This window comes from Prionailurus bengalensis, chromosome B4, assembly GCF_016509475.1.
Source record: "Prionailurus bengalensis isolate Pbe53 chromosome B4, Fcat_Pben_1.1_paternal_pri, whole genome shotgun sequence".
In the NCBI taxonomy this organism is placed as follows: Eukaryota; Metazoa; Chordata; class Mammalia; order Carnivora; family Felidae; genus Prionailurus; species Prionailurus bengalensis.
In genome coordinates, this window is record NC_057358.1 from 110,692,139 (window position 1) to 110,836,317 (window position 144,179).

General features: G+C 38.3%; 1 protein-coding gene and 2 pseudogenes across 7 annotated transcripts; 1 reads left to right on the forward strand and 2 right to left on the reverse strand.

Moving 5' to 3' along the window:
• Nucleotides 1-5,067: 5,067 nt before the first annotated feature.
• Nucleotides 5,068-5,950, reverse strand: LOC122473458 (annotated as a pseudogene).
• Nucleotides 5,951-13,718: 7,768 nt separating this feature from the next.
• On the reverse strand, nt 13,719-100,627 carry KITLG (KIT ligand). Of its 7 annotated transcripts, none has more exons than XM_043561982.1 (10): nt 99,994-100,627; nt 64,680-64,793; nt 53,870-53,932; nt 39,694-39,864; nt 37,400-37,559; nt 36,584-36,667; nt 27,655-27,764; nt 26,641-26,708; nt 25,634-25,710; nt 13,719-17,338 (listed from the first exon to the last, which is right to left on the reverse strand). In XM_043561982.1, exons 1-9 carry the CDS (start codon nt 100,006-100,008, stop codon nt 25,671-25,673), a joined length of 825 nt encoding a protein of 274 aa, XP_043417917.1. In that variant the 5' UTR covers nt 100,009-100,627; the 3' UTR covers nt 13,719-17,338; nt 25,634-25,670. The 7 variants fall into 7 exon arrangements, with proteins under 7 accessions (XP_043417917.1, XP_043417915.1, XP_043417914.1 ...); XM_043561980.1 differs by having other exon boundaries at nt 13,719-18,921; nt 99,994-100,618; XM_043561979.1 differs by lacking the exon at nt 99,994-100,627 and adding an exon at nt 74,173-74,467.
• Nucleotides 100,628-104,798: 4,171 nt separating this feature from the next.
• On the forward strand, nt 104,799-115,925 carry LOC122473671 (annotated as a pseudogene).
• The last annotated feature ends 28,254 nt before the right edge of the window (nt 115,926-144,179 follow it).

Here is a 144,179-nt window from a genome sequence, read left to right on the forward strand (position 1 = left end):
ATGTCCAAGTGATTTCTGCCTGTGTTCTCTTTTATGGTCTCAGTTCTCACATTTAGGTATTTAATCCATTTTGAATTTATTTTTGTGTATTGTTTAAGAAAGCAGTCCAGTTTCATTCTTTACATGTAGCTAGCCAGTTTTCCCAGAACCATTTATTGCAAAGACTGTCTTGTCCCCATTGTATATTCTTTTTTTTTATTAAAAATTTTTTTTAACATTTATTTATTTTTGACAGAGAGACAGAGTGCAAGCAAGGTAGGGACAGAGAGAGATGGAGACACAGAATGTGAAGCAAGCTTCAGGCTCTGAGCTGTCAGCCCAGAACCTGATGCAGGGCTCGAACTCACAACCGTAAGATCATGACCTGAGCCAAGGTTGGATGTTTAACTGACTGAGCCACCCAGGCACACGCGACCCCCCACCCTCCCACCGACATTGTATATTCTTGCTTCTTTTGTCATAGATTAATTGACCTTGTAGGTGTGAGTTTATTTCTAGTCTCTCTATCCTGTTCCATTGATCTGTGTGTCTATTTTTTTGTGCCAGCACCATACTGTTTTGATGACTATAGATTGTAGTGTATCTTGAAATCTCAAGATTGCTTTGGCTATTTGGGAGTCTTCTGCCGTTCAGTACAAATTTTAGGTTCATTTGTCCTACTTCTGTGAAAAATGCTATTGGTATTTTGATAGGGATTGCATTGAATGTGTAGATTACTTTGGGTATTATGGACATTTTAAGAATATTATTTCTTCCAATCCATGAGTGTGGAATATCTTTTCATTTGTTTGTGTCATCTTCGATTTCTTTCACTGATGTTTTACAGTTTTCAGAGTGTATGTCTTTTACCACTTTGGTTAAATTTATTCCTAGGCATTTGATTCTTCTTGCTAGAATTGTAAATGGGGTTGTTATTTCTCTTTCGTCTACTTTATTGTTGATGTATATAAATGCAACATATTTCTGTATATTTTGTATTCTGAAACTTTTTGCATTGGAACTTTACAGTTCTACTAGATTTATGGTGAAGTATTTAGGGTTTTACATATATATATATATATATATATATATATATATACACACACACACACACACACACACTACACATATATACATATACACATATATACACATGTATATATACTATATAGCCATGTATATAGTATATATACATATATATGTATAGGATATATATAGTATATATATGTATAGTATGTATAGTGTGTATATATGTATATAGTGTGTATATACATATATACACATATATATATGCATATGTGTATATATATAGTATCATGTCAACTGCAAATAGTCACAGGTTTACTTCTTCCTTACCAATTTGGATGCTTTTTATTTCGTTTTCTTCTCTGATTGCTGCAGCTAGGACTTCCTGTGTTGAATCAAAGTGGTGAGAATGGGCATCTTTGTCATGTGTCTGATCTTTGAGGATTTTTGAGGCAAAGCTTTCAGTTTGCACCATTGAGAATGATGTTAGCCATTGGTTTTTCCATATAAGTCCTTTATTAAGTTGAAGTATATTCCCTCTAAACTCACTTTGGGGGGCGCCTGAGTGGCGCAGTCGGTTAAGCATCCGACTTCAGCCAGGTCACGATCTCGCGGTCCGTGAGTTCGAGCCCCGCGTCGGGCTCTGGGCTGATGGCCCAGAGCCTGGAGCCTGTTTCTGATTCTGTGTCTCCCTCTCTCTCTGCCCCTCCCCCGTTCATGCTCTGTCTCTCTCTGTCCCAAAAATAAATAAACGTTGATTAAACTCACTTTGGTAAGAGTTTTTATCATGAATGGATATTGCCTGAATTCCAAATGCTTTTTCTGCATCTCTTTAGGTGACCATATTACTTTTATGCTTCCTGTTGTTAATGTGATATATCATGATTGATTTGCAAATATTGAACTACACTTGTATCCCTGCAGTAAATCCCACTTGATTGTGGCAAATGATTTTATTTTTAAATTTGTTGGATTCAGTTTGCTAATACTTTGTTGAGGATTTTTGCAATTATGTTCGTTAGAGGTATTGGCCTGTAGTTTTTTGTTTTTTTGTTTTTTTGTTTTTTTTTTTTTTTTTTTTACAGTGTCTTTGTTTGGTTTTGGTATCAGGGTAATTCTCGCCTTGTTGAATAAATGTGGAAGTTTTCTCTCCTTTTCTACTTTTTTGGAATAGTTTGAAAAGAATAGCCCTTAACTCTTCTTTAAATGTTTGGTAGAATTCATCTGTGAAGGCATCTGGACCTACACTTTTGTTTGTTAGGAATATTGTGATTATCAATTCAGTTTCATTACTAATAACTCATCTATTCACATTTTTTTTTATTTCTTCAGTTTTGGAAGACTATATGTTTGGAAGACTATTGATTCAGTTTTGGAAGACTCTATGTTTCTAGGAATTTATCCATTTCTTCTATCCATTCTTCCGATTTTTAATAAGATTTTTATAATCTCTTATAATTCTTTGCATTTTTGTGGTGTTGGTTGTTATTTCTTCTCCATTTCTGATTTTTTTTTAAATATGAGTCTTCTCTTTTTTTCTTAATGAGTCTGACTAAGGATTTATGCGTTTTGTTTATCTTTTCAAAGAACCACCTTTTGGTTTCATCGATCATTCTATTGTCTTTTTAGTCTCTCATTTATTTCTGCTCTAATCTTTATTATTTCCTTCCTTCTACTAGCTTTGGGCTTTGTTCTTCTTTCTCTAGCTATGTTAGATGTAAGGTTATGTTGTTTGAGATTTTTCTTGTTTCTTGATGTAGGCCTGTATCACTATACATTTCCCTTTAGAACTGTCTTTACTGTATCAGATTTTAGTCCACATATTTTCATTTTCATTCGTCTCTATGTATTTTTTTTATTTCTTTGTTGACTCATTGGTTTATAATAGCATGTTACTTAGCCTCCACTTGTTTCAGTTTTTTCCACCTTTTTTTTGTAATTGATTTTGAGTTTTATACCACTATGGTAAAAAAAAGATACTTCATATGTTTTTAATCTTCTTAAATTTATCAAGACTTGTTTTGTGGCGACACATGTGATTTATCCTGGAAAATTTTCCATGTGCCCTTGAAAAGAATGCATATTCTGGGGCTTCTGGTTGGCTCAGTAGGTTAAGTGTCCGACTCTTGATTTCAGCTCAGGTTATGATCTCCTGGTTCATGAGATCGAGCCCCACGGTGGGCTCTGTGCTGACAGTGTGAAGACTGCTTAGAATTCTCTCTCCCTCTCTCTCTCTCATCCCTCCCTCCCCTGCTTGCACGTACACACACTTTCTCTCTCACAAAATAAATATTTTTTTAAAAGAAAAGAATTCGTGTTCTGCTGTTTGGGGATGGAATCTTCTGTGTATATCTGTTAGGCCTATCTGGTCTAATATGTCATCAGAGCCACTGTTTCCTTGTTGATTTTTCGTGTGGATGATCTATTCATTGATATAAGTAGGGTGTTAAAGTCTCCTACTCTTATTATATCACTGTCAATTTATCCCATTATGTATGTTAATACTTGCTTTATATATTTAGGTGCTCCTGTGTTGAATGCATATTTATAATTGTTATAAACTTTTGTTGGATTGAACCATTTATTATGTAATGTCCTTCTTTGTCTCTTGTTATGGTCTTTGTTTTAAATTCTCTTTTGTCTGATGTAAGTATTGCTAGCTCAGCTTCCTTTTTTTGCTCTGTTTATATGGCTAATATTTTTCCATCCTCTCACTTTCAGTCTATATATGTCTTTAGGTCTAAACGGAGTCACTTGTTAGGTAGCATATAGATGGCTCTTGTTTTTGTTTTGTTTTGTTTTTTATCCATGCAGTCATCCTATATCGTTTGATTGGCTCATTTAGTCCATTTACATTTAAAGTAATTTTTTTATGATTCAAGGATTTATTAAGTTATACATGCAAAACATACAGCTAATTGCATTAGCAAAAGATCAATGTAAAAACACTACACAAGTCTGAAACTGTCAATTAAAAAAATTTTGTTCTAGTGGTTGAAAGGCCCAACCTTATATTCTTGCTGGTGGGTAAACTGTACAGAACTTGGTTAGCAGCAGCAGGGGCTTACAGAGCCGCACAGACCCAAAAGAACTTAGGCAGAGCAACAGGAAGGTTGTGTGTGTCTGGGGGGTGGGGGCAGGGGAGTGAGGTGAGGAGGAGGGTCAGCATTAGTCAAGGTACAGTACTGGTGATCTGGTGAGACAATGATGTTAAGAAAGTTCATAGTTTAGGAATATCTAAAATATTTCAAAAACTATAAAGCTGCAACACATGATTTTTTTTTTGCCTAATTACTAGAAAACTAAGGAAAACACTTATTAGCTTTGAATAAAGTAACAAGGGAACAGGAATGCACTTTTACTAATCTAAAAAATAATCTAATGCATTATCAGAAAGATTTTATAATACAAGGAGGCATATTGTTCATTAAGAAGGGGTTCTAAAATAAAAGCACTAAGTTAGCAACTATGGGAATGACCAGTTCAAAGATGAACTAAATGCCCGATTTTAGGCAGGTCTAAGAAAAAAATCTTAAAACAGTGATGATACTGACCTCTCATCATTCACTGCATCTGATAGAAACTAACTTTTTAAGATTTTACTCGTGACACTTTCACTCAGTTTAATAATGATGCGCACAGTGTCGTGTAAATTAACCTCCATATTTTGTAAGAATATTTTCTTGTCCTCTGATGGCCTCCCGTGAAGCACATACCCGCCCCCATGTGCCCACGACCACAGTGGAGACTTCATCACAGGGAAGGGAGTCAGAGGGCGGTTCCAAATCTCAGCCAAAGCTAATACACTAACTTAAAAAAACAAAAATCTCACTACAAAATAAAAAAGATTGATCCAGAGAGCTGAGTCATTACCCTTGATCCATGAGGACACACAGCACGGTGTTGGGGGTGGACATGGGCTGTGCTAGGTGGCAATTTTCAGAAAGGAGCCTGTATGGCTCTCCTGTCAGACTAGTTAGCAGGTGTCTGCATCTCCAACTTGAGAGGCTGCAGTCTCTTCTCAAAGACAAAGGTCTCAAACAGTTTAGTGCTTAAGGTTCGCAGCACAACAGTGCAACTTAGTTCACAAGGTATTTTGGCAACTCTTAATCTGAGCAAGAGTAAGGGCTTTTGAAAAATAAGGCTTTAAGAAAGCTTGCCATTTTAGGGATACATTTTAATGTGAAAATTTGAAGTCTTAAACTTTAAACAAATAAATCCTAAAAATTACTGATTTGTTCAAAATGGTTTTATGGAAAAACTAATCTGTAACAAAAAGATGGCATTGAGTGTGACGTCTCCACCATATTTGAGCAAAGTGTACAAAGGTTCCGAGGGGGACAGGGCAGGAGAGGGGCCCAGACATTTACAACAGCAGGCATTTTCTTTCCCTCCTCTTGACTGGAGGGGGCCAGAGAACTGCTCGACTAGCTTCATCAAACACTGTCTTGAGGCCTCTCTGCATGACAGCCAGGCACTCTAGGTATTTTACAGCACCCATCTAACTTCGTTACGGCCAAACCCTGCTGGTAGGTGATGGGAGTCAGCTTCTTGTCTTTCAGTTGCCCAATCCTGTCTTTGTCATCCCTGAGGTCAAGTTTAGTTCCCACCAAGATGATGGGGGTGTTGGGACAGTGGTGTTGCACTTCAGGGTACCACTCTGCTCCAACATTTTCAAATGACACAGGACTCACAAAAGATAAAGCAAATTAAGAATACATCCGTTCGCTGAGAGGATAAGGGACGTAATCTGTCATAATCTTCTTGTCCAGCTGTATCCAATAAGCCCAGATTCACTGGTTTTCCATCCACCATAACATTGGCAGAATAGTTGTCAAAGACAGTGGGATATATTCTCCAGGAAATGCATTGGTTGTGTAACTGATCAGTAGGCACGTTTTACTACAGCTCTGTAGTATGCCACCACACGTTTGATGGCCTGCATCTGGGCCACTTGCTGGGCCTCAGCAGGCTCAGGGGAGGCAGGCAGGCAGGTGGGAGGGTGGCTGAGGGTGGTGGGGTGCGGGGTGCCAGGGCTGCTGTCCATGCCGCCTCACCCTCCACCTACCAGAAGACAGAGCCCAGAAGTGGCCACCACCCAAAAGCCGGAGAAAACTCTAAAGTAATTATTGATGGGTGTGTACTTGGTGCCATTCTGTTAATTGTAGGTACTTTTTAAATTATAATTAACATAAAGTGTTATATTAGTTTCAGATATGCAACATAATGTTTCAACAATTCTATACATAACACAGTGCTCATCACAATCAGTGTAGTCACCATCTGTCACCAAATAGGGTTATTATAATTTCATTGACTATATTCCCTATGCTGTACTTTTCATCCCTGTGACTTATTTATATTATAACTGAAAATTTCTACCTCTTAATGCCCATTTGTAGTTCTTCTCTGTTCTTTTTCTCTTGTTCTCTTCCTGTGTGGTTTGATGGCCTTCTTTAGTGTTATGCTTGTATTCCTTTCTCTTTGTTTTTTGTGTATTATAGATTTTTGACTTGTGGTTACTATGGGGTTCAAGTATAACCTGTTATGTGTATAGTAGTCTATATTGAGTTGATGGTCTCTTAACTTTGAACACATCCAGAAGCATGAAAGTTTTATTCTCCACTTCACATTTTATGTATATAATGTCATATTTTACATCTTTTATTTTTGTATCCTTTGACTAAGTTTTTGTAGGTATAATGGATTTTACTAATTTTGTATTTTAACCTCCATACTGGCTTTATAAACGATTAATCTAGTACCTTTACTACAGGTTTGCTTTTACCTGTGAAATTTTTTCTGTTCATTATTTTCTTCTAGTTACAACCTTCTCTTTCGATTTAGAGAATTCTCTTTAACATTTCTTGTAAGGCTAGTTTAGTAGTGATAAACTCCTTTAACTTATGTTTGTCTGAGAAACCCTTTTTCTCTTCTATGATGAATGATAATCTTGCTGGGTAGAATATTCTTTGTTATAGGTGTTTTCTTTTCAGAACTTTGAATACCTTATGCCACTTCCTTCCAGCCCTCAAAGTTTCTGCTGAAAAATCAGTTGATACCCTTGTGAGATTTCCCTTCTATGAAACTGTTTTCTCTTGGTGCCTTTAAAATTCTCTCTTTATTATTTCTTTTTGCCATTTTAATTATAATGTGTTTTGGTGAGGACATCTTTGGGTCCATATTTTTAGGATCTCTCTGTGCTTGCTGGACCTGTATGTCTGTTTCTTTCTGCAGATTAGGATGTTTTCAGCTATTATTTATTTACATAAGTTTTCTGCCTCCTCCTCTCCCTCTTCTCCTTCTGGGATACCTATAATGTAAATGTTATTACACTTGATCTCACAGAGTTCCCTTAACCTATTCTCATTTTTTTAATTCTTTTTTTTTCTTTTTGCTGTTCAGCTTGGTTACTTGTCATTACCCTGTCATCCAGATTGCTAATATGTTCTTCTGCATTCTCTAATCCCCTGTTGATTCAATTGGTGTACTTGTTATTTCAAGTTATTGAATTCTTCAGCTCTGACTGGCTCTTTTTTATATTTTCTGTTTATTGAAATTCTCACTGAGTTCATCCACTCTTAAGTCCAGTGACTATCTTTATGACCATTGTTTTGAATTCTTTATCAGGCATATTGCTTATCTCCACTTCATTTAGCTATAATTTTTGTCTTGTTCTTTCATTTGGGATATGTTCTTCTGCCTCCTCATTTTTTCTCTCTGTGCTTGTTTCTGTGTATTATGTAGGCCAGTTATGTCTTCTGGTCTTGAAAGTAGTGACCTTGCATAGAAGAGGTCCTGTAGCACAATGCCTTCTGGTCATCAGAACCAGGCACTCCAAGGGTGCCCCGTGTGGGCTGAATGCACCCTCCTCTTGTGACTGAGCTGTGATTGCCTTTGGCCCAGCTGGTTGCAAGGATCTGTGTTGCTTGCTGTGGGCACACTGGGCAGGGTTTCCTCCCCATATTATTAAGGACCTTCTTTGTGGCCCACTTGGGCTTACTGGTGAGCGGGGCAGGTACTCACCCTAGCTCTCTGCAATTAGCCTCTCTGTCACAGCAGCAGGTGCACCAAAGGGCAGGGCACAGCTGCAGCACCTAGAGGTGCACTGGTGTGTGGGGTTATCTGCCACCAGCCTCACCAGGGCATGAGCCACTTTGGTGTGGTGCCAGTCATGGCGGGGGCTTCTCCAGGTGAGGTGGGTGCCTGCGGAAGCAGGCAGTTGGGATGCAGTGGGTTCACAGGGGAACGTTGGGGTAAGTCGTGCAGTTCTAACAAGATAAATGGAAGGTGTTAGCACTGGTTTCAGAAAAGTGTCTGGCTATCTAGGTTGGGGGATGGGAAAAGAAATGGCAGCCACCAGAACTTTTGTTCCAGGAGAAATCTCCTACAGATCCCTGTCCCTCTTACACACATTCTAAGATTATTCAATGAATCTCCTTCACATATACCCCAAACGCTTTTCAAACTGCTGCTTCTGATCTGTGTCTTGGGCCAAATTATTTAGAATGCTGACTTTTTAAGGGCAGGGTCTCAGTTTTCTTCTACCCTCTGGCTCTCCTGAAGTTAAGCCTGTTGGTTTTTAAAGCTGCTGGAGTTAAGCCCCACTGATTTTTAAAGTTCTTGGAATAAAGTCCTGCTGGTTTTTAAAGCTAGATGCTATGGGAACGGTCTTCCCAGGGGAGGTCGTCAGTGCCAGAGATGCCCAGTGTGGTGTCTGATCCTCTTGCTTTTCCATACTTGTGATGTCCCTCCTTTTTCTGGTTAGTCTGACCAGGGGTTTGGTTCGCAACTATGTCTCTATCTCTTCTACCCTTTTCTGTGATTAGCAGTGAAAAGTCTGTTCTGCCAGTCTTCCGGTTGGTTTTCAGAGTTAGTCGTATGGATGCTACTGTTATATTTGTATGTCCATGGGATGAGATGAGCTCAGGATCCTCCTACTCTGCCATCTTCTTAAAACTCCTAGGTCTTTAATAAATAAATACAATGATTACAGAAAGGGATCCTTTATATCCATTTTATATGTTTGAATTAGTTTATAATTTCTCAATTATTTTTATGAACGATTCCAAGACATCTTTCCAGACTGGAGTTAAATGTCTGAGTTTTATCTTTTTTCTTCTAATGTTTTGTTTTTGTTTGTTTGTTTGGAGTCTTTAAAACTATGTTAGAAGTCATTACAAGTTCCAAGTCCTTAAAATGTCATTATGTCCCAACAGCCTTTGTTAGGGAGACCATCTTGTTACACAAAAACTCTTTAGAAAGTTTTAAAATATGTTAAAAAATGCTTGAAGCTGCTCTATGAAAGACAATGTTAAGAGAATGAAAAGACAAGCCACAAACTAGCAAATATGTGTAGAACACATATCTGACAGAGGGTTTGCCTGTAAATATATACAAGAACCTTTTAAAATTCATCAGTAAGGAAACAAATAACCCAATTTAAAAATGGACAAAAGATTTGAAAAGACACCTCACCAAAGAAGATAAACAGATGGCAAATAAGCTCATGAAAAAATGCTCACCATCATTTGTCATTAGGGAACTGCAAATTAAAACAATGATGATAAACCAATACTCATCTATTAGAATGGCTAAAATCCAACAGACTGACCATAACAATTGCTAGTGAGCATGTGGAGCAGCAGAACTTTATATTCATAGCTGCTAGGAATGCAGAATGGCACCGCCACTTTAGAAGACAGTTTTATGTTTTCTTACAAATCTACACATAGGTGTACCATACGGTCCAGAAATCATGCTCCTGGGCATTTACCCAACTGATTTGAAAACTTCTGTGTTCCAAAACCATGAACGTTTATAGCAGCTTAATTCATAATCACCAAAACCTGGAAACAACCAAGATGTCCTTAATAGGTAAATAGATAAACAAAGTGTGACACATTCATACAAAGGGATATTATTCTATGATAAAAAGAAATGGGCTATCCAAGCCATGAAAGACATAGATGAGTATTAAATGCATATTTCTAGGTGAAAGAAACTCATCTGAAAAGGCTACACATTATGTAATTTCAATTATATGATACTCTGGAAAACATAGAAACTGTAACAACAATAAAAAAAATTACTGGTTTCTAGAGGTACAGGGGAATGGAAGAGATTTTGAATAGGTAAAGCACAAGGGATTTTTTTAGGGCAATTAAACAATTCTGTATGTTCTATAATAGTGGATATACAACACTACACATTTGTTGAGACCAGTGTATTGAGAAGCCGAAAACATGTTATCTCACATACGGATTTTCTGGTTCTATAAACACAGCAATTTTATTAAATTCTATTGTATTTCCTCACCACTAAGAGAAAAAAAAGTGTATCGTTTTGTTTATAATTGTATACTCTGTATTACTGAGCATTTTGTGATTGGGGAAAGCTATTATTTTGACCAGGCATTAATGAAACCTTAGTCTTCCACTTACAGTTTTACATATCAGGAGACTGTGATGATTGTGAAAATTTCCCACAAACTGGATTCTGCCTCCATTCGTTTCAAAACTCATTTCTCATCCATCACCCGCATACTTCTGGTGCCAGATCCATAAGACACATTCACTAGGGCATCATGAGACAACCTCACATATACTTTTAGGTCATGGTGTCCTAGTAAATTGGCACAGTGTCCAGTGGGAGTGTTTCTGGAAGCCATTCCCACATGAGAGGTACTTTAATATCTTAAAGATAAATGCAAGTGGCTGCAAATTTTACAAAAATATATTACTATATGAATACATTGCTAGCTCCTCTGTATGACATATAGAGGGCCTGTATAAGTGAGGACCAGAAATCTGAATTTCTTTAGCTTCACATAAAATCAGCCTCCAGGCATTAGGGGTCTTTGGAAGTTCTATTCTTTCAGTTTGCAGGTAAAATAGCAATCAAGATTATCGGCTACGAGTGGGAATGAGGAATGTAGTAGGTGGTTTGGAAGAGAAAATAATGTATGAAATAGCTATGAGAATGGAAAAGCAATGGACTAGAGAAATAGAATTGTTGAGCAGCATTAAGACCCACTTGATGGGAAGGAATCTACAGAGAAATTAGTAGGCATGATGGCGTGTTGTACACCAGACGTGTTTAGCCCTACGAGTGCAGACAGAGAGTGCATGGATAACTGGATTTGAGCAGGGTTGTCATTTAACAAGCAAATATTAGGAAATGAGAGGGATTAAATAGAAGGTATATGCAGGAGAGTGATTATTAATGCTGGATTGTGGATTTTAACCTGTATAAGGAGAGAAGAGAGGACATCAAGTTTGACAATTAGTGGAAAATGGTAGAATCGATAGATTGACAGGCCCACTGGATCAAAGAGAATATACTGGAAAGATACAAAGTGGTGGTCAGAGATGGAATACATGGAATTGAAGCGATGAATGGATTGCAATTAATGGCAACGACAAAGGCTACAGGAAGACCATCAAACTAGGGGACTAGGATGGTGTTGAGGACTGGTTCATTAGGAGAAAATTCGAGGACCTGAAGGGACAGGATGTTGAAAGGATCATTTATGGGCATATCAAAATCTCAAGAATGAAGACAGGAGTACAAATGAGTGACAGTGAACCAGGTGCTAACACCATCAAGAAATGAGGCCGTAGAGCCTGGGAGTTATATATGGAAGGAACAGTGAGTGGCAGTGGAAAATCTAATGAGATTCAAATCTGGGAGGGAGGAGGGAGGAGAAAGTAATACAGAAGCGGTAAGAACAGATAACTCACTTCTGGACTCTGTGATTGTTATGGAGGAAACACAGCCACCAAATGAGAGGGCTGAAGAGATAGATACATCCTCAGAACACAGACTCATTTTAATTTTGAGTAAGATGAAGGAAAAGTTTTGAAAATACATTGGATTTTGCAAAGTATGGGCTTTGGAATTCCAAAGGGCACACATTATATTACAGTCTCAGTGTCCATCTATAATTTCCTGGCTATTGTGGCACAGAGAATAGAGGTCTATTGAATGTTACACATTCTTCTAATAAATGAAAAATGTAAGGCTACAGAATAGTATTATATACATATATATGTGTATACACACACACACATATTCACATATATGTGTATAGTTTGCTCATGCCAAAAAGTCCTCAAAGTTAACACAAAGTAGTGGTGTTCATCTGTGTGTGTGTGGGGGGATCTAAATACAATGAATGTTGAAGGGATACTTTTGCCTTTATTTTATAGCCTGCTGTAGTGCAATATTGAAATGTATAATGATGAGACAATTGAAATATGAATACTTACTGACTCTAATATTAAGGAATTGTTCATTTTTCTTAAGTGTGGCAAGTATATCATGGTTTTTTTTTGATTTAGAAATACATATTTACAGATCAAATATTTTTGGGTATTGGCCTAAAAGTAATATGAAAGGGGGAGTGGATAAAGAGTATAGATAGGAGACTTAGATACAAGATCATTCTGTAGTTGAGTAAAGTTGAACCTAGGCTATGGTTACATGGGGGTTACATTACACTACTGTATTTTTATACATATTTCAAACTGTTCATAATAAAATGTTACGGAAAATAACTTATCAGACATTATAATAGGTAGTATCTATTCAGTTAAAATTGTTTCATTACACACTTTATTATATTACATTTGAGGAACATAGTGTTATAAATATTCATGGTCCTACCCCTCGCATTGTTTATGGCTTAAAAGTAAAAACAATTAGCAATCTCCTCTCCTTCCCCAAAATTATGAGATGGACCAAGGAGGGCCTTGTAAGCTATGTTAAGGCATTTGGGTTTTCCTTTGAAAATAATGAGAAACGATTTAAGTGTTCCAACCAGAGAAAAATATCAGATGTCTCCATGTTATTTGTTCTAACTTGAGGAACTGATTGAAAAAGGGCTAGGTATGTGTGATCAGTTAGGTGTTTACTAAAATTGTCTAGGCTTACATTGGTGAAATTGCAATACAAAGGCTGAACAGAAAAGGCAGAATAAGCAAAGAAGTTGAAAAGAAATGGTGGGTGAATAAATATTATGTCATAAAGCTAGGGTATATGGTCTGAAAAGTCAAATACCGACCAGAGGTTAGCAGGATAATGATTTATTGCCTAAACCACATTAGCCACCATGGTGTTTGATCTTGCCATTCCTCTTCTCAGAAACACACAGTGGTTTCCCATGGCCCCTAAGAATGTCTACCCTCCTTGTTGTGACATTCAAGGTCATGCTCTCATCTCTCTGTGTATCTCTTTTTGCATTATATACTCTGGGTGCACTGATTTGATCTGATAGAATAAGAACTTGTATAGCTTCTTGCTTTGGAAGGTGCTGCTCAGACTGGGCCTAATTCTCCTCTGTCAAAATTTGTCTCACCCTTGTAAGTCTTATTAGCCCAAACACCCAACTCCTCCATAATCCCATGTAGTCTATATCCATTCCTCCTTTCTGCATGCTCTAAGGACATTAACTGGACCTCAGCTTTATACTTAGGTAATAACTTCAGTGTGGTTTTATAAATATTATAGTCGTTTTCAGATCTTCTCCCCAACCAAGTTAGAAACCTCTTGAGGTCAAACAGTGTTAACTTTATCTTCTTCGATTACCTTACCTATTTTAGTAACCGGTAAATACGTCCATATTATAACGAAATCTAGATTTTAGCTTATACGCTCAACCATTTTTTAAATATGTGTGATAATCTTGATATCAAATGACAAGGCAAACTTATGAGTGCATAAAATTCTTTATTTAGAACAATAAAGTATATGTATATATATAATGTAATTTCAAATTCAAACCTGTATAAAAAAGGGTCAGGACATATACCTAGTTTAAAAAGTACACATATAGTATATACACATACACATCACATTTTACAACGTTTTTTATTTAATTACACTTCAGTCATAATAAACTAGAATAGTGTTGACATACATTTACATTACAATATGCAAACTCCAATCTATGAATGAACTAGCAATGTATCTATGCATCCATCTATATGTTTGAATACTTTTCAAGTCCATCAATTTAAAAAATAGCGACAAATGGACACTATAATCACACATTAATCCTTAGAATAGAGGATATTTTTATTGAAAAATTTTGAGCCTTATAGCTGAGAAATCAAGTAGTTGAAAATACTATGTTTTTAAAACCATTTTATTTTTAAAAACATCATAAGGATGTAGTTGGAGATGGCAGTTATAAATTTACAATGCTTAGGAAACATTTTAGGATTATGAATATCCACTTTATTTCTAAAACATCTTGTTAGGAAATAAAAGTACCATTACTTTATTTGTAACAAAGGCATTTCCAGACTTGTTAATGAAAAGCAGCAAAACCATAATTTGTGCAATAAAATATCATAAATTAACTAGTTAGAATTTCAAGGTTTATATTTTAATGCCAATTTTACAAAATAATACTGTTTCAAAGACAAGCTGGCTTACTTTAAAATTCTTATCCCACCTTCTAATTTTAAAATGAAATTTATGGATGACCCCTTTCCAAATGGATTATAAATTATTTTTTGGCACTCAAAAACTTTAAGCATCTTACATTTCTGTTCTAAGCTTTTAATAAAATGACAGCATTTAAATGCTTAATTTGGTGCATTTCCAAATGTTGCACATATCTTATAGTATCTCTTCCTGACTAAAATGCACTCGTGGTTTTCATTCTTCAGAGGTGATCCAAAAATGTTTACTTAAGCAAAGGAAAAAGCCATCTCTTGTGTAAATGGTTACCCAATTCACCCTATAGGAGATTGAATTTTACTTTTACTAATGGATCCTATTTACATTACAAACAAGAATAGCAATGACTTTTTGTGTTCAAATTGCTTATTCACAGATCAGAATGGAATATCTCATATGGAATAGTTTCAGATCTATTTTGTTGTCTTTGTCAGTCAGATATCAATAGGTTTCACACCTAAGGTGTGACCTCCAACTTCACCATAAATAAAACATGGAGATCCAAAGAGAAGAGGTGACTTACCAATATCAGTTAACAGCAGAGAAGTTTCTCACAATTTTTTCCAACATCTGCCTCATTATGCCAAACTGTCTTTTGAAAAATTTCTAAGAATACGTGGGAAATGGCTAAAAGCCCCATATTGGAATTACATTTTGAAACCAAAACCTAGCTGCAGAAAAATATTGAGATATCCATGAATCATAAATCATGAATGGATTTTTCTGTTAATTTCAAACCTCAGTTGAATTAGAATACCAAAATACGCCACAAAGTTTCCCCAAAGTACTTTCATACTCAATTAAATGTGTTAATTCTTACTAAAAGCAAACACTACATTAAAAACACGTTTTCATTCTTCATATACTTCTTTTTAAAGAGAATAGGGTACTTATTCTATTATCATATTGAAAAAAACTGAAATTTGTCTCTGACTCATTAAAAAATGGCAGTGTGGTAAGCACATTAGATTATAATACAAAATCCGGCAACACTTTGATATTACTGGGCAGGCACCATTTATCACAGAGCCAGTTTCTTTATAGACTTGTGTTCTACCAAAGAGGTGCAAAGCTTTTACTATAATTTAGAATCTGCAGACTTCTGAGATCATTTTAAAAGGCAATTTTGGAACATTACAAAAGATATCAGATACATGGCACCAATTTAAAAGGTGATTTCATGATTGATAATATCAGTTGTGAGTTTTCCATGATTTCTGAAGGATATTCAGCACACATATCAGATAAAATAAAGCAAATGTGTGTGTGTGTGTATATATACATACACACATACACACACACACATATTCATCTCAAAGCAGATATGACATATAATTCTCAAGCAGCCAGCATCCAAAATCATGTTCAGCCTTTTTCTACTGTTCATGCATTTTATTGAACTTTAGTGTTTTAAAAATTGGTAATTCATGTAACTCTCAATGAACTAATACATTTAATTAAGTAGAATATATCACCCCTTGCCTATGATGCCAGATTTCATAACTTGCTGAATTTGTTATTTAACTCTATTGATTGGGACCATGTCTTTGAGTGTTAAAACCCAGCTCCTGCCTTTGAGAATAAAAGTGCATTTATTGTACTCTCAAGCTCATTAAACAGAATTTTCTCATGGCTAAGAAAATCAAAACCATTGGTGAAATAAACTATTAAATTGAGAAGTATCAATCTTCTCAATCTACACCTGACCTACACACATAACTCATACTAACTTATATCTAGTTTCTTCAAAAAAAAGCCACACACTGAGAGTCAGGTCCTTTCAGCAATTAAACTGATCGCTGGTTTTATTACTAAACGTTTGATCCATGGGATATTTAAGGGCCTGAGTAAGTCAATGCAGCTTCCCAAAACACCTGGGTTGTATCTTAGAGAAATGACTACCATCTGAGGAAGCCCAGCACTTTAGAGAAGGAAGGGATCGTAGAAATCATCTGGGCTTTTTGGTACAAAAAAGCGCAAAAGCCGCTTCACTGGAGTTGTATTTGGATCCTCTTTTAACATGAAGTCCAACTATACTAGAAATTCTTGGACTTTTGAAATAAAGGAAAGCTAGCAGTTTTTCATGCCCTTTTGTATCACTACATTGAAAATGATCATCTGAGGGGGTAGAACATGACAATAATGTTATAACAAGAATTAAGTTATAATAGAAAGCTTTGGATCCCTTCATCTGTATGTTCATGATCTACTGAAAGAATCTTAAACCACAAGAAACCATTTCTTTAGTCAGATGTTTGACTATTTAAAAAAAATGGCAAGGGAAATTCACAAAATGTCTTAAAAGTTTTAGTTTAAAAGCATGATGTCCATCTTGAGAATTCTTACCAAATTCACTCTTAATACAACAAACGCTGTCACACATTTTAAACAGCAAACTGACATGCATAACTACATAAAGCTCGCTATTTTAAATTCATAAATATTAATATAGAGTGCCTGATTTTAAATAAATGGATCCCTTAAACTGATAATGGTGATTATACAAGAAATAGCTAAAATTTCCTGATTCCTTTCATTCTTATAAAAGCCAAGTAACCTAATTTTCAATACCCATATTACCATGTGGGTGTGGTTTTCTAATCTTAGATACTAAATATAATTTTTAGTTTCTCTCATGATGTAAATTGAAAATGAGACCTTCATACATTCAGCAATTTCTCTTAAGTCCCTTTACATAACTCTGTAATAGTTTTAGAATATAAACATTTCATAATATATTTTGCAAGCACAATTTATACACTCTATAAGTGGTAGGGGAAAGGGGTGCAAAATGTCCTCCTCAGTGACCGTGCTGTTCAGTGTTCGTGGCTTCTTTGGGCCATAACTCCTTTGGAGAGTCTCCTCTCTGCAAAGGCATCAATGTTTTTTTTAGGGTTTTTTTTTTTTTTTAACATTTTTATTCAACTTACTTAAACCAAAGCAAACCAAAACAAAAACCCAGTTCATCCATTTCTCCCAACCACCCCCATCCCTTGCAACTACTAATCTGTCCTTTGTATCTATGAGCTTGGTATTTTTAATTTTTTTACTTAAAATTTTTTTGTTAGATTCCACATATAAGAGAGATCATATGGTATTTCTCATTCTGACCTATTTCACTTAGCATAATGCCCTCAAGTTCCATCCATGTTGTCACAAATGGCAAGATTTCATTTTTAGAGCGGAATCCACTGTATGTATAATACGTGTGTTATACATACACACATGTAACACATTTTCTTTATTCATCTATTGATGGACACTTACATTGTTTCCATATCTTGGCTATTATAAATAATAATGCAATGAACATGGGGCTTATACATCTTTTAGAATGTGTTTTCATTTTCCTCAAATACCCAGAAGTGGAACTGCTGGAACACATGGCAGTTCTATTTTAATTTTTTTGAGGAAACTCAATTTCCCATAGCGACTGCACCAATATACAGTCCCACCAACAGTGCACAGGGTTCCCTCTTAATTCTTATCTTTTTGATAACAGCCATTCTAACAGGTATGAGGGATATCTCATTGTGGTTTTGATTTGTATTGGTCTGGTGATTGATGGTGAGCATCTTTTCATGTACCTGTTGGCCATTTGCAGGTCTTCTTTGGAAAAACATCTACTCAGATCTTCCCATTTTTAAGTTAGAGGTTTTTTTCTTTTTTTCTTTGCTATTATTGTAGGAGTTCTTGGTAGATTTAGCTATTAGCCCCTTATCAGATATATGACTTGCAATTATTTTCTCCCATTCAGGTTCTTTTTTCCATTTTATTGATGTCATCACTGTTCTAATACAACACTGACTCCCAAGCATGGATAGATCCAGCTAACCATGTCCATTTGTCTAGTGGGAGATAGGTTTATGTCAAGAAGAGACCAAGATCAGACCCAGACCATTAATTAGCAGCTACAAGGCTGATATGTTGCCTACTCCAATCATTTTGTTCCTACTGCTCTCTAAATGTAGACTGGCTGATGCTGTTGAGTTTTTGTTCTTAACATTTTTTCTAGATTCATTTCAGAAAAATTATCCCCACTATACAGGATGAAATCTACTTGCAAAGACCAAGATTACTATGAACTGCAGGTTGTAACTGAAAATAAAGCTATGTGACTTTTCAGCAATTAGACACTTCTGGAGGCATGCAAAATGGTGCATGCAATCTGGGACACGTGCTTTCTCTCCCAACGTCAGTTGCAAGTTCTAAATGAGACCACCAGTCCCCCAGGTCTTTAAAATAGAGTCCTGCTCCATGCAAGGTCTTCTTTATAGATGATTAATTCAGTGCCAGTTTCACAGTAAAACACTTTGTTCCAATTTGTGAATCATCCATATAGAGTCATGGGTAGCAAGAACAGATAAAAATGCAGTCTGTTACTCCAGACAGAATATGAATTTGTTTAAAGCTGCTTCATTTATGAAGCAAACATGAACTGTTACCCGCCTAGAGAGGAAAGAAAAGAGAGAGATTATGGTGTATCTGCTTTCTGCCTTCTTTCCATTCTCAATAGCTGAATTCATAGGACTACAGAATGAGTAATATACTTAAAATACAAGCTTCACTTACACAAGCTACAAGAACTTGAGAAATCTTTTCCTAGATGCAATGATTAGTCACTCTCCGTGACCTCCCTGGTAACATTTAACATTATCTGAATGATCTTACTCATTGTTTGACTCTCTCCTCTCATTAAAATGTAAGCTCCATGAGGACAGAGACCTTTGTCTATCTTTTTTTACTGCTGTACTCCAACACCTAGAATAATACCTGGCAGAGGAAATATTCAGTAAATATTCCTGGAACATAAGGATGGATGAATGAATACCCAGTGGCCTTCACACCCATTTGCATACTATAGATTGTTTCCATTTGTGGTAAGAGGGTTATTTTGCAGCCTGAATTTCTCTAACCAAGCTATGAAAAGGTAGTATATACATGGTGAGGGGAGAGGGTTTTTGAAAGACAAAGACAGTGTCTAGAGAGAAATGCAGTAGCATTAAGGAGACATCAGTGGAGAAGCTAATAAGAGACCATCAACAAACAGCAGCCTTCTGGTCACTGAGCAATGCCAGTATCTTAACTGCTAAGCCATCACTTCTCCCAACTGAGGACACAGCAGCAGCAAGAGGGCTTTCAAAACTGTCAGCCAAGAAAAGGAAGAAATCCTGGCATCACATCCGGACAAAGTCTCTGGGGAGGTTCATTCGGCCTTAACATAACTTATACTTGTTGAAACATTAAAGCCAGACATTGTTTCAGTTCTTCAGAGCTGGTGCTAATCCACTGAGCTTTGGACTCAGCTTTTAGATTTTCAATTTTCACATCAAGTCTCTCTACTTACTTAACTATTTTTTTCAAAGATCGTATCTTCACAGTATCTTCAATCACCACCCCTAAATAACCGCGTATGTTGCTTTTTCTTCCCTACTGAATACCCTTCGTCCTTATTTCCTGAATTCAAATATCTCAGTTTTTAAATATTTGACATCAACACAAAGGTTATATATAAACTGCATAAAATTCCACAGTATAAATGGTAAGAAGTGCATTATTTTTTTCCGCTCTAAATGAATTTACTACAAATTGTACTATGACAAATTATGAAACAGAGAACTCTAGAAACTAGAGAACCTGCATCTAGGAAAGGAGAATTAAATCCCAAGAGGAAAATTAAGAAACAATTAAGAGAAAACTTCAGAAATCCAAAATATAGAAGTAGATGATATTTTTAAAATAAGCCTTGATTAAAAAACCAAAAGGGAATCACACAGAACACAAAAGGATATATTTTTTAAAAAAGGAATAGCTTGAAATTCTAAACTTAAGTAGAGAAGATTGGAAATCTATTTCTAGTTTTGTTCCCAGGTCTCTTAGCAAAGAAAATAAACTTGAAGGTTGACAACAGTTTTCCCATAAAACAAAACAACAATTTTTATAATGATACCCTGGGATCCTTGCAACCACCTCATGAAATAAGCAGGGTGAGTCTTATTATCCCCTTACTAGAACTTGAAAAAACAGGGGTTAAAAGACAACTGACCCATCCAATAACCTACAGCTTAACTATTTGCAGAGCCATGGCCTGAACCCAAGTCTGATCCCTTCTTATCCTCTATGTGTGTGTCCTCAGAAAGAGCTCAAAAGCAAATCCTCTGAAATTCTTAAGAAATATCTGGTAAAGAGTCAGAGATCTTGGCAAATCCTGTGTGTGCCAAATGATAAAAATTCGACTCAACGTTACCCATATTCCAAATCTAGGATCTATTATCGCCTATCTTAGCCCAGATCTGCAGGAAATGTCCAGGTTGTGTTTCTTTTATGAATCTCTCCACCAGCCTACTTGTAATAAGTTTATTTGAGAGAGAAAGTGGGGGTAAGGGCAGAGAGAGAGAATCCCAGACTGCACTGGCAGCACAGAGCCTCATGCAGGGCTCAAACCCATGACCCATGAGATCATGACCTGAAATGAAATCAAGAGTCAGATGCCCAACTGACTGAGCCACCCAAGACCTCCCAAAATTACTTTCAACACTTACCATGCTGGGGTGTCTCAATAACACTGGCAAATAGGTGTCTACAAACTCATGTTATTTACTGTCAACCAAACAGGGCCTTCTCAGTGATGCAGTCCTTCTTCCAAGGTCTCAATTAAAATTCTTTGTAGATGACTCCCAAATCCCAAATCTTTTACCTCCAGCCCTGACTGTTCTTTGAATTTCCAGTCTAAGACATTTGCCCCCATCAATATTTATTAACAACTCCTTCTCTTATTTCCTTTTAATGGCACCGCCATCTGGTTAGTCTCATAGGCTCCAAATTATCTTTGAGTACTACCTGTGATGTCAAGCCTCACATTCCATCAGTAACTAGAATGTGTTGATTATTTCACTGCATATCTCCAAACAGATCCATGCTTTCCTATTTCCATGGCCCTCACCCCAGTTTATGTCATCATTCTCTCACATCTGTTTGGAAGATTGGCCTCCTTATGTGGACTGCCTGACTCCAGTTCACTGCTTCCATTCATCCGGCCACACCAACATTTCATTACTTTCATAATACTCGGTTTTGACTCACATCTTTTTGAAGCCCTCCCATAGCTCCTTACATTACTCAATAGAGTACACGTCCTGTATTTGTAATTTTTCAAACTGATGCCCACATCCTTGCTTCTCAGCATTTCAGCCCTTCATGTGTGACCTCCCACTGTAGTCCAACTGTACAAATGGACTATTGAACACTTTCTCTGTACTTTTGGCCTCTCTTAGTTTATACCAATTGCAGTGTCTGGATTTCCCCTTCCCTATTGCTATTAAAATGTTACCAGTCATCCAAGATCTAGCTCAGTATAAATGCCACCTCCATCACCTACATGATGAAGCCTTTCTCCTATTGTTAGTGATTTCTTTCTCCTTTCAGATAAAGCAACTGTTTATGGGTGTGCATACTACAGTTCTAAGAGGTCTATCCATACATATCACCATCTATATCTCTGAGTCAAGGACACATCCTGTACAACCATAATCAGTGCCTTTGATCTCTTATTGCATTTTCCTTGTAAGCTCCTTTCATTGTTTTAACTTTGCAAACTTCTAGTTTGCTTTTAAAAATAGGTTATTATGCATATGTCTTACTTCCTTTGGTAAGCTATAAGCAATTTCAGGACACAAGTAGGCTATATTAAGCTTTGCATCCAACAATGTATCTACTAGAGTGTGTTGAAATCACATTTGTGGGAAGAATTAAGAGTGAAATTTTCCTATAATATACTCCTTTCTTTCTTTCTGAAACTGCTACACACAAGCTAATAAATGAAAATTCTTGTGGAATGCCACTTATGAATACTTGGCATCAGCTAGTCAACTAAGTCGATTTTAAACTGTTTATAGAGATTAGTATATTTTCTCTTAGCACCGGTTTCTTTTGTTTCTAGTTCATTACCTTATATTCCATGTTATTTCCTTGTTTTCAAAATATCAAACCTTTCCTCTTTTCATTTTCCAATTACAGGTTATTTCATTTGAAGAACTAATTATTCCATTTTTTGTTCTAGTATTCCAATATGTGTCTTCATTTTTTTTTAGCTGGTGAAACTTCCACTTGAGGGAGAAATCCTTGCAATAAATCTGAGTCATTCCCTGTAATTTCCCCTTCCTTGTTAACCAAGAAAATGACTATAATCCAAATCATATCTAATATTTAAAATTATAACAACAACTGCATATTACATTTCTATCTTGGTACTTTTTACTGCGGCTTTCTTATTTCTCAGCAAATTTCCTCTTACTGCTCTCCCAAACCTTTTCCTTTACCACAATCCTCTCCCCAAATTACAAAGTTCTTCATCAGGCCTTAAACCTCTGTTGGTATAGCGACAAGCAAAAGGCTTTTACTCTACACAGTGGGTACTCAGTAAATGGTAACAAATGATACCTACATATTCACACTTTGGAGTCTGCAGATTCATGATGAAACCTGGCTCTTTTGTCTTCATTTTTCCTATCCTTTCCAGGTCTATTTTTGTTTTTATTTTCATAAATTTTATTCTCATATTATTGCAATTTTCTGAGATTCTCATCTTCTCCATTTGTCCTCCAACAAATATTTATTCATTACTGTATGCACAAAGTAGATGTTATAGAGTTTGGTGGGATTCCAAAATGAAATTCAGAAACAAACCTTGCCCTGTAAGAGCTTATGGTTTAGCAGTGGACACAAAATAACTATAAAAGTAACTGTCAAGTCCTATTAATGTGTTAATATTACATGAGTATTACATGTCATATGACATAGGATTAGAAGGCTATAAATTTGGGAAGTCAGCTTTTTGGAGGTGGTAGTATCTGAGTCTTGGAGAGATTTGCACACCTGATGAGTAAGATATTTATGAAGGAGAATGCCAGTTCATTCCTTATCCATTTCACATTGACTACTCAATAATGTGTGAGGAGTTTATTTCTAAATGATCCAGCGCTTCTTTTTAAACCTAATGTGATTGAATGTATACATGAATAACATTTTACATTTTAAGAAAAATAGTCATTTCTCATGACTATATTTCCCCTTTGGATGCTTTACTTTCCTATTGACCCAAATCAATAAGTTAAATACGCACGCACACACACACACACACACACACACACACACACACACACACACCTACATGATAAAAATAAATCCTACTTCCCCTTCTTAAAGATTTTTAAAAATTTATTTTATTGAGGTACGAACACTTAATGTGAGATCTATCCTCTCACCACATATTTAAGTACACAATGTAGCATTGTTAACTAGGGGCATAATGTTTTATGGCAGGTCTCTACAATTTACTCATCTTGCACATAAAAAACCCTACTTCAGAAGAACTATCTTCCTTACCAGTGGTTAAACTTTCATTCAGGATTTATTCACTCTGTCATTCAAGTATTTGGTTTGAGTCTACAACACATAGGCAACAAGCTGAGTTGCTATGAGGAGATACAGCAGAACAGGCTCAATTCCTATCTCTGAATGTTCCCTGACTAGCAGACATATGCAGAAATTGCTTGACCATGGTTGTTTTCAAATGCCATTTTTTTCCCTCCTAAACAGGTGCTCTGGGTTTTCCCATCATAATCCATTCTCCAAACGTCATAGGGCAAATACCACAATTAAAAACCACATGATTAAAGACCTGTGTGCCAAAACAGGATCCCAGCGATGCAATCCAAAACCAACCAGGACATTTCTTGAGCCTTTAAGACTCAATTAACTATTTAATGTGTGGTTTCTGGATGTCTAGCTTAAGGGAACTGAAATGGCAGACAGGAAAGCAACAGTCAGGCTCATGTTGGGGTTGAAGGGCAGAGGAATTATTTTTCTTAGAAAGCTAGGATTTCAACTTGGAGAGTACTGCTCCAGAAAATAAAAAGTATTGAATGAAAGGTCTATTCATTAACATTATTTGACAGAAAACATGACCTTAGAGAGGAGGTAAGATCGTGAGCAGGGGGGAAATAAAGTGCTATTTATGGTTTGGATATGGTGATCCAGAGCACGATTAAAGGCTGAAATGAAGTCTGTGTAATAGCAGGGTTAAAACGTTAGAGAAATATGCGACATTGTTATTGTATCATCTTATTTGGGACTGTTGGAAAACGTTTTCCAACTATCAGAGTGAGCTCCTGGAGAAGGCAAAAAGCTCTCTGGAGAGAAATCTCAATCTGGGACAGAAATGAAACTGGAAGGACAGTGATCTACAAAGAAAAGGCGAAGCTCACCACAGACCATGTATCTCATAAACCCGGAGAGTGGGTGATCTTCTGACCATGAGGGAGGGCAGGGAAAGAACTGAAGACTCAGGAGGATGAGAGGACATTCATACACCACTGTGATCAATGTGTCAAGATCCGGTGGCCATAACAAAACTAACAGCCTGTTAGCACAAGTAGAAATGAGAAGGGCAGAACTGACGTTGGCTCAGGTGGGTGCCATTCAGGGTGCCCTCCCCCGTGCCCTTCCCCCTCCCCCACACTAATCCAGGGTCTGCCACTCAGCAGCTGTGAAAGTAGATAGGAGAGGAGGTATGAACATCAGGTATCTGTTTCTGGTGTAGGTTTACTGCATCCTGGCTCTGGACAGTCATGGGGCAGGTGGCCCTTTACCTTGACAACTTTCTTCTCCTGATCTACAAGCTATTTTGATCATTTATCCTTTTCCTTAAGATAGCAAGGAAAGATTTGTGGCATGCACTTGTTTACAGCATCTAACAAATGAGTTGCTTTTTTCTATTACGTTATGGTAGTCACGCCTAACTGAAATTAGTCTTATTTTTACTTCCTCTATTAATATTATCTTATTTTAGTCCTAATTTGTTCTATTCCCCTTGGTTAACTTATTTTCTGGCCTCAAAAATAGTAAACACTTGACTGTTAATTTTTTGTATCCCTTCCATACAGGATGAATCCAGTAATCAGAACGACTAATCACTGTTTGCCTTTCAAAATGTAAGAACACACATGACTGCATTGTGCACATCTAATTCATTGTAACAGTTTCAGTTACCACACCAACATCAGTTTAATAGTCAACTTAATAAATTTTGTTTCTAAATTTTGGCATCTAAGATTCTGTAGGGTTCTTGTTTAATCTTTCAGCTTAAATTCTAAAAACTTACCAAGGCACAAAAGTAACAGTGTTGATATAAGCCACAATTACACCTCTTGAAACTCTCTCTCTTTTTCTTGCAGCATACTGAAAAACAACAAGAAAAATGCTTATTTGCTTTTGGACAGAGATTCTGAGGTACACCATGATCTGGGCATTGTAAAAGGTAGGTTTTTTTTTTTCTTCTGTAAATACAGTAACAAAAGATGGCAAAACTGAGTGGAAAGTTTATCTTCATCAGTAATTCTAAAGGGAAGAAGGAAGACCTCAACACAGTCTTCCCCAAGTTGTTTAAAAAAGTTCTCTCTCTCGCATATGCAAATACACATACTAAACATGCCTATCTGTACTTCATAGGTGTATCTGTATATACGAAGGCATGATACGAGAGAAAGTAACATGCCAAACAAAAACTATAAACGGGGGGTAAATCAAGGTACTAGTGCTGGAGCAATATGGGGTAAGGGAAGGCAAATACATGAAGTATGCAAGAGAAAAGTCACTCAACTATCCTGACTAGGAAGCAACCTTATGAACCAGGGTTGCAGGTGGAGTTTAGAAGGGCGAAGGGGAAGATTCTGCCGCAGCTCAGCCAAGACATCATAAAGGGGTGGATGAAGAGGATGATGATTTCCAAAGTGCTAAGAGACAGACAGAGGAATGAGCATGTCCTGGTTGCTAGTGTGGAGATGGAGATTATGCACAAGTGTGCCTCCAGAGCCCCATGACGGGCAGTTTAAGCAAGATTCTGCTGAGTACAGAAATAGAGCTGAGACAGCCACTACTGATACCTTAAGAGGAGTCACAAAGACGACGTGAAAGTATATTCTATAGGGAAGCAGAGATGCAGGACTGAAGCAAGTGTGAGAGGTAGGACGTGTGGATAAAGACTGCAGATATGCATTGGGAGCTACCACTGAGAGCAAACAACTTGTTAAAAGATGTATAAGCACGTGCAGGGCAAGTGAAATGGCAATGTCAAGCCTACTTATGCACATATTTAGCAAAACAAAATACCTTATCTCATTATCCTCTTCGTTAATCTGTATATTTTCAACTGTCCTTGTGAGATTCGGTTGTTTCTTCTGGGAAAAGAACAAGGACATAGATTGTAGAAACATCAACGGACAGTATAATATTCAAGAGGTAAATGGTCTCTACTTTGATCTTTATGTCAATAACTCCAACATCAGGGTTTTGTTTCCCAGCATGTAGCATGTAAAATATTTCTACAATAAAAAGTTATGAAAAATGCACCGTATTAGCGACTTAACATTTTCAGGGTGCTGGAGGTGAAAAAGCAACGAAGAAACAAAGATTTAAATGGTAATCAAATTCAAAAGACATTTCAAAAAGTTGAATCGTAATGATTTAGCACATTTTAAAATCTGAGACAGGTTTCTGTAAGAAGAGAACAAAAGAAGAAAAATCCAAAATAGCAGATAATACAAATGACATTTCTGTTTGGCTTTAAGTGCATCATATGTTTTTCAGTCTATTTCTTCCTTTTTACATTTAGTTCAGGCTATTAAAACCAGTTATCATTTCTTAGGTGTACATTTAAAAAAATTTTTTTTAACATTTCTTTATTCTTGAGAGAGAGAGGGAGGGAGGGAGGGAGGGAGGGGCAGAGAGGCAGAGTGTGAACAGGGGAGGAGCAGAAAGACAGAGAGAGGGACACAGAATCCTAAGCAGGCTCCAGGCTCTGAGCTGTCAGTACAGAGTCCGACGCGGGGCTCGAACTCAAGGGCCATGAGATCACGACCTGAGCCAAAGTCGGACGTTTTACCAACTGAGCCACACAGGAGCCCTTTAGATGTACATTTTCAGATAGAGGGGTTTTCTCCAAAGCATGATAAGGAATGAGGGCAAAGCCTTAAGATTTAGATTTTACTGAGACTAAATTAAGGTAGGATCTTTTCTCAGAAAAAGGGTGGCTTGTTAATCATTTATGTAAATGTAGTATGAGCAAATAAACATCTGAAGTTCAGGAAGTTTTGATCAAGAAATAAAAAGAGTAGCAACCCTTACCTTCCAGTAGAAGGCTCCAAAAGCAAATCCGATTACAAGAGAAAAGCACGCTGGTAATGCCATGACTGCCCATTGTATGCTGGAGTCTTCTATGGGATTTGTGGCCTTCCCTGTAAGGAAAACAGTACAGTGGTGAACACGGCATATCCATGCTAGAGGTTTGCTCTCATGCTGTGTGTGGTTGGCCCCACCTGTTGCCATAATGTACTCTTGACCTATCTCTGTTTGGAATATTTGGAAAACTGGTTTTTCTGCTGAGCGTTGTTTTGGGACAGCAATATAAGTCCGTGTCGTCTCCAAAATAGGTAGGAGGAAAAAGAAAAGAAAACCCACAGAAGGTTATCTGACTTGGTTAATGTTGACACATATGGACCACAGACGACATTTTCCTAAAAATTATTTATACTATCAAGGAAATCTAAAACCTTTTCACTTTTTCACTCGTGACATCTTGCCAAGAAATTTTAGAGGACGTGTTGCATTCTGGATCAAGGTCGGTATGCATTATGCTGTTTGGCCTGCTGCATATATTAAGTCATTAAATATACTTTGTGGTTAGGGTCCTTTTAGGTACCTCACCCTCAGAGTCATGGCATTGCCTCACCACATCTCCGGTATCCATTTACTGCACGCCAGAGAATGCCCAACACGGTGCTAAGGACTAAAGGTTTAATTTTTCAGACTTACATTGGAAAGCCCCAGAGCACCAAACACTAAGAATGGTTGAAAGAACCAGTGTCCTCTCATTGCTTACTCTAAATAAAGTAACACCGCGAGAGAGAAAACGTGTGAGATTAAATTGGTCCTCCTCGGCTTTGATCCTGCTTGGCAGAATGATCGATGAATTAAACAAAACACATCTCCCACAAGGGTCTCTTCTCCTGTATCTCCTTACAAGGAACAGCTTAGCTGTTAGAACACATGGACACACATGCCAACTGGTAAGAGTCAAACCTGAAAAGGTTTTATACATTTTCAGCAATCATAAGAACAAAATGTAAACTAATCCAAGGTAAAGTGACCATTTGGGGCTATAATATTGCACAAGATCTGGGTTACTGTGTCAGCCTACGGTCACCTATTTAACATATTAAGTACCTAAAGTATATAATGGAAAAGAACCAAACCACTGTTACGTGTATAAACATTTATAAGGAGAAAATGAACTTACAGATTTAACCTGAGAGGCAAGAAACAAACGCTATCTACTGCAGGGAGAACAGGAATTGCCCATTTCGCCACCATTTGTAAACTGGGAGCAGGAAGTTCAATTCTAGGATTCCTGTTTCCCAAAGGCTCTAATAGGAAGTTTGTGTGTGTGTGTGTGTGTGTGTGTGTGTGTGTGTTAAGGGGAGGGTTAGTGAGTCATGGGTACCCCTTACACATAAGGAACAGGGAGACTATCTGGATAGGGAAGTGGGGTCATCTATCCTGAATCACTTCCTTAAGACTCAACTACTGTATCTTCTGGCCCACCCCCCATCCTACAGCCCCATGGGAAAGAAGTTTCAGGAGTTTTAAAGTGGAGTTCAACATGGATTCTTTCAGCAAAGTAAGCCAGAGTTACAAAATGCGATTTGGTAGAATTGAAGTAGTACTACTGTCATTATGATAATATAGCTATTTTAAGGGTTATAGAAGATTATGTGTGCTAGTCTGGGATTTGACTACCATTTATAAAAGAGTTTTCTCTCAGAAAATGGATTCAGAGTTATAAGCAATTTTTGCCATTTTAGGCATTTTAATAGCACTGTCTGTAAATAACTTGGCTATTTGTGGTTACATTCCAGTAACAAGTTTGATTTCTCCCAGGGGGCCACTCTGCTATGGCCCACAGTGTCTATTGGGACTGCTGTGTAGTTATGACAGATTTGACCAGGTGACGTCCTGGAGGGATCCCCTAATGAAGGTATCCAGAGAGAACAGAGGAAGCTTCTGATGTTTTTGTCCCCCGCCTCCAATGGAAAACTAATGAGCCAGGATGGTGCTATGGAAAATTCCATTACATATGTTTGGATAGCCAGATGCCCTGGAATCAAGGCAGTCAAACACCCTGTTTTTCCCCTTCTTTCAAAAAGCCAAATCTTGAATTGAGCCATTCAGACCACAGGAAGGACCAGGCCCACTACAGCAACAAGCAGAAGCAGGCTACTAGAGAAAGAGGCATTCTGGGATTCCCCACTCACAATCTTTCTCAGGTAGGACGGCCCCTAAAGAAGGTGTTCCAAACAAAGCCATGCTGGAGGAGAGATCTAATTAAAGAGAACTCACCTCATGCTTCCAGAGTATTGTGACTTTTTAACCATTTTAACAGTCCTTCCCCTCCCTCTCCTGGACTTTGGCCCCAAAGTCTTAGCATCTAAGACATAGAAGCAATCCACTTGCCAGAGGGAGGGGCCTGGTAAAGACCAGGAGGAGAAAGGGACCAGGAGAACTGAGAGCTTCACCTCCTTAAGGGGTCAATGTTACCTTGCTTTTGTTATTTCTCATTAATGCAAAGAGCTTAATAGCCAGCCTTTGGTTCTCTCCACTGATACTGCCATCCCTCTTGCAGAGAAAGAAAAAGGATGTTGTAAGAAAAGGCTTGTTCACACCTTCATAGCTTGGCTCCCAAGAATTTCTATTGCTGCTATCTATGTGGGATCAATGAGATTTGAACTGTCTGCCTCAAGGCCCATATGGTGGGTGTCTGGGGTCAAAGCCCAAGCTAGTAACAAGGCTTTGCTTTTAGTAAAGATTGTCCCAGAAAACTTGTGAGGTAAGGGGGCTCATCTGGACAGGATTTGAGTAATCCCAAATCCCTGGGTTGTTGTTATAATGGTTCTCTCGTTATTATGAAAAGGGTCCATTGTCCAAAATTTATGGGAACTGATTTGTTTGGTTTGACTTATAATACACAACATCTGTTCAAACATTGGACACAAAAAACTGCGCTACAATTTTGCTGAACTACTATTTCGAATGATTCTGCTTATGGGCATCACCATGTCTGTGAACATGGATCTCTTGGTGCTTAGAAAACCTGTAGCTCAGTGTCCCTCCATGATTCAGATTCAAAGCTCACTGTAGGCTTGCCACATTTACTGACCCACAGGCTTGGTGTACCTGACAATTCTAACAATTAATGATGAACACATACATAAGGCATTATGAGAAATAAGCCCACTGGCCCAATCAAAGGAGGGACACAGAGACTCGGAGCACAGCGAAGTGAGGCTTTAATCAACGTTCTTGCAAGATTGGGTGTCTGAGGGACAGGCACGCTCAGGGAAGTTGCGGCAAACCATTTTTTTCCTAGCATGCAAGTCCTTCCTCTGGTTCCTCATTGGCTGAGTAATAGAGGTTACCGCCTGGGACACAGACAATGCCTATGGCCCATGTCAAGCAGAAAGCAGTCTGACTGGAACAAATGTACATTCCCTGAGGTGACACAGAGACTTTCAGTCCCTCCTCCCTTTGCTCTTGGGCACATGCTCATTGCAAAGCCTGAAAAACAGAGAGGGTAAGAAGAACCAGGAAGTGAAATGTCTAAGGGTTTGGATCTCCATTGTGTGTGTGTGGGGGTTCGTACTTATTTCCAATAGGTTGTAAACCTGTTAACTAGATAGCACAGCTTTTTAAAAAAAATTTTTTTTAATGTTTATTTATTTTTGAGAGAGACAGAGACAGAATGAGAGTGGGTTAGGGAGAGAGAGAGAGAGGGAGACACAGAATCTGAAGCAGGCTCCAGGCTCTGAGCTGTCAGCATAGAGCCTGATGCGAGGCTCGAGCTCATGAGCTGTGAGATCAAGACTTGAGCCACCTAGGCACCCCATACATAGATAGCACAGCTTTTATTTGGTACTTCTGAAAATACTGCCCTTACTTCTCACAGGCAAGGCTCCAAGTTCATGTGTCTTAACACATTTAAAACTCACAAAAACCTTCTGAAGGAGGTATTATTATCCTTCATTTGACTGGCAAGTCTAGAGAAATTAAGTAACTCACCCAAGGTCACACAGTTATCCAAGGGCTAATGCTGGGATATAAGCCCAGGAGGTCTGACTCAAAGACTCTCTTTTTAGAAGATGTATAAGGTAATGTCAAAGTAAGAATTTCTTCCAATATTCTTCTTAAATACTGTCTGCAAGGATCTTAAACATCCTTTTAGCTTGGTATATAAAGTTAATTACTTTTACTGTGAAAACCCAATTCCTTTTGGGTAACTTGAACACTTTTATAAGGGAGAATCATGGGATAATACAAGATATGAGAGGACACTCATATCTCAGGACTCCTTCATAGACTTTGGTCTTCCGGCTAGCATGGCCACTTTTTGATTCTTATCCGGAAAACTGGTGTGATCACTTCAAATTTCTCTGGCCATATTCCCCCCAGAAGTCTTACCTCCTTTATGCTACAACTAAAAATGTTTACATACTTCTATTATGATACATATTGTAATCCATACATGGTATATGTGATAAAATACTATGAGTATTTTATTTATGTATGTGTCTTTTAGAAAGATGTAAGCTCTACAAGAGCTTGTCTTTGTGCATGGCTATCTAAGTGCTATATTGATGAGTGGCATCTGACAGCAGCAAATTATGCAAGATCCATATTTTTAACAAAAAGAAAAAACAAGAAAAAGCAAAACAAAGAAAAAAGAACACTGACCATTCATTTTGTAATTTAAAAAATACCTTCAGACTCAGAGGCACAGGACTGAATAGGTGTTTTATATTCAGTTGTTTTTTGAGGTAAGTAGAAAAGACTTTTGTTTCCAACCATGATAATAGCAGATTAGCCCTCCCAACCTAAATAGTTATTATCATAGACAGATTATAGGCGGCAGTTACTTTCATACATTAGCCAACAGATAGCACAAGAATGTATTCCCTAAGAGAGTAAAAACACACATGGTGAGTCCCACGATTGTCTTCATTTTCTAGCTAGGAGGTATGGAAGATAGAGCCCAAGGAAAGTTCAACGGTCTCACTTGAGATAGGGTATCAGAGACTGAAGTTCAGGGATGCAGTGGCCACAGTTTGTGGGGCAGGTTTATTTGTGGGAAAGGAGCAGGGCTGAAAAGAAATCTCTGGAGGAATCTCCTTAAGTCACCAGTTAAGAAATAAGCTGTACATGGACAGAAAGAGACTTCACAAAACCTGGCAATAAACAACACCTGGGAAGCTATGACCTTGGCATTCAGAGACAAAGGAGCTCTGACAAGCAAGAATGGAGAGATTTTCTAAGCACTCAATATCTCAGAAATTTCACGCCTTAGAAATAAGGCTACTCTCCCTCTTTTCTCCATGAAAGCTTAAAAACAAGACTGACAAGGAAAATAGTCTGCCAGTAACTGAACTGCCTACCTGAACAAAACTCAAAAGTCTCTGAAGGAATGAAACAAAATCTGCTTTCTCAAAAACACAGTATCCATAATATCCAGCATATATTCAAAAAATTACTAGTTATTTAAAGGGAAATGTGACCCATAATCAGGAGAAAAAAGCAGTCAATATACAATAACCCTGAGATGACCTACATGGTGAGATTAGGAGACAAGAACTTTTAGAGCTTTATTAACTACAGTTGGCACTTGAACAATGTGGGAGTAGGGGCACGACCCCGTTGCACAGTTGAAATCTATATATAGCTTTTGACTCCCCCAAAACTTCACTACTAATAGCCTGCTAACTGGAAGCTTACCAATAACAAACAATCAATTAACATATATTTTGTATATCTATCCTGTATTCTCACAATAAAGTAATCCAGAGAAAAAATATTAAGAAAATCATGAGAAAATACATTTATAGTTCTGTAAAAAATCCATGTATAAGTGGACCCATGTGGTTCAACCCCATCTTGTTCCATGGTTCCAGGGGCCAAAAAAGAAAATACTATCATAATGAATATGCAGAATGCAAATCTCATCAGGAAAATAAGAATCAAATGGAAATTCTAGAATGCAAAATACAGACTTAGAAATGAAAAAAATGCACTAGATCCAAACCCAAAGAATGTATAGCACCAAGAGTGAACCCTATGTAAAATATGCATTATGATGTGTCCATGTAAGTTCATCAGTTGTAACAAAGGTACCTCTGGGGGGGGGAGGGGGATGCTGATAATAGGAGAGGCTGCACACGTGTGGGGGCAGGGAGGGTATGGGAAATCTCTGTACCTTCTCCTCAATTTTGTATGAATCATAAACTGCTATAAAAAATTAAAAATAGCAAAAAATAAAAATGTACTGGATGAAAAGTTTAGCAGCTTACAAATGGCAGAAGAGTCAGGGAACTTGAAAACAGGTAAGTAGAAATTATACATTTTGATGAATAGAGAAAAGAGATCGGGGCAAGGGAAAACAATGAACAAAACCTCTAACATCTGAGATAATATTAAACTACCTAATATATGTGTTATTGGCATGTGTGTGATTAAATATACTATGTAGCATAAAAGATATTTCTCCTATTTTTTTCTTGGTGCTACAATATTAACTAAGTAGAACATTTCAAGTTAAGATATATATTGTAACTCCTAAAACAACCACAAAATAATAAACTTTAAATTTTATTGAAAACAAAATAATAAAAAAAATTAACCCAAAATCAACCTGGAAAGGAGAAATAAAGAAATGAGGCAAATAGGAAACAAAATGGTAGACCCAAATCCAACCATATGTTGATATGATGATGATGATAATAATAATAATAATAATAATAACTGTATTAAATATAAATGGATTAAACACTCCAATTAAAAGTCAAAGACTTGCTAAAATAGCAAGGCCCAACTATATACTGTCTACCAGAGATGTACTTTAAAAATAAAGACAATAGATTGGAAAGAAAAAAATATACCATGAAAAAAGTAAGGATAAGAAAAACTGGCTCTACTAATGAGATAAAATACACTTCAAGACAGAATACTAGCAGAGGTAATGAGGAATATTTCAGTAACAATATAAAGGTCTGTTAATCAGGAAACCCATAATAATAATCAATATATAACCACCTAATAATACAGCTTCAAAATATATGAAGTCAAAAACTCATAACCAAAAGGACAAATGGCCAAATCCACAATCTTAAGATTTTAAATACCCCTCAGTAATTGATAAAAAATTAGACAAAAAAATGTAATAAAGATATTGAAGATGTGAACACTATAACCATTTTGATCAAATTTGAGAATCCTACACTCCATATTTGAGTGATACACATAAAATAAGTCTCAATAAATTTTGAAAGATTACAGTGTATGTTTTCTGACAACAGAATTTAGAAACCAGTAAGGTACCCAGAAGAACCACATATGTTTAGACATCAAGCAACCCATTTTAATATTACCCATTAATCAAAGAATAAATCACATGGATAATTAAAAAATATTTTTGAGGAAATGATGGAAACACAATATATCAAAGTGTATGGGATGCAACTAAAATTGTCTACAAGAAAACTTATACCTTTAAGTGCTTATATTAGAAAATTAGAATGGTTTAAAAATCAATGATTAAATTTTTCTACTTGAAGAAAACTAGAAGTTAGCTGAACAAACTCAACCCCAAGTAAAAGGAAATAAGAAATATTAGAAATCAATGAAATAGGGGCGCCTGGGTGGCTCAGTCGGTGGAGCATCTGACTTCGGCACAGGTCATGTTCTCATGGTTCATGGGTTCGAGCCCCGCATCAGGCTCTGTGCTGACAGCTCAGCCTGGAGCTTGCTTCGGATTCTGTGTCTCCCTCTCTCTCTGTCCCTCCCCCACTCGTGCTCTCTCTCTCAAAAATAAACATTAAAAAAATAATAAAAAATGACATAATATAAACTAAGAAGCTAAAAGTTGCATCTTTGAAAAGATTAATAAAATTGGTAGTAGAGATCTTAACCCATGTAGTCCATTCTTAAAACTTTTCAGATCTGACGTGTTATGTAATTCAAAATTTCAGATTTTACAAAGTTCTGTCTTACAAATATTGTATATAATATCCTCATTGAGGTCTGGGTAGCACACTGTAATCAAACACAGTATTTCTGTAGTGAAATCAAGAAATATTCACTTTTGGAAGGAAAAATACTATATATAAATAGCCTTATCACGGGTCAGGTCCAGTTTTGGTGGCCAAAATTCCTAAACAAACGGATTTTAGAAGTTTTTAAAAATTTTCTGAATTGCAGATTTGTTATGGTGGATTGGTACTAAATTGATTACTCTTATTTACAGGTAGTTCTTCTATGTCCCTGATCATATGACAGTGCCCCATTACAAAGTTTTGAGGGATGATTTTCTTAGCTAAGATCACAGGATGAAGTTCTTCCTCCTACAGCTTCCATGAAACTAGAGGATCAGAATATTTAGTAAAACCCAATGATCTTTATAATGACCTTGACTGTATTTGAAAAGAGGACATTAGACTTGCACAAAATTGGGTTCTTGGTTAAAAGGAAAGAAATTTCAGGCAAAGCAGCATATTCTCCTCTAAAATAATTTTATAGTAAAATAAAATCATCAAATGTACACACAATAGTAAATACTGTGAATAGTAAATATAAACAAAACTGAAAATATCCTTGGAATTCTATATAACCAACATTTGTACTTTCAATTTTTAAATTCCATTTTTGTCGGGCAAATTTCACATAAAAATATAAGTTGACAATGAATAAAGCTTAAAAGTATCTAAAATTAATTACATGCCTTATGTAAAATAATTTTAGAAGATTTTGACCCAATTCTCTAAAAGTTATTTCCAGTTATAGGGAAACCCACTTATACAAGCCTAATATTTAATTCTGAGGAAGACCATAACAGGAAGAACAGTAACAGAACAGTATTAATAGTAGTAATTGCAGAAATTTCCTTTAAAGCCCATGCAATACTCCTATAGATGCTAACTGGAGTCATGCATGCATTAAATCAGATATATGTACTTACTATTACTGCTACTGCTGTCATTCCTAAGGGAGCTGGCTGCAACAGGGGGTAACATAAATGGTTTTGTGACACTGACCCTGGAATCTAAATAGAAAGCAATAATGTGTCAGTGTTGCATGGCGATTTAATGAATTACAGAGTCCGCAAAAGCCTGAAGTGCAATACCAGAATATTTTCTAGGTCTGCTTCCCAAATCTTGATTATTAAGATCCTATTTATTTCATACTGAGTCCTGTTCTATTTTTATTAAATGCACCACAATCACATCATAGAACAAGGATTCATTGCTTGCATAGGTTAATAAGTATGAGTAACACAAATTGTTGGTAATTGGTCTTCAAAACAAAACAAAACAAAACAGAAAAAGCAATGAAATTAGATTTTGTAATACTGGGACCCAGTGGGAAAAAAGGTTCTTAATACAGAGTAACTACTGAAGATCAGAATTCATGACCCAGAGGCAGACCTTAAGGAAAAGATTTGAAAAGGGTACATTAAGAAGAGTGGAGGTGAAGAATAATATACTTGCACAATGCTAGCAAAGACCAGATAAAAAATATGAGTGACTAATTCCTATATTGTTTACTCACACACAATTCTTATATTTGAAAATGAGGAGTGTTGCTGTGGCTTGAAAACCAACAAATTAACTGATCATTTCTTTCATGCCATTGATATAGGTCTTTGTATTACACATATACACATACGTCTTTCTCTAGCTACACATATATTTGAGTCAGAAGTAGATTCTTACCTAAACATTCAAGATTCAAGCTTGCTTTTGACATTTAAATTAGAAATGCTTACATGTCTTACCTTTTTCAGGACTTAATGTTGAAGAAACCACACATTCACTAGTTTTAGATGCCACCATCTCCAAGTCCTTGAAGGCATCAATGGATCTATTAAAAATTCTAAAGAATTCTTCAGGAGTAAAAAGCCTGGGTTCTGGGCTCTTAGATGATTTTTTTACATTCTAGAAGAATAAAAAAAAGGATTGTATTTTTCAGATAATTTACAGATTTAACTGATGTCAAGGTAATAGATTATAAATATGTCCTCCAAAGACTCAAGTAAAATTGATACTTTTAGACAACTGCTTTAACACACATAATTCAATTGGTACTGCAAGGTAGTGATCCCATCCAGTTAGGTCTGGGGCTCAACTCCAGATAAAAGGAATGGGGTGCTGGTGGGGATGAGTAAGGTGACTAGAAATGCTTTAAAATAATTATTCCTCAAAAAAAAAATACCCTTACATAACACATTCTACAAATAGCCCAAAATTAACAATTCTGATGATACTATTGCCAAGAATATGGAACAAAGGGGACCCATATACTGGTGGAATGATGTAAACTGGCACATTGGATATCCTCTGGTAAAGTAGGACATGTGTCCATTTTGTAACCCAGAAATTCTACTTCTAGGTGAATACTCTAGTGAAGTTCTTGCACATATGCACCAGGAGACATATAAGAAAGTTCTTAGCAACAGTATTCTATAACCCTTACATCAAACAGAAGAGTGGTTTAATAAATATTGGTATATTGAATCAACTCTATAAGCAGGAAAAAAAACTGAGTTTCAGCTGTATGCATCAAAGTGAATATAAGTTATAAACAATGCTAAGTGAAAGAACCAAGTTATGAAAGAATAAAGAGTATGATTAATTTCTAGAAGTTCCCCAAGAAAGTAAACCAACACTATAGTTTAGGAATTTGTAAATGCATGATTACCTATAAAGAAAAGCAGGTAATAACAACACCTATGTAGCACTTGCTATATACCACTCTAAGTGCTTTATATAGATTAACTCAATCGTCAAAAAAATTGAGAAATACCAGCTGGGTTCTTGCCAAAGTGCCATGATTAGTAAGTGTACATTCTCCAGTGTTTGGGGTACTCTTCTCGACATCACCATTTACCTAGCACCTAACTCCATCTTTCAAGCTCCAATGGGAGCTTATTTCCTCCGTGACACTGTTCCTGATATGCCCTACTTTTGGGGTCCTTGACCTTGTATCATTGCCCTCAGAACACTATTTGTACTAACAATATGAAAAGACATGTTAACTCTAAGAGGCTATAGATTTTAAGACACACTATTCAGAAATTAGAAAGTAAAGCACAGAAGTGATGAAATACAGTGAGGAGGCTATTAGTATGGTAAGAACTCTGAGTTTGAAACACAAATGGGACTGACATTGGGTCTTGAAGAGTGACTGGAAGATGGATGAGAAGGTAGTATTTGAGTTTTACAGTACAGAACCATGTTTAAAACCTTAGATTTAAGCATCTAGAAGGCCTGTAGGATAAACCCTGAACTGTAAACTCTATGCCAAAGCAGGCCTCCCAAGACCTATCTTATTATAGATGAGGAGTTATAAAATAAGAATAAGAAATATTTATTAGGATTTATTTTGCCAGACATGGTACTAAGGCATTAATCAGAAATCATCCAATGTCAATTCCGTGAGATGCATCCTGTCATTGTCCTCATTTTAGGCATAAAGAAAGTGAGCACAGAGAGGTTAAGTTCACAAAGCTAATTAGTGACAGAGTCAGGATTTGAACCCTAACACCTCATTTTTAATCTCTGTACTCTGCCTCTTCAATATACTTAGATCTGAAAACACTGCCATGACCACATTCTGAGGCTGGTGACAACGAATCATCAGATGCCCTGGACTGGAGATGTGAAAATGCACTTCATTGTTGTGACAGGATTACTATGGATAAAAGGTTAAGTAAGAGTGTTCATTATAGGTAATTTTCCATTTAAAGATAAATGAACATTTGTAACCTAATAGGTAGGTTAGAAGGACTTCACTCCCTTCTGAAATAAAGGTGGTTTTTTTTCTTACGTTGAGGTGTGAATAAATTTTATTTTTATGTTAAGTAACAACATTTAAGCCTTAATGTAGATTTCAGCATTGCAGGGTAGCTACAAACACCTAGTCACTGTGCTCATCTGAAAATAATTTTTAATTAGAAGTCTTTAAATTAAAAACTTCACAAATAGAGACAACCCCACTCTTGCCACTGCCAAAGGGCATAGGTTTTGGAGAAAAGTAGTAAAAAAGGAATCCCAGGGAATACAAAGTTACCTCAGATGAGTGTCCTTCCACGCACTCCACAAGGTCATCCACTATTTTCACAAGTTTGTCTATGATAGAATAATTACTCAAGCCTTCAGAAATATTCGAAAACTTGTCCAGAAGATCAGTCAAACTGACTGACAACTGTTCCACCATCACGCTTATCCAACAATGACTAGGCTGAAAGAAATTGAAAGAAAGGAAGATAAAATCGCTATGGTCAGTCACCCCTCAAAGACATCAATGTTTTAGTCACTGCTGGATAAAGAATTTCCTTATATCAGAACAGGTCAGATGTTTTGTTTACCTCAGATTTAACATCGGTTTCAAAATTTGCAAATTAATAAAGATCAGAGCCAATATTGATGATGAACAATATTGCTCTCGTATGGAAGTAAACTAAGACAGAGCCAAGTCTTACCCTTGACAAGGTTTACTCACTGTTCTTAGAAAAGCTTTAGCACAGAGGGAGTTAAAAAAAAAAAATTGTAGGAGAGAGCCCTAGCCTTCAAGGAACTTGCAGTCTTTTGGTGAACTGAAATAATAAGCAATGGGTTAAAAATAGCCTGTTTTTCCAAACTGCTTGATAGATTTCAAGGTTTCTCTACACATAAATTCATGTGGGTCTTTAAAAATCAAACAACAATCATGGCAGGAATGTGGTCTGAGAGAGAAGCACTTTTGCCTTAGCAGCAGGACCAGCCACATAATTTGTGGGTCCAAGGACAAAATGAAAATACATTTATTGTTCAAAAAGTTGTTCAAAGCTGACTAATTACAAGATGGTGACAGTAAAGCATTAAACCAAGCACAGAGTCCTGCCCATGACGCTAGCCCTGCCCATTGGTTAGAAGCTCAAATCTTAAGAGTCAGGTATAACTGGATTTGTTTTGGGCTGAGAAACTCCAGACAAGCCACGTAAATTCTCTGAACCTCTCTTGGATGGGAATGGGAATAATGGAACAAGGTAGTTATGGGGAGATAATGTACATAATTTGTAAGTTTTATGAAGGCAGTATTTTTTTTTTTATAAAAGCTTGTTCCCCATGGTGTCCCTATGGCCTAGAACTGTGTCTGGCATGTGAAAGTTGCTCAGAAATTATTTGCTGAACAGATGCATGAGTGAAGAAAAAATACATGAGAAAAAAATTACTCTGTCAGGGATCTATACTTTATGTAAAGAGCCAGATAATATGTTAGACTTGGCATGCTCAGAGGCAAAAATAAAGGATATTATGTAGGTACATATATAGAGAGAAAGAAAATTTCTACAAAACTTTTATTACAGAAAATATAATTGAATATAATTTCTTTTGCATAATAACCAAATTTAATCTTTTTTAGTACAGGTCTACCAATAAAATTAATGGAATTCTTTATTTTGGGTCAGCATTTGGTGTGGTTGGGCCTCACAACATTCTCTATTATCAAACAGACCACAAATGTCCATCTGTAAAAACTAATCTCAGTTAGCTGGCCATATAAAACCAGGTGCAGACTGGATCTGACCTACAGGGCATAGTTTCCCAACCTTGGCTATGAATGGTTCTGGGCCAGCAGAGGTTTAGATTATTAGGAAAAACCTCCTTGATACATTAAAATGGATTTCAGGATTTTTTAAATTATTGCGGCGTTACTTAAAATAATTAAGTTCATATATATTCTGTATTTTAATGTTATGTTTTCTCACAAGGATCTTTTAAGTAGAGGCTCTGATTTTTTCCTTTAATTTGCTAAAATGTAACAAGTGAGGGAAAAAAGATGGGGAATGGCTACAATTGCCATAGCTTATGTGATCCTAAATTATTTAAAATAACTTCTGCTGTAATAAATATATTATAATCACAGGGAGTAACTGATGCCATGTAAAATGAATCAAACCACTAAACCCGATTTCTACCAGCAGAATATCTCTAAGGGAAGGCCAAGTAATTTATCCTAAATTAGGATATTTGGGGGCCATCTATTCATTTAACAGAACAGTTTTAATTAATAGAACACAGCTAAAAAGGAGACTGGTTTATCTACAGAATGGTAAGCCCCAATTCCTGGAAGCACTAAATGACATTCAAAACTTTCAGGAGTGTTGGCTCTGGCTTCAGAAAAGTAGAATAAACAAACCCCCAAATGGGAATTAGTTCAATTAGGCCATTTCACTCAACTCATCCACCAAGTTCTCAAAGACTATGTGTTTCCAAAGTATGTTCAGAATGGATTCTTTGTTTTGTTTACTCAGTGCTTATCCCAAGCACATGCAAGTTCACATTCACATCAGTCGCATGTCTTTTTCCAAGATGTCAGTCTTTCCTAAGGGGCTTAATCACTCTCCAAGTCTCCCACCATTTAGGCAGTGATAATTCCCTTTTAGATAGCCAGCCCTATCAGCAAGGGGCAAATTTCCTAGGATACAGGACACAGCATATCCTGGAAATACTGTTTGAAGGGTATTTATAGGGCAGGGAAGCCTTCCCCAATTAGTTCATTCTGTTGTAATTGTGCAAATTTTACTGTGGCAAGAAGATTTTAGGTGTTGGGTCTCTTCAAACTCTGTCATTATTCCGCTTTATAAATATTCTTGCCTATCCTTCCCCTCAGATCTTCTGATGTGGAAGAACCAAAATCAAGTTCCCTTAATCTGAAATAAGGTATTCATTTAGTTTCTGCAATCTTTGCCTTAAGTGAGCAGGTTTTTCTTTTTTTCTTTTTTGTGGTTAAAGTAGAAAAAAAAATTTGTTTATAGGTTTCTTATATTTAAACCAGGGAACTCTGGGGGTGCTTATTGCTACCACTTCTGTTTATCTCTATTTTCAGCTGAACTCTAGGTTTGCATTCCGCATTCAAGTTCTCATTTAGCTATGACGACTCCCTCATGGCCACCCACGTTCTGTCCACATACCTAATCAACAGCTGAGGCAATCAACTTTTTCCAGGAAAATCCTCAAGCCGAAACTTGTAATTTCTTACAGTGAAATCATGGCAATCCAACAATCTAATCTTAGCCAAATCTGCCCCTTTAACATGAATTCATCGATAGCCAATATGAAATTTCTGTACTACACTGCTGAAAAACACATCTCTAAACATAAGTTGTATTTCATTCATTATTCATTCTTGCAATAATTTTCTTGGAAAAAACTGTACAATTCAGAGTTCTATCTTTTCATTAATTTGTTCAAAGAGTTACATGTTAGGATTTTAGGATTCTTGGACTTATTTTTTTTATTTAAAAAAATTTCTTAATGTTTATTTTTGAGAGAGAGAGAGAGTGAGACAGAGTGTGAGTGGGGGAGGGCCTGAGAGAGGGAGACACAGAATTGGAAGCAAGCTCCAGGCTCTGAGCTATCAGCACAGAGCCCAATATGGGGCTCAAACCACAAACCACGAGCTGTGAGAACATGACCTGAGCCGAAGTCGGACACCTAACTGACTGAGCCACCCAGGCACCCCAGGATTCTTGGACTTATTCAAGATAGATCTGAGGTTAAAAAAAAATATATCAAATATCAGCCAGTTTTGACCTGTCTCCCTGCAAAAAAGAAAACCAGTTCTGACTATATCATCAAGCAGTTTCATATTTTCTTTTTAATTAAATATAGTCAATGATTTGCAAAAGAGAACAAAATACAGTAAGCTAATACTTCATTTGTGAGATGACAGACCTGTTTTTTTTTTTTTTGACTGATTCCAAGACTATGATTAGGAAATGGATGATTTAAGGCTATGGGGTTCCCAAATGTAATCTTTTCCTTTGCCTTAGTAATAGGCATTATTGTCACACTTTCTTAGCCTTCAGAGACAATTTTAAGCTCAAACAGTTCCATATAAATATTAACTCACAACATGCATCAGAAGAATGTAAGATATAAATAATGTTCTCTATTTTACTAACAGAAGAATGTGAAGAATTAGGAAAGTTGATAAAGCCACAGAGGAGTTCAATGAAGTGATGTAAAAAGTACCTTTCAAATTCTTAAAGTACATATACCTTAATGTTCGACTCACCTATATACATACAAAAAGAAATACAATCCTTGCTTTGAAAGGGAAAATCTAGGGGCCCCTGGGTGGCTCAGTTAAGTGATTGACTTTGGCTCAGGTCATGATCTCACAGTTCATGGGTTTGAGCCCCGCAAGGAGCTTTGTGCTGACAGCTCTGAGCCTGGAGCCTGCTTCAGATTCTGTGTCTCCCTCTCTCTGCCCCTCCCCCACTTGTAGTCCGCCTCTATCAAAAAAAAAAAAAATTAAAAAAGTAATAAATAAAATAAAAATGAAAGGGAAAATCTATCTGGGTTTTCCTTAACTCCATACTCTCAATTTCTTATCTTCTTTCTTGGTAGCTTCCATCTTACATTTTCTGGGTTAATTACAGCAACTCTGGATAAAACCACTGGAAAGATATGCTTCCAATTCCTATATAACACATATCGTTCTAGAATGCTAAGTTAGTCAATGATAATGCATCAACATCCTTAACGGGCTACCATGCCCCTACCCTTGAAGATTTGCTTAAAAACTGTGAACCTCCTGTAAGTGATTTTTTTTTTAAGTTTAAAGTGTGTGAGCTGGGGAGAGGGGCAGAGGAAGGGAGGGACAGGGAGAGGGAGAGAGGGGGGTAGAGAGAGAGAAAAGTCCTAAGCAGGCTCCATGCTCAGCACGGAGCCAGATGTGGGGCTCCATCCCACAACTCTGGGATCACAACAGTAGGTGAAATCAAGAGTGGGGTGCTCAACCGAGCCATCTGGGTACCCCTAAGGGATTTTAAAGTTTATAGCATCATGACTAAGTTAATGATTTAACTAAATGATTAAATGAAAGATATAAAAACTATTAAAAGCATTCTAAACAGAGCTAGGAACACTACTGCTTCTAAAGATCAATAATGAAAAAATCCATGCACATTCTAAAACCACACATATTTAAAATACATAATATATGAATATATGAAATAGATAACATATGATATGTGATATAACACCTCTACAATCCCAGAACTGATACATTTGAGACCCTGGCTGAAATTGTGTGTTTTAAAAACATCCTAGTGGGTGCCTGTGTGGCTCAGTTGGTTGAGTATCCGACTTGGGCTGAGGTCATGATCTCACCGTTCACGAGTTGAGCCCCACATAGGGCTTTCTGCTGTCAGCACAGAGCCTGCTTCAGATCCCGTCCCCCACCCTCTCTCTGCCCCTTCGTTGGGAAGGTGCAGATGAGCTCTCTCTCAAAAATAAACATTAAAAAAATAAAAATTGAAAAAACAAACATCCTGGGGAGTTAGTCTGCCATACTTTCTCTTCTCTGTCCTCTGCTTCATTCAAGAAATTGTTCTGCTTTATTAGCTGAAAGAACTTGACACATTATTCTGCATCAATCTTGGATGCAGAGGGAGTCTCTAAGAGCAGTCACCATTAGCTTTATAGAATCAGAAGGTGAAAGTGGATACAATGTACTGTAAATTTCTTCATGCAAGCACTTGGCGCTTCTTTCCATTTGGTAGCTATTTGAAGACAGATACCTGTGTGCTTCCTTACTGGGTCTAAGGTTGGTATCTGCGTTGTGAGAGTTCCTGACAAAGGAGCTGGGGTAATGTATCTGTTAGAGATTCTTACAGAGAAACAGCACTGGCTCATAACCATGAGCCCTCTGAGGAATATTCACAAGAAGCATGCACTCGGTCTTCTATTCCAACTAATCTAATTACTAGCATTACCGCCCACTTAGATTGTTTTTGTTTTCTTTTCTTTAATGTGTGTGTGCCAGTATTAGAGGTATGAATGCCCAAGGCACAAAGCATTCCTTTGTTTCCTCTCCTGTTTCCAGCATTTCCCTTCTGAGAAATCAAAAGAACCTAGAGCCACGCCATTAGAATCACAATAGTTTGGATCTGGAAGGAATACCGAAGACCACCTGGTCCAGCCCCATAATTTCACAGATGGGAATGCCAAGACCTAGAGCAATGACGTGATTTGTCCAAGGTTGTACAATAAATTTAAAACAGAAACATTACAAAACCGAGACTCCCAAGCACTCACTTAGTTCTTTTGTCAGTGGTACAAAGCACATACAGCTGCAGCATTTCTTCTGCCAAGTTGTCTATGAGTCTTGTGGTCTCACATCTAGACCAGACTATACTGGCCCTTGGACTCAATTAAGAGATCTCTTGGGAATGGAAATGGTTCCGTCTCATTTCAATGAATTCAGAGTCTACTGATGAAAATAAATTTCTCCGAGCCAACGGTCACAACCAAACAGCAAATGCCAATTGCCTTTAGTGGCCTTTCTTTATCCTCCTTCTGGTATTTAGTCTTAAAGGCTAGAGAACTGACACTCCCTGCTACTCACAAACATTCCACAGCAGGCAAATTTCAAACATTTCTATAAAAGCACTTTGCAAAAGCAGTGTGTGCTCACATTAGTAGTGTGGAATCTCTAAAATCTTAACTCCCTTTTGGAGGAGCCGGGTTTTGTCAGGATTTATTTTGGTCTTCTCCCTAAACAATTTGGGTCTTCGGTATTTACTTTAGGCATCTAACTTTGCATTTTCTTGCTTGAATTAAAGTGATGTAGAAACTTTAACCTGATTAAGATGGTAATCAGCCCACATACTATAAATACGTGTTGTTTCCCATGGCCTATAAATGGTCCCTGAGCCAGACACAAAATAGCACAGTGAGGAAGGAACAGCACAGAGAGGTGAGGGCGGAAAGGATGAACTACAGGTTCGGTGTTTAGTCTTAACTGTTAACACACTTTGTGATTTCAGTCAAGTCACTCCATCTATTCAGAGCTTCAATTTCTCCATAGACTAAAGGGGTCATAAAATACAGGGGCTATTAGCCACCTGTGGCTACTGATCGCTCAAAATGTGGCTAGTATAAAGCACTAACATTTTATTTTACTTACTTTTAATTTGTTTACATTTAAAAATCAATACTTGATTCAATGACTGAAAAACTTTTAAGTATACTTAGAAAATCTTAGGTTTGTGAATCTGCACTTTCAACTGTAAACTTTATGAAAATCTAAACATGGAGTAAATATTTCTGATGAAAATTTAACGTCTGCACTGAAATGTGCTGTAGGTATGAAATACACTGTGGATTTTGAATAACATGAAAAAATGTAAAATTCCATTAATTTATATTGATAGGGTAAAATGATATTTTGGATATATCGTAGTAAAAGAGAGAGAGAGAGAGAGAGAGAGAGAGAGAGAGAGGAGCCCAAGTAGGCTCCACGCTCAGCCCGGAACCCCATGAGGGGCTCCATACCACGACCTTGGGATCATGACCTGAGCTGAAATCAAGACTCAGCCGCTCAACTGACTGAGCCATCCAGGTGCCCCACGCCCCCCCCCCCCTTTAACTTTTTAAAATGTGGCTACTGAACAATTTTTAAGATTATATATATAGCTTTCATTATGTTTCTACTAGACATCAGTGGTCTAGATATTCTGAACAGCATCTTAACATAATCACTAAAGATGGACCCTGCCTGTAGTTTAAGTACACAAAAGAGCCACTTAAAAATAGTTTTGGGGGGCGCCTGGGTGGCTCAGTCAGTTAAGCGGCTGACTTTGGCTTAGGTCGTGATCTCGCAGTCCGTGAGTTCGAGCCCCACGTCGGGCTCTGTGCTGACAGCTCAGAGCCTGAAGCCTGTTTCAGATTCTGTGTCTCCCTCTCTCTGACCCTCCCCCATTCATGCTCTGTCTCTCTCTGTCTCAAAAATAAATAAACATTAAAAAAAATAGTTTTGGGATGCCTGGGTGGCTCCAGAGTCAGCTGAGCCTGCTTAAGATTCTTTCTCCCTCTCCCTCTCACTTACTTATGTGCTCTCTCTAAAAATAAATAAAAATAAATTAAAAAAAGACAATCTTCTTAGAATTAGTATTTAATGTTATGTTTTATTCATTTGACTAACATTTTATACCTATTCTTTTTAAATAAATACTTATTCTATGGGAGATAGAAGTAGATAACTACAGTGTCTGCTTGGCTGATTTCATCTATTTCTACAGGAAGTACTTCTAACCATAGGGTTGCCCCTCAGGAATCATACTCACAACTAGTGAAGTTGCTCTGTGGCCATAACTGATTGGACAACTGGCTGGAGTCCCTTCATGAAGCCTGGCTGCATCCTTGTCCTTTAACTTGGAATGCTATTCTTCAGTATCCTTATAACTGGAACTTTTTCTTTCTTTCTTTCCTCTTTAGAATTAAGTTTGAATTCATTACTGTTAGTGAGAACCAAAGAACTCTAAACAAATGAAGATGGACCTTTCAAGATTTGGAAATCAAGACATTTTTTTGCCACAGTTAAATGCTAACTTGTAAGCAGTTTCTGAGTAACTATTATCTGCTTGAAAGGTAAGGAAATATAAAGGAGTGAAAGATTTGATCCCTAATCATTAGACAAATAAAATACAGTAAAAAGAGAAAACATAAGGAAATAATAATGATAGCATCTGACGATGTATAGATCTTATATCTTGGGCTTTTCCTATCTTAATTATTTCTCACAACACTTTGAGACAAATATGTAACACATCCAATTTTAAATAGCTAGGTGAGAAATAATATGATCAGGTACCCAAAATGAGTTGTTTCTGGACAAGTTCTATAAAAATTCAGAGATGATGCACTAAAAGGTAAAGTCTACAGATCAGACACCATCTTGGTATTCCTGACCACTGCATCCCCCGAGGCAAGCAGAGTAGGGGGTGAAGCCAGTTTTACTGGATGATGCAGGGAAGAGAGCATGGAACAGTAGGACCTAGCCCTGGTGAGAAAGGTAGATCTCACCCTGATCTTGGACAAGAGGCCATGGAGAAGATGCTTTTAGCTGCGAGACACTGCAGGATTCTACAGGTAGAATTGGGATGGCTGGATGGAAGGGGAAAGGACATCCCTGGCCAAGGGAAGTAGCACTGAGCAAAGTCAGAGTTGAGAATAAGCAAGGTAATTTTAGGAGGCAGGGATGCATCTAGCTGGGGTGGCTGGTTTGTGTTGGGCAAAAATAGGTATTAAGATGAGGTGGTTAGGAGGAGGCAAGATTATGAAGATTATGAACATTAGATTCAGGAATTTGGCTTTCAGCCTTTAGTTACTGGGAACAGTGAGAATGTTCTTGAATATGGAAATGACTCAGTGAAAGTGGTTGGACAGAAGCCTCAAGAAAACCATGATTCCTAAAAATTGCATAATACGTGGGGTGGCTCAGTTGGTTGAGTGTCCGACTCAGCTCAGGTCATGATCTCATAGTTCGTGAGGTTGAGCTCCGTGTCAGGCTCTGTGCTGACAGCTTGGAGCCTGGGGCCTGCAGCCTGCTTCAGATTCTGTGTCTCCCTCTCTCTCCACCCCTCCTTCACTCACATTCTCTCTCTCCCTCTCTCTCAAAAATAAACATACAAAAAACCCTTAAAAATTGAATACCTCATATCTACGATTTTTAATAAAATACACATATATCTAAAAAAAAAGACAGCAATAATATTGAAGTGCAGGTATTGTGTGAGGAGTTACAGGCACTCAACACAATAATCTCATGGACTCTACTCAGGTCAAATTTGTTCCTTAGAGAAATTACATGAGATGACACGGGAACTTCTTCCTTCTTCACTTTCGGCAGGGATTTATTAAGTGCCTATTGTTCATCACGCACTGAAGACATAAGAGCAAACATCGACAAATTCCTGCCTTACAGATGTTTTCAGGCGTTAAGTAGAAGGTTATCAATTAAATAAATCCGCAGATAAATGGAAAACTGCTATTTTGAAGGAGGTTACAAAAAGAATTTCCAACAGGAGGATTTGGCTTCTTCGAGGAAGAAGGGGAAGGCTCCCTTAAAGAAGTGAAATTGAAAGTAAGAGTCAGAAGTTGCCGGAATCAAAGGACTGCTCAGGTACACAGAAAGCCATGTGCAGAGGAACAGTGGCAACAGGAAACACGTGAGGATGTGTGGCTAAAAGAGGACTTGGAAAGGGGCCAGATCATGAGAATCTTGAAGGTGTTATTTAAGGAGCTCCTTTTTCTGTTTCCTAAGAGCAACAGGCACACAGACATCAAAGTGTATGAAGAAGGAGGGGTAAAATAATCAGGTGTGTTTGTTTTTTTTAATTACTCTGTCTACTCAAGAAGAGTCAAAACCTCAAATGAGAAGTCCTGAAATGGCGAGGGAGATGGGAAGAGCCCAGAGGCCGCAGGGCCGGGTACAGAAAGGTGGGGAGAATTGAGAATGGGAATCCTGGACACGAGGGTGAAGGCGCTAAAGGGAAGGTGGCCTGCAGGCTTATTGTTACATATTGCCAAGGGCTTCTTTGTTTAACCCTGCCTTTGGAAATAGAAACTGATGTGGCAAAGACTGGTTCAGGTAAGAATCGTCAATACATACTCAATTTATGGGATAAACTTTGATGAAGAACCGTACATGGTCTTAAAACATCTCCCCAAATATTGCTTCTGAGTTGCTCATGAGTAAACACACAGAAACAGTATAACACCTTACTCAGGTGATCCAAACAGCACCATGAAGGGGGAAGATGGACACTGTGTGCCTCTGGGTATGATAACCTGAGGATGTTTCATCACTTATATAGCATTCATGGCTTGGAACACATAACCTAAATGTAACAGTCATCAAGAAACACCAATCAAGTGTCTCAGAGACACACGTTTTACTTAAAGAGGAGGGTTGTGTTACTCAAAAATCTCAGTGTCATAAAGACAAAAGAAAGGCTGAGGAACTCTTAAAGCAGACTGGTGGGCTTAAAACAGTTCAAATTTATGATGTTACAATTGTTGAGGTCAGATCCAACTCCAGGCTGTTTAGGCTCAAATCAAGGTGTGCACGTGGGCTGGTTTATTCAAAGGGGCTCTTCAGGAGAATTATTGTCCTTGCCCTTTTCAGCCTTTAGAGGCCACCACCTGCGTGTCCCTTGGCCCATGGCCCCTTCCCCATCTTCAAAGCCAATAGTGTAACATCTTCTAATCACTCTCTCTGGCTCTGATACTTCTGCCTCCCTCATATAAGGATTCACGTGATTAGAATAGAACAATCTGGATAATTTCAGATAGCTTAAGGACTTAGAGATGGGGCATTTAATTATATCTGCAAAATCCCTTTTTACATGTAAGGTGATATGGTCACAGCATGGGACATCTTTGGGAGACATTTGGCCGTCTCACACCTGATGTAAAAATGCAAGCCATTATCCTAGACTGGATCTTGTACTAGAGGAAAATACTAAAAAGATACAGCCAATAGATTTAAGTATTTTAGTTATTGCTAAATTTATTGAAGTTGACAACCATACTGTGGCTACAAAGGAGAAGAGCCTTTACTTAGGAAACACACACTGAAGTATGTAGCGGTAAACATCCCTTATATATACAAGTGATTCAATGAGTTCAGAAAAACAATAACACACACGCTTGCACATTTACTTTAGTAAATGAGGCAAAATGTTAAAAGTAGACGAATATGCATTAAAGAGTTTGTGAGTGTTTTTGGAATACTCACAACTTTTCTGTAAGTTTGGAATTATTTCCAAATAAAAAGTTAAAGATGATAAATCTATAATTAAAAATGGATAAATCTTCTTTTTACTCAAATACCATAAGCAAGTCATAATATATATCGTTTTATAAACGTTGGGATAACAGCAGATGTGTGGCACAAATTCAGCAATCCAATTTTTGGTCTTTCTGCAATAACGTCACTGGTAAATGAAAGGATCAGAAATGTTTAGGATTTTTAAGGTTAGTGACTTAAAATCCTAACAGTCTGGCAATATTACAGTTTCAAGAGCTTAAGACAGAATTGGTGATTATCATCAGGTTTAAATACCAACTGGCTGGTAGCACCCTGCTATTTGTGAGAAGGAAACTGCTAGGTAATTTTCTAAGAGGTCCCTTAGAAAAGTACCTCCCCTCCCCCCACCATTTTCAGGAGTACTTAGCAGAATTTTAAAGCAAAACTACAACAATAAAGCGTATTCTATTCTAGAGCCACCTTCTGCCCGGTGCTTCAAGAGGGAATTTTATTGCCGTGGCCCCAGAGAATCTTTCTGGTGCTCATTCTGATTCCTACTCCACCCTTTATTGTTTAAAGACAAAAAATAACGCAGCTGGGTCTCTGACCACTGACAAATAATCACTGGCCTCTCCTCTGGGAAACTCCTCTGGTCTTGGCAGAAACTAACATTTTAAAATAAAGGTAAAACAAAGTGTAAGACCCCGTTTCCACCCAAAGCCTTATGCACGAGCTTATTTTTCTTGCCAACTGTGGTAGCCAAGAACAAAGTTTCTCCAGTTGTGCCAGGACGGTGTGCCAAGATCAAATAATAGTGGACTTTTCTCAATTACAGAAACAAGAAAAAAAAAATGTGGCAATGAATCAGCTTTATTTTTGCAAGTTTGGCTCTTGCTACCAAAGCCCATACTAAAATGTGTGACTGAGCACAACCTAGGATTTTATCAGCACAAAGTAATCTATTTTGTTATTTTCAATTTAACGTGAAAAGCTGCATGATTTCTTTGAGTTTGGCAATCACAGACCTAAATGCTTCTGCCAGGAGCAGGGTGCACCTTTATTACTTACATGTTTCACTCAGAACACCCTCCCTTGCTATGATACCTGGCTGAAGTCGGACGCTTAACCAACTGCGCCACCCAGGCGCCCCTAGAGGTTTCTTTTTAAGACTGTCACTTTTTAGTTGGACAACCCTGGGCAAAATGCTTATAAACCTCAGTGTGTCATTTGTAAAACAAGAACCCATACAAATCACAGAAGCTGTCTTGCCTTCCTTGAAGGGTTTTTCTAACCATCCAAAGAAATAAATATGTGAAATCATCATGAAAGTTAAAAAAAAAAAAGCATTATGAAAACGCCAGATAGTCCCCCTCACCTAGTTATTAAATTTTTTGCACATAAAGCTAATTGATGTGTTTGTTCCTTAAAATGTCTGCCAAAGGGCTGGCTCCAGAACTTTTCCTAACAAATACTGTACCTGCTGCCTGAGTGATCGACTGAATAGATGAATTAACTTTCAAGCTGCTATGATTTTACATTCCTATTTGAAGAGAACTCCCCCTAATTCAGTGGAACAGACACTAACCTAAACTTGAGGGTATCTGGTTCAACATGAAGAAACACATTCTAAGGAGTTCTAAGGAACTTTAGATAGCTCGTGCTAAAATGTTTACTTGCTTAATGAAAATTGGCCTTTGACATTCTCTTGAAAATAACCTTATAGTCTTTGAATGACTTTTTAAGCACAAGCACTTAGTGATGTAACACACTTAAAATGGTCATCATTTTGATTGACTAAGCCACAAAAAGTATTCAAAGCCTAAGACAACTTGCACAGGGTGGATTTATAATAAGCATTTCATAAATCGTGGAAAGATGTTTACTTGCAGAGTAACCCAAACGATTTTAAATTAAGTCAAGGAACACAATCCAGTAGTTAAAATGAATCATCGTGGATCGGCACATTATAGGTCAAAGGCATGTCACAAAATATAAGCAAGTTGCAAAGTGGTATATGTACTACAGTGTAATTAACATAAATATGAAAATATGCAAAAAATACAGTATCTTCTGGGTGCATAGTTTGCCGTAAATATGAAAGAGCAGGCAGAGTTACTATGCACCGTTGCACTCAACACAACTCTTCAGGCCATGACTTGAAAACACATGGTAGAATGAAAGATTCCAGCTCAAAATACTTGTTCCTAAGAGTCAAATTGCCTGTACGAGACAAAGTGGGGACCACTGGAGATAGGAAAGAAGCATGGTAGTATTTATAATGTTTCATTAAAAATACATATTTATGGAGCGCCTGGGTGGCTCAGTCAGTCGAGTGCCCAACTCTTGATTTCAGCTCAGGTCATGATCTCATGGTTCACGGGTTTGAGCCCCACACTGGGCTCTCTGCTGACAGCACAGAGCCTGCTTGGGATTCTCTCTCTTTGGCCCTCCTCTGCTCTTGCTTGCTAAAAAAAAAAAAAAAAAAAAAAAAAAAAAAAGCCAAAAACAAAACTGTACAAGTCAAATTCCAAAAATACCTTCTTCAAATACTAACAATCAGTAAACTCCTAAATGGCAGATAATTTCCTGTCTTAATAGAATGTTCTCATCTCTTTTGTCAGCTCTGAAAAAGAAACACAGAAATGTACCGTTTACATACCAAAACATCCATCCCGGGGACATATTTGAGGGCTATCTTATAGTCTTTTGGAAGATTTGCCACCTACAGAGACCAGAAGAAAAACAAAGAAGGAAAAAAAATCCATGAGAAAATTCATATATATCAATTAATCATTATTTTTAATGGTTTGGAGGAAAACATACACACGTGTCATATCGTTGTTAAGTTACCACTGAATTTCAATATTTACATAGTGATTTTCCTTTCTTGATTTCCCTTTGTAATCACAGGCACTCTCAAAAAAAAGAAAAAGAAAAAAAAAAAGAAAGTGACAATACAAGTCTTTTGGACTCCAAATTCAATAATGAGTGACTAAGTATAATCCATTGAATTTTGGAAACCTCTAAATTTCAATTTTTACCTGTGGCCTTGGAATTCCCTCCCAGGACTAGTTTCCTACTGTCTCACCAAAGAATCAATAATATGATGTGTCTTCTTTGTTTTGGGTTCTTTTGCCAGTGGTTTTCAAAGCGATGTGTCAACATCACCAGGGAACCTGCTAGAGATGTAACTTCTCAGACCACATCAGACCTACTGAATCTTACTTAACAAATTCTCTAGATGACTTTGATGCAAGTTTGAGAATTTATTGATCCTAGAAAAAAATGTCAGTGAAACTTCCAAAGAACTACTACTTATGAGATCCAAGTGCTTTCTAACCTAACTTGTAAAGATTCAGTTCTGTGAGAGAGCTTAATCTGCTTCCCCAGGACTTAAGAAAGGTCTCAAATGTTTACCTAGCTTCTTTCACAGGCTTTTAAAAAATATCTAACACATTTTTATCGGTCATTGTGGCATATGTTGACCAAACACCTGATCTGGAACCAAAGCTAAATTCTGTACTTTGGTTTCTCTCATCTATAAAATGGAGATAAAAGTACCCATGCCCAAATAGTCAATGTACGAACTAACTGAATGTGCCAAACACATCATAAACACAATCTAGATTCTTTACTGAGAGATATATTGGCAACTGACTTCTAGAATATATATCCTGGTGTCTTAGAGTTCTAGATTCCCTGATCTCCTTTCCTACAAACAGTACTAGCTCGGTCATGCCACCACTATTACCATTTCCAGCTGAATACAGCCAACAACTGATTCAGACCATGGAGTCTTAAGACAACATATGGTGGAAAAGTGTGGTTTTGCACTATTACGTCTTCAATACATCCCAAAACTTTGCTCTTCCCCACATTAAGCTAGGATCTTGCTCACGTTTGCTGGACTGGGTCACCTCCGACAAGTCTCCCGTAACACAATCTGTATGTTTCTTCCTGGCCATGCCAATAGCTTCTAGAATCTGAGAAAAATTTGGTGAGAAAAGAATCTAGGCACAGGCATAAGTAGTCAGAAGGGAGCCAAGGGAGCGACTGCTCCCTCGTGCTTACCACCATTCTACCTCCAAGGGTACATCTTACTCATCTTACACTCACCTTAGTCTGGAGCCTAGCCTTTTCTGAATATGTAGTATGTGCCAGGCACTGTGCTCATGAAGGGTTTCTGTTGCCTCATCACATCTAGTCTTCCGATCCCTGTGACACATTATCTCTATTTAACAGACGGAGAACTTGAGGCTCAAAGAGGTCCCACAGCTACGACGTGAGGAGTATGGACCAGAACTAGAACTCAGATCTTGGACAGCAGTGCCTCCCTTGCCTCTTTGTTCTACTACACATTTCATCTACTATCTGCACATTTGTCCTGGGTACGTTCTTCCTCTCAAATTTCTCCCCACGCTTCCATGATTTCTTTTGTCTTTTGGATCTTCATCCCCATGTTTGAAAGGCAAAATTACCCAGTCATTTTATGTAAGCCCTGCTGGCAAAGAAACAGTGGACACTTCCACATGTGTAAAAACTGGAATTAGACTAAGCAACAACATTCTATTATGTTATGAGCCAACCTTGTAAATGAAAGCCATTCCAGATGGAAAAACTGGACAAGAAATGGCAGGTGTTCCGAACACAACCTGCTAGCCCCTTCTTCAGGATAATTTACATTATCTATTTCTATCCATCTTTATAAAATTGACAGAATTCGTATTCAGCAAATTTAGGACCTGAGTATATATATACATTCTCCTAACAAGCAAGAAGAAATATAAGGGATATGGTCAATTAATTTCATTATTAATTTATATACATAAATTGGTTCAAAGAAGTCAAAGAAACCTTACAAGAAGTTCTCTGACCAACAGACTGAAATCTCTATACCTTATTACTTGGGGGGAAGGGGTATATAATAATAAATTCGCATTAAACTGATTTGCTGATATTTAATTTCTGATAGGATGAAAAGTAATAGTATTTCTAAAAATGCTTCATAATCCATAACAAATTTTCATGTACAGTCTGCCACAACTTCATGAGACATATATTATTATGTCTATTTTATAGATGAAGACATGGAGGCCCAGAGGGGTTAATTGGTGTCTCCAGGTAGCAGAGCTCAAGAGTTCCAGATGCAGGAAGGATACAAACCTGGCCCCACGTGCTGGGCTCAGTAAGTCATCTATAGGGCAGTCTCCCTTTATTATTTTCTCAGCTTACATTGGTTCCTTTCCAATTATATTTGGAAGAGAACTTAGGGAGAACTTAGGGAGTCAAGTTGTAGATTCTTATGGTTGCTTCATGAGTTACTGTATTACTTTCCAAGCACACAAGAGTGTGTTAAAGAGCACTCAGCACAGATAACCTTGTGATAAATTCAGCTTGATATACATGGATCATTATAGGAAGTGTGACAGTATAGAGGGAGCCTTGGGCCCGGAGTTTAGATGTTCCTTTGAGTTAGTCTGATGTAGGACTCACTGCACAGGTGCTGGGAATACACTGTTCGGGTTGGATCCAGGCCCTCAGCCTGGTAACTCAGAGATCTTGGGCAAGTTCCTTAATCTACTTTAGCCTCAATTTTCTCCTACCTAGAGGAGAGGTCGTATGCAAAGACAAAGAAATGGGAAAGCACAAGGTGTGTTTGGGAAATCGTGGACAGATAAATCAAGCTCCAGCAGGTAAGAGGTAGGAAATATGCCAGAAAAGCCACATGAGAGAAGCACTTGAGTGTTGGGTGAAGGCAGCCCACTAGAAGACAGTGAGGTTTGGTAAGACACGTTTTACCAGAACCCTACAGCAAGTCACTTCTTCCTTAGACACATCGTTTCTTCTCTATAGAACCTCTATTTGTCTCTAAAATAAAGGGAACAAACTAGTTACTGAAAATTGAGTCTGATCTAACTTTCTCACAGAAGAAGTGGTGCTGCATTAAATGTCTAAGCAGGGAGGGATGGGATAGTAAATTCAGAAAGATTGGTCTGCAAGGATGGATTACAGCAAGGACAGAAGAGAGACCAGGAACAGTTTAGAAGACCACTAGGAAAGTGTTCAACATGTATTAAATATGCCTGTAGAGACTGGAAGCTGAAAACAAAACAAAACAAAAAGCAAAAACCCAGGAACGAGGCTTAGAATCTAGGGAAGTAGCCCGTTGGTAGGGTCAAACAGATAAGTAATCAAAACTGTAGATTCTGAAAACAAATCTATTCTAGTTTCTAAAATAAGTTCAGGGCAAAATATAAAATAATGAAATGGAACTTAACTGATTAAAAATTTTACTGAACGCCAAATTATCCCAGTGAGCTTTGTGATTTGGAGTATGAGGATGTCAGTACTATGCCAGATTGTAAAATGCATAAAACAGCAACACAAGTCACTTTATGATGGGCCCACTCTACTAGATGGGCCCCTTTGGCTGTATTTTTTGGATGTCTTGAGGACTGATCATACTCAGTGACACTGGGAAGAACAAAGAAAAAAATGCATAAGGGGCAGCATGCAGAAATCCTGAAAACTCAGCCAAGAGAAAGTTTTTTTATGCCAAATTGTCACTGGCTGCATAGCAGGCCCTAAAGGTGTTTGGACTCAGGAGAAAAAGAACTCAAGGTTAGAACATTTAATGCCCTCTCTAGATCGCTAATCTAAAATCTTTGGAACTCATAATTCAAATGTCGTTGAGGTCTCTAAGTCTTATGAAATAGTGGCTTCTTAAATGTCTTTGCTGAGACACATACTTTTCTCCATTGTTCTCCCCAAGTTCAAGGCAACAATCAAAATACAGGAGTGGTAACTCATGGTTCCCTTGACACTGTACATAAAATGTTGCACATAACAAAGCCTCTGGGAAAAGAGTCCACAGTTTCCAGAGTTTCAGACCCAGAGAAGTTAAAGAGCTGCTCCTGTAGAGGGGGGAAAAATTTATGCTCATATTTAAATATTACAGCCTACATGTACAGCTTAGTGTAATGCTGGTTTTCAGAAATAACACAGGAGGAAGCTTTTTGCTTTTTAAATTTTCCCTTGTAAGTCATCTCCTGTTAATACTAACAATCTAATTCACCAGGACAACTGTCTTCGGTTTTCACAGGTATTTGTTTTTTGATAATAACTCAATTAGCAACTAAAACAAAGTTAAGATGGCAATTTTACAAGACTTTTCTGAGTCATCGTTTCTCAGTGAAGAATACCTAAAAGTTAGAAGACTCTTCTCCCTCCGAAACCAAAAACGAGAGAGAAAGAGAGAGAGATTAAAAGAACATCTAGATTATATTCACTCCCTCATCATGTGACTACTACTTAGGAAGTAAAATTCAAGAGGTTACAATGATAGTTCTTAAAACTGCAGTTGACATTTACATCTTTTTTTAAAATTTATTTTTATTTTTAATATGAAATTTATTGTCAAATTGGTTTCCATACAACACCCAGTGCTCATCCCAACAGGTACCCTCCTCAATGCTAATCACCCACTTTCCCCTCCCTTTCACCCCCCCCCCCCAATCAACCCTCAGTTTATTGACATTTACAGCTTAAATTAAGACATCATACATTATTAACTAGGTTCTTGTGTTCCAGAAACAGTTACAGGTTCAAACCTCTCCACTCAGCTTCCTATTTCCAGATAAGGATGATCAGGTCACTTATCACTAGGTCTCAGCTTCCTAATCAATAAACAGGGGGTAAAAATAATTACTTCCTAGGGTTGCAATGATTAAAGGGGACAATGTGCTTTGCATGATACCTGGATACTCACACAGTAACTACTGCTTTAAAAAGTCAAGGAGTAGGAGACATAGTACCTAAGTGGGTCATCCTACAAAGGAAAAAATATTTTTTTTTTCTTCACAGTAAGTTGGACATGCTTGGTAATATAGCAGGCCACATACTTGTTAGTTTTACAAATATTATTTCTAATATACTTCTGTCCTTTGAATACTGAAAGTCCAAAATTTAGTTTTAAATGGAAAAGAAGATTTCTACTGACCACAGAAGAAATTAAAATGCTAAATATAGAAAACTAATAAAATTTAAAAACTATCCAGTTGTCAAACCATTGTTTTTCAAAGCTCCAAAAAAACAAAAACCTATGTGGTGAGAATTCTATTTGAAGAACTCTGCATTTGAAGAATAAAAATCAGAATTATTCAAAACTGTCCGAAGTGAAATTTATCTAAGATATTTTATGATGTCCCATTATGCTGAACTCCTATTATGTTAAAATAAGTGCCTATCGCAAGACCAGGAAAACCATAAATTCCTGTGTTTTAATTCTATTACACTGATTTGTAAACTGACCTTGAAAGACAGAGTAATTTCACCTTTATAAGATGGGGCTGGGACTGCAGCCTGCCTTAAACATTATTCAAAAGATATTTTAAAATAAATAGGATTTTAAAAAGCAACATGGTCACATTTAATCAAATACCCCCAAATGGAAGAACACCATGATCGCAAATGAAAGAGAAAAGAAACAGTAGGAAGAACAAAAGGAGAAACTAATTTGAACTATTTCAATATTTGTATGCCTCTTTATATTAACACAACTGTTAAAAGCTGTAGCCTAATTATCCCACAGATACAAGTTTTTAAAGTTTGATTCATCCTCTTCCCAGACACTTGACCTTTTCTTTAGGTAGGTCTGAGTTTGCCATTTAAAACAAGTCTTGCAACATTTTTTAGAAACAAAGCAAAATGTTCTGTAAATAGATGAACTATTATGCTGAGCAAACATGCCAGAAGGATTTCAAATGAAAACCATAGGGACTGTAGGGACAGCACAAAGGATCCAAGAAGAAATTAAAAAAAAAAAAATGACATTAAGGTCGTAAATCATGTGCTTCTGTGACATGAGAATCACCCCAAGCAAACAGACTTCAGGTTGGTGGGCCCCAGCGCAAGTTGCCACCTAATGCCGAGGCAGAATCGCTAGAGACTGTGAGAAATGAGTTCAGTCAAAAGAAATTACTGTGAGCAAAGGTAAAAAGGTACTGTCAACCTACTTTATTTCTCCCAAATAGAATATACCAAGGTTATGCTTGCAGAACAATTACCTCTTGTTCCATGCAACCTCCTGGAGTCCAGGCATTACTGAATTATTCTGAAAGGTGCAACCGCACAAAGTATCATTATGAAATGAAAGAATTGCAGAGCTGAAAAGGGCTTCCAAGAAGATTTGTAGTGCTTCTCTTTGGGTGGAGGGGTATCACAGGCTTCTCTGGGAAATTAAAACTATATACCGTGTTCCCAGAAATGTGCATAAAGCGTACAGAGGCACAGTCTGGAGCTCCACTTGTAAGAGTTCGAAGTTTATGAATCCTAGACTCAGAACTACTGATCATGTCCTTGTTCCTTGTTTTAAAATCCAGAAATTGAATCCCGGATTCATTTGTCCAAGATCACACAGCAAAGTAACAGCAGAGCTGACGCTTAAACAAGCCAGTATGCCTGACTTCAAGATGCTCTGCCCCACACTACTTTAGAGTGAGGCTGTGATTATCTGTATCCATACAACTCTGAAGTCACTCATGTTGCTGTCTGAATTAGTGAAATTCATCAGTAAGGATGAGAACACTTTCTCCCCCTGCCCAAAGATGAAAAAAACCCAACCTTAACAAGTATTATGGCTTCAGCAGTCCTGGCACCCTATGACCTAGGCTGCTACTTGGCAACATTACCGTTCCTACACCCCATCTCTACCAGCTGAGACTCCGTATTTCTGCAGTAGAGCTCTGATAGCTGTACTTTCATTAAGTACCCTAAGAAAGTATGATTGAATGATTCTCAGATGATATCCTACAAATGCTGGTTTACAGCAGTGACTTTCCAACATTTTTTTCAGAAGCTCAATTCTTTTTTTTGATAGCTGTACTTTCATTAAGTACCCTAAGAAAGTATGATTGAATGATTCTCAGATGATATCCTACAAATGCTGGTTTACAGCAGTGACTTTCCAACATTTTTTTCAGAAGCTCAATTCTTTTTTTTTTTTTCAAATCAAGTCTTATTTGGGAGTCCAGATACACAAAAGCAGAGTGCCTGAGCAGGCTCTAGGAGCCAGTTTGAAAATCAATGTTGTAGAAGGCACATCACTGGTAAATGGGGCCAGGAGCTGTGCTTCCCTGCTCCTGGGTCTCAGTTTCTTTATTTATGAAACAGTTTGTCTAGATTATCTCTTAAGTTCTCTTTCAGCTCCAGTATCCTATGATCCCACAACACCACAACTACCACTAATAGCTAATAGCTACCACTAATAGCTAATATTTAGCAGGTGCTTGCTGTGTTCCTAACACTGTTCTACTAACTGATTGAATCCTTAAAAATCACTCTGTGAAGTACTATTAATCTTAATACTGATGAGGAAACTGAGGCCCAAAGAAGTTATCTGGCAATAACTATACTTAAAAATCTGTACATACGTTCTCTCTTATTTAATCTATAAGACAAGATTGGGAAATAGAAACTGAGATTTAGAAAGGTAGTTAGTTACTCATCTAAGGTCAAAAAACTGGGATTTAAATTCAGGTCTACCAGGGCGTCTGGGTGGCTCAGTCGGTTAAGGGGCTGACTCTTGATTTTAGCTCAGGTCATGATATCACGATTCCTGAGATGGAGCCCAGTGTCGGGCTCCACACTGACAGCATGAAGCCTGCTTGGGATGCTCTCTCTCTGCCCCTCCCCTCCTTGCTCACTCTGACACACACACACACTCTAAATAAATAAACAAAACAAACTTATAAAAAAAAAATTCAGGTCTACCACCAATTCCAAAACCCATTCCTTAACCAATATATCAGCACAGGTTGGTACATCACAAAATAAATTATATCTATTTAGATTTTATTTTTAGCTAATCTCCATACTCGACATGGGGCTTGAACTCACAACCCCCAGATCAAGAGTCTCACACGCTACTGAATCAGCCAGGTGTTCCTACCACGAAATCTTTTAAATGGCATCCATGCATGTCTTATTACTGTGGTATAAATGATATGTATTCATATTTTTATGGAGATGATTTATCTCCCAAACTAGATTATGAACATTTTGAGGTCAAGGATTATTTTTCTACTTCCTACTCTATGAAATATGGGCTGTGAATCATGTCAATCTGTACTTAGTTAGGAGTAATCTGAGTCCAAGTTTTTATTAACTTGATTTCTTTCATTAATCCAAAGTAAACACACTAATTTCACTAAATCAACTCTTGAAATTAAAATATTTCCCAAGTCAGTTGCTGGAAGGGGTTAAAAACAAAACAAAACAAAACAAAACAAAACAAACACCTTTTTTCAGTCTTAGGATTTCACATTTGCCCTTGGGGTGAGGAACTATATTTTAGTGTCAACATTAACAAGTTATCCCTTTTCCAGGTACTTTTCTCAGTAATGCTTCTTGCCATTTTTCATTGTATCACCTGACAGGTAACAGACGGAGAATAAGCAGATGTTTAAAGACAAGGATGGAAAATCCTGGAAGGTGCTCATAACACCTACTTAGGCCACTTCAAAATACTAGTTTGACATTTCACAGGAAGTAGTGCTTAGTGAGTAGTATTCCTTCAACGCTTAGCAAGTAATAATGCTTAGTAATTTTCCTTGAATACCACGTTAATCTCGGACGTGCGTGGCCTATGGTCAAATATACAATCATCTTCCAACTTTGATTCATTGCCAATATACTTGACATTTGCCCCTTAAGACCACTGCAGGTCTCCATTGCTCATCCCCAGCTCCACGGTCATACCAGCATCCCCAGGAGAACTGTAATTTCCCAGCTATGAACTACTTTAAGCATGTTTTTGAGACTCATATTAATCTGACATCCATATAAATTCACGTAACACAGATAAAGCTAGTCATAGTAAGAATGGGGACATACTAGGATCAAGACACTTTGGTTTCCAAATGTTGACTGAACAGATCATCTAGGACAGGAGTTCTTAAATCTTTCAGAAATTTCTTTAAAATATAGACGCCTGGAGCCCTTCCTCAGACTGATCATTGTATCAGTTTTTTGGAGTGCTGCCCAGATACCTGTAATTTTAATAAGCACCACAGGTGATCACGATGCTTATCACAGCAAAACTCATCAGGTCTTCATTCACTAAACAAACATTTAATGAGTGCCTTCTGTTGATATAAAATTTAGAATATAAGCATATATTTTCTTTTTAGTGTAGTTTCTTGGATCACAAATTAACAAGTAACTTGAGGAATAGGTCCATGCTCTATGTTCTTTAAAAAACAAAATCAACTTTCCTTACCACATCTTTATACCCAATATCTAGCAGGGAAGATAGCAGGAAAATGGTGCACTGCTTTGATCACCAGCCCCTTGAATTAAGTGTGTTGATATATCTTCAGGTATTGCATCAGAGAATACTTTTTAAGCCTGGACCCCAGGGCATCTTTCTAAGGAATCCACATAAATTGCGTGTGTGTGTGTGTTATTAATTCTGCATTGAGCCTAAGCCAGAAAGACTGTGACCCTAGTATTAAACTTTTTTTTTGAAGTTTGGCTATGAACCCCAAATAAAATATAAACCAGGAAACGTATATAAAGAGTAGGAAAGTATCTCAACAAATAGCACTTTCTTTTCTCCATATCACAACCCTTATCTCTTCCTTATTCTCGTATCATCTCTGTTCTCTAGACAGTTTTCAAGTAACAGAATGCCACTTGGCTATTTTGAACCAGGAATTTGTGAAAAACGCTTCTCAAAGTTTGTTCATGCTGAAATCACATACTGCCGCTCAAGTGGGCACACAAACACCCCCCCCCCACACACACACACACATCAGGAGAGTTGGGAAGAATCCATTCCAGATGCTGTATTATTTCCCTCTCTGTGGTGTGCATTTTAAGAGAATGGTGGCATGAAACTGGCAGTGACCAAGGGGCACTGGTGTAAGATTGCTTTTGCTGAGAGAAGAGTTCCAATGTGGCAAATGTGGGAGAGAAGTCGTTCAACATTTGGGTAACAAACCACTCCTCCAGCTATGTTCTCACACGGGTCACCCACCCACCCACATGTGACAGGGTCTTTGTGTTGTTGGAAAGGGGAGAATGGCCATCTCAGATCTTTTTTGTTAGGCTTGTTAGAGAATAGTAGGAAGGCATGTGGAGGGGGATAAGACACACTGTGGAACCCAGCACCAAGCTGGTGCTGCCACATCAGCACAAAGAGAACTCTTCGGTGTCCTTCACTGCCTGTGATGGAGATGAAAAAATGAGCAAAGAAACAAAGTCACCGCAGTGATGTACCAATTTTACCCACAGATTCTCCATGACCTTAAATATCTCCCTACCTGCCCTCTAGAAGCCCTTCAGAATAACTCCAGGATTTCTCTCCTTGTCTTAGAAAAATACTAACTTGGGACAGGAAAAAAATGAAGTCTTTTTCAAAAACCACAAGAAACAAAAATTCACAGCTATCGAAAGCATTCCTTACTTACCAATTTTGTAACGTCTTTCACATCATCAGTCACACGGTTCCTGCAGAGCCCTTTAGTTTTGACCAGAGGGTTAAATAGGAGCAGCTGAAGATAAATGCAAGTGACAATCCAAGTCTAGATGAAAACAGAAAAACTGCTGGTGATGACCAGTGAAAAACTGTAATCACTCAAACGATTGCATCTTATACTTTAAGGTGGAAAGGACAATCTTTATTAAAAAAAAAAAAAGAAAAAAACAAACAAAAAACTACTGCCTTAAATATAACTTAAATGCTGAGTGTTCAAAATATGCTAACCAAATTTTTAAAAAATTGTCTGTTAAAATGTGGTTTGGATTTTCATTTCAATGACATTATTGTTAACTCTTGTCAAAAGCTTTCTAAGGCCAATTTCCTAGTGGCAATTAGGAATGAACATGTAGCAACTTATAAAGGATCTACCACTAAAGGTGTTTTCTTTTTTAAACTAGGAATGTATGAAATTCATACCTTAAGGCACCAAAAAAGGCTTTCTATACTTTAAGTGTAGACTGCTTGGCAAGTAGCAGCAACCCCTGAGCAGTGCTTTAAATCCGATAGTATATGATAGTACTCCAAGTGAGGGAGAGAGATGTATTTTTAGATCTGGGACAGAATTTAACCTCATTTAAGAGACATCAAAAGAATCATCATTTTTAATCACAGCTTTTAAACCACTTAATAAGGAAAAACATTTCCTTAGTGAAGAGGAAGACATTCCTGAACCCTAGCATGATCGATCGATCTCTCTCTCTCTCTCATGCACACACACACACACACACACACACACACACACACACACGTGTGCTCACACACACTTCTCCTTGAAAATCCCACCATGTTTTGTAGTTACTTTTATGCAGGACTTATTTTTTCTTACTACACTAGATTCTAGGTTTTTAAGAACCTGGGCACCCGATTCTCTTTTATTTTTTTATTTTTTTTATCCTTATAACACACAACACAGCACCTTGCACATTAAGAGCTCTTTATGTAAATATTGGCTGGATGGATCAGTGACCAAAGTAAAAACTGTCCAATGCTTCAAATTCAAATCCAATTTATTGAGCACATATTATGAAACAGGGACTGTGCCAGTCACTAGAGAAACAAAGGTGATGAAGATGCCCTTGAAACTCAGAGGCAGGTGCATAAAGAACACACACACTCTATGACAAATGCTTTGAGAACACAAAGAAGGAAGCAATTAATCAATTAACCTTAAAGGAGGAGAACCCCTTGGCAGGAAGACAGTGCCAAGAAAAGCCAGAAAAAAAAAATGGGACTCTGGCTGGCTTTTGGAGGACAAGGAGGAGCTTGCAAGAGTGGACAAAGAAGGGACACGCATTCCAGGAAAAATAAACAGCATGAGCAAAGGCATGGATATCTGAAGACATTTTAAAATGTGATGGTAATCTTTTAGGAGTTAACATTTGTCTATGGCATCTTACAATTACACAAAGTCCATGTGCACATGACTAGAAACCTTTCCTATTTATGTAGCTAGCCAGGTACTTTTTATTTTTTATTATTTTTTTTTTAATTTTTTTTTCCAACATTTATTTATTTTTGGGACACAGAGAGACAAAGCATGAATGGGGGAGGGGCAGAGAGAGAGGGAGACACAGAATCGGAAACAAGCTCCAGGCTCTGAGCCATCAGCCCAGAGCCCGACGCGGGGCTCGAACTCACGGACCGCGAGATCGTGACCTGGCTGAAGTCGGACGCTTAACCAACTGCGCCACCTAGGCGCCCCGCCAGGTACTTTTTAAAAACACTGGATTATTTTCAACTAATATCTGCACACTAACTAGGTGTCACACTGGACCAAGTGAACATCAGCATTTACAAAATTTCTGAGAGTACAACGCTACCTACATAGATAAGAGTGGCTTGTAAACAAAACCTAAGCCTTTTCATTGTTTTAGCATCATGACCTATTCTAGCAGTAATCCTGTTTAAGTTTGGTTAAGGCTACTTTGAACACTGAGGGGTCATTCTGTTCATAGCACTGTCTCCCTTGGATTGAAATGAAGACTAAATTGTGCAAATGATTTCCTGAAAGCAACCAGGATGTTCTTCAGCAGGTGGATAAACTGTGGCATATCAGACAATGGTATATTTTTATTAAAATATTAATATCAATCATTAATCATTAAAAAGAAATGAGCTATCCAGCCATGAAAAAACATAGAGGAAACTTAAATTTATATTATTAAATGAAGGAAGCCAATCCAAAGAGGCTACCTACATACTGTATGATTCCAGCTATTAGGACGTTCTGGAAAAGGCAAAACTATGGAAACAGTAAAAGGATCAGCGGTTGCCAGAGATTGTAGGGGGAGGGATGAATAGGTGGAACACAGGATTTTTAGGGTAGTGGAAATACTCCGTATGACACTATAATGGTAGATATTGGCCACTGTACATTTGTCCAAACTCACAGAATGCAACATTAAGACTGAACCCTAACATGAACTATGGACTCTGGATGATTAAGAGGTGTCAATGCAGGTTTATCAGTTGTAATAAACATACCACTCTGTGCATGTGTAGGGGCAGGGAGCATATGGGAAATCTCTGTACTTTCCTCTCAATTTGCTGTGAACCTCAAACTGTTCAAAGAAAGAAAAAAAAGTCATTAAAAAAAATCACTTCACTGTGGTGAGAACAAACTTTAGGGTAGCAATAGGTAGAAGAAACAGACCACTTAAGGGCTATTGTTATCACCCAAGCAAGAAAGAGCTGTAGCAATGCACTGACCAGAATTGGTTTGATTCTGGATGTCTCCTGCGGGCTCAGCCAATAAGATTTCCTGATAGCTGGGGTGTGATTTGAAAGAGTCAAAGGTGACTCCAAGGTTTCTGGCTTGAGCAAATGAAAAGATGGTACTACCATCAACTGAAGTGGGAAGGCTGATGGTGGGGAAGGTCTGGAGGTCAGATTAGGAGTTGAATTTTGAGCGTGTGAAGTTTGAAATGTCTTTGAGATATCTTACTGATGATACCAGGTCATGATATTTAAATCTGGGTTTAGGAGGTAAGTTTGGGCTAGATACATAAATGACAGCCTCTGATGTATAAATGGAATTTTAAGCAAAGAGTGGCTGAGTCCATCCAGGGAATAAGTACAAATGGAAAAAAAAAGAACAAAGGACTGGGTCCTACAGTGCTCTAACTGTAAAAGGTCTGGCAGAAGATTTAGAAAGCACAAAAGAATCTCAGGGAGAAGCCAAAGGAGTAGGAGGAAGCCGAGTTTAAAAAAAGAAAAGTTAGGTTAAGGAGAATGAGGTCGAACTACGTCAAATACTCATAACAGGTCAAGTAAGATGAGAACTGAGCACTGACCACTGGATTTGGCAGAGTTCAGGTCACTGGTGACATTATCAAAAACGGTTTTACTGAGGCAGGTGCAGGAAAAAGCCAGTGGGGTGTGGGTTTCAAAGAACATGAGGGAGTAATTAGAAACAGTGAATGTAGACAGCTCTTTTAAAGAGCTGTCCTTCAAAGGGGAGCCAATAAGCAAACGAATAAATAAAAACAAGTGGGGTAGTAATTGGCAAGGACTTGAGGGAGGGGAGAGTTTTCTCTGCAAGTTGGTAGGAGCACTGGGAAGTGTGTATGCCCCTGGGGCTGATCCAGCAGGAAGGTGCAACTGGGCGACGTAGGTCAGAAGAGAGGCAACTAATTGCTGGAGCAATGTTCTTGAGAAGGCAAGAAGCGGGGAGATCTAGGCATCAAGCACAGGGGCTGGCCTTACGTAAGAGTACATACAGTTTACCAGTGCTATCAGACAGAATGTCCGAAAATGTGATGCAGATGTGGGTGATTTTTCAACAATACGGTGAATGACAGCTACCCTCTATGTGTGCCAAGCATTTTGTATATCTGGTCATAAACAAACTTCAAGTTTCATATATTCTAATTCTAATGATGGAGAAATTGAGCTACAGAGAGATTTGGTGACTTCTAAGTGGTAAAAACCCAGGTCTGTCCACAATTCTAAATCCCGTGCTCTTCACCACCCAATACTGTCACACTACTCCCACAAAGCTGTCACATCATTGGTGAGAGTTCCAAATAGCACAGTTCTAAAACGGTCATAATTTTTAAAATATTGAGCATATCAAGACAAGCATGTTCCATAATCCATGTCAGTTGAATACTCTATGTTTTTCAGATTACCATAATTTTTAATATGTTCTATTAGTTTTTAAAAATATACTAATACAGACTTCTATAACAATTGCAAAATAATGTCACCAAGGCAGCGTCAAAATATTTTTTTTTGCATCAGTTATATACAAATACCAGTGAAGATAGATTCCTATAAAATGAGCAAAAGCCTATTTGGTCAGGGCTAAAATTAAATCTGTTAATACATTCACACATCTCTGACAAACTTGTATTTCTTGAAGCACTTTATTTTAAAGCTGTTAAATAAACTTACGTTGTAATTTAACTTTGTATATACTTAGCGAGTAGTAAGGAATAGTCACCTTTTGTTAAATTCAACAGTTCACTCTGGCAAAACTAGACATTACAATAGAGAAGAAATCATAGAGAAATGTCCCTCATCAGTGTTCTCATGAGAGCGCTGAAATGCAAAGCCTATTTCTTTGTATGGAAAAGTAATTTTTCAGTATTATTCTATAGAGAATACAGACATTTTTCTAACAGATAGTACACGCACTTCCTTGACTTCTTAAACGGTGGGAAGAAGTACTAAGCTTTACTTTTTTTTGATGATTCAGGTTCATCAAATAAAAGAGAGACTAAGTGAAATAAGCCAGACATAGACAAATATGATATGATCTCACTTACATGCAGAATCTAAGAAAGAAAATAATAATGGTAACAGAGTAAAACAGAGTGGTGGTTATCAGAGACTGGGGGATATCTAGATCAAAGGATACAAACTTTCCAGTTATAAAATGAGTAAATTCTGCGGATCTAATGTACAGTAAGGGGACTGTAGTTAATACTATGTTGTAAAGGCAAACTATGAGGGGATAGTTTGCTGTCATTTCATGATGTATGCTTATATCAAAGCCATCACATTGTACACCTTAAATATATACGATTTTTGTCAGTTATACCTCAATAAAGGTGAGGGGAAAAAACATTCCAGGTATGCAGTTGTGACGACCTTTGCCTAAGTAGCTCCAAATTACTGTATTTGACTGAATGACTATTTTTAAAATGTTATTTTAGTTTTTGTCGGCTGGCTTCCCAGTTTACCAGCTTCTCCCAGTCTGTCAGGTCATTACTTGCAACATAGTTTACTGCTAGTATGCCTGTTTCTAGCCTCCTGCAGTCTCAATGGCAAAACACAACACATGGACCACAGTGGGTGCCTATGGTAGTCAGAACTCTGGCAAAAAGATGGCCATGCCCTAATTCTTGGAGCTTGTGAATTTTTTGCTTTGTATGGCAGAATGGACTTTACAGATGTGTTTAAACTAGGAACCTTGAGATGGAGAGCCTACGCCGTATCTTCTGGGTCCAAGAGAGTGCTACAGCTCCTCACAAACTAAGAAAGTTTTCCAGCTCTGGTGAGAGAACCGCAATAAAGGAAGAGGCAGAAGATGTGACATGGTAAGGACTTTACTTGCCATTTCTGGAAATGGGCCAGGAGTCAAAGAATACCAGTGGCTTCTAGAAGCTGAAAGAGCAAGGAACAAAGTCGACCTCAGAACCTTCAGGAAGGAACATGGTGGCCCTGACACCTTGATTTTAGCTCAGTAAGTCCACCAAGTTTGGATTTCTGAATCTACAGAACTGTGACATAATAAGTTTGTATAGTTTTAAGTGGCTAAGTTTGTGATAATTTGTTATAGCAGCAACAGAAAAAAAAAAATCAGAGCTTAAGAAACTCACTTTTTGAATGAATCAATGCATGAATGGTATAGTGTTGCAATGCCCAAGCTTTTCTGGTAAGGAAAATAAACTGCCTCTGTCAGTATTCTGGGCCCCCAACCCCTGCTTTAAGCAAAGCAGCTCAGCTTTTTTCCTGCTTTATTTGTTCATGCTTCTGGGTAAGATTTTGTTTAAACAAAGGTTTCCAAGGGTAAGAGAGAGAGAAAACACACACACACACACACACACACACACACACACACAAACACATGCTTTTGAAAACTGGTGGTGTGATGGCAGAGAACAGAACATGAATCCAGAAAACCTCTCAACTCCTTTACCGTGTGACCTCAAGTAAGCCAGTTAATTCTTCCAAATGTCTGTAGTGTATAAGAGGACAATAATTTTTGCCTCACGCACTTCATGGAGCGATGGTGAGGGGATCAAATAAAAACTTTTCCAACTACAGGTGCTGTGCAATTATTTGCTGTGCGGTTTGTAGGTTTTAGATAGTCAAGGAAACCAGGGAAAGAAGGGCTTCAAACTGAACACTCAGGGAAAGGACTTTACATAGTCAATCTTTCATGAACAAAGAATAGGACCTTTGGTATGGATATTTTGACACCAGTACTGGTTTCACATGCGTTTTTCAATGTATTTTTTTTTTAAATTTTTTTTTTCAACATTTATTTATTTTTGGGACAGAGAGAGACAGAGCATGAACGGGGGAGGGGCAGAGAGAGAGGGAGACACAGAATCGGAAACAGGCTCCAGGCTCTGAGCCGTCAGCCCAGAGCCTGACGCGGGGCTCGAACTCACGGACCGCAAGATCATGACCTGGCTGAAGTCGGACGCTTAACCGACTGCGCCACCCAGGTGCCCCTTCAATGTATTTCTTAGTTCTCAACTGTGTTGAGAGTAGCTCCAGTTAACGCTGCACTTCCAATTAAGTGAGGTATTTCCCCATCTTCGGTTTCACACTCTTCCTCTTTCTCTAATTTCTGGAAACCCTAACAAAGGTACAGGGGTACCTAAATGTGGGGGCGTGCACGCACACACACACACCCTATTGGAGATAGAATGCTGAAGCAAAATGTCCCTGTGTTTGTGACTTCTGCTCTAAAATGTATCTTTTCACTTTGGGCAGTCATCTCACTGGTTTTTTGTTTTGTTTTTTGTTTTGTTTTTCCTGTAACATTCTCTGCTTCTGCGTACGACATTTTTTCTTTGGCTACTTTGTTTTAGCATCCTACAACTTTTCTCTCTAGGTCACGCTCATTATGTGATAACCTCTCATTTCATGATAACCTTTCATTGCACAGACACATTAAACTAATCTTATTGTTGGCAGTTCTAGATTTTTTTATTTGGAGGCATGCGTCAAAAGTGTCCCCCACATACTCCCCACATCCCGCAGAATTCCAATAACCCTTTCATTGCTAATAGTTGCCTTGAAATTATTTACATGATTTAAAAAAAAATGAGAAATCTGTATGTACTGTTAGAACTAAGCCATACAATAGAAATAGTTCTGGTAGAGGGAAATATAGGGAATTAACATTCATACTTCATAATAAAAGCAGATCTTTTTCTGGGGAGTTTTTATAGTGGCAGATCATACTGAAAAGATCCTTTGAAGAAGAGGGGGAAAGTTACAGGAAGAGGCCAAAGACCCTGAAGACCTGAGACCGATGTCTCATTTTTGTTGAGAACCAGTCTCAGTAGATCCCAGTGGGACATTCATCTGCTCGTTAATTCTTCCTGAACATAAGAACCTTCCTTACAATAAAAAGCCACATGCCAGGAAAAGGAGCTGCGAAATCCCCCTAAAGCAAACTATTTACTTGATCTGAACATGTGTTATGACACAGAAGTCGCTTTGCAAACTTCTTTCCTTTGGTAGAAACTAACATGATTGCAGCCCAAGAACATCAGGGGAACATATGCTGTTTGAGAAATCAGAAGATTCCTAGCTTCTAAACTTAAAGAAAAAAAAAAAATCCCGCAAACTTTTCTATGAACTTGAGAAGCGATTTTAAAATAAGTGTTGCCAGGGCCCACGTTACAGACTTCTCAAAGTCAAAAAGGTAGTGCGGTGTCTGCGTAACTCGTTTTCTTTGTGCACAGACCTACAAAGTGGTATTGGGTCTGCCCCGAACAAAACACCAGCTGCTGCCAAAAACAACATTCATCTTCTCTTTAATCTGGAATGCCAGCTAGCGAAGCAGGCAGTTCCCTTGTAGCCCAAATGTGCTTTGGAAACAAGCCAACTGGCTTAGCTACCCAGAGCCAGGAAAGCAAGTTACCAAGATACAGGTATAGTAATTAGTCCTGAGTTCAGGTCTTTTGAGGTCATATGAACCATATCCTTCAAAAATAATCGTAATGTAAACTACCAACAGATTCTGGTTTGGTGAATAACCATTTAATTCTACAGGACTTCTTCTTTCAGATTAAAAAAAAATTTTTTTTCATGTATATTTTTGAGAGACAGAGCATGAGTAGGGGAGGGGCAGAGAGAGAGGGAGACACAAAATCTGATGCGGACTCCAGGCTCCCAGCTGTCAGCACAGAGCCGACGTGGGGCTTGAACTCACGAACTATGAGATCAAGACCTGAGCTGAAGTTGGACACTTAACCGACTGAGCCACCCAGGTGCCCCTTGATTTCTAATCTTTAAGTAATATACCACTAAACATTCTAGAGAAAATACCGAATCATCCTACACAAATTCTTCTCTAGTGATCATCCAGTAAGCTCAAGGGGCAAAGTAAACACTTAGCACAAGCCTCTCAGGAAAGCAGATGTTAACAGGGTAGCTAAGTGAAACTCAAGCCAGCTTCAAGTCCAGATTGGTGCACTAGAATCTTGTAAAGATCTACTTCCATATCTCTCCATGCAGATGCTTTTGTGAAGAAGTGAAATAAAAATACTCTAGGGACACGTGGGTGGCTCAGTCGGTTGAGTGTCTGACCTCGGCTCAAGTCATGATCTCATAGTTCTGGGAGTTCAAGCCCCACATGGGCTAGCTGCTGTCAAGCACAGAGCCCATTTCCGGTCCCCTGTTCCCGTCTCTTTGCCCCTTCACCGCTTGCAGTCTCTCAAAATTAAAAAAACACTAAAAAAGATCCTAAAGTATTGGTGATCGCTAAAACATGTTAATATGCTCTACTAACAAAAACTGAACCACCTAGAAATGAATTTTTTAATATGAAAAGACAATGGCTTTAATGTAAACAGGGAATTTAAGAATTTCAGTGGATTCAATATATGGGAAAAAATGAGAAAAGTCACTATTGATAGTCCTTACTCTAAAGGTAAATGCTATTTAAAGAGGAAATGACTCACATGTATAGACTTCTACTAAGGGCCACACACAGGAGGAACAGTTTGCAAATATTACATATAACCTTCCCACCAATCAGATTTTACAGGTTAGTAAAACATGCTTCAGTGGGATTAAGTAACTTGTTTATGGCCACTCTGCTAGTAAACCCCTGAGCTGGGTTTAAACCAGTATCTACACTATACTAGGAAGGAAAATCCTGGGCTAGTCACATAATAAAACTGATTTCATTTATATTTAATGAACTATTCAATTTTTTCGAAAATACCTACGCTGTGGATGGCGTATAGGTCCATTTAGCTGAATCAGTTTTTGATTGAAGCCACCATATCAAATTATTACTAGGCTGGGTAAACAAGTAGTACAGGTAAATCAAGTTACACTTCACTGTAGGTTTTTAAAAAATTGCATAGCTAGAGGGAGGGGAAAAAAAACCAAAGTGATAAGTTGTTCCTTCTGATAAAAACAAAATTAAGTGCTTTCAGACTTCTAAGAGCTACCTATTCATTTAACAAACATGTATGGGAGTGCCTGGGTGGTTCAGTTGGTTAAGCGTCTGGCTTTGGCTCAGGTCACGATCTCATGGTTCTGGAGTTCGAGCCCCGCGATGGGCTCTGTGCTGACAGCTCAGAGCCTGGAGCCTGCTTCACATTCTGCGTCTCCCTTTCTCTCTGCCCCTCTCCCTCTTGTGTTCTCTTTCAAAAATAAATAAACATTTAAAAAAACGTATGGCGTACCGGATAGGTATGTAAGATAAAGACACAGCAGATGTCTTCTTTGGCCCAGGAGGGACAGCTAAACCTGACTTTGGGGGAACTGAAGGAGAGGCTCAGAGATAGCTCCTGGGAGATGACCCCTTCTTCGGGGGTGAAGAGCAGGTAGCCAGATCAAAGAAAGCAGGGGTGAAGACACCTGGCAGAGGAAGTAGGAAGTGCCCATAGAATTGAGAAAACAGGGCATTTTCATGGAACTTCACATTGATGACATGACTGGAAAATGAATTTCAAGGAATAAATAATAAAACAGAGGAAGCTAGAGAGATAGGCAGAGGTCCTCCCAATTTTGCTAACTGGTGTGGATTTTATCTTAGAGACATGGGGAGCTCTTTATCTTAGAGCAGGGGAGGATCAAGATCTGATTTTAGAAAGGCTTATCAGGCATCAGAATGAAGGATAGACTGGGGCTTGTGGAGGTCACTGAAGTCATCAACTAGGACAGACGCAGTGGGAGTGAAGAGAAATGGAAATGGACTAGTTCAAGAGGATATGAAGTTGAATGGGACTTGGGTGATGGGCAGAAAGTGTGTGGGATAAAAGGAGGAGGAGTCACAAATGACCTCCAGTTCCAGTTTAGGTGACGGGGTAAAAAGTAGAGCTATTCACTGAGCCAGGATATGTAGGAGAAGTGGTAGCTGGAGATTATTGGAAGTTATCACCGAAAACCTTGGGGGATAACCCCTCTAAGGGGGAGAAGAACTGTCTGCATAGGAGAGGAGAGAATGAGAAGCGGAGCACGAGAGGCAAGTCTGTTGATTGTGGGATCTGCAATCACTGTAAAAAGAAAGCACAAGAGGGCAAGTGTGAGCAATAAAACAGGCACTGAAAGAGGTCAACCTGATGGTTGCTGAAAAATACCTAATGGGGTTGACGCTGCTAAGGATAGTTTCCACGGAGTGACACAACCAGGAATCAAACCACAGTGATAAATGAGCCAGGGGGAAATTTCAAGGCGATATACTACAACAGCTTGAAAAGGAAGGAGAACAGGTAATCTGGAAAGGCTAGAGAGTTCACTTTAGTCTGGGTAGAAGCAAAGACAGGTTGGAAAGAGTGGAGCTGTAATGATGCACTAAGCTTTCTTCTTTCTTAAAGGGTCTGTGCCTGGGAACAACTCCCCCTGTGGTCCATGACAGCCAGGTGAGCTGCGAGGCTTGGCCACTGTGGAAATCCCTGCAAAGAACTTCTACCTCAGGCTAGAATCTAGGGCCTAGGTGTTCAAATTTTGCTATTACTATTTTGGAATAGACATGTACAAGGCAGAAGCATTTGTGCCAGCAGTAGACATTACGTCATTAGAAACAATGGTAATGTAAGTCATTAGCTATTCATAAATACAGCAGTTATATAAAAACAGAAGGAAAGAATTCCCCCAAGCAGTATAATCTGCCGTATTTTAGGGAAATGCTGGTTGATGACTAAGTCTAATCAATTTTATGAGGATGATATGTAACAAACCAAACTATGCTAGAAAATTGCTAGGTGCTAGTTTAATGTTGAACCTAGATGTACGTATTTGTTGCCAGATTTTTTTTTTTTTTTTGATGTAAGTATACATTTTCAAAGAAATAAGAGACAGACCCCCAAATTGGCAAAAGTATAGGAACATAGAAAAAAAAATTTAGGGCAGTTTTGAAATTCAGATATTCACCTTCAAACACTCCACAGGCAAAGGACCTTGTTCACCATTATGTCAATTAGCTGCTCTTAAAATTAAACCACAATATGCACTCCCAGTGTCGTAGCTTTCCAACAAACAGCTACAAAAACGCAAATTGTAATTTATACTCTCTCAACTATGTGACTCACTTCTGAAAGTGGGATCGCATGTAAATCAAAAGCTCTGCAATTTTTGAAAACTTGTAAAATCTTCTGCACTCCCAACAACTGAGAGATGGAAAATGAATGCAGATTCCAGCTGCTCTCTGATCCCATGTGCTGAATTTGGACTGAATGACTCCCCTATAGAACTTCTTGTGTTTTGTTTTGTCCTATGGTTGCAATTAAATGGGCTCAGATGTCTTGTCAGATCAGCTACCAGGAGTCTTACAAGTTGGGTCTCTAAGGGACTTTTAATCTTTTAATTTTTAAGAACTTAATCTGAGGAAGCAGCTCAGAAAATCTCTGAAGGTCTTCTCACCTGGGCTTTTTTTTTTTTTTTTACCACATTAAAATAAACCAAATCTTTATACTATGCTTTAACTGCTTCCAACAGCATCAAAACCAGTGGGAGTTAAAGGCATAAACTCAAAGAACACTCACAATCTTGATCATTTTCTCCATCACATCAGATGATAAGCCCAGTTTGCAAAGGTCACGGCATAAGCATTCCTGATTATGCAACGTGTGCTAGATACACCAACTGCTTTGGTTGAGTTGAATAAACTGTTCAAATGTTCCCTGCTTTCACTGAAGGTGCCCTAACCGGAAACAGCGTTTCGGGGGGGGGGGGGGGGGGGCGCGGGGAATTGGTTGTCTTACCTTTAGAAGAAAATGTAATCATCCGGGGTGTTTATGAAGATTTCAGATTCCTAAGCATCATACAGAATCAAAATTTCTGAGGGTGCATCACAAAGATGTGCACTTATAACAAGCCCTCCATGTGATTTTTAGGTATTCTTTAAAATCTGAGACATGCTATTTTAGGCTGTACTAGCTCATGGGTGCTATATCATTACAGAAAACAAAAAGGTCTAAAAAGGTAAATGAGGTTACATTTGGTTCAAGGGCTACATATTAGATGTTCTGGATTTAGAGCAACTTGAAAAAAGGAAAGCTAAATGTAATGAACAGTGTAGGAGTAGTGAGCGTCGAGGATACTACGGATTGGCTCTTTCAATTCCTACTCCATCTCTCTCCTAGCATATTCTCCTACACTGTGGTGGCTGCAAAACTTCCATTCCTTTGTAGTCAGCTACAATTGCAGATGTGACTTAGGTTCTGGCAATCAGGCACAACTCTGCAAGACTGATGTGGGAAGGAAATTCTTGAGAAAAGAAGCTGGGTGTTGGGCATGCATTTTGCTCCCTTGGGTGGTAATGCGGACAGAAACTCCCTGCCATCAGTAGCAGTAAGAGCTTCCTGCATTAGCTGTAACAGTTTTACAGACAGTGGTGGATTTAACTGGGTTCCAGGCAACCAGAGTATTCCGGAAGCTCAGACTCCTCTTCTAGCCCTTCCAGTGGTTTTATAAGCCATCAAATACATTTCATTATATCCCCCACTCTGTTTAGCTGGAACGGTTTATCCCATCTGCAACTAACCCCTAAGCAATACTTGGAGAAACAGAACCCAAGTTATTAAGCACTTCTTATAAAGGTTAGTCTAAACTTTCTGTAGGAATTTTCCATTAATGTTTAAAAATTGAAACTAAGATAAGGATCACGTTACAATTTAAGAAAAAAAAAAAAAAAAAGAGAGAGAAATTTTTGATGGTCAACCCCGGAGAATGTTAATGTAATTCTACCACCTAAAGCACAGCAAAGCATCCATCTCTGACATGCCCGGGACATGTTCCTTTGGTAACAGTACACTTCATCAGCAAGTTCATTGTTGATGCAGGAGATAATGTTTAGAACAGAAGAACATCAGCAAAGTAAGACATGGATTCAAATCCTGATTCTGTCACTGACATGCTATAACTTTGAACCAATTATGTAACTTCTCTGAGCCTCAGTTTTCTCATGGGGCGGGGAGGGAATAGCATTTCTTTAGATTTTTGAAAAGATTAATTAAGACAGTATTATGTAAAGCACCGACAAGAGGCCTGGAACAGATCATGACATGACTGCCAATGCTATAGGTATTTTATCATTATTACTACTCCTTTAGATGCTGAATTCAAAACTAACAGTTGTACTAATAGTGAATTTCACATTCCATTTATGTTCTGCTTCCCTGTAGATTAAAGATCAGCACAGGAAGATGATAAAGAGTTTGTGAAACTGCCCTGGGTTTGGATTTGGATCAGCTCTCCCAAAGCAGGTAGGCCATCTTGACCTGGTGTAAAAGTGAGGCTGAACTGTTTGGGCCATGGGTGAATGTTAACCTAAACAGCAGAGTTTCAAAAGTCAGCTTGAGCTTCAGCAATAAATAAATTCAAGACCACTTTCGAAAACAGAATGTGTGTACTCATGCACAGAGAAGCAGTGTGGAGTAGGGCCTGGGGGACAGTGATTCAGACTACCAAGGGGCACCTACGTGGCTCAGTTAAGTGGGTGTCCGAGCCTTGACTTCGGCTCAGGTCTTGATCTCATGTCATGGGGGCAAGCCCCGCATCAGTCTCTCCACTGAGCATGGAGCCTGCTTGGTGTCTCTCCCTCTCTATAAATAAACAAATATAAAGTGCCCCTTCCCCACTCTATAAATAAATTTTAAAATCAGACTGCCCAACTTTGAATCCCCAGTCTGCCACTGACCTGCCTTGTGGCCTATGGGAAGTTTATCTTTCTGTGCTTTAGTCTTCTTACCTGTACCATGGGCCTAATAGAACCTACTTTCCAGGCCTGTTGAGGCCTAATATGCAAAGCACTTGGTACGGTACTGGACAGGAGGCACACCCCTGTAAAAGTTACCATTGTTAACAACGACACTTAGAACAAGCATCCCGGATAATGTTATTTCCAAACTTCAAGCCAAAGCTCTGGGCACCATCCTTGATTCTTCCCCTATTTCCATATCCAGTCTCTTACGCCCTGTTAGTTCTACCAGCAAAATAAATCTTGCAACATTCACTTCTCTCCGTCTCATCTTGTACGGCTACAGTAGAGGCTCCACGCTTGCCCAGAAGCCTTCAAAGGCCTCTAAATAGCCTTCTCTACTTTCACACTTGCTACTTACAACAGTGTGGCCCTTTGGGAATACACGACAGTACTCACTGCTTGCTTCGAATCTCTGCATACCTTTCTGTTCCATTTACAACAACATGTGAGCTGCTGACCAAGGCCTAAAAGGCTCTATTTAACATAAACTTGCCTACCTCCATGTTCCCATCTTAGCATGCCCTCTCTCCCCACCATACTCACCACACCCCCACCGGCCTCCTTTTTGTTCTGGAAACACCTGAAATGTATTCCTGCCATTAGCCCTTTGCACTCGTTGCTGTGAGCTTTCTCCTCTTGGGCTCTGCAAAGGCAAGTCCTTCTCGTCACTCAGGATTCAGTTCAAATACCACCTGCTCAGAGAAACCTTCCCAAGGTGACCTGTCTTCAGCAGCTCCAAACCTATCACAGTTTTATTTCCACGGAATCACTTTTCATCAGAAAGTTCTCCTGCTTACCCAGTTAGTTTACTTATCATCTGTCCCTACTGACAAGCATGTCGATGGTGTGAAGATGAGAAGTCTATTGTTCTTGCTCTTCACTCTTACCTCCAGCACCTGGAGCTGCTCCTCACTCACAGCACAGGCTCCTTATGTGTGCGTTGCACACGGTGCAACCTGCTACTGAAGTATCCACAAAACGCAAACCTTCTCTTACACAGGACAGACCACGATGGTTAGAGTGCAAACGCGGGTTCACGAACTGGGGTACAGATGAAGTCTGGATAACGCAGGCTTCAATTCTCAGCAGCCAGTGTCCAGATTCACACAACTGAATTGCAACATCATCCACCGGTTTTGCTTATAATCTGTCTCTTGCACTGGGGTCTGAGCACCACCGGCCAGTATTTGCGGTGTCTCACCATTTTGCCCAGAATGGATAGAGCCGTGACGAGCACTGGGAAGCCTCTCGTGAATATTTTTTAAATGAACGAACACAGGAAGGACAAACAGAAGAGTTTTGCTCATCAGTAGGCCATAAACCATTGTCCTACTTCTCACTCGAGGGTCCGGTGAGTGCTAAATCCTAATGACACGTATAAGTAATATTCCACATTCTCTTAATTATTCAAAGTGTGACATTAGCTAACTGCTTTTTGGTTTGAACTTCTAACCATTATCTCTGTACCTTTAAGTACTTTTCTAGCTCCATGAAAATAGTAAATTGGGATATAAAACCAGGGGTAGACTGTAAGCTCCATGAAGCACAGCAATGAGGTGGTTTTTTTCACTACAGTATTTCTAGCCTCTAGCACAGTGCCTTACAGTAAATGCTACAGAAACAACTAATGAATAAGGAACTACTGGAAAATGCCTTTCCTGGCAGATGTGGCCAAAGCACAACATTAAGCCAAGGTGCTGACCTGCCTGTAAAATCCTCAGAATTCTTTTTTTTTTTTTAAGTTTATTTTGAGAGACAGAAAGTGTGCACATACATACAGCATAAGCAAGGGAGGGGCAGAGACAGAGAGGGAGAAAGAGAATCCTAAGCAAGCTTTGCACTGTCAGCACATGGAGCCTGATGCGGGGCTCGATCCCACAAACCAGGAGATCAAGACCCAAGCCGAAATCAAGATGGATGCCCAACCGACTGAGCCATCCAGGCACTCCCCTCAGAATTCCCTTTCTAAAGAACCTAGATTAAGTATAATTTTGGAGTTACTTTCCTTTACTGACCCAACAGGAGCATATTAAAACAAAAACAATGGGGCGCCTGGGTGGCGCAGTCGGTTAAGCGTCCGACTTCAGCCAGGTCGATCTCGCGGTCCGTGAGTTCGAGCCCCGCGTCGGGCTCTGGGCTGATGGCTCAGAGCCTGGAGCCTGTTTCCGATTCTGTGTCTCCCTCTCTCTCTGCCCCTCCCCCGTTCATGCTCTGTCTCTCTCTGTCCCAAAAAATAAATAAACGTTGAAAAAAAAAAAAACAATAAAAACCCCACAGATCTGGAATGCAGACACTTTCCTATGATAAGTTCAGGGGAAATCTCTGAGAATCCTACAATTCTGCACTTCATTTAGAATTCAGAATACAACAACTGTAAATTTCTCCCTGTCTCCCCAGTGAGATGCAATCCATCAAGATTTCTCAAGCAGTCAATAAAAAAAAAAAAATTACTCATGGTGCTTCTGCACTGGGAACACTTGCAGAGACTAGGACTTCACTTGGGAGCAGATATGTTCAGAAGCAATGACACAGGTTAAGCTTTTAAATGCTAATCTTTTTTTTTTTTTAATATATGAAATTTATTGACAAATTGGTTTCCATACAACACCCAGTGCTCATCCCAAAAGGTGCCCTCCTCAATACCCATCACCCACCCTCTCCTCCCTCCCACCCCCCATCAACCCTTAGTTTGTTCTCAGTTTTTAACAGTCTCTTATGCTTTGGCTCTCTCCCATTCTAACCTCTTTTTTTTTTTTTTTTTCCTTCCCCTCCCCCATGGGTTCCTGTTAAGTTTCTCAGGATCCACATAAGAGTGAAACCATATGGTATCTGTCTTTCTCTGTATGGCTTATTTCACTTAGCATCACACTCTCCAGTTCCATCCACATTGCTACAAAAGGCCATATTTCATTTTTTCTCATTGCCACGTAGTACTCCATTGTGTATATAAACCACAATTTCTTTATCCATTCATCAGTTGATGGACATTTAGGCTCTTTCCATAATTTGGCTATTGTTGAGAGTGCTGCTGCTAATCTTATCTCTTCCCAAAGCATGGGTTGACTTATCTCTAGGTCATCCCTAGAGACCTACTACAGCAGGCAAAAACAAGCTCTTAGGGCTATTATTATTATTATTTTTTTGTCATCCAGACCTATTCCTGGTATCACTGAAGATATAAAAATCTCCCTTTTCTTCAAGAGAGTAACACAGGCATACTTTAACTGCTGCCCTCTCCCTTGACTTGTATGCAGGAAATAAAACAGCATGCTGGAAAACTCATGCACCAACTCAAATGACACTCTCCGCCCCACTCCCATAGGCTTCAGTCATGCCTAACAGTAGGAAAATGCAATAGTAAGTGGTCAGCCCTTTTATTCCAATTTTTCACCATGATATTCATGAAGTTATACTTAGCATTCTCCATGATATCACTTATGGAGGAGAAGACTCCAAATTCAGTACAGAAAGAAGACTTAACAACAGAAATTAAAAGGCCCAGCTTTTACAGTGTATCAGTATACCAGTACAGGCATCACAGGTTCTTAAAATTTTTAAAAAGATTCTGAGTTAACAGTCTTCAAAGTAAATGTAAACTATTTTGTGTTCTGAAATTCTTTCTCAAGTTGGACTTGGAAGCTTACTTGATAATATTCCCTGGTTTAAAAAAACAAAAGAAGATGAAAAATGTACTTTAAAACCCTCAAGTTCTTACTCTAAGTCCGGGAGGAAAAAAACAAAAAACAAAAAATGAACTTTCTTCTTGAGTCAGGAAAGAGGGTGAGTGGGTAGCCATGCAAGATAATCCTTGGGGGGGGGGGGGGGGCGAGAGTTTCTTTTCAAAGCAGCTGCTTTGCTGAGGAATTAAAGGAAGCTGGGGGGAATAAATGTAAACAGGGGGACTGCCTGGGTAGCACAGAGGCTCTCTCACCATAGCTGGGAGAATGGGGATCTACTTCCTCGGGACGTGGAGAGAGGCCTGTGTGGGCAGCACCTCCAGTTAAGTGAAATTTAAAAGATATGCTTCAGCTGCTCTATGATTTAGGTGCCAAATCCGCACAGATCATTATGCACATCTACTTCATGGTTTCATTTTTGTAGGTTATCTCCTCTTCTCATTTATGGTACTTTTTGGAGCTTTCATTTTCCAATCAGGGCAGGAGGCAGACTTTGCTCTTTTTGAGGTAATAATTATTTAATACCTGAGAAGTTTTATGGGTTCCAGAAATGTTAACATTTTAGTTCTACACCCCAAATGGAGCTTACCTGATTAAGACAAAAAAGATATACAAGGTTGCCTAACTTTAAAATTTCAGAACTTTGGGGCGCCTGGGTGGCCTCAGTCAATTGAGCATCTGACTCTTGATTTCTGCTCAGGTCAGGATCTCATGGTTTCTGAGTGTGAACCCAGCATCGGGCTCCACACTGACAGCACAGAGCCTGCTTGGGATTCTCTCTCTCTCTCTCTCTCTGTCTCTCTCTCTCTCTCTCTCTGCCCCTCTCACACTCTGTCTCAAAGTAAACTTTGAAAAAAAAAGTTCAGAACTTTGAAAACTTGGCATCCAAAGAGTTTTATGAATTTTTTAAAGTATACGAATCTTATACTATATTGTTACTCTAGCACTGTATGGTAAAGCAGCATTATTACTTCCCTGAGTCACTAACATGGTGTCTTCTAATCACAGATGAAACTTGAAAACATCACTTATTAATCCTCCTCTAACCTTCTTCCTCTGCATGTAAATAGATCTTTGATTTTAAGTACTGAAACATCATTTTTTGCTAAATTCCTTAAACACATCGGTCTTAAATGTCACTCAAATTGAGCCATCTAATACTTCTCATATTGTCATATTTCTGTCTCCTATCACTTTCCAGATAGGGATTATACACATCAGTATCAGAATGTATAGAACACCCTGTCTCTGTCAACTGCACTGGCTAACTATTAAGTAACACAAACTATGAAAAGAAAATCTAAAAGGAAGCATCTTGAATGTAGGTAAGCTGTGGAGTAAGAACCTACTTTACTTACAACAATTGTATTCATTATATTATATATGATTATTAATTGTATTGTATATCAAGGAAAACACGCTATCCAGGCAATACAAGAAGATGACAAATACCAGTACAAAGCAAAGGCTTAGGAGCAAACAGATCAGGTCTGAAGACTGACTAGATAGAAGATGCGAAGTCACTTGCTCAACCTCCCCAAGCCCACATTCCTCTTCTGTCAAAAGGAACATCCACAGTACCACTCTCACAGATGGAGACAGGGGAGATAAAGCATGTATTTTTTTTTTTTCATCAGCAACAGTATTATGCCTCAAATCTTTTCTGGCTCTTAAACCTTCTATACATCTTACTTAGCAACACTGCTGGCACCTGATATTCGACCTATTGTATTATTTCTTTAAGGATGGCCAGTAACTTGGGGTGCCTGGGTGGCTCAGTCAGTTAAGCATTTGACTCTTGATTTCCATTCAGTTCATGATCTCACAGTTCATGGGTTCAAGCCCTGTGTCGGGCTCCTTGCCAACAGTGCAGAGCCTGCTTGGGATTCTGTCTGCCGTTCAGTCTGCCCCTCCCCTCTTCGTGCACACGGTTTCTCATGTGTACACGCTTTCTCGCTCAAAATGAATAAACTTAAAAAAAAAAAAAGATGGCCAGAACTTTCCCACCCTCCTTTCTGTTTTAATCCATGGTCTCCATTCTCTTCTACAAGCCCAACTGGCCCATTTCTCTCTCCAAACAGAGTTATGTTTGAACAACATACGTTTGTGTGGGCCAGTGTTATCTGCATGGTTATACGTACTTCTTACTGATACCAACGCAGAATAGTACTATTCTAAAGTGTTCTTACCTCCTAACTAAATCACTCTCCTTAGTGCCAACCCATATATCAACTGAGGTCAGCAGGCATAAAAATGATAAATACCCAGATCCAAGCTCAGAATGCGGCATCTGATCAGAGTTTGGTTCAGAAAATCTTTACCAAGATTCTGGTGCTGGGCCACTAACTGGAGATACCAACATGAGGCAATTTAGACAGGCAGACAGGTAAGAAGATAATTTCAGTACATTGTTTTCATTCTATGATTTTTTGCTTTGGTTTTGTTTTGTTTGAGAGTGAGATAGCATGAGTGGGGGAGGGGCAGAGAGAGACAGGGGGAGAATCCCAAGCGGGCTTTGCACTACTGGTGCACAGCCCGACGTGGGGCTCCAACTCATGAATCGTTGAGATCATGACCTGAACGGGAATCAAGAGTCGGACATTTAAACGACTGAGACACCAGGGTGCTCCTATGTGATTTTTTTTTTTTAATGCTATGGAAGCACAGGGTAGATCCAGGGAGTACGGATGAAGAATAAGAGCAAACAAACATCACAGAGGGCTTCTTGGAAGAGGAAGTAACTCAGAGGATGGAGAAGGGCTGACAGGGCTAGAAGACCAAGTCTGGTGTGCTAGGTGCATCACTACACCTTTATTACAGTGTCAGATGACACCATAATAAAATTTACCACTCGGAGCAGAGGAAAGAAGCAACAGCCAACAGAGAACCCTGTATAGTGTGCTGAGGGTTTGGACTTTATCCTGCGGGTAATGAAAAGGCAAGGGAGGATTTTAAACCAGGATAGTTACACAGCGAGACTCCCTCTAATCACTCTAGATTGTGTGCACTAGACTCTTTCAAACTACAGAAATCACCATTTGTTTTGTTGGATAATGAAATGGACACCCTTGGAAAGACTAAAACATCAAGACCACATAACTGTATTCAGGACATGGATCTCCTGTGTGGGCAAATTCTTGTTCTGACATTCCTGCAGAACGCTTCAAATGTCAGGACACAAATTTTGGGGGTAGAGATGCAAAACTAAGCTCCCTTGTACTCCAACTCTCCTCCTAGACCACTAACAAAAATAATATGTGACAATGTTCCATCCCATTCTCCTTTGGGTCTGAAAATAATGGATTTATACTTTTTTTCCCCCCTTAACATTTAAAAGAAATTTCGCTTCTTGGTTTCACAGTCTTGGTTCAATTTTTTTTGTTGCTGTTGTTAAATCTACCCTGAACTGAACCCAAAAATCACATCGTACATTTCTAGGTTGGTAATTTAATCACCGAGGTAGCAATGGTAAGAGATTCAGTCAAGAAACCTCTAGAAAGGCTCTTTAGATTATACAATGTCAGGAAACAGGAGCTGTTTTCTTTCACAAGTGCTTTGAACCAGTCAGCACTCCATCAAAAGGAACACAACAGTTTAATGTTCCGTCAAAGAATGGAATGCTTGTTTACCTGAAGTAACAGACTGATAAAAGTAGCTTGTTTGATTGATACAAACTTACTTGAAGATTAACCTGGACAATCAAGCCCTCACACTCTAAACACAATTACCTTCAGAAAAATAGAACCTGAATTCACAAGGAAAACACTCCCAAATTATTGATCCCTACACACTTATTGAATTTAGTACTTGCAAAATAATTAAGTCAAATTAAAAAAAAAAAACTTAAAAAAGCTTTGAAAGCAAAACCACACTTTGCTTAAAAGCACCTAGAATTTATTGCAGGTACTGGCTCATTTAATCCTGACAACCATCTGAGGAATTAGAACTGTTGTAAACCTCGTTTTACAAATCAGAAAATCAGAATATTGTGACTCAAGGTCATCCTTCTGAAGAGATGACTCCAGATTTAGGAATCTCCAAAGCTATCAATACATACTACACATAAGGTTGTTTGAGGCTCATTTTTGGAAGACATTAATACAAAGCATTTGTATATTTAGAAAGTTTGCATTTTTTAATCACTCAAGAGTTAGAATAACATGACCTAGACCCCTGAGTGGAACAGCATGGTCTACAGAGCACTAACTGCTCAATTATCTCCTCTCTCTCTCTCTCTCTCTCTCTCTCTCTCTCTCTCACACACACACACACACACACACACACACACACACACAGCTTGTGAGGTAGCCAAGACGTATGTCAGCATCCTTAGTTACAAAGGAGGATGTGGATCCTGAGCCAGACCCCTTACTCATCTCCAATTACTATACACAATCCCATTTCCCACATCACCCATAACCTCTGCTTTTTAACAACAGATTTTAAATTATTATAGCCATCACATAAATGGAACAAACCCACAGAGTACACAGTCTGGCATATACTGATCTTATCTTTGCTGGTAAAATATAGCCCCAAAGATTAGAGATACCACTTATCAAACATCGGTTTCGCATCAGCCAACTTCCACAGATTATGTCATTTAATCTTCGTATTCTTCCAATTGTGTACTATTACCTATATTAACCCATTATACACATGAGAACATCAAGGCCTAGAGAAAGAATGTTAACAACATGCACACGGTCTTGGTGAGTAACAGAGCTAGGACTTGGGCCTCCTTCTAACCCCAAAGTCCATTCTCCTTCAAGTGTCTTTGAGGCCAATGAGTCAAGCACTTTCCACAAACATATAATTTTGTGTTTAACAGTATAGTAGGAAAATATGTGTTAAGCCTGACAATTATTTTTTATAGTAGTGTAATTCCATGAGTGACAATCACAAAGCAGGTACATAACATACTCTTTCTCGGTTAAAAAAAAGGGGGGGGGGAAACAAGGAAAAGAAGTGGGGGTGGAGGGAGGAAAAGGAGGAAAGAGGAAGAAAGCCTCTAAGTATTCTTATTTTATTTTATGGAGGAGGAAATTTGGGGCACCTGCTTGGCTCAGTCGGTTAAGCGTCCGACTTCAGCTCAGGTCATGATCTCGCGGTTTGTGAGTTCGAGCCCTACGTCAGGCTCTGTGCTGACAGCTCGGAGCCTGGAGCCTGCTTGGGATTCTGTGTCTCCCTCTCTCTCTGCCCCTCCCCCGCTTATGCTCTCTATCAAAAATAAATAAAATGTAAAAAAAAAATTGTTTTTTAAATGGAGGAGGAAATTCCAGGTAAGAAAAGGTTAAGCAGAGTTAAATAACTTGTATAAGATCCCTTGGCAAGCTGGAGTCAAGAGCTGGAGGGAAGGCCTAGGTCCTCTAACGCAAACGCTCTTCCCATTCTCCCTGGACAAGTGGCTGTATTTCTGTTGATGCTGAAAACGACTTCTCCTTCTGGACGGGGAAAGTAGGAAACCACTCACCAATTCAGGGGAAGGACTCCTACTCCGTGCCTCCAGCTCCAAGCACAGAGTTTAGGAATAGAGACTCTGGTTCTGAACTGGCTGGTTCATGAAGCAGCTCTACCTCGGATTAGCTCTGTGGCCTTGGGCACACGACAGAAAGAAGTAACTGCTCCTAGGTAAACTATCTTGCGATTATAAATCATGCACATTTAACTCTTTTTCAGTTTTTGTTAAAGTAGGGAATGAAAACAATCAAATTATTCAGGACTAAAGGGAGTCTGAAGCCTGAGTTATCTGGGTGAACTGCTTCAACTCTCCCTTTCATTCTGACAGTCGAGACCTGACAATTAAAGTCACTTTAAGACAGAAGTCATTGACACTGATAAACTTACCACGTCTTTAATGCTCACGATAACAGCAAACATGTATTATTGCCAATGTGCCAGGCACTGGATTAAGGGCTTTTTGTGGATTTCATGTAATCTTCATTACCACCCTGGGTAAATGCACTGTTGGTCCCCTTGTTTGGCAGATGGGGAAACTGAGGCTCAAGATGATGTGCTTAGCCAACCAAAGTAGGCCATCTATTTGGTGTCTGTTTCGTTCATCACACCCCTGTTCTGTTCCCTTCACCTGTACTCAAATGATTCCTTCTAGTTAACACTTTCATTTCCAATAAAGTGCTGCTAGGTCACATACTGATGCGGCTGATAAAGGTATTGTGACTGTCGTTTATTTAAACAATCTTAACATCAATGCAGAAAATGAATTTTTACTACTCCTGCACTTGGGCAAAGAATGACAATGCAAAGGTCACAACTTAAATGGCTGGTAGTTTTAAAAGCCAGACATAATAAGCATAAGGGCATTATTATGAAATAGTTTTCTAGTATCATCAGAACCACTTAAAACTGTCTTCAAAAATAGCACGAAAGAAGGTCAGAGCAAATTGATTAAAGTAATCCCTGAAGCCTCCCTGTTCCTCCAAGAAGTTTTTTGAAACACAATTTTAAAATATTTTAAAATCTTCCCTCTGCCAAAAAAAAACAAAAAACAAAAAACAAAAACCATTTGCTTTGAAAGACACCAAGGATTTGGCAGTACTTCTTAATTCTGTAAAGTAAAAGGCATTTTTACAGTTTCTAAGGGGCCTCCCTCACAACACATGAGGGATGCATCTGATGGCTAAGGAGACGGGGGGGGGGGGGGGGGGGGGGGGGGGGGGGGGGGGGGGGGGGGGGGGGGGGGGGGGGGGGGGGGGGGGGCTGGGGGGGGGGGGAGAGGCTGGGGACAAAGCCGAGGCTCCTGTTGGCCTTCACAACTATTTATACTCCTGGGTCAAAAGCAGCAGGTCACTTAAGCAGAAACTCAGCCCCACCTGCTCTCAGTCTTGCCCACATTAGATTAAAAGGCATAATCTACACACACACACACACACACACACACGTACGTCCTCTGGACCACATGTGTGTATACACACTTAAAATACAGGTGCATTCTACTGCAGCAGTTAGGAGGAACCTAGTCTTTGTAATTAAACAGGCTTGTCTTGCAAACTAAGCTCTTCCACTTACTTGCATTTTTTTCCTCTTAATCTTGGGCAAATTTTCTTTATCTCTCTGAACTTTAGTTTCCTCGTTTTTTCAAAAAAACATCACTATCTCCTTAAATTTCTCCCCCCCCCCCAAGAATCCAATGAGATCCACCTATGCAGTTTGTGGCACGGTGCCTCATCCACGGTACATAATCAACACTATTAACTTACTAACTAGTCTTACTTCCATATTCTATTAGCTGCTGTCTCTCTTCTTAACCAGCTTGTCTTTTGGCCTATTTTATACAACTGTTTCCTTTCTCAGAAAGGGGAGAAAGGTAAAAGATAAAATTGGGGGGGGGGGGGGAATTTTGCTGAATTTGCTAAGAGTACTTGAGTATTAAAGAAGGTAGATAATATATAAAAAAGGCAGTTAAGGAATTAATCTCTAAGGATTATTGTAATTCATTTATTCATTCAAGCCCTATAGCCAAAACCAGGTATTGCTAATAATGAATTTATTTCTTATAGCATGTGGGTTTGCTGTAATGTTCTGTGATTCACTATTCTAGCAGAGAATCAGAAGATTATTTAGTAAGTACAAGTCACTGTGCCCTTAGACATGATCTCACTTAATCATTACCTCTTCAGTAGTATAATAGGCAGTTATTTTAAGATTGGGAAAGTAAAGTTCAGAGAGAAACACTAAAAGTCATATAAATAATAAGTGGCAGAACCAATAACACATCTGAGCTATAACTCAATCCAATGTTTTCTATTTTCTTTCATGGTCTCCAGTTTTGGTTAGTAAATTATATTGCATATATACTGAAAATTAATGCTGTAAATGGTGAACAGAGTAACCCTTCCAATCATCAACCAAACACATGTGTTTGTATAATAGACTCAATATAGTAGTTAAAATTTGCCTTCTGTTAAAAAAAAAACAAAAAAAATTTCTTAAAAATATATCAGTACCTAACAACCTGAATCAGGTATCTATTCATTCCACAACATTTGATATGTATTTATTAAGCATCTAGTATAAACCACTCGGTTAGGGAACTAGAATCACGAAATTTTTGTTGTTCAAATTAGTATCACTGGCAGCTGTTTTAATATCTGAATTGCAATTGTTTTTGGATTCAATGTTTCTATAACAGAATATGCATCTTTGAGGTACTGAATTAGCCTCACGAATGCACTGTGGTTGTGCCAGCTAAATATCTTTGGGTGTTAGTGTTGGCAATCAACACTTGGAGTTGGCAGAGAAAAGACCTTATCTTAATTTCCTCATCTGTGAAATGGGATTTGGAAAAAAAAAAAAAACAACAACAAACAGCACCTACCTCCCAGAAGAAAAATTCTATGAATTAATTAATCTTGGATCAGTGTTCTACTAAGTGTCATTTTGGCATGATCTTAGTATCAGGATGATTTGATTTTATAAAAAACAATGATGGGAGCTATTTAAAATGGCTACACATTTAAATGTCAAACATTTAACACTTAACTACAGTAAATTTCCTTTTTATTTTCCCCCAAGATGAATCATTTATGTGTGACATTTGTACAGAGGTACAAACAGTGGTCAAATCAGTTTGGGATTTAAAAGTGCATAGAACTGATCAGAAGTAAAAAAGATCTAAGTTTCAAATGGGAGAAGAAAAGCCCACTTTCTGAATGTTGTTAAGACACAGCACTATGGCCATGGAACATTATAAACAAACACGTACTAAAGTTTAAAAACTATTTTCCTGGGCGGGGGTTAAGAAATAAAAAGTTTTGGGGCGCCTGGGTGGCGCAGTCGGTTAAGCGTCCGACTTCAGCCAGGTCACGATCTCACGGTCCGGGAGTTCGAGCCCCGCGTCGGGCTCTGGGCTGATGGCTCAGAGCCTGGAGCCTGTTTCCGATTCTGTGTCTCCCTCTCTCTCTGCCCCTCCCCCGTTCGTGCTCTGTCTCTCTCTGTCCCAAAAATAAATAAATGTTGAAAAAAAAATATTAAAAAAAAAAAGAAATAAAGTTTTAAAAATGAAAAAAACAAGCCTGTTACAATTGTGAGGACAAGGATTATATAAACCCTATTTTGCAGCTCTGTGCTTTTCTACATAGAATTTATTTCATCTAATATTAAACACATTATGCTAATAACCTCCTGTTCATTTTTCATGAATGTTTTCTAGCTCCTCTTTTATATCCTTGGCATTTTGGTGTCCACTTTGGACCACCTGGAGGCTGAAAACACCAGCCACTCCCCTGTACGGTGATAATTTATCTAACAAACAATAGAATAACATGTGTTAGGCCTCTGCATAATGGAACACATCAGAGATGTCTGGGAAGGGCCAGATAAAAAAAGCAGTTTTCTAAAATCACCAGAAGATCCCAACTAAAGCAATCACAGGAGGTTTTAGTTGGTCATGAAAAACGTAAATCCCTAATGTGTTGACTGTTTCAGAAGCGTTAAATTGCAGGTTTACACAGAACCATAAATAATGATGTGTGACTGCCAAGGTTTGTTTCGCAATCCTTGGATTTTCAAAATCACATTTCATATGAAACCTCTCCACCCTGCCCCCCATCTGAAGTTCCGCAGTGAATATAAATTTTGAGGGCCATCTGTATGGACAGCACATCCCAGGAGGGGGTTCAAGACCTTTATAACACAACCCGCTTTCTCTGCAACACTCTTCTTGGAAATCAAGGAATCTGTTTTCACAAGGCAGTTGCCTGGGAGGGCATTAGAAAAGGACCCCAAAGAAACAGTGGAAAACTCAGCAGAAGAGAGACCCTCACAATAGACAGCTACTATTAAACTGTCATTTCTATCAGTGCCCTGGTTTACAACCATTCAAATGCGTGCATTAAGGAGAAACAAGCCAATTAGGAGAGGAGTTTTGGTCCTGGAGTTTAGTCAAGGCACTTCAATGGAAAGGTCACTGGCTTCAGAGATTTTATGTCAAGGTGAAAAAGAGGCGAAAGTTCTCAGCACCCACAGGGCTTTTGTTCAGAAGATAAACTTCTGTTCCTCAAAGAGCAACAGCATGTGTATAGTATACAAGACAAACACAAGGCCCTGCTCTGGGCTGTGCTCTTTCCTCCCAGGTCCACAGAGGAGGCCTATTATGCAGTGGGGATGCCCTTTCCTCAAAGGTGAAACAGAGGGAGGCTTGCTCTTTCAAGTGAGCACTGATGGTGGGTTTGCTCTTGCTCTCGCCCTTTACGCCCTTTTCCACGGGAGCAAGGCATTCTTTGCAAGGCAACTGCGGGATTTTTGAGCTGCCATCTATGCACCAGGAACACAGAAAAGGCACCGTAACTGCCCCTGTTAAGACCACATTCTAATCCACGGTATTCAAGGCCTCAAGGCAACCTGCAAAGTCAAGTACTGAATTCCTGCATCCAGGTAACTGCTAGTTTAACTGTCTGGATCACTCAATTTTGACTTTGTTTTCATGGGTAGCACATTTGACTCTGCGGGCGTTTTGAGAAGATCATTACCATCATTGTCTCGGCTCTATTTTCTGAGGCATCCACATTCTCTTGCTGGAGGAGAGGTCCAACTGATCTTTGACTAAGAATGTGGTCAACAAGAAGAATAAGAGAATTCATGCCAACAATAAGAAAAAAAGACAGTCATGGCTTCTGACTGCTAAGGAAAACCGACTGCCTGTTACTGGGCTTGCCCCAACTCTCAGCTAGTATCAGTCCTTAAGAAAAGCTAAGGAAAGGAGATAGGTGAGAGGTGTTCCAGAAACTGAGACCACATTAGAACTGCAAAAAAGCCAGGACAAGGAGAGACTCTGCCACTGCAAGTAGCAAGTGTCCTAAGTGTTATCCGCAGGAAAGGTCTCTTCCCTGCGGCAAAAGGGTTGTTCCCTCTTTTTTCCAGGTTTAGTGCCTCCAGCTACAGGTCTCCACTTCATGATCTTCTCAGGATTAACTCTGAGTGAGATGCACAGATACTACTACCACTCAGAGACTTGCCCGTGACTTGCCCATGATTTGTCAATGACTTGCCCCTGACTTGCCCAAGACTACTAAGATTCAGTGATGGGCAGTGGAGCAAGCGTGAACATTGGACCCATTCCTCTGATTCTGCCCACTAAATGCTCCTTCTACTCCACTCCCTGCACACAGATGTGGGGGGCTGCAGAGGCAGCAAAGAGAAGCAAATAAATACTGGGAGGCCTTCATTACCTTTTGTAAATTTACCTCTTCTGGCTGTCTGACCTTGCCTTAGGATTCTTCTTCACTTGGAGAATTTAAAGATTAGAAGCGAAAAAAAACCTCGTCAACTGTGGATATTGCTAAAACAGGAAAAGTGTAAATACCATTATTATTATTATTATAGAGAAATTGCATGTAGTAGGTGAAATGGCTAAAAGTAGAACAGTCTATACTTAAACCTTCATTTCTCCCCATTGGCTAGTTCATAATCATAAACCAATGGATATAATTTGTATTCACACCAAACCAAAGCAATGGTTACATAAATCTCAGAATCAAAGCTCAAAAGTCATGTGGTTCAAACCTTTATTTTACTAGGATCTTAGAAATGGAGAATTTTAGAACTAGAAGGCACTTAGAAATCACCTAGTCCTGGGCACCTGACTGGCTTAGTCGGTTAAGCCTCTGACTCTTGATTTCATCTCAGATCATCATCTCTTGCTTGGTTCATGGGTTTGAGCCCCATATCCTGCTCTGCACTGACAGTGTGGAGCCTCCTTGGGATTCTCAGCCTTTCCCTCTCTGCCCCTCCCCTGCTCATGCTTTCGCTCTCAAAACAAAAAATAAAAATAAATAAACTTAAAAACAAATCACCTAGTCCTACTTTCTCACTTTACAGTTGAGGAAACCAAGGTTCAAAGAGACTAAAATACCTTCCCAAAGCCATACAACTTCTATCTGGGCTAATAAGAGAACTCTATCCCCTAATATCCAAGTCAATGTGGCAGCCTAGAAACATAGTAAAATGTAGCCAAAAGAGAAAGAGAGCTACATAAAGAACAGTCTTTCTTTAGATGACACACATTGTGATTTTAAAAAAAGAACCATGAGGCCTAATTATAAGAAAATCACCACCCCGGCCCATCTCCGTTTTTTTTCTGCGCAGAAGGAAATAGGTAGAGATGAAATGACAGTTTCTCAATCTCCTGGCCCTTGTAAACAGTTTTTAGTATACCCATAATTAAGTGAAAAGGCAAAAACATCTTGTTGCATCTACAAATTAGTAAGGGTATAGTCAATGGTTTCTATGAGACAAAGTCTACACAAAATAACTGAAAACAGCATTTATTATAAAAGCATCCCAGTGTTCCCTCCATTTGTTTTATAAATTGGTCTAACTACGCAGGTGACAAACACCAAAAAAGGGTCTCCTGCAGCTGCTCATGATTCATGTAGTAGAAAACAAAGATAAAAGATCATTCCTCAGATTTATATCCAAATGCTTTACACCCTTATTTACAAAAGGGAACATTAAGGTAATCGAGAAAAGGGGGAGGGGGGAAGTCTCACAAACTTGCATAATGGAAAAAAAAAAAAAAAAGTCACCGCATGTTGCCCGGTAAAGACATTCTGCAGAAGTGAATGCATGGCCTCCCTCAGGAGAGCAAGTGCAAGAAAGAACATCAAGGATAGGAAGCTGACCAAGTATATTCAGTCTACAGTAAACTCTCAGAATCCTACCAGGGGAACTCAGAAAGTAAGTGAAATATGGATATGAATCAGATATGGTAATAATACTTCCAGTTTCTATTTTTATTTTCAATTCTAATTCCCTCATTCAGGTTTACCTTTAAAAGAAACAATTTATTTTTATTTTTTTTTAATGTTTATGGCTTTACTCTTGGGAAAGAGAGAGAGAGAGAGGAGACAGAGACAACGCACAGCAGAAGAGCGACAGAGAGGGAGACACAGAATCTAAAGCAGGCTCCAGGCCCTGAACTGTCAGCTCAGAGCCCAACACGGGCGGGGCTCGAACTCACAGACTGCAAGATCATGCCCTGGGCTGAAGTTGGATGCTTAACCGACTGAGCCACCCAGGTAGCCCTAAAGAAAAATTCCAAAGAATTTAACATCTCTCATGCCACATAGAGCCTCTGTCTTCACACATTCCTATTTGAGGTGTATTAATTACAGTCTATAAAAATATAACCATGTATAATGAGAGGCACTGAATCCACAGATCCAAATTTATAAAATTTTGGTTTGTCTGCTTTGTTGGGTAAGCATCATTTAGCTGCAATAGCCAGTTTTTCTTTGGTTTTTAAGTTGCCAGCAAGGCAATTCTCTTCTGGGGGAAAATAAATTCTGACTGTAACTATAGGAAGTCACAGTACTGGGATAAAGACCTATATAAAATTTTGTTTAGCCCTTTACAATGATCAGGAAAAGAATCTTTATAACTAGTTTATCATCATACAGATTATAAAACAGAAATCCTAAGAAGTTTAACCATTTGCCTAAAGTCATTTGTCTTACCAGTGGTAAAACAGAAATCAGAGTTTAAGTCTTCAAAAGCAAGATCCTAGCATCTTTCCATTACAGTTGAGGCACTCCCCAGACATGGATGGAGAAGGCACATGCAGTGGGGTTCAATGGACCACGCAATAAAATATCCTCTAATATTTAGACTAGCTATTTGGGCAGGGATTTTTTTTTTTTCCTCCAATGTTATTTATGGTGATGGAAGAATTTCAACCACAAGAATTTCACATTAAAGAAAAAATGTGACTCACAATTGCTACCTTCAAATCAGTAGTTAGACAAAAAATTTAGCAATTTTAATTGGTTTGGCTCAGGCCTTCAGATTTCCATATGGTTTCTTTCCTTGTTTTATATTAAATGTAATTGACTTAGCACTTGACTTTTAAAGTCTTGGCAGAATCTATCAATTAAAAGCTATCTAAATTAGAATTATTCAAAGCACACAATCCAAATTGAGCGATTTTAAAGACAAAATTTTAAAATGCTCTCTTCATAAATGTTATTTTCTATAAACTTGCATTATCACCCAGATGCAAACTTCATACAAACAAAAGAGGATTATTTTCTTTGGAATAACATAAGCTAACAAGAATTCTATTTGTTTCTTTTCAGAGAACTAACATGTGCCTAAAATGGCCTTTCTACACTGTTTGCAAGATGAATTTTTCCTATGTTACGATTTCTAAAACTGACAGCAGTCATAAAAACTCTCACAAACCATCTCAAAACTAAAATACAAGTACAACATCGATAAACATGGCACCAGGCCCATTAAACTGACAGCACTCTTCTAATTGGTCTTACCAAATATGCTGCACAATTGTTATTTAATATACCAGTATAACAGAGCATTACATTGAAAAAAAATGATTACACATTGAAATAGATGTTCTTTCTAAGCCAGAGCCACAATTCTCTTCAGAAACTGTAAAAACCACACAAATACAATCAGAAATAGGAAAAATGCAAAGTGCATTCATTTCTATAGGCTGATTGAATTTGTTACAATTGTTCCTAAGGACTACTGCCCGTGTAATTATTTTCCAAATACTAAAGTCTTATCACACATGCTAAATGACACAATAATTTATCAAACCCCAAGTGGTTGTTGATGGAATTTCCACACTTATTTGGTTTGAGTGAAAAGCCAGAATGCCTGGTGTCCCTGGGATTCTTGGAGAGCTTGTAATTCAAGTTAAAACTATTACAATTAATAAATTATCATTTTAGGTATTGGGTAATGGAAACATATAGAACCATATGCCTTAGAACTCTGGTATCAATGCCATCTTTATAAATGATCATTTAAACTGTTAAGCATTAATAGATATTCCTCCCTGGCAAGAACATTAGATGCAGAACAAATGACCTTACATATTAATGTCTAATTTCCTTATACTATTCTCCATCCTCATACAGTTGCACAGAAAACTTCTAACTTTTGGATTAGGAAATTTAACAATATGAAGGAGAATCTAATTCCCCTCCCCCATTCCCACGGATTATTTTATCGATTTCCTGCTATTTCCAAGTGTCTTCTTTTTTAGTGGCAAGAATGTGGAATTGCTAGAAGTATCCTTAAAGGAAACCTTGAAGGTCATCAAATCCCTGGCAATGAATGCCTTCATTCAACAAAGGGCACTGCCCTCCTTTGCCTGCAAACCCTTTAACATCAGCAAGATCCCCAGAGGGCTTGCACTTTAACTTGGTTGGAGCAGGTCACATTTCTAAAATATTTAGCCCTCTCAAATGTCCCTGGTCGGCAGCACTGAGTCACTGATGCCACAGCGTTTCAGCCTAGATCGACCTCTTTCAGGTTTTCAATGGAATTATTCCATGTAATCCGATTTACACAGCCATTTAATCAAAGTGAGAAAGGAGATTACAGAGCTCACGTTTGTTTTGCAAAGCAAGGGTGCAAGGATCATCAATCCTACTGACTCTCAAAGTGACAGGATAGTACATCCTCCCCCTCTGGAGTGTTGGTCATTAACCTGATCTGTCTCCTGTGTTGTTTAAATAGGAAAGTTTAGGCTTTTTTTTTTTTTCTTTCTGAACTAGAAGGTAACGGTTTCTCCACCAGATCCCACCACTACTATCCACCTGAAGAGATGCTACTATAACAAGGAATTGGTCCTCAGCCCCCGCCCCCCCCACCACCCTTACATTCCACAAAGCAGAAGGCTTGTACAAGTCAAATAATTACATTATAACTTTTGTTGTCAGTCCTTAACATTTGCATTTCAACATCACAGTGTGCAGATCTCAGGTGTGGCGGCGTTCAATGCTCTGCCTATGAACCTGCTTTCGGGAGGAACCCGCGCTCCGCTTAGTCTTGGGCGGCTGCCCTGGAGACTGCACAAACCTCCTTTCTGCCAGGCAGCATCCCTTCCCCCCGCCCCCTGCCGACCTTTCCACACCTGTGCACTAAGCTCAATTCTTCCTACTTCCTTCTGAATGTGTACATTTCCCAGGCCTACATATCAATTTAAAGTAGGATACAAAGCAACTCATTCAGTAAAGCATTTTCTGCTCACGGATGCCTTCATTCTAAACTGAGGATGTGGACAAATTCTCAATTTCCTTTTTTCCCCACCACTTCCACCCCTTGGACACGTTTCAGATAGTGCAGTCTCTGAGAGATCCTCTTGGGGGTGAAAGGGCAGTTTTACCCAACTCGCGGCAGTTACGCAGATAGATTCCTAAGGGGAGAAGTGAGAAGAGGTAAGAACCATAATGCAGAACGAACTGTGGGTGGGAGTACCTCGGCAGTCCTTTCCAAACGATAAGTCAAATATTTGCTTCAAGGGAAAAAAAAAAAGTCTAATTGTACCCCTGGGCGGTGCTTTACCCACAGTGTTTATGTATAATGCATAATTGAGCAGCACTGGGAATTACCTCAATAACTATCATTAGAGGTGCCTATTAAAAACAAAACAAACGAACAAAAAAACAAAAAAAACAAAAACAAAAAAACCCTTCTCCTCTGTAATGGAAGAAGGTGGGTGCAGTGTGGTGGTATTACCCCATCTGTGGCTCTCTGGAAACTCACCCAGAGCCGCAAACCTGGCAAACGCCTCGCAGAGCGAAGTTTCCCGGGCTGGCCGGGCAGGGCAGGTTCTCCGCCCCGCCGAGCGCAGCTGCTAAGGAGCTCCCGTTGGCTTCGCTCCCGCGGCTGCACCCGAGTCCACACGAGCCCCACGCCCACTTGGGGGGCTGCACAAAAACCTGGGTTCGAGAGCGAGCGTGGTGCGCTGGGAGCTGTTTTGCAATCTCCCGGAATCCACGGGAAAACATCTCCCGTGCAAAGAAATGCCTTCTCGTGATAACTTAAAAAAAAACAAACAAACAAACAACAACAAACCTCTCTGGCCAAAGAGCAGATCCTTCCATTTTACAGGAACTGCGGTTCCCGACTGACAGCTCCAAACTTAACGGCTGCGGCTCCAAACTTGACACCAGCTCTCTCTCATCGTTCCCACTCCTCCTCTCTCTGGCTCACCCGCCACAGCCGCTCGGACGCGCACGCCACGCCCGCCTCCCTCGCACCCTCCTGGCTCGTGCGGCGGGCAGAGCCCCACTCGCCCCGGCAGCCGGTGCCGAGACAAGCCCGCCTCCCGCGAGCTCCGGGAGCGATTTCCTGGGAGACCCGGCGAGCTCCCGGCGCGCCCTACTCACTTGTGTCTTCTTCATAAGGAAAGGCAGCGCTGTGATCCAGTCCAGGCAGCGGTGTGGCGACTCCGTTTAGACGTTCTGGAGCTCCAGCATATTGCACGAGCAGCGGCTGCAGATAGTCCACGCATTGGGTAGCCCGAGCGCAGCGCCCTCTCCCCGGCCCGTGCTTTCCCGCAGCGATCCCAGTCCCGGCGCAAGGCGGCGAGTGAAGCCCCGGCCGGCGCGCCGCCAGCACTTTTATACAGGTCCCTCCCGCCTGCTCCGGACACGCCTCCTTCCCTTCCGGAGCCCCGGGGAAGCAAGACGGGGCAGGGGCGCGGCGGGGAGACCCGGGAGGGAGGCCGGAGCGCAGCGAATGCCCCCGAAGTTGAACAAATCAGGCCAAGCGCTTCCCCTGGCGTGGCAGCCGCGGGCGCACACCAAAGGGAAGCCGCGAGGGCGCTTCCCTCCGCGAGCTTAACCTGCAGCCGCCGCTCGCGCCGCGTGCCTGGCGCGGCGAGTCCCAGCTCGGCCTCTCAGCTCCGCCGGGGCTCACCTGGCACCGCCCGGGGATAGACGCGCGCTGGAGAGAGCTGGGAGGCCCCCCTTTTACACAGGCGGTTCGAGAGGAGTTCGCTGGGTGCCTAGCAAAGAATTCAACCCCCTCCCCGCCCCGCCCCGCCTTAGGGAAATTTAAAAAAAGCTTAATTGGGATCTGTAGCAGGCCATTGTCTTACCTTCTATTTGCTTTAACAATTTCTTCAGTGAATGAATGAATATTTCTAATTAAAAAAAAAATTGTTGACTCAGGGTTAAGAATTGCTAAGGGAGATGCTATTTTCAGGATGGTTTGCTGTTGTTTCTTTAGAAATCAAAAAAATAAACAAAATAAGTTAACATTAAAAGAGAAGGGATAGATTATTAAATGTGCGGGTCTCTAATAGCAAGTGTTTGAAAAGCTGTACTTTTTGAAAGCTGTTAGGGAAAGTTTTGAAGTAGGAAAAATAATGCAAAAACAGTGATAATAGCTAACACCATTATGTAATGCACTTAATTATATACCGGGTGCCATGCTAAGGACTTTTTGTAGATTATCTTGTTAAATCTTTTCTCAAACCTATTGTGTAGGTCCTGTCATTTTTATTCCCATTTTATAGGTGATGAAACAGAGGCTTAGGTCAATTTTCCCAAACCACATCTAGTAAATTGTACAGGTTAATTGGAATCCAGAGCCCTCTGGCTATATAGCCCTTAAAAAAAATACTTAGAACAAATATTTTATTGCCTCTCCAAAACCCTTCTATATTTGTTCTTATAACTGGAGACCATTAAAAACCATTTTATTAATTTTTTTTTATTTTTTTTCAACGTTTATTTATTTTTGGGACAGAGAGAGACAGAGCATGAATGGGGGAGGGGCAGAGAGGGAGGGAGACACAGAATCGGAAACAGGCTCCAGGCTCTGAGCCATCAGCCCAGAGCCTGACGCGGGGCTCGAACTCACGGACCGCGAGATCGTGACCTGGCTGAAGTCAGACGCTTAACTGACTGCGCCACCCAGGCGCCCCTCTTAAAAGGAAATGGTAACCACACATAACACCAACAGTTTTTTGGAACAAGAATAATGTATAAATTTAGGAATTAGGTATTTTAATGAGAGGATTCCAAATTTGCATTAATTAGTTCAGTGTACTTTTGTTAAAAAATGATATGCCAAACTTATAACCATTAGAGATCAAGAAACTAGGTAAAAGTTGAAGCTCACAGGGTGCCTGGGTGGCTCAGTTGGTTAAGATCTGACTTTGGCTCAGGTCACGATTTCGTAGTTTGTGAGTTCAAGCCCTATGTCTGGCTCTGTGCTGACAGCCTGGAGCCTGCTTCAGATTCTGTCTCCCTTGCTCTCTGCCCCTCCCCTACTCACACACACTCTCTCTCTCTCTCTCTCTCTCTCTCTCTCTCTCTCTCTCTCTCTCCCTCTCTCTCTCTCTCAAAAATAAATAAACATTAAACAAAATTTTTAAAAAAGTTGAGGCTCACTGTGTTAGTTTTCTATGGATGCTGTAACAACCACAAGTTTAATGGCTTGAAGCAACACAAATTTATTATCTTACACGTTGAAGGTCACAAGTCCAAGATGGATTTCACTGGGCTAAGTGTTGGCAATGCTGCATTCCTTACAGAAGCTCTAGGGGAAAATCCCTTGTCTTGCCTTTTTTGGCTTCTAGAAGCTGTCCACATCCTTTGGCTCACAGCCTCCTTCATCTTCATCAGTAAAGGTGAGTTGAGTTTTCACATCAGACCACTCTGACTTTCCCTTTGGACTCTCCTACTTCCAAAGACCTTGTGCTTACATTATGTCCACCAGAATACTCTAGGAAAATCTTCCTATTTTAAAGTTAGCTTATTAACAACATTAATACTCTTTGCAATGTTAATTCCCCTTTGCCATGTAACATAACATATGCACAAGTTCCAGGAATTAGGATTTGACATCTTTGGGGGGTCATTATTCTGACTACTGCATTCACTTAATGGCAAAGGACTCTGGGGACTTGGAAATGTATGTCATTATGCAGCCTTCAGCAAGTGCTTTGCTCCAGGAGGCTAGAGCTCCCACTGAGAAGACTACTTACCCCTCCATAATTATGAAAATAAATGTTTGAAAAAAAGGACACAAGAAAAGTTCACAGTATTAAATGATCGTTTTTACTTTCAATCAGAATAGTGCTGCAAATCATTTTAAGCAGAAGTGGAAAGAAGCCTGAAAACAGAAGCAAGTATGACAGTACTAGACAATCATTTAATTGTTGACTCCTCCCTGGTAATCCCAATCTTAACACAACCAGCCCTTCGGGGTAATTTTGCTATGCCAAAAAATCTTCCAAACACTTGCATATATATTATGTCTAAAGGATCTACACTCCTGAAATGTATTATTATACTCTAATGGAAATGAGTATGAGCAAGGTTGTTTCAGATTGTGCTGCAGGCTATATGACCTTGTCTCAAATCATAGGTATAACAGTGTAACATGCATAACTGTAAAGGTTCCCAGGATGGTACACAGATTAGTATTTTTATTTTATCAGAGGAGTATGAATCAAAATGTATACATTTTAAATGTGTATATATATAATACACATATATATCACATCAGATGACTCTAAGTAGTTTCTTAGTAAAAAATGTGAAGGGTCAATTTAAAGACAGTTTAATGTATAATATTAAATAAATAATTAACTAGTACTAAAGGAGGGTGTTCGTGACAAAAATCATGAAGTCGGTAGAATTACAAAAGCTCAGTAAACATCAATCTAACCATATTAATTTTATGAAATCAATAGGAAGGAAAGGCTAATAAATTAGACCAGGTTTAAGGAACCCAGGGGGTAAAACTCTCATAAATTCAGGTCAAATTTTTTTTTTTATTATTCAACTAAGTCATTCATCTCAGTACTCAATATATTCATCTCCTATAGTGTACACTCTCACCCGCTCTCTCCCTCCCTCCTTCCCTTCTTTTCCCTCTCCATTCTGTCTCCTCCTCCCACCTGCACAGCTCAATCAATGGCCCTAGCTACATTAATATCATCATTGACTTTCTTATCCATAACTGTATTTTTTGTTTTCTTCATATTGCTGCATCACAGTTTTGCTGTAGAACCATGTTATTTGAAATCAGGTCAAGAGAATAAAAAAGCATATCTCAAAGAGATTAGGAAGAGCTCATATAAAATTTGAAGATTCTCCATCAAGCTCATGAGGTAGTCCAAAGTGGGCCAGAAAGATGGAGGTCTTCCTTTAAGGTAGGCCTTTGGAGGAGACACAGGCCAGTATCCAGTCCCTTAGCAGAAGAAAACTAGGAGCTACTTAAAAGTGAACAAGAGGCAGAGCTATGCTCCAAGTGGAAAAGGAGACGTGGGGAATATTTTCTTGTAGAAATAGTAGCTTCCCATTACAGGGTTCAGGGAGTTCAACTTCGGTACATTGGGAAGGAAGTCTCTCCATGATGATCTCATCTATGCTTGCATTCTTTCACTGCTACTTTGTCCATCATGCTGTTTCTGATTAATTGTTGGAAACAGCTTTTGGTTTTGAGCTTAACACTTGTTGTTAAGAAACAACTTTCATTTAGCAAGTAAGTCTTGTAAATCTTGTCTCATGCATGTAAAACATCTCTTGTTCACTCACCATTTTGTGACTGCCCTGTGTTAGACACACATGTTATTTTCAGTACCTTTCTTTACAAAAATGGCACCCCAAACTAAAATCTCTTTGTTTGACCAGGCTGGACCAGAGGGTTGCCATCCATTCCCATCTTCGGGGGAGGTGGAAATGGAGAAGGATTAGAATTGTTCTTTGATCATGCAACTTCCTCTGCTGAAAACTCTTTGGTGACTTTCCATTGCTCTTGGGATAAAGCAGTACATACCTTAGCAAAGACTTCATGGCTTCCAGGGTTTGGCCCCTTGCTACCTCTCCAAAGTCCATTCATTTTGTGCTCCCCTGCTCCAGAGGCAAGGGCCTTCTCTCTGTTCCTCATAGTTCCTTACCCTTTCAGAGCCTCTGCATATCTCCTTCCTTTAGACTCCACTTGCATCGCTTTGCTCAACCCTTTCCTCTTTGCCTAAATAACTTTTCATTCTCATTAGATCTCAATTCAATATCCTCTATATTCTCTTCCTTAGGCAGGCTTTCCTTAACTTCTGATTTAGTCAGCTCTGCTTTTATTATAAACTCAAGTGTGAATTCCTTCTCTTCTGTAGCACTTACAAAGTAGCTGCAGTTTAACATTTGTCTGTATGATTATTTGATTAAAGTCACCGACTATGACTGTCCTCACTCATTTTTTTATCTTCAGTGTCAAGTATAGTGAGCAGAACATAGTGAATCTCTGTTCTAATTAAGTTGCTGATGCCAGGCTTGAGGCAGGGACTGTGCCAGGCTCTTAGCTTATACTATGTCACTAACTTCCTACAACAATCATGTAAGGGAGATAATTTTTCGATTTGATAAATAAGGAAACTGAGGACAACAAGATAGAGTAGTTGCTTAAAAGGTCCCTCAATCAGTAAGTAGAAAAAGCATTGATCTAATCCAGGCATGTGGACTATGGTAAGCATGTTTTATCTGCCCAGCACACCTTGCTATTCCTCTTCTGCTAGCAGCACCCTACTTTCTTTTGTAGAATTCACATGGATTCCATGTCTTTCAGGATGGATTGTAATTCACAAGTCTCTGTTTCCCTCATCTGCAACCCCACTGTAGGGGTGAGTTTATGACCCAGGCCTGTCCAATCCCCAGATTGGTGAGGTAGGGATACATCGCCTCAGGTGGACCAATCAAAATCCACTGTGAGACTTAGCTGCTAAAGTTAATTGGAAAGATCAACTCTTTCCTGTGGAGTTGCCAAGCTACAAAAATGTAAATCCTCCTTTATCCTTCTAGGTGTATGATTTTTACCAGCCCTAAAAATGATGAAAAGCATCAGTTAATGGAATATTCTTTGAGTAACCCTATTTTTTAGTATTCAGGGAATATCATCAAACCCATTTGTTTAGTTCATTGTTTTTCTTGGTTATAGAACAAAGATTAGCAAATATTGCCAAAGATACTAAATACTTAAATTATTGGTAGTTGGGTTTTTTCCCTTTACACTGTGCCTAAAAATGAATCATAAGTCCAATTTAAAAATTAACAGTAAATAATTACATTCCTGAAAAGAGTTGAGCCTGGGTAATACCAAATCAGAGGGATGTTTAAAAAAAATGTTTAAACTCTTGGGACACCTGGGTGGCTCAGTAGGTTAAATGTCCCACTTCAGCTCAGGTCATGATCTTGCAGTTCCCACCCGGCATCAGGCTCTGTGCTGATGGCTCAGAGCCTGGAGCCTGCTTTGTATTCTGTGTCTCCCTCTCTCTCTGCCACTCCCTCATCCATTCTCTTCTCTCTCTCTCTCTCACACACACAAAATGAATGAAACATAAAAAAAATTGTTTAAACTCTTGTGAAATTCTAGAAATGTTTATAATATTAACTCAGAATGTCCTGTTTAATGTTGTCAATAAAAATTGATCATATATCAAATGGAGTTTGAAATTGACAAAATAAAAGAATTAGTGTTCCATGGAGATAATTATAATAAAGATAGATCATTATTCTCTACATTTATCAAGTAATCAAGAAGCTATTAACCATATGATTCAAAGAAAAATTGAGATTATCAAGAAATATTTTTAAGTTTATTTATTTATTTTGAAAGAGAGAGAACATGAGCAGGGGAGGGAGAGAGAGGAAGAGAGAGAATCCCAAGCAGGCTCCATGTTGTCAGCACAGAGCCTGGCACGGGGCTTGAACCCACAAACCATGAGATCATGACCCGAGCTGAAATCAAGAGTCTGACGCTTAACTGACTGAGCCATCCAGGTGCCCCAAGAAATTCTAAAGTTATAAACTTATTCAAACATTCTGTTACGAATATGAGAGAAAAGAAATCCAATGGATCCTAGAGAAGGATTTTCCTGACATATTTAAAATTGTTAAATTTTATGGAGATAACTCATATCATTTATTCATGTGTACTATTCATTAATCAATTTAACAAATATTTTTGAATACCTCCAAATGATTAATAATTTTCTTTAAAACATATTATCTATTTCTGTTATCTACTGCCCTACTTCAGAGTCTCAAGAATTTCACTTAAACTATTTCAACAGATACACCAATGGTCCTCCTTGTTTTTGTTTTTTCCAGTCCATTTCAAATTCAGCGCCAACATTTCAGTAGCATCTGTAACAATCTGGTCATATCACCTCACTGTCTATAAATGTATGTTGATTCTCAGTATCTAGAGAATGAAATCCAAAGTTCCTCACAGTTTGGCCACAATATTTATAGCTCCCTAGACTCATCTATTGTATGAGCCACTTCTGTCCATCTAGCCATGTTGGACTTAACATTTTCTCTGACACCTTTGTTCCTGTGTTCACATTATTCCTTGATCATGGAGTAGCTTTTTTCCTATTTTCTGCCTGAAATCTCTTTTTCATCATTCAAATCCTGGTTCAAATAACACTTCCTCTTTGAAGCAGAGTGCCATTCATTCTTTATAACCTTAATTACATTTACAATTAATGGGAAAATTAATTTGTAATACATGAGTCCTCACGCAGTGAAAGGGAAAAGGATATTGGTCACAATGTGATGAGTAAAAGAGTAAAGTAAGCTGTGGGCATTTGATGGAACATTCTTGGGAGAGAATATGAAATAGGGCTTGATAAAAGTTAACAATGTTTTCATGTCATTATATTGGCTACTAAAAGTTTAACAAATATTTTTTTGACTCAAAATTTATTTTTTAATAAAAGAGGAAAACTTATTTAAATTAATTTATATCAACATTTTGCTTGTCATTTTCTAATTCGGAGAGATTACAGAAGCTGTTATTTCATGAACACATTGTTTTTAATTTTTTTTAATGTTTATTTATTTTTGACAGACAGACAAAGTGCGAGCAAGGGAGGGGCAAAGAGAGAAGGAGACACAGAATCTGAAACAGGCTCCAGGCTCTGAGCTGTCAGCACAGAGCCCAACGCAAGGCTCAAACCCATGAGCCACGAGATCATGACTTCAGCCGAAGTCGGATACTCAACTGACTGAGCCACCCAGGCGACCCGTGAACACATAGTTTTTAAAACTATAAGGAAATTTTGATAAATGTAGTTTACACAGTTAATCTACAGATGAAGAAACTGAGGCCACAAAGGGCTAATTTGAATGAGGGGGTAGACTCCATATCTCCAGAACTGACTTATGAAACACTTTATGGCTAGTCCAAAAGCACTACTTCTAAGGAATCAAGATCAAAGAGTAAATATTCCACTTTTGTTTATAGTAAAGAGTGATTTATTATCAGGGCGCCTGGGTGGCTCAGTCAGTTAAGCATCCAACCCTTGATTTCCACTCAGGTCATGATCTCATGGCTCGTGAGTTCAAGTGTCTGTGCTAACAATGCGGAGCCTACTTGGGATTCTTTCTCTTTCTCTCTTTCTGCCCCTCCCCTGCTCGTGCTCTCTCTCTCTTGAAATAAATAAATGATCTTTAAAAATATGAAAAAAAGTGATTTATTTTTTGAAGAGTGATTTATTATTAATAAGCAAATGATTTAAAGATTATTCAGAGAAGGATTTCTAGAGAAGAAGAAAAGTTGAAATTGATTTTTTAAATGATACGTGTGTTCTACATATTCTATGTATATAGGGGTCTACTGAATATATATATATTTTAGATGCTTAAATACCATGAGATATTACCTACCAACTTGAAATATTTTGCCAGAGATCCCTCTTCTCCATGACATTTAAAAAATATATCATCTAATTGTACATTTTTGCATAATTTTCCTGGTTATGACTTTCATATGTGTCTCATAACTGTTATGTGTATAAGAAAAATTAATTTACATTGTGTTTTTGGCAGTGACGCTATCATTTTCAGTTATCTGATTTTAAAAGAGATTCATGGCTCCAATTGTGGCAATATTTTTTTTTATATTTTTCTTTTGAAATGTGTGTTCTTTCACAAATCACTTAAATGAGAAGTTTTGAACATGGCTTATTTCCTTTTTTTTTTTTAAATTAAAAAAAAATTTTTTTTTTTAACATTTATTTATTTTTGAGATAGGGAGAGACAGAGCATGAACAGGGGAGGGTCAGAGAGAGGGAGACACAGAATCTGAAACAGGCTCCAGGCTCTGAGCTGGCAGCACAGAGCCCGACGCGGGGCTCGAACTCACGGACTGTGAGATCATGACCTGAGCCGAAGTCGGCCGCTTAACCGACTGAGCCACCCAGGCGCCCCAAACATGGCTTATTTCCTAATTGACAAGTGTTTTATGTACAACTCTTGAATGGCACAGTTAATAGAGTGTAGAGAAATAGATAAATATACTACTTTGCAAAGCTCTATGGCAAGATGTAATTCAACTCCCCTTGCTATCTCTTTCTATAAAAACTAGAAACAGGAAATATTGGAGAAACTCACATATTTGGAATTTTTTTCTTTCTTTCTTTTTTGAAGGAGTGGTAGGTGATAAAGGATGGGTTTGACATTAAGCTGGCTAGGCAACAGAAAACTTTTACTATTGTGGGTTCCACAGTCTGAAATAAGCATTGTAGATACTTTTTTTTCCTTTCCTTTTTTTTTTTTTTTTTTTTTTTTTAGTGGATGTGCAACTTAATTAGACAAGTAGCAGATTTTTCATGTCTCTCTCAGCGTCATCAGACCATTTATCAAAGACCATTTATCAAGTTTGGATAAAAGACATTTGTTCACAATGTACCTCATTGTCTGTGTTTTCCCTCAATTAGAAACTGTTTGCAATGACCCTATCTGTAGAGGTTATGGGGATCTTGACCAGTTTTCAACCTATGCTTCAGAGGCCTTGAGGAAAGAGAGGGCTTTCAAAATTTAGAGATTCAACCTTAAAATGGCTACTAAGCCCAGACATTGTCATCATTAGCCACATACACCAGCCACCCTCACCCACCTTCCTTTGCTTTATTCTGTTTCTATTCAAAGCTGCCATTCCATGTTATGGAGGCTCTCATGGCAAACCTCAGATACCACCTTTCTTATTCTGAAAACTAAACTCTAGGTGAGACAGTGTGAGACAGTAGATAAAAGTAAGATGATTGTTGTCATAACAATTGATTTTTAAATATGTACTTTATTTTTCATTTATAAAGAAGGCATGCTTAAATTGGACTGATTATTTCTATGATAGCTTTCCTTTGCCTTAAAATATGTAGGATGATATTGTGTGTGTTATATCATTGAAAGTGCATCCCCCAGGTGCTGTAAGTATTCTATTTAAGAATTTCAGTCCAGGGCTGGCCAGCTAGCTTTCTAACTAGAAGTTACATGCTCTAGAAGAGATCAATGCCAGTACTTCTATTATCTATATCTATACCATCCACATTTACCTTATTCATAGATGTTGGAAATATGTTAGAAATAAGAATGTCGGATATCACCCATTAATAGCATACTATATGGCAAAATAGGCAGGAAAATGTTTGCTTACTGACTTACACCATTAATGTAAGAAAGGCTCACTGGTAAAATTAAAGCTCTTCAGGATACGTGGTTTGGATAAAATTGCTTTAGAGGCATAGACAGGAATAGGGTATAAGAATTCAAGGAAGTCTGAAGCCTTTGGCAGTAGAAATGAGGCATGAGACTTGAGCCGTAAACAGACTGATTCCAGTTACCGGTGTGGGAGGATTTCTAATGACGTGTTTGTCTTGAGTAAATATTTCATGCAAGATGTTAATGAGAGCACTTAACTGTACAAAAAGCTAGGACTTTATCAAACTTTAAAGAATATTTTATATGACCTGAGTTGTGTCTATTTGTCAATACAGTGGTCTATATGTGTTACAAAATTTGGTTTGTAATTCGCTTTCAGTATGATCTGGTGGCCACATAATATACCACAAAGAACCTAAAAGCTGTGCATATTAAATTGGCTTGAGGTCAGTTCATGATTATCTATGGAGCACTTACCAAATGCTAAGTACTTTGCATATATTATTTAATCTTCATAGTAATCTATACAACAATCCTCGCAATACTCCTAACACAATTGTTACTTTTTGGTTGGTAAACCATCTATGCATAGGGTGTTGCTAATCATTGCCATTATTTGGAGAAAGAGAATCAAGATGATCAAATCCAGCTAAAGATGGGTACAATTACCCTGTTTTACAGATTAGGAAATTAAGCCACAGGGAGTTAAGTGACTACTCAAGGTCACAGAGCTCGAAAGTGACCAATTTTGGATTTAATTTGTGCCTGAGTGACTCCAAAAACCCATCCTTCTAATTATGATGATTTACTGCATCTGTTAATGATTCTTTGCTGTTAAAAAGAAGAATTTAGGGACTAAGAAGTAAGTTAATTTCTGATACTACAGTATTTACACTGTAGAGTTTTCTTGTGTGGTCAAAAGGTGGAAAATAACTTGTCAAATCCTAGGGCATGCTGGGTAGCTGTCAGGACTATAGGATAATTAGATACCTTTCAAAGGAATACGCTCAGCATGGAAAATGTCCTTAAGGACTCTGGTTCAAATGACTGATTTCATGACAATGAAGGACTCTGAAAGCGGAACAAGGTTCTTTTATGTAGACCAAAGGAAATAGTTAGGTTAGCATTGAGTCTTTTCAGGGCAAACATTGGAAGCTGAAGATTATCTGCGCTGATTTTTACCCTAATCCCCGTTACTGGGTTTCTGGTTACCTGACCTTAGTATAGGTTGTACAATATCATCTCTGTAACCTTTGTGTTTGTCAGTTTATCTTGATCAACTATCAGTGCAAAGTGAGAAGCTGTCTTTCATCTGGTTTCCAAGGGTGCTAACTAGAAAAGGAGAAACTAAAAAGTTTACATTGAGCAGAAATAAAGTAGCCAAGGTATTAAAGCACCTAACAGTGAATCTAAAGAAGGTATTTGAAGAAGGAAGACTTCCTAGGGAGAAGGTTCACTAAAGGATATTGGCACCATAGGACATTGCGAACAAAGAGGGTTGGCTAAAATCTTGATTTGCAATGGTACAAAGTTTTCCTATCTGAACTACAATAAAGAGTTTTTGTCAATTCACCCTTATGCTGAAGCAGTTCTCCTAAATCTAATGCATCAAAGATCTGGCATCATTAAGGAAGATAATCCTAAGAACTGTTAGCAATATAAGCAGAGCTGGCAAAAAAAAAAAAAGTGTAATGCTACATAAGCTTTCCTCTCTGGAAAGAAAATAGCACAGGTTTGACTTTTGGAGACCAACTAAATCAGATGGACGAGCAGAGAGAGGCTTTGTAGCCAAGGAGGTGGGGAAAAGTGAACAAGAGAGCTGTAAAACACAAAATGATTTATTTACAGCTGTTTATTAGATGAAAGGAAGAGGCACATATCACTTATCTAACATGTTTCATTTTTTAGTGGAAAGAATATTAACTTTTCAGTAAACAGACCTGGGTTTAAAGCTGGCTCTACCATTTTCCACCTGGGAAGTTTAGAGCACATTCTTTAACCTCTCTGGGCCTCACTTTCTCTAGAGGTTAAATGGAGCTTCCAGTATCTGTCTGTGTTGGAGTCTGTATTTGTCACTAGCCGTCTGTTTTTGACTCCAGGCAAATCACCCTACTGAGTGTCAGAAGTCCCATCTTTAAAAAGGGAATAATAATGCTCCCTGGTCCCACTAGAGAACTTTTTCCCATACATGTGGACCAAACATACAGGACTGATGCCCTTGGTGGCTTTTGTTCTGTCAAACCAGAATAATAATGACTACCTAGTAGTGGCATTTTAAAGATTATACAGTAATTTCTTTCAGATTTCTAGTTTATGATAGCCAGGCTATAAATGGTGCATAGTAGGTATGCAGTAAATATTAGAACTACATTATTAAATTTATACAAGGTCTATAGGTATACAAGGTCTATAGGCATTGGCTTACTCAAAACTTGCTTTCACAAAAAAAAAATGAATGCCATAGATGACATATGAGATAAAAATTTCTCATATTTAAATTGTGTTCTCCATTTTTTTCCAAAGCATAATCATATCCTCCTAGAGAAGGACACACATATATCATACCCCTTATTTTCCAGAAAGGAAGGCTGAGATCCAGAGAAATTTAGCAATACTTACCAGAGATGATGTGACTTCAAGTAGGAAGTTAGGCTTGGATTCTGAATTCCTGAATTCCATCCCAGTGATCTCCTCACTACATTATAGTCTCTCTATTCTGTGGGTATGGCACACCTTTCTAGAAATCCTCTGTTATGGTAAACAGCAAGAGCAAGACAAAAATAATTAAAATAGGCTTTCCCCTTATGAGCTCATGATGTGTTGATATCCTTGGCTTATTGTTTCAGTTTTTTAAATGTAAAAAAAAAGATACTGAATTCTCTAACATTTAGAGAAGAACAGAGAGAACACACTTTTGCTAAATTGAGTGGACTCGTGTCACTATCAATTTTGAGACTTGACCTGATTTCAGACCCTTGAAACTTGAAAATTAGCAAAATGTTTTGCCATTTTTCAGAAACAAAGATTGAAGCTTTTTAAGATTACAAATCAAACTCATCAACTTTAAATAGCTAAGGAAAACATATTTTGACCAACAAAGAAAACTGGAATATCAACAAAATTATTTAATTTTCTTTGAAACATGTCTGCTTACAGTACATGACTACTTACCACACATCGTTTAAAAGCATTGGGTTTATAAGAATCAAGCCCAAACTGAGTTAAATTCCTTAATGTAATTTATTTTGCTCTGGAAAATAATGTTCGATAGGTTTTTTTTGTACTATTAGAATACTTCTAGAAAGTATCAGAAATATAAAGCATCGTGTAAATGTAATATACTATCTATTTTAGTTCAGTCCAACCTACAATAATTTAATTCAACCTATAATACCCATAAAGAGTCTACCCTTTAGGGCATACTGTTGGCCCTAAGACAACTAAGGTCTTTGAGGAATTCAGTGTCTGTCTGAGCTTTATGATAATAAAAGCATATAGTTAAATTTATTGATCTCTTGCATGTATCAGCCACACCACTAAGTTTTGCTCATGTTTTCTTATTTAGTACCCCAACAACATCCTTTGAAGATATATTAACCCCATTTTATAGATAAGGGAAAAATGGCTTAGATTAAGGAATATATCCAGGGACACACAGCTCATAAATGGCTTAATTTATTCACCTAATTAATATATTAACACAGATATGCAGACACAAACCAGCATGCCTACATAAGTAGACACAAATACTTGCAACTTTAAAAAAACTATGAATATACTTTTTCTTCTTTAATTGAAGCCAAGGTGTTCTTTCTGTTAGTATTATTTCTCCTGCCAGCTTATGTTTAAATAATGACTATGTGATAGTGTCATCATTAGCATGCAGAAAGGGCAATGTGTTTATAATAACAGAGGAGCACAAAAGCCTTTCATGGCTATTAACTCCAGTCTCAAATACTCTGGCCCTACCACTGCACTTTGTTCATTTTTTTAAAGACAAATTATAACCAAAATGATATTTAAATTTTCAGTTGACTTCATAATAAAACTTCTCCTCTTAAACCACATTTGTGTTTTTCCTATAGAATTATGGTAATAGCATTCTTTGAATATACTCAGAACTGTCTTTTATAAAAGGATCCCAATAAATTTCATATAAAAATATATATACATATAAAAGGATCCCAAACACACAAGGCTGGAGAACCTCAGACATGTGTGCATGAGGGGCACATGTATAGGAAGGAAATTCAGAGAAACATGAAGTTTTAAAAAAAGAATAGACTCCTCCCCCCCCCCCATTTTATTTAAAATTTGCATATAGAAAACTCTTGGTAGAATATTTAGAAAAGTAGAGATTTCTAAATCCATTCATGCATTTAAATAGTAGATTGAGTGTCTGTGTTAGTTTATCAGGCTGCCATAACAAACTACCACTGACTAGGTGGCTTCAACAACAGAAATCTATTTGCTCACAGTTCTGAAGGCTGGAAGGGCTGGCTTCTTCTATGGCCTCTCCTTGGCTTGCAGATGGCTGCCCTCTTGCTGTGTCCTCTCAAGGGTGTCCCTCTGTGCACACAAGCCCTGGGTATCTCTTTGCATGTCCAAATTTCTTATTATAAGGGCAGCAGTCAGATTGGGTTAGGGTCCATGCTATTGGCCTCATTTTAGCTTAATTACGTCTTTAAAGGTTCTCTCTATAAACACAATCACATTCAAGCTACTGGAAATTAGGGCTTCAACATATGAATTTTGAGGGAAAACAATTCAGCCCCTAACAGCGACCTTTAGCTGTAAAGAACTGAGAGTTCTTCCAGATCTAGAATTCCGTGTCTCTTCTACAAAATTTTCACTGCATATAAATTGACCACAATCTAATTTTACTATATAAATGCTTTTCTTTTTTAAAAATGACATTCCCGTTTTTCTGTGCTATGCAGAGAAGAAGATCCCTATTACATTGTCTGGGTTTCCTTCATAACTTAAAGGGAAATTTTCACAATGTCTGGAGCCCTAAATGTCCTGCAAATGAAGGAGGAGGGTGTGCTCAATTTCCTTGCAACAGGAACCCACTGATGTGGCACCAGCCTTGACTTCTAAACAGCGCAGTACATTATGGGAAGGGAAAAAAAAAAAAAAAGCCGTGGAATTACCTCATAAATCTGCAGAGAACCTGAGAGATGCTTCTGCTGGTGGTTTGTGCCATTGTTGCCATTGAAAACCTGACCAATGTCAGTGTCATAGCCCCCAGGAATACTGGCCAGCGAGCCTGAAGTTTGTTGCTGCCACTGGAGCCATTCCTGTGGCTGGCCCCGTAGCTCCTGGAACCTTCCCTAACCAGATCCAGGCAGGTTCTGGGAGCCGCGACTTCCTGTGGTTACTGATCCCAGGTCTAAGCACCATCTGCTCACGGTGGCCTCCTAGGTTAACCCGCCCGCCATGGCTCCGTAGAACAGACTCTCTTCCGCACCAGGTGCACGTTGCCGTGTCTCTCTGAGGGTCTTATAGGGTGGCTACCGCTGTGGGAAGTTCTACGCATGCGCGCCACAGTCTTGCGTGGGTGCCCGTGTGAGGTCGCGTTTGATCTCTGTGTCTGCAGAGATCCTGAAGGGATTGGAAAGGAAGAGCAGGCCGCTGCTGAAATGACCATGACCAAGGAAGAATTTCAGGGTGAGTGGACTGCTCCGGCTCCCAAATTTACTGTAACTCAACCTGAGGTCACAGAAGAGAGTGAAGGCCTGCAGGTGTCCTCTGGCCTCTTCCGTGGTTCCCTGCTGGAGTGCAGCGCCCAGCCTGCCCCTCAAGACTGCAGCGACACTGCTCCAGCTACTGAATGGGTAGGAACAACCACTGCGTGGTCTTAAGCTCTTCTTCTACACACTCTTGTTTTTAAATTTACTTTGAGAGAGAGAGAGAGAGAGCGCACAGGGCGGGGTGGGAGGGGGAGGGGCAGAGGGAGAGAGAGAGAGAAAGAGAGAAAGAGAGGGAATCCCAAGCAGGCCCCACATTGTCAGCACGGAGCCCCATGCGGGGCTTGAACTCGCCAACGGACCCGAACGGTGAGATCATAACCTGAGTGAAAAACCAAAAAGTTGGACGCTCGACTGAGCCACCCAGGCGTCCCTCTTTTTCCACGCACTCTTAAACGGAAAATGGAAATGAGATTGCTGGAAAAGAAACAGTTTCAAAAAAAAAAAAAAAAAAAAAGATATTCCTGAATTAGCTTTAGTAGGATATTTTATATATCTGTGTGTGCAAATATAAATACACATGTATGCACACACTAGCAGGCAAAGAGACGGCTGTGGTTATAGCTACCTTGTATTCACTCACACATTTACAACCAAAAGTATGCCAGGGACTTAGGCAGACAATATGCACCAATATCACCAGCTAGTAATTTATTAATTAGACATAACCAAACGAGTAGCAAGAATCACATATTCTTACCATGCTAGAAGCATTCTTTTTAAAAATGCATTTGGCTAAGTTTCTCTTTTAGATTAACACAATTTCATGCTATATTAAGCCTGATTTGGGGGTATGTTTATATAGACTAAAATAAATTATCTGCGGTTGTACCGAGTTAAACGTCATCCCGAGTACATTCAACAAGGGTCTTGCTGTTTTCAATTGAATTTTCCAAAAGTGGCAGCAACAGCATTTCCAATACCACAGGCTCTTGCAACCTTCAGTCAAGAGGTGGAGCCTGTGTCTCTGCCTTCCCCCCGTCTACACCTTTAAAACTTGGTGGGCATCTGTGACTGCCTCAATAAATGGAACGCAGCAGAAGGGATAATATGGGACATCTGAAAACAGGTCATAAAAGACGATGTAACAGTTATTTTTGTTTATTTGACTATTTTTAGGCAAGTTCTTCAAATATGTTTGCTTTTTTAATGCTGCCTATAGTTCAAACTTTTACTTAGTTTCTTCTTCGTGATTCATATAATATCGGTGTTCTCATCTAATACATTTGTTTGCCATTCTATATAAAATAGCCGTCTGTTTTTATTGTGGAAGTAATATATTATGAATCTTGGATTATTCTGTCTACTGTCTTAAAGTATGACATAAACCAGTGAAATGTTCATTAATAAGTTGACTGTCATGAGCTGTACCCATTTTGCTTTTCTAGACCAGTTTTCTCATTAAAAAAATGGGAGGTTATATCAAATCAGTATATGATCATTAAATTAAGACATTTGTTATAATGTTCTGAGTCCCTCCTTGTAGAGATTCAGTAGGTCTGGAGAAGTGCTCAGAAGACTTTTTTAAAATTGAGAGAATTTTTTTTAACAGGACCTTGATATGACTCTATGGTTAAGAAAGTTTTTGGAGTAATTTGTAGTTGTGCAATTCTTTAGGAAGATTTCAAACTCGGTAGAATTACATTTAATTCTTAATCACCATTGATAATAGGAGCAAGATGCTAATAATTCAAGGGGTGTAAGTAAATCCCAGATTTTGTACTTTTGGATTTCAAGTGAGTTTTACATAATTTTGCTTATTGTTATATAGTCCTAATTATTCTTTATTGTTGAGATATAAAATTTAATATTAATTTTAAGATCCTTATCAACCATATACAGTTCCAGGAAAAAAAGCTTTTAAAAGATACACTTTTCAAATGATTCAGTCATTCCACTCCTCAGAGAAATGAAGGCATATGTCCATACAAAGACATGGCTACAAATGTTCACAGCTTCTTTTGTAGTAGCCAAATAATGAAACAACCCAAATTTCCAATAAGTAAATGGATAAACAAACCATTTTATATACATATGATAAAATATTACTCAACAATCAACAATTGATACACATAAAACCAACAATTGATACACATAAAATCATGGATGAATCTCTATAAAAATAATTATATGGAGTGAAAGAAGTCAGACAAATAAATACAGTCAAAGTACACACTGTATGATTCCATTATTCAAAATTCTAGCAAGTGAAAAATAATCTATAGTGACAAAAAAACCAGATCAATTTTTGCCTGGGGATACCAGTGGAGGGTGGGTAAGAGGGACACAAAAGTACATGGGAAACTTTTGGTGTGATGAATATGTTCATTACCTTGGTTAGTCTGATGGATCCATCGGTATACACATATATTAATACCTATCAAATTGTATACATTAAATATGTCCCTTTTGTATGCTAAATATACCTGAAAATAGTTTCTAAAATAATATAAAAAATCTTTAAAAATGAACAAAAGGTATGTGAGAGCTATGCAAAGAAAATTTTAAGACTTAAATGTACAGCATCTATGGGACATTTTATTAAATTCTTGGAAGAATTTTTGTGCTTCTACTGAATGGCATGATGAATATTTCAGTTTCCAGTTTTGATAATTATGTAGTTTGGGGATATTTTTTATAATGAGTTTGCATTTGAAACTGGATACTTGAACAATTAATATACATCTATGCCCATAATGAATAATAATGCCTAATTTAAAAATTCAGGTGTAACCAATGTTAATTTATTGCTGCAGCAATGTTCAGTCTGCTGTCTTGCTAAAAATTGTGGTTTTCTAACCTGATTTACTACCATTCAATTACTCAACATAAATGTTTGAACCACATTATGATATAGGTTGTGGGTAGGGAGATGATATATACGAATTGGACAAACTTTGAAATCAGATAAAGGAGTGAAGACTCAGGCAACTCTAAGAGAAATGATAAATACATTTAAAGAATTACAAAAATGATTGTTAAAAAAGTGAAGAGTTACCAAAAAAAAAAATTTAAAAATAAAACCACAATCCACCCCACATGAATTTCTGGGCGGGGCAACTCATCACTCTCAATGGATATGTAATGCATTCCTATAGATCACTTGTGTCTGAGAAGACCAGGGATGTCTAATGGGTAAAAGGCTATTTGAGATGAAATTTTAAGGCAGGATAGAATCTGTACGTTAGGTTTGGGTTTGGAGAAGAGAATTTTCCAAATGAAGGGAACTATGTGTGCAAAAACAGATGGCTAAAAGTGCCAGATGCCTGTAGAAAATTTTGACTGGTACATTACTCTGTGAAGGCCAGTACTTGGAATATAATTGGAGTGGTAAACTGATATCAGATCAGATGTCAAACACTCTATTTGGTTAGATTTGAGTTGGTAAGCAAGAGGGAACCATCAAAGTTGTTGAGCATTTTCATGTCATGATAAGATCTATATTTTAAGCAAATGATGTGACAGTAGAGTGTAGGAGAATTTGAAGGAACGAGAAAAAAAATTTTCTGCTTTAATAGTTTTTCATTTTTGAAATGGTCACCTATTTGCCAAAAGATGCTTTCTTAAGCATATCACATTGCCTTTATTAGGGATGCCAAGAAAGAAGAGTTGCTTTTAAGAAATGGGATGGATTAAACAGCTAGTAACTGTACAATCCACCTGTAGACTTGGGTTTACTTGTATTCTATCATACTGATCATACCAGATAATACTCTGGATGAGAAGGATATTTGTCTCCCCTGATGGGGCAGCTTTTGGCAGAATATACTGCCTTGCTAAGACAAGGTGAGTTAAGAGTCAGGACTATGAACCTGCAGACAGAAAGTATTGGGTAAGTATAATGATACATCTGGAAATTAGGTAAAACAGGGATCAGCATGCAAGTTTAAACTAGGCAAGGAATTAGTAGTGGTTATAAGGGGTCATGAGGCAGGTGTGGAGTTGAGGGGAGGAGAGGAGAATTTGTAGCATGTACCAGCTTCCCTGGTGTAAATGTTTCTACCACAACCAATTTCAAACTACCAAAATGGGATCAATAGGCTCACAAAATTTTTGAAATTTAAACAGTCCATTCTCGTGAGCCATCATGGGGCCAGCTCCAGCATACTACCAGTGCTGCCACAGAGATTTGTAACGTAGGCAGGGATAATGGACCAGGGATCAGGGACATAGGCAGACAGACTGGATGAGAAGTTGTCTGAATCCAGGCAAAGCATCTGAGTAATATGCACCAATATCACCAGCAAGAAAAAGCTGGCTATATTATTGAAAATTTTATGAGCCATGGCCTCCCTTTGTTCTTTTCTTTCACCTCTCCGGGAGGGTAGGTCAGAGGTAGGTGGAGGCAAATTGGAGTATCCGCTTGAGTTGTGAGCAAGGAACATAAGAATATGGCAGTCACTGTCTTCTTTCCCCTGGATAGACACGATAGGTTTCTGGGTCATTGGTAAGGCTTTGCCTCCTCCTTTTGATTAGAAGCTTCATTCTCAAGCCTACAGCTTGACAAGTATGGAAAAGGTAAAAGTAGTCACTGAGGGAAAGCATTTCTCCATCTGCTAGTGAGTTGCTTGCTTCTAACCAGCTTCAAAAATGAGATAAATGAGATAATTTCTACAAGTCTTTCAGCTGCTCTCTTCTTCCCTCCCTCCCTCCCTCCATCCCACCCGCTAAGTTCTGTCTTGCTTAAAGCAAGCTATCATTCCCAGTAACACCATTCATAAATATGGTATTATAAAAATATTATTTTTTTAACTTTATTAAGCTTTATTTATTTTTGAGAGAGAGAGCGAGAGAGAGAGCGAGCATGAGTGGGGGGGGAGGAGCAAAGAGAGGGAGACACAGGATCTGAAGCAGGCGCCAGGCTCTGATCTGTCAGCACAGACAGAGCCCGACACGGGGCTCAAACTCACAAACCGTGAGATAATGACCTGAGCCGAAGTCGGACGCTCAACTGACTGAGCCACCCAGGCGCCCCTATAAAAATATTCTTTAGCTCACATTCTAGGATGAGTTTCAGTGTTTAAATATGTGGAATGAGGGACACCTGGGTGGCTCAGTCAGTTAAGCATCCAACTCTTGATTTCTGCTTAGGTTATGAACTCATCTTTGGTGAGATCCAGCCCCACATTGGGCTCTGGGCTGATAGCATGGAGCCTGCTTGGAATTCTCTCTCTCCCTCTTTCTCTGCCCCTTCCCAGCTTGTGCACATACACACATTCTCTTTCTCTCTCTCAAAATAAATAAACTTTAAAAAAATCTGTGAAATGATTTTATTTCCAGAAGAAATTTACAACCTAAATAATAGTAAAAAGAATTCCAAAATGACACGACTGTAGTTTTCATCACTTAATAAATCTTTTAAAAATAGCTGTTCCAGCACACCATTTTTTTTTAATGAGTTAACCTTTGTGTACAGTTTTAGTAATGGTATCCCCATTGATAATTTCTGCCAATTAGAAGTTTAGAGAAGCCCAGAGAAGTCCAGAATGTCAGTAAAACAATTAAATATGGTATTTAAAGGATCTAAATTTTGTTAATGAAACTAAAAATTTCATTAGACTATTCCCTTTCCTTTCAAATGTTTTTTGTTAGTTGTACTAAATATCCTTATGCAAATAATTGTGGAAACAGTGTCTTCTAAAGATACACATCAGCTTTATACCATAAAAATTGTTGACACAATTTAAAAAAAATGGTATATATAATGGGGTGCCTGGGTGGCTCAGTCAGTTGAGTGTCCAACTCTTGGTTTCAGCTCAGCTGATGATCTTGTGGTTTGTGGGTTTGAGCCCCACATTGGGACTTTGGAGAAGAGGCGCAGGCACATTATCAGAGACAGTCTAGGACTTGAACTCTCTAATCAGGTAGAGGCAGGCTTCGTAGCATGGAAAAGTAGAAGTGGCCTACAGTTAAGAGCTATGGAAGGAGAAATGAAGTGGGCAGTAGGCTTGGGTAGGGTGACTTTTAAATTAATATTTAAAATTTTTGTTTATATATCTTGTTTTCCCCTTCGCAAGAGATAGAGAACCCAACCACAAACTGCTTCCAATTCCACGACTTCCAATGATTTTACATAATTTCATATATTTAACTATATACATACCATTTTTTTTTTAATTTTTTTTTTCAACGTTTATTTATTTTTTGGGACAGAGAGAGACAGAGCATGAACGGGGGAGGGGCAGAGAGAGAGGGAGACACAGAATCGGAAACAGGCTCCAGGCTCTGAGCCATCAGCCCAGAGCCCGACGCGGGGCTCGAACTCCCGGACCGCGAGATCGTGACCTGGCCGAAGTCGGACGCTCAACCGACTGCGCCACCCAGGCGCCCCATATACATACCATTTTTTAATTTTTTCTTTTTTCTTGTTTATTTCTTTTGATTGGTAGGAGGGGCAGAAAGAGAGGGAGAGAGAGAATCCCAAGCAGGCTCTGCACTGACAGCACAGTGTCCTCCCAAAGCTACTAGGCTTTAAGCTTTCTCTTTCTCATAAAGCCCAGAGGCTCTCCCAGGAGAGGTATGCACTTACAGTTGTATGCCTGGGTCAACAACATTTCTGTCCTGCTCCTTATGAATCCACAGAATGGTGAAGTGCTATAGGCCTCTTTGTGAGTTGTAGGTTTCTTTGTTTACCATACCATTATGTACTGTTTATAACTCCTTTTTTTTTTTTTCTTTCCTGAGAAGGGCTGGGGTGGTAGATTTGGTATTCCATTTCCCTTGGATTTTGTAAGAAGCCACCCCTGGAGTACAAGCCTGTATTATGTTACGCGAAGTCATTTATTGACTTCTCTACTTAGAATTGCCCTCCCTCAAACCTTTAACCATGCTCCACATACTCTCTATCCCCTTTTCAGCTCTCTTTTCCTCCCTAATATTCATCACTGACTGGAATGCCTTATATTCTACTTCTATATTTGTCTATAGTTTGTTTCTTTTCCACTGGAATATAAATTTCATAATATCAGGGATTATATCTGTGTTGTTCACTGTTGTATTCCTGGCCCCTGGAGCCGTACATAGTACACAGTAGGTACTAGATAGTTATTGAATTCATGAGTAAATAAAATAATGAATGAACAAATTCTGAGGATAGGGTTCAGAGCTGGTAATAGGGTCAAAGCTGTGGCTTTCTAGTTGCCAGCTTCATAAGAAAGAAGATGAACATAATTTCCATGCAGGACTATTATTTAATATAAATATATGCTTCATTCATCCATTCACTTAAACATTTGCTGAGAACCTTTTACGTAAAGGCATTGTTCTATATGATGGAGTTGATTCAGAGTTCTAGGTTAGCAGGTTTGCTAAGGCAAGTAGGGTTTAGAAATGATGTGTATTATTATGATATACTGTATGGATGCTTACTTACATGCTGGCTGGAAGAATATATGAATGAATGCTAGAATAAGCATCCTGATAGAGGTAGATATAAAGTAGGAGCACAGAAAAACTCGTGAGTGCCTTTAGGGAGGTTGTGAAGAGATATTGCCAGTCATGGATCTACTGAGGAAAAATAATTTATTTTACATGCCAAAGGAGTTTTTAAGAGAGGTTACTCTGAGCTGAGGGAACTAAATGGTCAAAAACATAAATGGGGAAGCTTATGGCATTTGGGGGGAATTGCCAAGTTATTTGTGACCAGAGATAAGACTGGGAATGTAGGTTGGGGAAGAATTAGAAAGGATCTTAATAATTTTTAATTTGTATCCTGTAGGCTCTGAGAAACTACTTAAGGTTATTAAGTGAGGAGTGACATATATGTTATATGTTTCAGAAACATAAACATTTTTGGTGCAAAATGTTTGGGAACGGAGGAAGAAAGAGATTTCATATAGAGATGCATGCTAGGGAGCCATGACTTTGGTCCAAGTGAAGGTGATAAGGACTAGGGTGATAGCAGTGGGAGCAGAGAGGAGGTGATAGAGTAAATAAATATTTTGGAGGTTGAATCTATAGGATTTGAAGAGAAGAATAAGGTAAAGGAAGGAACAAAGAATGAAAAAGTTTCTAATTCAGGGAACTGATATATTGTTTTATCTTTAACTAGTACAACTAATACATGGGTAGAGGGAGCAGGCTTGGTAGAAAGAAGGGGAGGGAGACACCAGTTTGCTATTAAACATGCCATGTTTGAATTGCCAGATGCTATTAAGAAGATGACCCCTGAGCTCAGTGTAAAATGGGGCTGTGGAGGCAGGTTTGGGTGTCATTGCTGAGGCTATAGGATTTTATGGGTGCCATCTGCTAGAAGGTACAAGGCAAGAATACAAGCACTCCTAGGATGGAATTCTGAGGTACATGAATATTTAAGAGGAATTGGTAAAGATGGAGAATAAATACTCAGTTTCACCAGAACCAGAGGAGAGAGAAAGGAAGGGGAATCTGCAGAACGAAGAATCATCAACCAAAAAAATGCTGCAAAAGTCAAGAGAATGAGCAGTTAAGAGTTTGGGGTGACCTTAAAAAGAGACATTTCAGTTGGGTGATGGAAGTGACAGCTGGATTGTGAGGCCTGAAATATGAGAAAGCAAAATCAATGCTGTACCTTTTATATAAATGCATAGCAGCATCCCATACTGCACCCTTGGCCCTGCCCCATGCAACCTTTTCCACAGAAACAGATTCTCAGTCATGCAGGGCTTGCAATGAGCTGAATTAATTTAGCACCTTGTGCTCACATGCGAACTCTATAATAGTATTCACGAGTTAAACAATGTGACTGCAAGCCCTTTCCTTTTCCTTTAGCACCCTCACGGATACTTTTTATGACTGAGGAATATCACTTACTGAACAAAATGTGTTTGAGGCAGTGGGTGAGGAAGTCTTCATTTCTAAAAGAAACAAGAGTGGATGTTCTGATTATCAATAGTAGTCATCTATCCTGACGTGTCCTTAACTTAGGTTTGATTGCTTCTGAGCTCATGATAATAGCCCCTGTCACCTATATGATGAAAAAAATTGCCGAGATCATTTTATAAGCAGAATTTTTGTCCAAAAGCAAAAGGAAAGAAAGGACATATATAGCTATGTATCTATATGTGTAAATATATAGAAAAATCTGAAGAGTACACACCCAATAGTTGTCAGTGAAAGCTTTGGTTAGGGGAGTGAGATTAAGGAAGGCATAAAGGCAGAACTTTGCTTTTTAATTATATTCTCCTGTACTATATAAAATTTTCAATCAACATGTCGTCATGGATTACTTGTATAATTCTTTAAAAGAAGTACTATCTCCTGATGTGGAAGGCTCCTTTCTACACCTACCCCCACACAAAATACTAGAGTGTATAATGCATTGAGGGTTTAAACATCTATTTGTTGACAAGTTAGTCTTAATGATGAGCCTATTGGTGAAGGGAACAATGTGAGAGTGGCTAACCAAGGATATAATAAAAATGTCTATAAATATGGTGAGCCAAATTTGGTGTTCTTTCAGCAGGCAAATGGTACAGGACACTTTCTCAGAGGGTAGACCTCTTGCATGTGACTCATGGGGGGGGCAGGGAAAGGTTCTCAGTAGAAACACAGATTCCCAGGTTCCACTATTGATCTACCAAATAGGATGCTCTGAGGGTGATACCTGGGAGCTTGTATTTTTAAAGAACACTGTTGGTGATTCTCAGGTATATCAACTTTTTTTTTTTTTAAGTAGGCTCCATGCCCAATGTGGGGCTTGAATTTACAATCCCAAGATCAAGAGTTACATGCTCTACTGACTGAGCCATCCAGGCACCCCAGTTATACCAACTTTTGAGGATCATTGGTACATTGAAAAGAGTACTAACTTGAGAACCCAAGGGCCCGAGTTTTAGTTCTAATCCTTGTCATTTAGGTGGCCTTGCACAAATGGCACATCTCTGATACTCATTTTCTCATCGGACAATTGGCATTCCCTCCCAGTTCTAGGATTCTATGATATGTATGACTGTAAGCATCATGTGGCACTGTGAAGAAGAGACTTACCTTTAAATAAATCTCCTTGTTGTCATGTGTGTGTTTGTTCCTGGGCTTACCAAGTAAGATGCCTTTGGTGAAATTGTGTTTATTGTTTCAAACTTTTAAAATCCTGGTTTACCAAACCCTCAGGTGCCTCTCTGCGATAGGAATTCCTGCTGCCACTGGGTGTCAGTCATCGGGGGAATCCTTGCTGACATAATATAGCAGTCATTAAAATTTCCCTTATTTCTTCCTGATTTGTAAATATTTAGATGTGAAGTGTCTGTAAAGTGGCTGGGACGGGAAATGGGGTTGGTGGAGTAGGCATGGGTAACAGACGGAGTGTTGCAAACATAAAGAAGTTTAGTTCCTTAACGTTGGAGGTTATTGAAATTCTGTGTTTCCTTTAGTGTGGGTATGATCTTTCTCATCTCCTGTCTTTGTTTTATTAGCTGATTAAATAGGTAATTAGGTCTCCTACAAGCTTGTTTTGGCCTTGTTCTGGTACTCTGGACCAGATTCCCCATTTTCTGGCAACAGTGATTGAGAGTTAACTTGGTGAAATGACCTTGGAGTTACACCCTAAAGTGAGAAAGCTAGAGTAAGGGGTTGGTGAATATCAGGGTAGAGACTGTCTCTTCTGTTGACCTTTCCTCTGCTTCCAACCTAGAGAAGAAAAAAGGAAGAAGGATTGATACACTTTTGGTATTTCACTGTACAGAAATTCATGAGAATTTCTTATATTTGTTTAAAATTACAATTGTTAAGGACATAAAAATGTGGTTTCCCTGGTATGTGTAACACTCTACTGAATTTGGTATAGCCTAGTATATCATAACCACAACAAAAATAACCACATGCACGCACACACACACACACACACACACACACACCAATATCCTGAAATTTCCTAATGGTACTTAGGATACCAAAGTCCCAGTTGTATTTTGTAAGACGCTGTGTCCCTTCTTGGCTATGTTTCCTTTTTCAGTCCTAGAACTATTGCCCTCCCTTTTTCTCTCCCTTTTCCCCTCAATTTCAACCTCCCTTCCTTCTTCCTTTTAAAATTGATGTCTAATACATTTGAGACCCAATAGAATTTTTTCATAGACTGCAGTGATTTAATATATGCAGTGGAGGCATATTTTATTCATTTTTAATAAATAAAGTTTTTAATGAGGTCATATTTTTAAAAGTACAACTACTTATGAATTCTATGGTAAGGGAAGGTTGAAAGGAAGCAGGATTCAATTTTGAGTGGAGACTCTCCTTTTGTTTAGAAAAATCACCCTATTAGTATGAAAAATCAAAGTCCAGAGTATGTTGGGAGAGGTTTGCACAAAGAAGAAAAACTGCTATGCTATCTAGTGAAAAAGGCAGTATTCATTGAGAAAGCAGGCAATTCTGAGAGATGGTTAGGTTAACTGATTCTGCTTCTGCTGGCTGGTGGATGGTAGGTACAGGAGATATGGGTCACTGGGGGATGATGAGAAACAAAGTAAAAGACCTTGAATTGTTGTCTAAGGCTCACCCCGGGGAATAAGGGAAAAAGCAGGGAGATTATAAGTAGGGAACTTCTCATGGAAGGGCATGACCCATGAACTTTAGGAGCTCAAATAATATCTGTTGTTAATTTTTTCCTTATTCTCATTTCTTTATTTATACTTAAATTTATATTTAAGCTTTATCAATCACTAGTGTCTGGATTAAACTTTGCTGAGAGAAATTATGAGACAATTTTTTTTATCACAGTTGTATTGAGCTCATGACATGAGAGTAGCTGTTTGTTTGTTTGTTTGTTTTTCCCTGAGGTTAATGGGAAGGTAACAACATCCTTCCAATAGATGTCATCAGTTTGTGAATTCTGTGAATTGGTCAGCAATAATGAAAGTGGCTCATGAAAGAGCAAGAAATGACTAGTGACACCCAAGATTGGCCAGTAGAATGCACAAGTATTCTTCAAGGTTGACTGAAAAATTAAGAAACAGGAATATGAAAACGACATGGATATCTGCAATCATGCAAGATGAAGAGTTGAATGATTTATATTTGGATATTAAAGGAAAGGGAATCTCCAAAGTCTTGCAAACTTGAGACCCTCAGATTAGTCATGGTATATTGTGTTTTCTAAATGCTCTACATTTAGGATTATACATTTTGTAAACATGAATATCATACTTTTTACATTCCATAAGTCAACATTTAAAATTTTTTCCTAAGTTTAGGGATATCCTGTTAAAAGTAATTTTATATAATATTATACCCTATGTGATGGGGTGAGGGTTACATTTTGTTCACATAAGACTACAATTTGATGGCAATAAAAAAGATGGGTAAGGTTGGAGGACCTCTTAGAGGTCATCTAACTTTAAAATGATGAATGGAGTTTATTTGATTGACAGATCTCATAAAAGAGAATTTTGATGGAAAAACAATCTGACTTTGTAATCAGTCACAGTGTTGTTTTTCACAATCACCCTGGAATTCTGCCATTGATACAATGCCTGCTTTGCAATCTGTTTTTTTCTTAATCACTGCTTTCTTCTCCAAAATTCTCTTCAGATTAAGAAATACAAAACCACACTCAGTAATAGTGATTCATCAATAAAAAATTCACAATCCCGAGTCCTTTATAGCTCCAAATTTGTTTTCTCTTCCTTGAGCTTTTTCAGTTTGAAAATAAATAGAGACACTACTGGTAAGATTAAATTATTTTGTTGTCATCAAGTTAAAAATCATCTGATTCATATTGGCCTCATTCTAGCCCAAACAGTAAAGATTTTATAGAATATTATTTACGCATAGTTAGTTTTAATCTTTGGGGAAAAAGAATCTTTATTACTAGTCAGTAGTCCAGTTCCTGGGATTGGAAGGTGAATGTGGGTATGAATTGTGGCTGACACTGCACGCCCTACATCAGTGATTATATCAGGAGTCAGAAGCCTCAAAGGGAGATACAAATTGGTGCTACAGACTTGGCGCCAGGCACAGACAGGGCCTGGCTTTCAGTCATGACCAGTGTTGCACTGTCAAAGTGATTTCTGGATGTTGCGACCTATTACCAGCTCCCTTGCCCTGGGAAGCAGAGCCAGTATTGAATAAACTTGCTGTTAATTTGTCTTTTTGCTTCTGTGTTCCTTTACTTCTCTGGCCTGCCTTTCTTCATTTTAGTTCATCATTAGTTACAAGAGTATGATCTGGAAAGTGACTCTTGAGAGGTTGACTGAGGGACCATGATTGAAATGGAGTTAAAGAAGAAGCCCCCCGTTGCAGGAAACTTGAAGGAGCACAACCTCAGAAAATGTGGACGTTATAAGGAGAATCTTAGGAGGGGGAAGATATCAAGCAGGAAAACTTGACAGATGAGAGATTTTTCTCAAAGAATGTCATGGCAAAAAGGGACAGACATAAGGGTGTTACCTGGGAAAGAAAGCATCATAGCTTAAAAATGAAAGGGAGCCAGAATGGGAAGGAAAAGAAGGAGCTGGTTAGGAAGAGAACTTTTGTGTAATTTAACAGCCTTTAAAGCAGAGGTATTCCTAATAAATAATTAAATACGTGTAAGGATATATATTATAAAAGTTCATAAAAATAAATTCAATTGTTAGATGTAAAAATTGAATTTCCTTTTTCCCTCCTCTAGTCTTCAGAACCTAATAAAGAAAGGCCTCAGAGGATTTTCCTTAAGTCATTATTAAAAAAAAAAATTCCTCTTCTCTTCTGCCATTAAAACCTTGCATGGCAGTCGACCAGAGTACATAAGAGTCTTATTGGGGAGATGCTAGTGAGGAAACTTACACTAAAGGGGATGAAAATATTTCTGCTCGCCTCTGTTCCCATGGCCTTAGTTTACTAAAGTCACCATCAGCATTTTTCTCAAGCTGGATTTACTGTATATATTCAATTTTAAATTAACTGCATAAGGTTTATTTACTTCATGGATTATCTAAGACTCCTTTTAAAATATCCAAATGTTAAGTAGGGTTTTAGGGTCTGAATTTCCTCCCATTGTTCAGTTGATATATAGTCATGAAGAATGCTGTGGTGTGTGTCAGCGAAACATAGGAAAGCTGGATGTGAAAAAAAAAAAAAAACCCAACAACTCAAACATACAGAATGTCTAAAATCAAATACGGTATGCTTTAGATCTTCTATGGTTTGAGATTATTTATGTTGTTAAAATTACTCCTCTTCATTAGTATAGTTAACTGCCAATTGACCAAATTCTGGTGCCTGGAACTCATAAATAAGAAGACTATCAAGTACTATAAAATCACTGATAGTTGCATTCTTAAATGACTGAATTTTTGATATTTTCTCAGAATCACTCTTGACCTCATTTTAAAATCCAAGCAATAGTTAAAAAAAAAAAAACTATATATATATATGGTTTCAAATAGTTTCAAAAGCTTCTAATTTTCTGTACTTATGATGGGTTAGAGTATTACATATACATTTTTGCAAAAATTAGGCCACTTCATCCAAGATAAATATTGCGTAAGCCCCTGAACTATTATAATGGCCCAGAAGTAAAGTTACAACAAATAAAAAGAAAACAGTCCTTTACAGAAAGCATGATCAGCAAGGCAGTCAATGCAATGCATTCTTGACAGACATTTAATACATACTTTATCTTAAATGGAATATAAATATTTTTGCTTATATTTTGAGATAAGATCTAAGAAGCAGCTCATATGTTTGTGTTGTTTTAGTTTGCTCATGTTACAGAGAAGTGGTGCAATACCGCTATGCCCTCTTGACTGCCTTTGTTAACCATATTTATAATAGTCAGCATTAGCATCTGAAGTCTTTTTTTGTTCTGCCTTGGACTGTGATTGGTTCTCCTAAAAGTTTCTTTGGTCATCTTTCCATTTGAGGTCACTATGTTGTTTTATCTTGTGTGTCCACTTGATTGGGCCACAGGGTACCCAGATATTTGATTAAACACTATTCTTGATGTATCTTTGAGGGTGTTTCTGGAGGAGATCAACATTTAAATTGGCAGGCTGAATAAAGCAGATTGCTCTTCTCAGTGTGGGTAAGTCTCATCCAAATAGTTGAAGGCTAGAAGAGAACAAAAAGGCTGAGTAAAGAAGAATTTTCTCTCTTTGCCTGACTGTGTTTGAGTTGGGACATCAGTCTTTTCATGCCCTTCGAGTTAGACTGGAACTTACACCATCAGCTAGCCTGGTTCTCAGGCCTTCAGACTCTGACCCAAACTTTTATATCAGCTCTCTTGAGACTCCAGTTTGCGACTACGGATTTTGGGACTTCTCCACTTTCATAATTGCATTGCTAATTCCTTATAATAAATATCTTTGTGTGTATATATATTCTATTGGTTCTTTTTCTCTGGAGAATCCTGACCAATGCATTCACCTGTTTACCTTTCTCATGAGTTCATCAGAAGGAGCTAAACTTTACCATAAACACACTAGCTTCAAAGACTTGTACTCCTTTCTGCAAAGTCTCTTTAAAGAGAGAGCTCCAAGAGAGAAAAGCAAAGGGGAGCCATTCCTATTCATGGGGCTAGATGCTGTCCCAGGGCAACCCCATTTAAGCAGAGTCCTGCTCTGAAACACCTACCTCAAGCTCATTTCATGTAGCTCTAGGTCTGTTTTCCTCTGGCTTGGAGACCCAAAGTGCTTTTAGGATCTGGCAGCCACTTGCTCAGTTCTCAACTGCTGAAGCTTAGCTGCTAGAGGACTCACTTGGCCTCTGGAAGATTATACCCATCCTCTGAAGTTCATCTTTGCTCTTGTTATTTTCAAAGCCCCCCAGTTTGGTCGCTTCTACTCGGGGCTGCCTCTGACTTCTTCAGGGGTCTTTACTCTCATATAGATGGATGGGTTTTAGAGACCTTGGGATGCCAGATATATATATCTGGTTCTTTTCTTTTCCTTCCCAGGGAAGAGATACCAGTCAAAGCATTGATTGCTTTGTTGAGCCCAAGAAGTTCAGCAGTATCTTAGCACTTTCTTAACTAAGTGCCCTCCCATTGACGGAAAAGGTTGCATATACTTATTTCTCAGAAGGACATATGAAGCATTTGCAGCTCTCTTAGGGTGAGAAAAATAGCTCAAGGTTAAACCCAACTATATACTTTTTCAAGGAAATCCTGTAGTTGCTAAGCTTTTCAGGACATATACAAGTTCAGTGTTTATTCAAATTTTAGGATACCTCATGTTTCCTAAGCATGCATATTAGCAAAAGACGTATTTTTCCTGCTTCCTCCAACATGTCCCCTCCCCTCATCGCACTTTTATTTCAGGGCACTAGAGTTCAGTGTTTGGGTTTTCAATGATTTCCAACAAATACTTCTGGGATACCGCTGTTCGTTTAATGCCTAGATTTTTATAGTTGTAAGCTACAGTGACAGGATAAAGTCACTGTCATAACTTTTCCCTGAGTAAACGAACAATGCAATACATTCATGTTCTGCCAATTTGCTGCTCTACCATGATCTCTTGAAACAGGTTTTTCTTAGTTATGTTCCTGTCACCTAACAGTAGGACTGGTCCTTGTCTGCATGGAGCTGTCAGTTCAACAGGAGAAAGCTTCACAAATAAATAGTGATAATCAAAAGCGACAACCATAATAATGGTGTCTACAAAGTGCAATGGAACTGCTGCGTGGGGGGCAATTAACTCTGCTTTCACGCATGCAGGTCAGGGAGGGCTAGGAAAAGCTACTGAGGGACTTTTCTCTTGGGTCTTGACATGAATATAATTTGGCCACAGGACCAGTGGGAAGGGAAAAGAGGGAGATCTGATGACTGTAAAATACTTTAAGACTTGAAAAAATTTGCCGAGGCATTCTTTCTTAAACTAATGTTTAGAAAACAATTACTGTTTGAGTTAGAGTATTTAAGCATTCCTATTAAGCAACGTCTTTAAATTCTGTGCCAATTTTTTTTTAAATAGGGAAACAACTGCATGCATTCAATGCTTTATTAGTTTTAATTTTAAACAACAATTGAAAACATTTTATGGAGTAATTTTTCTTTTGCTTTGGAATTAAATTTATTCTTTTTGTACATAGGCACTCTGTTTGTCTAAGTTAATGGAGTATTTTGTATACTTTATCTAATATATACTTATTCTCTTAGGAAACAATTTAGTGCTTTCTATAGAACAGAACTGCTGCCAGCTACTATGTGATTTGATTTATTACAAGAGTTTATGAGTTGGACTCATTAACACACCCCTTACAAAGGATCACTCTAGGAGAAGTTTGATTTAAAATTTTCAAACTTTTGTAATTACTGGTCAGAACCTCGTGAAATATCTAGTCCTCTATCACAATAAAGTATCAGAACTTTATTTTTTTGTGTCTTTATAGATGATGGTTATTCTTGAATAGTTTTGTGAGGAAGTATATTCAAAGACATTTATGCACAATTATTTAAATAACACTTCAATTACCATAAATTTTTGTTGTTTCAAAACTCCAGTATTATTATTTTTAATATTTTTTTAATGTCTATTTATTTTTGAGAGAGACAGAGACAGAATGCTAATGGGTTAGGAGCAGAGAGAGGGAGACACACAATCCGAAGCAGGCTCCAGGCTCTGAGCTGTCAGCACAGAACCCAACGTGGGGCTCGAACTTAACGAGCTATGAGATATGACCTGAGCCAAAGTCGGATGCTCAAGTGACTGAACCACCCAGGCACCCCGTATTAAATGTTCTTTTTAATAGTTTCTTTGCCAGCTGATTGTGTAGATATTTTTGCCGTTTTAATGGTAACTGAAACTTGTTTAAAAACACAATAAATTTGAGCACCTATAAAAGATAATTGTGCTCAATACCTATAACACAGTCTTGAGGAAAAATAAGCTTGGAGACAAAGAATCATAGTACAATTAGTTAAGTGCTATAAAAGTATGCATAAAGTATCAGAAACTCACAATTATGAAACACTAAATTCTGTTTAGGGAGAGGTGAGATGGCTCAGAAAGGTTACCAAGGGGAGAGATGTTTGAGAAATGTCCTGGGGACATAAGGAGAAGAGTATCTGAGTTGAAAGCACCATCATGAGTGTAGTGCAGGAGGACTAGTAAGAAGTCCTATGGGACAGGAAGTGAGACTGGGAACAAGGCTGGGGACACAACAGTTGAAAGGGTTTATGTACCACTTAAGCAGAAAAAAGAAACAGCATGTATTAGAGAGATCACCTTGATAACAGAAAGGGGAGTACGTCCTTTCTAAGAAAGAGCAATGGCAGCAATGCAAGTTAGTAATTATAGGCAAATTTGAGCACGTCAGATGCAGTACTTACAATGGAAGGAGACAGGACAGGTGGGATATGAGAACTGTCTGGAGATGGTAAACTTGAGAAGAGCTGGTGGCCGATGAGGGAGAGAAGAAGAGGTAGACATAATGGAAGAGGAAGAGTACTAAATGACTAATTTTTTTGTTTGGGAAATAGAATGAATAGGGGTATTATTTATTCATCTAGGAAAGATAGGAGGAAGAAGCAACAGTACTTCATTCTGGAAAGAATGTGGACACAGGTTTCAATCCTGGTTTTCTGCTCTAGTATTACTTACTAGCTATGGGAAACTTGGCCAAGCTCTTCACTCTCAGCCTCCTTTTCTTCTTTTAAAATAAGGAAAATTATACTCTTTGTGGAGTTGTTGAGAGGATTAAATGACAAAGATGTATATAAAGTGACTGGCACTTTCCTGAAATATCAGAGACACAATTTCTTTATCCATTCATCAGTTGATGGACATTTGGGCACCTTCCATAATTTGGCTATTGTTGATAGAGCTGCTATAAAAATTGGGGTACATGTGCCCCTATGAATCCTCACTCCTGTATCCTTTGGATAGATTTCTAGTAGTGCTATTGCTGAGTTGTAGGGTAACTCTATTTTTAATTTTTTGAGGAACTTCCACACTGTTTTCCAGAGTGGCTGTACCAGTTTGCATTCCCACCAACAGTTCAAGAGGGTTCCTCTTTCTCCACATCCTCATCAACATCTGTTGTCTCTTGAGTTGTTAATTTTAGCCATTCTGACAAATCAATGTGGTTTTGATTTGTATTTCCTTGATGATGAGCAATGTTGGGCATCTTTTCATGCGTCTTTAAAGCAGAGTTAATACCTGTTCTTCTCAAGCTGTTCCAAAAAATAGAAACAGAAGTAAAGTTTGCAGGCACATTCTATGAAGTCAGCATTACCTTGATTCCCAAACCAAAGACCCCACTAAAAAGAACTACAGGCCAATATCCCTGATGAACGTGGATGTAAAAATTCTCAACAAGATACTAGCAAAGTGAATTCAACAGCATATTAAAAGAATTATCCACCATGATCAAGTGGGATTAATTCCTGGGCTGCAGGGCTGGTTCAATATTCACAAATCAATCAATGTGATATATCACATTAATAGAAAAAAGGATAAGAATTATATGATTCTGTCAATAGATGCAGAAAAATCATTTGAGAAAATAAAGCATCCTTTCTTAATAAAAAACCCTCAAGAAAGTTGGGATAGAAGGAACTTTAACTTCACATCATAAAAGCCATATATAAAAGGCCCGCTGCTAGTATCATCTTCAGTGGGGAAAAACAGAGCTTTCTTCCTAAGATTGGGAACACAACAGGGATGTCCACTCTCACCAGTGTTGTTTAATGTAGGGTTGGAAGTCATAGCTTCAGCAGTCAGACAACATAGTGAAATAAAAGGTGTCCAAATTGTCAAAGAAGAAGTAAAACTTTCACTTTTTGCAGATGACATGATACTGTACATGGAAAACCCAAAAGACTCCACCAAAAGATGGCTAGAACTGGTACACAAATTCAGCAAAGTCACAGGATATAAAATCAATGTACAGAAATCGGTTGCAATAATGAAGCAACAGAAAGAGATATCAAGGAATAGATCCCATTTACAGTTGCACCAAGAACCATAAAATACCTAGGAATAAATGTAACCAAAGAGGTAAAGATCTGTATGGTGAAAACTACAGAAAGCTTATGAAAGAAATTGAAGGAGACACAAAGAAATGCAAAAACATTCCATGCTTCTGGACCGGAAGAACAAATATTGTTAAAGTGTCGATATTGCTCAAGCCATCTACTCATTCATCGTAATCCCAATCAAAATAGCACCAGCATTCCTAACAGAGATAGAACAAGCAATCTTAAAATTTGTGTGGAACTAGAAAAGACCCCGAATAACCAAAGTAATGTTGAAAAGAAAACCAAAGTTAGAGGCATCACAATCCCAGACTTTAGCCTGTACTACAAAGCTGTAATCATCAAGACATTATGGTATTGGCAAAGACACATAGACCAATAGAATAGAATAGAGAACCCAGAAACGGACTCAAAAATGTATGGCCAACTAATTTTGGTAAAGCAGAAAAAAGTATCTGATGGAAAAAAGACAGTCTGTTTAGCAAATGGTGCTGGGAGAACTGAACAGCAACATGCAGAAGAATGAACCAGGACCACTTTCTTACACCATACACAAAAATAACTTCAAAATGAATGAAAGACCTAAATGTGAGACAGGAAACCATCAAAATCATAGAGGAGAAAACAGGCAAGTTGACCTCTGCCATAGCAACTTCTTACTTGACATGTCTCCGAAGGGAAATAGAAGCAAAAATGAACTATTGGGACCTCATCAAGATAAAAAGCTTCTGCACAGCAAAGGAAACAATCAACAAAACTAAAAGACAACCAATGGAATGGGAGAAGATATTTGCAAATGACATATCAGATAAAGAAAGGGCTAGTATCCAAAATCTATAAAGAACTTACCAAACTCAACACCTGAAAAAAAAATAATCCAGTGAAGAAATGGGCAGAAGACATGAATAGACACTTTTCCAAGATTTTTTTTTAATTTTTAACTGATCTCTACACCCAACATGGGGCTAAAATTTACAACCCTGAGGTCAAGATTCACATGCACTACCGACTGAGCTAGCCAGGTGCCCCTGACCTCTTTCTTCTTCTACATCATTATTCATTCAGCATTTTTTTCTGTTATTAATATAAAACACAATTTCCCCCCACAGAATGTCTAAATATTTTATAAATTCTCAATGTCAGATTCAATCTACTGAATAGATTAAGATTCCTAAAGGCTTTTCCCCCATTTTTCCCTTTTATTCCCTACCACAAGAGGGCATATATCTCATCTTCTCTTAGAAGTTAATAGAAAAATATAGGAAATGTGTGCTGTTTCCAGTGGTCCAGTTGCCTATCCTGTCCTGAGATTTCAGATTGAGAGAGAGGTTCCCTACCACTTCATGGTTGCTTTTGGTATGGAAAAACATCTATCTTCTTATTTCCAAAAATTCCCATTTAGGATCATGAATTTATCCAGTACCATCCAAAGTTGGGTTTTGTTTTGTTTTGTTTTGTTTTGATTTTCTTTTCTTTTCTTCTCTTTTCTTTTTTCTTCTTCCTTTCTTTCCTGTTTGTTTTTATGTTTGTTTGTTTGTTTGTTTTTTACCTGAATCATCCCCAATATACCAAGCAAAGAACATTGCTTTACCACCTGTTATATCAAATATTTTGGCAACATATTAAACCACCTTTCTAAATGCTGAAGAATGCCATCTTTCTATGATTCTGCAGTTTAGTAAATAAGATGGTGTTCCATCTAACCACCAGATCCTAGTATTTATTTTTCTTTACTCTTTTTTCAGAAGAGAGACAACCTGGAATCCTTGGAAATTTCCAGTAGACTTGTAAATCTAACTTGAAAGGGAACAGAATGGTGTTTCAGAATAGGTTCGGTCAAGCAGTAGCTTTGGATTTGTTACATTGTTATTCCAGATATGTTTGTTCCAAAACAAACTGATTTTATTTTTCTAAATTAAATTCTCCCTTCCCTTAGAGTTAAGAGGGGATATACCTCAGAATATACCTGTTGTCAGTTTTACATGGCCTATAGGATGGCTGGAGGCTCTGAGGCTGACAGCATGCATTTTTTGCTTCTCAGACTTTGTATAACATTTCCAAGGCCTTGGTTTTTATGCCTTAGTCCCCAAACATTCCAGGCCTATTGACATTAGGTTACTGCTTCCTTCCAGAATATTTTCTAGTCCCATGGAATCTTATCTCATTCTGAAGTTACAATACTCCTCTCTCTTTAATCTCTGTGAGGCCTTCTGCCTCTAAAATAATCCAACTTCTTTTTAGTTAAATTCAAGAGCAAAAGTCTTTAGAACACAAAAATCTTCCTTTTCTTCTACAGAGGGAGGAAGAAAAATGGTTCTTATTTTCCTGGTGAGCCTACTGAAAAAGAAAGTGCAATTTACTTCATCCCTGATTGTTCTGTTACATTTGTTTAGTAACGGTTTCTATTTGAATGGTGTTAGAGGCTTCTAAGTGAATGCTTGAGTATTCCTGGTATAAAACAGTGACATCCTAGGATTTGTGTGTAGAAGTCTCTTAGGTTTAGATTTTGTGTGTGTCTGTATGTGTTTATATGTGAAAATATCAATAATTCAGTATGAATTAGTCAAGTAAAAAATCAGGTATTCATCCCAAAAAGACTTTACAGGACACGATTGTGTTGTAGGTACTGTAATTGGCATTGGGATTTGGGGTATAGCTGTGAATCAGAACTTATATTCTATCAGGAATTTTTCTGGGGCAAGATGATTAAAATGATGATAGCACTGTCATAAATGCTATATGTAAATTATTTTCTTTAATATTTGCAATAATTCTGTGTTCAATTATAAATTATTAGTCCCATTTTATAATAAGGAAACAAATGGAAAACACTTACGTGGTTTGCCAAAATTTAAATTGCCTATAAGTGCTTGAGATACTATTAAAATCCACACATTCAAAGCCTGTGCTCAATGCTGCCACACTAGTCAGGATGGCCACAAAGACTAGGAAGATAGATTTTTTAAAAAATAGATGAAACATCTTGATTGCTTCTTTTGAAATATGCTTAAGGTGCAGGTTTCTTCAATGACAATTAGACATACCAATTGTTATGGGTTAAATTGCATCCCTCTCAAATTCATATGTTGAAATCTTAACCCCCAGTACTTAAAAATATGATTTTATTTTAGAAATAGAGTTGTCATATATGTACTTACTTAGGTCAAAATGAGGTTATGCAGAGTAGGGTGAGGCTCTAATCACCCAATGTCTATATAAAAAGAGGAAATTTGGACATAGATACGCACAGTGAAAATGCCACCTGGACATGAAGGCAGAGATAGGAATGATGTGTCTACAGGCTAGGGAAAGCCAGCAAAATACCAGAACTGAGAGAGAGGCATGAAATAGATTCCTCTTCAGAGCCCTCAGAAGAAATCAAATCTGCTAACCCCTTAATCTGTCTCCAGAACTTCAGACTTCTACTTCCAAAACTGGAGACAGTCCATTTATGTTGTTTAAGCCACCTAGTTGTGGTATCCTTTTACAGCAGCCCTAGTAAACTAATATACAAGCCATCTAAAGCAACACATCACAGATGCGTGTGCAGAGATTGATGAAAATGCTCCCTTAAGGTACCGTATTCACTGTTGATGAGGAACAACATATTGGACAGATTACATATTGTAATAGAACAGCAATAAACTATTTAGTATGCATGTTTATTTATGTTGCCAGTCTTTATGGCCACCCTGTATATTTTACTTAGAGAAGTTGATTCACTTTATTTTTTTAAACTGTTTTACTCTTTTTTAAAATTAATTAATTAAAAAGTTTTTTTAATGTTTATTTATTTTTGAGAGAGAGATACAGAGTGCGAACAGGGAGGGGCAAAGAGAGAGGGAGACACAGAGTCTGAAAACAGGCTCCAGGCTCCTAGCCATCAGCACAGAGCCAGATGCGGGGCTAGAACCCAGGGACTGTGAGATCATGACCTGAGCTGAAGTCAGACACTTAACTGACTGAGCCACCCATGTGCCCCTAATTAATTAATTATTTTGAGAGAGAGAGAGAGACAGAGATCCAGTGCTTGAGAGAGAGAGTGGGGAGGAGGAGAGAGAGAATCCCAAGCATGCTGGGCACTGTCAACGTGGAGCCCAACTTGAGGCTCAAAGTCACAAACCATGAGATCACGACCAAAACTGAAATCAAGAGTGGGACGCTTAACCGACTGAGATATCCAGGCGCTCTGAGAAGTTGATTCACTTTAAAAAATCAATAATTTATCCATCGCATCTAGTAAATTCTTCTTTAGTTGAGGAGTTTAATTAAAGGGAAAGGGGGAGACCTATAAAAGTACATTTTGAAAACAGAACAAAAATAATTAAATATGAAATCTGAAAATAATCAATCAAGATAGCCAGCTGTAGCATTTTCCATTCCCATCAGTAATTGATGAGAGTTCCTATTGCTGTAGATTCTCACCAGCATTTGGTGTTGACAGTGTTCTCGATTGGTGTTTTGTGGTATTTTACTGCTCTTTTAATTTGCGTTTTTGTTTTTTTTTTTTTTTTAGTTTCAACTTATTCCAGAAAGGTGACCTTTTATTTATTTTTTTTAATTTTTTTTCTTTTTTTTTTAAGGGATATTGTATTTCTTTTTATTCAACTTTTTTTTTCAATATATGAAGTTTATTGTCAAATTGGTTTCCATACAACACCCAGTGCTCATCCCAAAAGGTGCCCTCCTCAATGCCCATCACCCACCCTCCCCTCCCTCCCACCCCCCCATCAATCCTCAGTTTGTTCTCAGTTTTTAAGAGTCTCTTATGCTTTGGCTCTCTCCCACTCTAATCTCTTTTTTTTTTCCTTCCCCTTCCCCATGGGGTTCTGTTAAGTTTCTCAGGATCCACATAAGAGTGAAAACATATGGCATCTGTCTTTGTCTGTATGGCTTATTTCACTTAGCATAACATTCTCCAGTTCCATCCATGTTGCTACAAAGGGCCATATTTCATTCTTTCCCATTGCCATATAGTACTCCATTGTGTATATAAACCACAATTTCTTTATCCATTCATCAGTTGATGGACATTTAGGCTCTTTCCATAATTTGGCTATTGTTGAGAGTGCTGCTATAAGCATTGGGGTACAAGTGCCCCTATGCATCAGTACTCCTGTCTCCCTTGGGTAAATTTCTAGCAGTGCTACTGCTGGATCATAGGGTAGGTCTATTTTTAATTTTCTGAGGAACCTCCACACTGCTTTCCAGAGCAGCTGCACCAATTTGCATTCCCACCAACAGTGCAAGAGGGTTCCCGTTTCTCCACATCCTCTCCAGCATCTATAGTCTCCTGATTTGTTCATTTTGGCCACTCTGACTGGCGTGAGGTGATATCTGAGTGTTGTTTTGATTTGTATTTCCCTGATGAGGAGCGATGTTGAGCATCTTTTCATGTGCCTGTTGGCCATCTGGATGTCTTCTTTTTTTTTTTTAATTTTTTTTTATGTTTATTTATTTCTGAGACAGAGAGAGACAGCGCATTAGAGGGAGAGGAGCAGAGAGAGAGGGAGACCCAGAATTGGAAGCAGGCTCCGAGCTGTCAGCACAGAGCCCGGCGCGGGGCTCTAACTCACAAACTGTGAGATCATGACCTGAGCCAAAGTCGGTCACTCAACTGACTGAGCCACCCAGGCGCCCGTCTTCTTTAGAGAAGTGTCTATTCATGTTTTCTGCCCATTTCTTCACTGGGTTATTTGTTTTTTGGGTGTGGGGTTTGGTGAGCTCTTTATAGATTTTGGATACTAGCCCTTTGTCCGATATGTCATTTGCAAATATCTTTTCCCATTCCGTTGGTTGCCTTTTAATTTCGTTGGTTGTTTCCTTTGCTGTGCAGAAGCTTTTTATCTTCATAAGGTCCCAGTAGTTCATCTTTGCTTTTAATTCCCTTGCCTTTGGGGATGTGTCAAGTAAGAGATTGCTATGGCTGAGGTCAGAGAGGTCTTTTCCTGCTTTCTCCTCTAGGGTTTTGATGGTTTCCTGTCTCACATTCAGGTCCTTTATCCATTTTGAGTTTATTTTTGTGAATGGTGTGAGAAAGTGGTCTAGTTTCAATCTTCTGTATGTTGCTGTTCAGTTCTCCCAGCACCATTTGTTAAAGAGACTGTCTTTTTTACATTGGATGTCTTTTTTACATTTCCTGCTTTGTCAAAGATTAGTTGGCCATACGTTTGTGGATCTAGTTCTGGGGTTTCTATTCTATTCCATTGGTCTATGTGTCTGTTTTTGTTAATTTACATTTTCTTGATGACATATGATGTGGGTCATCTTTTCATATGCTTATTTGTATCTGTATATATATATAATTTTTTTGATGAATAGTCTATTAAGATTCGTGTCTCATTTTTAGTTGGATTTTTTTATCATTGAGTTTTAAGAGTTCTTTACATATTTTGGATTACAGTCCTTTATCAAATGTGTCTTTTCAAAATATTTTCTCCCAATCTGTGGCCTGTCTTCTCATTCTCTTGACATTATCTTTGGCAAAGCAAAAGCTTTTGGTTTTAATAAAGTGCGGCTTATCAAATATTTCTTTCATGGAATGCATATTTGGTGTTTTATCTAAAAAGTCTTCACCATTCCCAAGGTCATCTAGGTTTTCTCCTGTGTGTATCTATTTCTGGACTCTGTTCTGGTCCATTGATTTCTTTCTTTCTTTCTTTCTTTCTTTCTTTCTTTCTTTCTTTCTTTCTTTTTTTGTCTGTTTTGCCAGTATCACATTGTCTTGATTAAAATAGCTTTATAATAAGTCTTTAAGTTGAGGAGTGCCAGATCTCCAACTTTGCTCTTCTCCTTCAGTATTGTGTTAGCTAACACAATATTTTTGTTTTTCCTTATGAACTTTTGCTTTTCCTTATAAACTTTGGAATTAATTTTTGGAATCCATGAAAAAACTTGCTGGGAATTTTTATTGAGATTTAATTGGATCTAGAGATCAAGTTGGCAAGAACAAGCATCCTGATATTGTCTTCCTATCCATGAACATGGAATCTCTCTCCAATATTTGGATCTTTTTTGATTTCTTTCATCAGTGTTTTGTGGTTTTCTTCATATATACCTTGTGGATATTTTGTTATTTATACCTAATGTCCCATTTTGGGAGAGTATTAATGTAAATGGTAATTGTTTTTAATTTAAAATTCCATGTTTTCATTGCTGATATATAGGAATGCAATTGACTTTTGTCTATTAACTTTGTATCCTGAAAACTTGATATAATTACCTGTCAGTTCCAGGAGGATTTTTGTTGTTGTTTGATTGTTGATTATTCTGAATTATTATTATTATTATTATTATTTGAATATTGATAATTTTGGGTTTTGTGCCTAGACAGTCGTATCAACTTCAAACAAAGACAGTTTTATTTCTTTCTTTCCAATATATATTCTTCTTACTTCCTTTTCTTATTGCAATAGCTATGACTTCAGGTATGATGTTGGAAAGGCATAGTAAGAGGCAACATGCTTACCTTGTATCTGATCTTAATGGGAAAGCTCACCATTGAGTATAATTATTGTTTTTTTGTGGATATTCCATATAAAATTGAGGAAATTCCCTTCTATTCATAGTTAGCTTAATTTTTATCATGAATGGTTGTTGGATTTTATTAAATGCATTTTCTGTATCTATTGATAAAATCCTGTGACTTTTCTTGTTTATAGCCCATTGAAGTGATAGACTACGTTAACTGATTCTATTTCCAGTTTTATAGATGTAATTGACATACATCACTATATAAATTTAAGGTATAAAGCACAGTGGTTTGACTTACATGTACTATTGAAATAATACATTAATTGATTTTGCAACTAGCCTTGCATACCTAGAATAAATCCCATTTGGTCATTGTGGATATTCTTTTAATACATTTTAGGTTTCAATTTGTTAGTATTTTATGGAAGATTTTTATAATTATGTTCATAAGAGATATTGGTCTATGGTTTTTCTTTTATAGTAATGTCTTTAACTAGTTTTTGTATTAGTGTAATTCTGGCCTTAAAGAATGAGTTAGAAAATGTTCCACTGCTTCTATTTTTTGGAAGAGATTATAGAGAATTGGTATAATCTCTTCCTTAAATATTTGGTAGCATTCGCCACAAAAATCATCTAGGCTTTGCTTTCTTTTTTGGAATATTATTAATTATTGATTAAATATTGTTAATAGATATATGTTTATTTGAATTATCTTTCACCTTTGTGTGTTTTGTTTTTTGTGTTTTGTGTATTTGTGTCTTTAAAGAAATTGGCATAATTCATCTAAGTTGTTAAACTTTGAGTACGGACCTATTCATAAAATTCCTTTATTATTCTTTTTATGTTAATGGAATTAGTAGTAATGACCCTTTCATTTCTGATACTAGTAATTTGTGTCTTTTTTATTCTTGGTTAGCCTGGCTAGGAGTTTATTGATTTTACTGATCTTTTCAGAGAATCAGTGTATATTGTTAATTTTCTTTACTGATTTCTTCTTTACAATTTTAGTGATCTCTGCTATAATTTTT

Bases quoted from the DNA above. Each gene is read 5' to 3' on its own strand.
- KITLG (XM_043561979.1), bottom strand. From the start codon at position 74,196: ATGGACCTATACGCCATCCACAGC. The intron at 37,560-39,693 runs GTAACTTTGTAT...TTATTCTTCTAG, and splicing joins TGGAAGGACACTCATCTGAG to AATGTAAAAAAATCATCTAA. The intron at 36,668-37,399 runs GTAAGACATGTA...CTTTCTATTTAG, and splicing joins AACATTAAGTCCTGAAAAAG to ATTCCAGGGTCAGTGTCACA.